The 125,898-nt window shown below is 43.4% G+C and overlaps 4 protein-coding genes, 1 long non-coding RNA gene and 2 other non-coding genes across 10 annotated transcripts; 3 read left to right on the top strand and 4 right to left on the bottom strand.

Moving 5' to 3' along the window:
* The first annotated feature begins 5,655 nt into the window (after positions 1 to 5,655).
* On the top strand, positions 5,656 to 7,576 carry LOC112555856. Its single transcript, XR_003097547.1, has 2 exons — positions 5,656 to 5,713; positions 6,160 to 7,576. It is a non-coding gene; the product is annotated as an uncharacterized LOC112555856 (long non-coding RNA).
* Positions 7,577 to 15,099: 7,523 nt separating this feature from the next.
* On the top strand, positions 15,100 to 15,181 carry Trnal-aag. Its single transcript has one exon. It is a non-coding gene; the product is annotated as a tRNA-Leu (tRNA).
* Positions 15,182 to 18,974: 3,793 nt separating this feature from the next.
* LOC112555162 (mid1-interacting protein 1A-like) lies at positions 18,975 to 21,896 on the bottom strand. The gene has a single exon (XM_025223415.1). It carries the CDS (start codon positions 21,761 to 21,763, stop codon positions 21,266 to 21,268), a length of 498 nt encoding a protein of 165 aa, XP_025079200.1. The 5' UTR covers positions 21,764 to 21,896; the 3' UTR covers positions 18,975 to 21,265.
* A 483-nt stretch (positions 21,897 to 22,379) lies between these two features.
* Trnal-aag lies at positions 22,380 to 22,461 on the top strand. The gene has a single exon. It is a non-coding gene; the product is annotated as a tRNA-Leu (tRNA).
* A 1,821-nt stretch (positions 22,462 to 24,282) lies between these two features.
* Positions 24,283 to 42,188, bottom strand: LOC112555087 (LIM and senescent cell antigen-like-containing domain protein 1). Of its 3 annotated transcripts, none has more exons than XM_025223285.1 (12): positions 42,055 to 42,188; positions 31,951 to 32,061; positions 31,571 to 31,616; positions 31,239 to 31,305; positions 30,599 to 30,719; positions 30,168 to 30,239; positions 29,790 to 29,870; positions 29,385 to 29,535; positions 28,721 to 28,813; positions 28,196 to 28,244; positions 27,834 to 27,909; positions 24,283 to 27,594 (listed from the first exon to the last, which is right to left on the bottom strand). In XM_025223285.1, the coding sequence occupies exons 1-12, from the start codon at positions 42,063 to 42,065 to the stop codon at positions 27,480 to 27,482; spliced, it is 993 nt and encodes a 330-aa protein (XP_025079070.1). In that variant the 5' UTR covers positions 42,066 to 42,188; the 3' UTR covers positions 24,283 to 27,479. The 3 variants fall into 3 exon arrangements, with proteins under 3 accessions (XP_025079070.1, XP_025079069.1, XP_025079068.1); XM_025223284.1 differs by lacking the exon at positions 42,055 to 42,188 and adding an exon at positions 37,328 to 39,627; XM_025223283.1 differs by lacking the exon at positions 42,055 to 42,188 and adding an exon at positions 34,355 to 35,261.
* A 4,581-nt stretch (positions 42,189 to 46,769) lies between these two features.
* Positions 46,770 to 68,328, bottom strand: LOC112555928 (gamma-aminobutyric acid receptor subunit rho-2-like). Its single transcript, XM_025224542.1, is given in 11 exon segments — positions 46,770 to 47,258; positions 49,825 to 49,872; positions 51,388 to 51,564; positions 52,100 to 52,255; positions 52,641 to 52,793; positions 52,970 to 53,077; positions 53,836 to 53,876; positions 53,879 to 54,032; positions 62,857 to 62,985; positions 67,311 to 67,382; positions 68,030 to 68,328. Coding segments are annotated over 11 exon segments (1,380 nt in total). The 5' UTR covers positions 68,276 to 68,328; the 3' UTR covers positions 46,770 to 47,162.
* A 16,531-nt stretch (positions 68,329 to 84,859) lies between these two features.
* On the bottom strand, positions 84,860 to 91,415 carry LOC112555725 (tetraketide alpha-pyrone reductase 1-like). 2 transcript variants are annotated; one of them, XM_025224216.1, is made up of 9 exons: positions 90,391 to 91,415; positions 89,229 to 89,433; positions 88,737 to 88,918; positions 88,279 to 88,407; positions 87,805 to 87,890; positions 86,672 to 86,792; positions 86,313 to 86,393; positions 85,841 to 85,962; positions 84,860 to 85,363 (listed from the first exon to the last, which is right to left on the bottom strand). In XM_025224216.1, exons 1-9 carry the CDS (start codon positions 90,401 to 90,403, stop codon positions 85,205 to 85,207), a joined length of 1,098 nt encoding a protein of 365 aa, XP_025080001.1. In that variant the 5' UTR covers positions 90,404 to 91,415; the 3' UTR covers positions 84,860 to 85,204. The 2 variants fall into 2 exon arrangements, with proteins under 2 accessions (XP_025080001.1, XP_025080002.1); XM_025224217.1 differs by lacking the exon at positions 90,391 to 91,415 and adding an exon at positions 89,615 to 89,890.
* Positions 91,416 to 125,898: the final 34,483 nt, after the last annotated feature.

Raw genomic sequence — 125,898 nt, forward strand, 5'->3', positions numbered from 1 at the left:
CCCGCCCATTTGGGGGGCGAAAAAAAATTAATCCCCGAAAAGTTTTTTTTTTTTTAGAAAAAGGGCCTCCGTCCTGGTTATTTTTGAGGAGGAAACCCAGAAAACCCTACTTTTTCCGGTTATGAACAGGTTACGGGCGCGAATGCCCAAACTTCCCTGGTGTCTGGAAAATGCGCTGGTTTTTTTACCCAACAATTTTTTGAGAATGGTTATCTTCGGGATTTTTTCAAAAATAGAAAATCCATCGTGTTTCCCACATCATAGAAATGATGTGACAGTAATGAACAGTCTGTAGTCGACATGATACTACGTTTTGCTTACTAAACTGTTTTAGTGATGTTACCCTCACAGTTGACATTATTGTATACTCTTAAACTCAGCAAGAGCTCGCGGGCAAAGTGGGTAACCTGCACAATCACCATATTCACAGTCCTTGTTACTTGGTTCCTCTGTGTTCTATATATTCGTCTTCTATTCGTCCTTTGTACTGTTGTTTATTCTTCCGTCTCTCGTATGTGTCCTTTTCCATGTCTCATTCTTGATTTAGGCGCTAAGAGCTTGTTAGAGTGTGAGTATGCGCTAGACAAGTCTTTCATTGATGATTATTATTAACCGTTTAGCTTAGTTTGTAAATAATAGCTATCCTGATCAAGTACGGAAGAATTACGTTCTAGTTTCATGTCGACGTAGTTTAGACAACGAAGTTCGTTCCCCCCGGTTTTGTGGGGGGTTTTTTTCCCCCCCCCCCCACAACGGGGTGGGCTTTTTAAATTTAAGGGAAAAAAACAAATTTTTTATAAATCGCTTACTAGCAGAGACAAGGAGCTTAAGTGTCATAGCAGGGGCTAGCACATCGTCATGGTGGCAAGAACTGGAGCAGTGATAGATGATGATGTCAACGAGCGCTATTTGACTATAACTATAGCTATCCTAGCTCATGATGTCAACGAGCGCTATTTGACTATAACTATAGCCTATGCTAGTCTCATTGATTCAACCGAGCCGCTATTTTGACTATAACTATAACTATCTACTCATGAGTCAACGAGTCGCTATTTACTATAACTATAACTATCCTAGCTCATGATGTCAACGAGCGCTATTTGACTATAACTATAACTATCCTAGCTCGTGATGTTAACGAGTGCTATTTGACTATAACTATAACTATCCTAGCTCATGAGGTCAACAAGTGTTGCTGTATTTTCTAGCCAGACTGATTCATAGCTGTTGGATCTGAGACAAGTATTGCTGGGCCAAGCTGCTCCTGTGTATGCTGATGCCTCGCTGTGATGATCCTGAGAATGTCCGAAATTCAAACCTCATCACACTGTTCTATTTTTATCTCTACTGAAGGAGAGACACTGTGTCTAATCAATCTCACTTTGTGATATTTTTTCATGGTGTCAACAAAGCACAGCGTTGACATGGCTTCAACCAGTGATATTACTTATTAAAACTATGGCCAAACTAAGTGTGTTTATATGAGCATCTGGGGATGAATAAAGGTTTCGAGGATGACTACAAATGAAGTAAGTAAACTTTCTGGTGTTGTGTTGTTTACATGCATACAGTGTGTCAATTGCGTCATTGCCGACGAAAAAACAAACTAGGCGGTGGAGGTTGCGTCACGTGTGACGTCAATTCTATGCACACTACGAAGTTTGGAACATTCTGGATGCACCGAGACTTTTGACCTCACAAAGTTGTAGAATGTTTACACACAAAGTGTTTGTCAACATGTTCCTGTAAACAACTAACGCGATGTGAATTCCTACTGACGGTCGTCAGGGTACTTTGTCCCTACATCGCAGGATCGCCGGCACTAGTAAAAAAGCTGTTCAACCAAGGAAGAGCCGCCATCTTCACATGCTTTTACAATAAATACAACTTTACTTATTCCTAATGGCAGTTACCTCGCGGACAGAACCGTTTACAATCGGCTTTTGTAAGGTGATGTCTTATAATTCATCAAACCCACTCATTTAAATTAATTTTACACTCGCAGATTTTGTGAAGTTACCTTAAAACCATTCGTTGAAAAATAGCTTTACACTCGTGGATTTTGTAAACTAGTTTCTTATAATGTGGTAAGTATATAGAATCTACATATATATGCATATACATACGGCGACAGACTGACATCACAACTAGACACACATACAATGTTGTATGTTATTCAAGATATAGACAGGGCGACAGTGAACACGCTCGACATGATAAGAACATATATACATGTACATGTTAGCGGTGTACTATGATTATATATATATTACGAGCGACCAAAAGCATAAACGACAATCAGCACACAAAGAAGGAGGATATATGAGAGAATGATCAGGGAATAGTGTGATATTCATGGAATGTATTATATATGGTCAGTATAGTTGCTAACAAAAATTTTAGCAAATGGGGAAACGTCAACTACGGAAGGAAAACAGCAAAAGGGAGATAACCACAATATCTCAGTCAGTCAGAGTTGTCGAACATAAACCTCCACGTATCTCGTGTGCGTTGTACTTTCGTTTTCCCTCTGTCACGTTCACTTGTTCTTGTACGCTGCCCTGTCTTCCAGGAAGAGCTCGTCAGGCTGTCAGCCATTTGCAAGACTGTGTACTACTTGTCAGTGGCCCTCGGATGAATAATGAACACGGTGAATAATATATATTATTACACATCCTCGAGCAGCACGACAATCCTGGTCGTCACGAGCAGACGACAGATAGCGGACTGACGAACCTCTGCCAGTGCTCGTTTCGGTGATCGTCAGCACACTGCTTTGTACTACCTGCTGTATATGAGGGTAATGTGTCCTACATTATCCACAGACTTCATCTTTCTGTGTTTCTGACATGTTCACAGTCATCTCTATTTCTCACCCGCCTTTCTCTCTCCCCTCTGTCCACCAGCCTCTCCAAACTCTTGTGCTGATTGATTGACTTGCAATCTTTAACCTTTCTGTGTGCATACCTGTGTGTTTGCCTTTGTGATGTCAAGGTATATCATAATTAATACCAAGCAATGTGACCAACAATGTACATGTAATGACAACTGTGTTCAAAACCACTTTGTTGACATGTTATTTTCATGTCATTCTTTTACAGCAGCAGCTGTTTCAATGTGGAACACTAGACTTTGTTCTTTTGAGTGTCGTACATTCCCCCAGTTCCCTAATAATTGTAAATAATCCCCGTGTTGTTTGCTTGTAGTGAGTGGTTCGTGTGGGGTCTGCTATGCACGCGTGGTTCATTCAAATCTCAAAGAGAAGTAAAAGACACGAGTTTGAATTCTGCTGTTCAGCAACCATCGAGTTCCTAATTTTCATTTTTAATGCAGTTTTCAGTGTCTAGAATCCATCATTTTCGAAGCAGACACAAAAAGTATGGCTTTGATAATGAACATGTTCATTCAGACACACCACGCTGGCTGAGTGTATTATCAGCAAGTCGTCAACCTGTTCGTTGCAGACTATCTGATGACATCAGCTTTTATGTCCTCGTCATTGTGCAAGTCCCTCAGACAAACAGAGCGATCTCAACCTGCCGTTGGCAGACTACCTGATGACATCAGCTTTAATGTCCTCGGTCATTGTGCAGGTCACTCAGACAAACAGAGCGATGTTCGTTAGTGGCACTATATATATGTTTGCAAATTTTTTTCCCCTTACTGATCTGTTTAAAACGCTTCGAGTGAAGACGGAGTACTTGTTTATAGGGCTATAGATGATAGGGTTATAGGTCATAAAGAGTTAGGTGGAGAGCAGAAAACTTTCTGCTCGAGAACTGATACAACTCAGACGGGTAGCCCCTTCATTCACCCCATGCAAACAACAAACAAACTTCCTGAAACACACTAAGACAAATAGAATTTTGATTTCCAATCTTCTGCTTAAAGAACGTTCATTTGCAATATCAAAGCATAGGTGAGAGCCCTCCTAAGTGCATTCGCCTCTCCACACATTCCTCTGTGTTTCAGAAAAGATGGGCGTGTAGGTGTGTGCCGAGGACGTGTGTTGGGGTCAGGGCGGTGCACCGGTGTGCTGGCCGCTGTGACTGCTCCGCGATGTCAAAGCATGACTGGCGCTCTACAACACAGAGTCTCGTGTCGAAAAACACCCAGGCTACCCCAGGCGGTTGCATTGAAACATTTCACGAACTGTTCATTTGTTGCAATTTTCTTAGAGACATTCTTGGTCACTGTGGCCGATCAGAACACGAATGACAATAGAGAGGAATAGGATCAGGTGCTGCACGAAATCATAGCTGCTCATGATGCACACAGACTGTTCATACCCATCATAAGTTCACGACTATTTACAACGTCATACTGGCTCATCAAATGTTCGTGACCATAACGTTCAAAATAATTCGTGACGTCATAATTTTCACATCGTTCATAACTATACACAATGCTGACGATCGTACATAACTGCTCACCATGCACACCACTGTTGATATTCGTTCACAATGCTTATTAATATTATTATTCATAAGGTGCACGATTACATTTTTTTTATCCCCACAGCTGTTTTTGTTGTTGTGTTTTTGTTTTTTGTCGGTTTTTTTTTTTTTTTTTTTGTCTCAGGAGTTCTCTGGAGTTTAGTAGTAGGATCCAGGCAGGGTTGGTGAAAGGATTTAGGAATGTTTTTCTTTTGTTCGCAGCAGCAGCAGCAGGAGACAAAATCTTGCCACGTGCTGGAGAGCACGAGAAAGGACCAGCTGGGAGACATGACAAACCTGCCTTGGTGGAACCCTGTCATTCCCAGCAGCGTTGACCCTGCTCCTATGATGACTTTCAGCCATTGAGGATCAAGCACGGAGGAAGCCATGTATGTAAAATATTTCCCCCATGGGGGCATGGACGGTTCATACCTTAGAACGATTATTTCCCTTTGTCATTCAGTTTTTGTGATCAAATATGTATGTGTTTATGTGAATATGTGATTTTTGGATATGTGTGTGTGTGTTAATCAGTGCTACAAGTGCGGCAAGCGCGAGGCTGAGATGAAGAAGTGCGGCAAATGCAAGAAGGCGACTCGTTAACTGCATAGCGAACTGTAACCGTCAGCAATTGAGCCACTCACAAGACGCATGCGCCTACACTCTCAGCAGTGATTGAGAAGCAGAGAAACACCGCTGATGAAAAACGCGAACGATTTTCATCACGCAGCCTTTTCCTTTATACAATTTCGTTTTTGTTGTCCATCTGCATGCTAGTACTCCGAATCGTAAGTACCCCAGTAGAGACCCAATCACACAACATGTGACATATAGTCTGCTGTTTATTATATATAAAAAAAAAGCGTAGAAAAAAAGAATGTCAGAAAGTTAGAAAAGTACAGCTAATAAAATGTTAGAATCAACTAATACACATCTATCATTACAAACAGACCAACAAGTCCAATGCTGACAGTTGTCAGAGATACTCAAACCTTGTTCTTGCAGCAAACAAAGGCATCTTTTGTCCCACAGTTATGGAGACGCTTACAGACGCATGCACCGCCTTAAGCCCTACCTGTGCACCCGCTGACCTCGCTGATGTGGATGCAGGCGAGACGCGCGCACGCGCACTAACCGAAAGGGACATGTGTGGAGACTTTCGTGTGCCATTGAGAGGTGAACATGCTTCTGTGCCATCCACCCATCCCGTTGTCAGTGAATGTCGGATGAAGGAAGTCAGCTACCATCCCTTCCGCTATGGCAGGATTGTAGAGGTGAGGACATGGAGCTGGTAGTGATGGAACTTGATTGTCTGAGACCATGACTAACCTCTGAGGACATCATCGCTATATAGTATTCACTAATATCTGAAACCATCATCACTAATATCTGAAACCAGCATCACTAATAGTCGAGATCATCATCACATCAGAGAGAATCATTATTAATATCTGAGACCATCATCACTATCATCTAAGAAAATCATCGCTAATATTTAAGATCATCTCTAATATCTGAGACTGCCATCACTGACATTAAAGATCATCATCACTAATATTCATCACTAGCATCTGAGAACATCATCACTAATATCTGAGAGAATCACCACTCATATTCAAGACCATCACTAATATCTGAGGCCATCATCACTAACAACCCTGGCCATAACTAACATATTGTTGTGTTTTCAGGATATAATATTTGTTTTGTTGTGTTGCAGGATATCGACGGACTTAGATTGCGCGTGCTATTCTACAATGAGCAGAGGCCTGAACCGTATTTTAGCTATGAGCAGCTGCGTGAAGGCAACTTCCTGTGTCTGGCCAATGCCATGATTCACGTTTTTGCCGACAGTACCTGTGGGCTTTAGAGTGAACGATCCCTCCCTCGTTCACATCATAGAACTTTTTTGACAGGCGAACAGAGCGTAAGTCACACTCATACAGCTGCTTTTAGAGACCTGTTTATGTGAACAGACTGTGTTTCAATATTATAGAGAAGTGTGTTTATGTGAACAGACTGTGTGTCAACCTTATAAACAAGTGTGTTTATGTGAACAGAGTGTCAACATTATACATAGGCGTGTTTTTTGTGAGCAAACTGTACACGAACTTGTATTATCTATACACATCTATGCCTGTATGTCAATAGCACACTAACTTCAATCACTGAACTCTTTTGTGTGACGAGTGACGCCCCTACACTGGAATCAACATCAACACATGCAAGTGACAACTGTACCTGACTTCAGGGACGTCCTGCTCCTGCTCACCCTGTCAGCTATCCTGTTTATAGACTTTCTCCGTGTACGGCTGAAAGTGGGAAGAACACACATCAAGAATTGTGGAGATGTCGAGATTGAATTTGTTGTTATTTTCCCTCCCCTCTCATTTATCTAGTCACAATCTGATAAGCAGACAAGTATCCATCCAGTCCACACATATACACACTAGGGGAAGCAACTCTGTCCCAACCAGCTAGAAGTTGAAAGTTGTCTCGCCTGGCTGCACAACACATTTCCTAATTTTAGACATTTTTATGGCATGAATCTATTTAAATAATCAGTTTGATAGAAACTAACTTTTGTTGTTGATAAAATGAAACTGTTTGAGCCAGACTTTTCACTCCGTTGGCATATTTTTCGTCTGCAACTCATCGAAATGAAACAGAAGCGATTTTTAAATAATATTTGTAACTTTGTTTCCTTGGAACAGTTGTAAGTTTTACACACACTTTTGAGCATCTAGCCCCAGTCTTCTTGTACTGTGCTTGCTGACTGGGAAGTGCTGGTAGGTGTCAGCTGTAACATGTCCACCCGATTGTTTGAAGCTGTATTTTTATTTAAGTTATGTTTATTTAATGTATCTAATACTGTTTCAATTCAGTAGTTCACCTGGTCATATTATTGTAACAAATATTTTTTTTAATAAACAAAGCACGTTTAAGAAGAAGAAGAAAACATATCTCGCACAGCACTCTCGTCCGTGATCCTCCCACTAATTATTTCGGGGCCCTAACAGTTTAGCCAAGTCTGTCAATGGTTATTATGGGTAATATCAGTTGTTGCATCTGTGACACCTGTATTGTGCACGTGCACCTGTATTGTGGACAAGTTTATTAAATTATAAAGAAAAAAACTGAAAGTGTATTTTGTCTCCAAGATTAAAACCTGTAAATAAAAAAACAGAACATCAACGTAGCATACAATTAACCCCAAAAAGGCCACTATCAGCACGGATTTTTGGCTTTTTTTTTTTTTTTTTTTTTGTCGTTTTTTTTTTTTTTTTTGTCCACCCTGTCGTCACTACATAAGTTGACTCCCTTGGTCCAATCCTTGAGGCCGTCTGGTGGTGAAGAGGGAGGTGATCATCAGTGGCAAGAAGAGCAGGGGAGGCCACCGTCACTCGCTTCCGTTGTGTTGGTTGGTTGGTTTATTTAGTAGGAAAGTGCTTCTACCTTGAGAGAGGAGGGAGGAAACCGGAGTACCCGGAGAAAACCCCCGACGCTCAGTTCTGTGAACAGGTGTCACATACAGAGTGTCCCGAGACGAGATCTGAACCCTGAGCCTCTCACTGATGGTGACAAGCGAGTGTTTTAACCACTACACTACCGGGCGCCCCAAGCTGTGCTCGTCCTCGCAGTCCCTGGTGATGTTCTTACCCACCATTGGCCTTGACCTGTCATGTAGTGTGTGTGCGCGCGAGTGCATGTCAGGGTTAGAAATGAGACTTATAACGAAAGGATGTAGCAGACAATGTATCTCTATATCATGGAGTTACCAGCTGTATCTATACTTGGACTGACTAAGGTCAGTGGTGTATTCTACATTATGTGTGATGCACGACACGTTTAAATACTACAAATTGTCCCTATTCCTGTAGACAAGATCAAGTATGAATCATGCATGTACCACAAATATCTCTATTTTAGGAGAAAACACTAAGTGTGCATCATGCACTTACTGCATGCACAACAAATTGTCTCTGTTCTTGGACAGAGAAAGTCAGGACAAAATGTCGGGAAAGCGGATAGCCGAATGGCGTCCGAACCCAGAGGGGAGGCGGTTCGATACCCCCTTGGCGCAGGACACTTTTTGCAGTCGACTGTCGTAAGGGAGGTAAAGCAGCAGGAGAGGGAAGAGAGCGCCACTCTCACACAACATTTCCCCCCCCCCCCCCAAAAAAAAAAACCAACTGTTGCCTCTTTCTCCTCCCCGCTCCCTCTCTCCTAATGACCTAAATACATATGTTAGGGGACGACCTTAACCTTTTGTCGTATTTAAGGACACACGTGTACTAAAAGTTGTCCCTATATTTGGACAGATGCAAGTGCTGCCTGGTGGTCAGTATCTGGAGCAGGAAGGGAGGAAAGAGATACAGACCTGTTTACCACAAGATGAAAATGCTCAGAGATAACTCGAGCTACTGATAACACAGTCTACCCTACTCGCAGTCTTGCGGACAGTCATCTGTCACAGCAAAGGGAAGTAACACTATTTGTTGCAGAAATCGCAAACTGTGCCTGGTTAAGAGGCTACAGAAGAGTATTCTTCAATTACCAGGAGTTATTTCCACTTTTACAGACAAGTATTTCCTTTTCGATCCAGAGAGTGTTAATAGAAAGGCATATAGTAATAAAGATTACTAAAAAGAGAGTATTTTGTTACAAGAGAGTTGCTTCTAACGAGTATCTGGCTGCTAGATAATTTTTGCTAACGAAGTATCTGGTTACTAAAGAGTATTTTTATGAGAGTATATGATTTCCAGAGACGATTTTTATGAGAGTATCTGGTTACAAGACTTTTTACAATAGTCTGAGTACAGTAGAGTTTTCAGGTTACAAGAGGTATTTGGTTATAAGAGCGGATTTGTTTTCACTAAGAGTTTGATGGTTACAAAAGAAGTGATGTATAAGCAAGTATCTGGTTACTAGAGTTTTCTAATCACATTTAACCTCTGACCTATCTTAGGAGAGCTCCAGTTTCTTGCCAGACCTGCCTCTCTCTCTCTCGTCAAATAGAAACAGTCCGATGTTACAAAGATCTGCGCTGTTTTCGTTATTTAAAAATATTGTCTTTATCTCTTTATCCATTCTTTTTGTATTTTATCTTTCTTCTGTACCTCTTGTAAGATTTCTTTTGCTTTTATCAAGTCGTGTCCAGAAAGGAGTCATAGCTAGTTATGAAGTCCCCACATCAAATGGAGAACAAAGTATAAGAACGGAGTAAGCAACTTAATCCACAGTGGAAACAAAAAAAACATGCAAACAATTGTAAATTGTGCTTGCGTGTGATTTTTTTTTTTTTTTTTGGAGACACCTGAGATCCCACTGCTGGGGCCAAGGCTGATGTCCTGATGTCAAGATTATTGCGACCACGTGATTACAATGTTCAGAAGGACAGGACAGCAGAGATAGACAGCTGTATTATTTAACCTGTATATCCGACAAGACTCGGAAGTTTTACAGTTTTTTTCCTCGCTGTTTTACCTATTTACCTGGTGAAAATGGAAAACAGACAGGAAGCGACGACATAATGTCTCCAAACTGAAGTACGGGCCACAGGAATAATATTATGGGGAGGGGAGGTACTGACAGGAGGGGATGATTAACGGACGGCAGAAAATGACAACTTTCGAAATTTAAGAGGAACGGGAAGGAAAGTTGAGGGATAAAAATCCGACATATTTGTCTTCTTGATGAGTCACGGGACTACTTTCTATTTTAATATCATAAATTCTTGGCCTTACTTTTCTTGTGACTGGTCACGCGCTACATTCCACGCCACGCACTCATGTCACACTATCAGCTTCTGCACTCATAGGACATATGGAGGTGTCACACTAGTCTCTGCTGTCTTAGGACACATAAAGGTGTCTTGAAACCAGTTTCTGCTCTCTTAGGACACATAAAGGTGTCACGAGATCAGCTTGTACTCTGTTAGGACGTGTGTCACGAGACTAGTTCTCTGTTTGGACAGGTCAAGCAAGACAAGCAGTGAAGTGTGTTCAGTAGAAAGAAAACTGAGAAATACAACAACTGCAATCTTAACATTATTAACACAATAAACTTTTCAAAATCAATTAATCTTGATCAAAGATCTTCGGGAAAAAGATGAGTTTTGAGGGCTGAAGGGAGGAGCCCTCTGGTGGGAATATTCCTGAGACTAAACAGTGGCATTCGGGTGCAACCTTATAAGGTTCAGATTCAGATGAATTGTTGATAGTCATTGGCAGAGTTGGAAGGACTTCATCCAAACAATCAAACAACAGTAAAGTTAAACGCACAGGGGAAGGCACCGGGTGGCTGATTTTTAAGGGTTAAAGGTCATAATAGTGATCCGACATTGATCTCAGTCATCATGTCAACCATCAGCACAAGGTCCCGACTGTGTCCATGTTGCTCTGTTGGAGATGATACATGTGAATAAGATGTGAAAATCTCATTGCACGGCGACATTTGAACAGTGAACATGAACTCTGAACTCGCCCACCTCGACACGCCTAGTTCATGAAGAGCGAAGCACATATCTAGCATATCCGGAAACTGATAAAAAAAATTTGCTTCAGTCATCTTGTTTGTTTGGTGCCAGGGACACATACACTTGATGTCACTTGGATATGAGTGACACTTGAACAAGGCCAAAATAGTCTGATTATCACCTGTGCTGTTTATGGTGACCTCACCTGACTGGTACCTGTGTGTTACGTACTGATTCTCACCTGCTGTCATACACACACCTATTGTTAGTCGTGTTGTTATTTGTGGTGGGTGGAGATGGTGGGGTGTACAGTGACTAACAACATGGCGGACTAGGGCTTGTGCTCCCAGAACAAAGTTGAATATGTTGAGACTCCCACTTCAGCTCCTATGTTTAATCTTACAGCTGTGGCCCATGAATTACAGTTTAGGTGACAGATGCGTCCTTGTGCGTCACTAAGCTTTTACTTATGGTGGGAAGTCAGGGAGGAAAGTTTTAGACAACCGAGGAAAGTAACGACAATCATCGCCGACTTTATTGGTTCCCTCTAGTGAGCTCCCCATTCACCCAGCATGTGGCTGGCGGGACCGCCATGACAAGACCCATTGACAGTATGTCACAGCTACTTTATCTAGAAAAGCCTTACAGTCCACATGACACATGTAGTAATAATCTTTTAGATATTCTAGTAGCGGAACGGGTATCTAGCTGTGCCTCTGTAGGAGAATGGGGGCCTTTGTGCTGTGATTCAATGTTTATCCTCCCTTGAGACCTCCAACGATCTCAGAATACTTAGGTGACGTCACACGATAACCCCTCACCTGTCTGGTCACGAGCTGGCAGGTAAATCAGGGTACTCCTTCAACGCGGATTACAGTCTCTGCTGTCTGAATATTCTATTCATACCCAAGTATATCCAAGTATCCAAGTCATGCCCTGAGTATCTTAGTCATACTTTGTCTGTTAGAATTTCTCTCACTAGAATCTTGTACCTGCACAAAGCCTGAATTTCTGTCACGGGAATCGTGAAGTACAAAGACAAGGCCTTAAATTCTGTTTAACCGAATTCACAGTGTGTATGTGTGTATTGTGTGTGTAATACATGTATGTGAGATGTGTTTTGTGGGTGGGTGTGAGTGAGAGTGTGAGTAGTGAGTGTGCGCTCATGCAGGGTCAGCAGCAAGTACACATACCTGCACTTTACTTATGACAGTGCGTGCACAAGTGTGACATTGCACTGTACGTGCGTCACTGTGTCAGCACCCGGTATACCCTCCTCGTGCTACAAGACAGTCATGTCAACGACTGTGATACAAAGGTAAAGGTGTGTTCGTGTGTGTGTTCGTGTGTGTGTTTAAGTTTGTTTGAGCGTCGGACGTTATTGTGTGATGCGTTGTGGTGTGTCACAAAAGGACTTAAATATTTTAGTAACTCATTTTCTCCTCCTTCATTTTGAACACGTACATACATAATTAAAATATTGATTTCCCTTTGGTGTTATGGAGGCTTTGACTACAACGCGGTAATTGAACACACCATCCAACAAGTTATTGGTACATCTCTCTGACGAGTCCTGAGGCTGTTAACCATAAAAATAATTCTTGGTTTTGTTTTTGGTTTTTTTTTCTGCTGAATGTGACCCGGTGCCTTGTGGTTATGGGGTTTGTTTTTGTTTGTTATTTATTATTTTTTCCTAGTGTCAAATATTGTGTTTCTCGGGGGTATTGTCTCAGCGGCGAATGAAGATTCTCGGGGTGTGTGTGTGAGTTGTAGGAAGGGGGTCAAAGTCCATACTGACAGTGAACAATGTTCACATTCTTTCTCCCACTGGTATCTTTATTGATCCTCCAGTGTAATATCTTTGTCTATTAATGTCTACTAATATATTATATGTCTGTTAATGTCTATGGAGCATCTGTAGGTACACCAGGAAAAAAATTCTCGGTGACAGAACTGACTCGTTTGACAAACGTGTTTATAAAAGTTTTTCAAATTGAGAAATGAGTCAGAAATAAACAGATGAAATGGCAGATAAGGGGATCGAGGGGACAAAGCTGCGGTATTAAAGATATGAACTGACAAAGATTTGGAGAAACCTAGAAAATTATAGTTTATGTTTACTTTCAGAACAACAAATCTCACAACAGTTATTTTTGTCTCCGCACACCCCTTTGCTCCCCTACCTACACCCCTAACTGATCGAATCCTTTTGATGTGCTGAGCTGTGGAGATCTGAATGATACCTCAGTGACCTCTGACACCACACCCCCTCCCGCACGCAGCACGTACACGCTGTAGTCACATGACTGTGACGTAGCATCAACAGTTCATCTCCTGGGGCGACGACCGGGTGAGTGATGAATGGCGGTTGAGTGCAGAAAGGGTGGAGGGTGGATAACGAAGACGTTGTGATCGTTGCTACGACGGGTGCGACTGTTTGCTGACGGGACCTTGACCCACAGCATGTGATGGCGCAATCATCTTTCATACCAAGTGGGTCTCGCCTCACATCGGGTAGGGTCGGGGTTCGCGTCCCTCTATCTCTCTTGTCTTTCTCTCCCATGTAATCTCCGCCCGTTCTATTCTCTCTCTGCACGTGCTTACTTTTCAACGGGACCAAAGGGACATTCCAGGACAGGTGGTCTGCACTCACGGCCTACGTGACTCCGCGTGACCCACTTTCCATCCATCGGAATGTTGGCTGCTGTGTTCGGCATCCGTGCAACACCTTGTATATGTGAATGTGCAGACAAGGACAATATACAGATCAGAGTTAATAACAAATCAATTGCATTTGGCAAGCGTGTACACTGTACAGTTAACACATCAACATCATTAAACATTAGCATGCGCGCGTGCATCAGTCTGCGTGTGTATCAGTCTGAGTGTGCTTATTTATACATGCATGCTTGAATGTTAGGGAGGGAGGAACACTTACATCTCCTCCCCCTCATCCACCCAACAGTTTACGTACGTACATCATGTCAATCATCACCTTTCCCCCCTTCACACCCTCCTCTGATTGATGCTTTGAAGTGTTGTAATGTATAACTACATGCCCGGATGTTAGATATACAGTAGCTGCAGGCCGGAGTTACGTGCGTGTCGTGTACCTGACAGCGACACCTATATATGATACGCCAGAGTGTGATAGCGTGACCAGTGTCCCTGACCTCTCACCTCATACAGGGATAAGTGCACGGACGTGTGATACAAGTCCAAGCGGAGGGTGATGGAGCACGTGACCACGGCCTGGCAGTCTGATGTAACAGCAGGTCATGTTGGATGGCCTCTCTGTAGGTCACGTGAACCAGACAATTGGCTTCCTGCATGCCGTCCTGTCTGAGTGTAGTTGTTAAAACATCACTTTGCTTGTCACCACTACAGTGACCCGACTATAGTTTCTGATCTCGTCAGGGATCCACCCTCAATATGTGACACGTACCCAAGGGCCAGGCGTCAGTTTTTTTCTCCGGGTATCCAGGTTTCCTCCCCCTACATGTAATCCCCCCAGTATGATATCACGTCATGTAGGAGCACTTTCCTACTAAACCAACCAACTAATCCTGACTAAGGGTGGGTGACGGTTGGGACAAAGACTATACTGATATCACCTGTCAGCGGGTGTGGTGATTGTCCCTCCATTATAATTTATTGTCATGTACTTGATATTGAGAGACATATTAATTCTTTGTCGATCATTCAGACTGAACATACTTATCATATGATGTCATATATAATATATCATCTTCATCCATACACTTCCTTTTTGTCTGTCACTGCACATGTGCCATCCGTTTTCAATACCGCGCTTGTGCTTAATTTATTGTTGTCTGGTTGACTGTCGGTTTCTATGTAGTCTTTCAAATATATATTGTTAAATTTATTATATATGAAATTGTGTTGCATGAAAATGATTACACATAATTTTTTGTATGTTATATATGGAATGTTTAATAACCTGAGGAAATAATGCTCACAGCACATCGAGATAATGGTGATATTTTTGTATGTTCATCATTATTATTAATCGTAGAAAAATGTCAATAATGCTAACAACTTTGTGAACGCGGATAAAAAGAATGCAAATCTAAGAAACGACCAGCGGCCAGCCCACTGACCTGACGGAAGAACAAACAAATCCGTGCTTCACATGCGAACACAAGAAGTCATCAGCCAGCAGGTAGCGTGGCCGAGCGGTCTAAGGCGCTGGTTTAAGGCACCAGTCTCTTCGGAGGCGTGGGTTCAAATCCCACCGCTGCCATTACTTTTTTTTCATATTAAATGCATTTGCAGGTATAATTCAACAATATGACAACTAATTAACATTAACACTTTTTAAATTATGATACAGTACCAGGTCAAATGACGACATGCTAGATACACACACACAAATCGGGAGAGAGTGCAGGGGAGGGATAAGTCATGTAGATCAACTATATATAATTATATCTATATAAATAAGGACCTTAAATTAAAAACAAAGTCACAATGACTGAGAAATCTGCAGATAATGTATCTAGTGAGAGCAAAAAAATATATTTATCTGTCAGTATAGGAGTACAGAGAACGGTGCTCAGTTTGGGCAAACACTTCTCTCTTTTCCTCCCTTCCTCACCCCCCCCCCCCAACCGTCACACACGTGGATGTCCGACAGAGGTAGTGAGTGGTTCATAAGCCAATCCCATAGACTACAGGCACGTGATGCTCGCGTGGCCAAACGCTGCCCGCACCCCTGCGCCTGGAGGGACACAAAAATACCCTTTGTTTCTATATATAGCACGAGGTCACCGGCTCAAAGATGACCAGCCTGTCACGTGTCCAATCTTCGTATCCACAACGGAACCTGCAAAAAATTATATATCATTTTTCAGCTTTCTATTTGATGAACAAAGATAATATTTTATTTACAATGCTGTATGTTAGTTTAATCGTTGTATACAAAGATGAGATGATGGGGTGAACAATCAAAGATGTTAAAATGTACAAATAGGCGTCGTTAATTGTTAATTATAGTTTTAAGATTTCAGTATGATGAAGAAATTAAATGAGCATCGAGTGAACAATATTTATTTTTGGGGTAAAACGACAGGTGGAGGGCACCAGTTCTGTCTGTGCAGATGTCTGAGATAACTGACCGTCTTTAGATGATCTGCGCATGCGCATGAAGACAAAGTTCATGACCGCTGTGTACATCATCTGCACAACAATAAAACAGGATGAGGTCGACAATTTCCTTGTATATGGCGATCAGGTTTCGCTGGCAGTGAAGAGGACTAAATGAGCTTTTCACTGTCAGCAAACTCTGATCATCGCAACATAATATGACAATTAATTGTCCTCAGGCAGGCCGCCCAGACACAGCACGCGCATGGGACAGACGATCGACCTCTTGTAATTATAATTGTCATTTATTTTCCCAGTATATAATAATGTGCTGACATATTGTCAATATCTACATTTCATTCAGTAAGGTAATACAGACTGCAAACATTAGGACCAGTGCACTAAGATCTACATCACTGGTTGACACGTACACGGATGAGTGGTTAGCAAATGAGGAAAAATGATGTTAAAGATCAAACTTGTAGTACTTCGCTCCATAGAAAACATCCCTAGAGTAAGAAATGTCACGTCAACATTTCTTTAAAAAAAAAAAAGGAAAAAAGAAGGAAAAACATCCACTGACACCCCTCCCAACCCCACACACCAACTGGATGTGTAATACAAGTTGTGTACACCCCTCCTCAGGCCTGTCTAAGGTAAATAACCTGGCGGGGAATTTCGGGACATCATGACGAACAGATAGGAAATTTACAGTTTTGAAGACTGTCAACAAGTTGCAAGGCCGGTCATGGCGGTCAGTGACCAAAGACTACAGAGATGAAGTAAATATTATTATACACAGCTTATTATTAGTTTCACTGCGGGATGACTGATGAGTCGATCTGTGGCGGAAAAAGCCGAGCGCTGACGGAGTTTGCCGAGTTGCCAGCGTCGTGCGACCTTTCGAGTCGGGTGATGCTGAGGGCGGCATGGCGTGAGCGGGGTCACACGCGGCCCTCGGGTCATACTCCATCCATCCCACCTGTGACGCTCGGCGTGAATATGACCTCTGCACGCTAATCCCTTTGCGCGCGTGTGTGTGTGAGAGAGAGAGTTTACAAGTTCTATAGACCCTGCCCTTACTCTAAGCAAATAACAGATTATCACCACCTGCACATAAAAGTAAAATAAACAAAGATAACAATAGAGCGGTTGGGGGAGGAGGGGTGAGAGGTCAACATCCTCTGTCAGGTCACTCGCAGGGTCACGTCTGACCTGAATGATGATTTCTTGCTTTGAGCTTGCGATACGTTAGAACTGAGGTCCACAACAGATAATCTGAAATGAGGTCAAGTTTTAAATAGGCGGGTCAGTAGGTCAAACGTCACAGAGTGCAAACAATATAACTTTTCAGTGCGTTTCTTCCTTGTCACCGGCATTCTATGGCGTGTCTACCTTCTCTACCTGTACAGCCCTCTGGCTGACTACCTGTGTGTTGTGCTGGTGTGCATGACATGTTTACGCTGATTCTCTTTTGGCGAAGAATAAAAGTGTTTACAAGAAATGTGTGCCAGCTGTGTGAAGGATCGAGTCCCTGTGCGCTAAATTAAGTGGAGATCACGTGTCAGCCTCCAGTATAATACATCTGTGCAACACTGTTCCACTCTGAGTCTGACATATCAACAAATAAGTAGCCTGACACGTTAAAGTGCACAGAATCTGAATTTCAACACCAGTAGGAGTGGTCTGACATTGTGACACCATGTTTTATTCGAGAGTGAGTGTTGCTGGCTGACATCTCAGGAAACAGTTGAGAGCTGTTAATCATGACAGACCGCACAATCAGAATGCGATGTTACCGGGAACAGGTTCCCGGGCTGTGAGAATAAATACTCTGTTACTCTCGTGTGTGTCGCGTGTTTGGGTGGGGGTGGGGTGAGATGGGTTCTGTCGAGCTGGGTGAGAACTCGGTCTGTCGAGGTCAGTCACCATCCCAGTAAAGGATCATCGCCCTTGTTTGTTGACGTATGCAGCACCCTCACCCCATCCCCACCCACTCCGCTGCAGCGACTAGCGGCCGCCGCTTGAGCAACGCGCAGGTCGCAGGTCAGAGGGAAACTTCCAACTGTGACCTTCGTTAGGAAATTTCCTGTCCCCCCCCCACTACCCCTCATCAGTTAACAGCTTACTCCGCACAGGCTGAACCCCTCTCCCTCGCATCTGTTGTTATGATAAACCTAAGTCATAGCAACACCGCCTCCGTGCAAGTCCATCAGACACCTGTTGTTTTGTTGTCATAGCAACACAGCAGTAGTGTCATCGAGAACTGTCATTAAGATTCTCTTACTTCAAGCTTCAACACACACCCCTCTCCCCACATGCAGAGAAAAAAAGGTTATCAACCTCCACTCACACTGTTAAGAACCAAAGAGCTTTATTGAAAAAAAATATAAAAAATGTCATGGGGGATGCAAGGACTAAAGCCATTTGCTGAGAAACGGTGAGCTGTGCTCACTTTTGATTTTTAGCAAATGAAGATAAAGGTCATTGCTGCACGACGATCAGGTGCACGGTGATCAGGTGCGTTCTTTACCTTGAATACGGTTAGACCACCCACCCCCCAGACCACCAATCTCATGAGCATTTCAAGTGGAAACTGATTTCAGGGTATGATGATGAGCTAACAGACCTGCTGGTGGGGACGGAACAGCACGAGGATTGAACAGTTTCAGAAAGCAAGAAGGTCCGTGAGTGGATCTGGTGCACGTCAGTAAGTTGTCGTGTAGGATCTTCGTGCCTTCAAGACACACTTTCACTGTTGATGCATTTCATGAAAACTCACATCCCCACTTCCCGAAAAAAAAAACAACCCCAAAAAAACAAAAACAAATAAACTAAAATACCCCCCCTCCTCAGTTAACAGCTTACTCCGCAATAAAAACAACCAAAAACAACACAGACAGCTGTATAACTCATTTTCTCTCTCACATACACAAAACAATCAGATCTTATTGCAATGTTCACAATTTTTATTTCAATATCAACTCTATAAATAGAACTGACTTGGCCTGTTCCTGTCTAGCTCTGTATCTGTTTCAGGTATCATCAACTTCAACTCTGAGGCAAAAAAAAAAAAAAACAACTGAAAAAGTCTATGACATTTTGTTACATCGCTTACACAGATGTCAACATTGAGAGAACATGTCTGAAAAAGCAATGTAAACCTGCAACAGTGTAAACAACTTCATTCGAATCCATAACACTTTCAAAATAACTGTTTTGCAAGTTGGGTTACGTTTCATTATGACACAATTCTGACAAAATGTCGCCGGTCCGACATATAAATAACAATACAGCTTCTAATGCCAGTAATATGTTCTACACCGAAAGGTCGCAAGGTCATGGTATTTTCAACTTCTTGTAGCGAACAGCATTCTCTCTCTCACACACACACTCATCATGAAACAGTGGCAGAGACTGGTGGTGCAGTGCTCACAGTCTATACCATCTCTTGCACTTCCAACGTGGAGAACATTCTCGACTGCGCCTCATACTCGTCTCGCAGCGCCTTCCGGCCAACACCCTCCACGACACGACTTCCCGATTTAGCACCAACCCGCCCAGCACAGTGGGCGAGTGGAGTTATACTTACAGACTTTATATTATGTGTAAGAGTCTAGCAATGCGCACATGGGCTTTTTATACATGATCACACAAGCAATGCACTCACAACTGCCTCAGTGTTTATTACACTGAGTTGGGAAAAGAGAGAGAGAGAGAGCTAGTGGTAATTGTTTACACAGTAATTTTCCTCAGTGTGGATGGACAAGTGCTGGCGATGATTGCAGGTCACGCCCTCAGCCGCAGTAGCACGCGGTCCCTGGGTGCTGTGCACGCGTCATAGGGCGACTGACCCACGGAGAGAAGTAAGAAAGAGGAGCAGACATACACACCCCGCGGTTAACACCACTCCCCACTCTTGAGTCAGGCCACAACCGACTACCATGCATTATCAGCCCCGGTCAGTCGACTTCAAGCTTCCGACATGAATATAGGCCTGCGGTTATGAGGCTCAAGCAGCCTCGCCAGTTGCCTGTCAATCAAACATGCAAATAAAAATAGAGTAGGTCTGTGCCAAACAGGATGTTACAAATAAATGTAATTTGTATCTCCATGCTGCTCTGTTGTCTGACAGAACTCCATGACAGGCTAACGTGTGCTATCCTTACCGAGAAGTTAGCTGAAATGATGGTAGTTACAACTACACATCAGCTTTTAATCAAAACTATAATTTTCCATCTACACCACAAACACAAAATTTCACAAATGGTCTTGCATTTACAATCTAGCATGAAGAATATTTTGTTTAATCTGGTAATTAATCGCCTTTTGTCATTTATTGAAAGCAGTAACCTATACTGGAATGCATTTATAAATTAAGCCCTACAGCAAAATTATTAGTTCAAACGCTTTTAAAGTTCATGGATGCAGATTAACTTTATATGTCCGCTATAAGCATTGTTCATTACAGTTCACCGAGAGCTTGCCCGTAACAGCCACGCCCGACTGTTGTACACTGCTGCCTAGAAACACGGTCGTATACACACCGCAGGTCACACTTGAATGCCTGCGCAAGTCCCTCGCCAGGCACTAGCGATGTAGAATACTCCCAGTTCACAGCTCCTTGCCATCAGCAATTACAAATATTTTGTTGGGCAGTGTTGCTCCATCAGAACATCTTATCTATAAAATACTTCAAATAAATGTCATTTCAATTTAATTGGTGTTGTCTTGTAAGTTCACAGAAAATACTAAACTTTGAGAAGTCGTGTACTCGCCGTCACTGCATTCAGCAATCGGGTGGCGAGGCTAATGACACGTTCACTCCGACACCCACGCCCATGCCCGAACAAGGAAACGGCATTCCATCCAGGACACGATCGTGGGTAGATGATGAAACAGCACACTGCAAAGTTTTATGTTTTCTTCTAGTAGAGATGGCTTGAACTGTCCAATGTTCTGTTGTTGATGCCTTCTTTGCACCGTTGATGAATAAAAAAAAAAAAATCATGAAATGTTATAACGAGATGAGGTGTAGTAAGCGAAACGATTTTCATTGAACACGTACCCCAGATGAAAAACGATGCACGAAGTGGCTGCTGTTTACAGTGTTCGCATGCATTCCAATCTAACGGCGTAGCATCGTAGCACATCCACATGCATTCTCTCAAACTGTTAGTTTGAAAAATTCATGCAAGCACATGGCAGGGCAGTCAATAGCTGATCTCCTCCCCGGCGCTGGCTACATGTTGAGTGAAAACGTGGACACGTTCTGGTTCTGAGTCTGCGCAACGTCCCGCTCGTACCTGCTGCCCAGGTATTTCGCCGTGGCTGTCAGCTGATGCAAAAGATGAAACAAACCTCTCAGATGATACCGGAACATGTTTGCAGTCTTTCGCGAAGCGGCCGTGGTGTCGTCTTCGCTGGTTTCGCCCGCCGCTGCTGCAGCATCGTTGTCGTCTTCTGACTGAGGACCGTCGATGATCTCGTCGCGAATGGCATGAAGCATGGAGAAACAGCGATACAGGTCTGTTCCTGACTGAATGGACGGGATGGCCACCGACTGGTTATTGTTTTCTTCGCCAGAAATATCGTGAGACGCGACTTCAAGGTCTTTCAAGCGACTGGGAATCATGACGATATCGTCCATGGTGTTCACAGCGTTCACAAACCGGTTCAGCGCCGTGAGCAGCGACTGCTGGCCCACAACATCAGGCGCACCACTTGCTCGTCTATCCATTTTAGCAAAGTGATTGTGGTAATGTCTGGCTAGGAAACAACGAGATCAAATTTATATACCGTCTGCGAGCTGAGAGATTGAAGCAGACGACTCCTGACAGTCGGCCGGCGGCGTAGTCATGTATAAGTAGGCCGTCACCACTTCCACGGTCCTCCCGCAAGTCACTCCAAAGACTTAAAATATCATCGTTATTTCATTTATAATAATTTAAATCATATTAACTATTTAAAAACTTAATTAAACATCTTTGAAGAGATATTTTTAATGGATTGATTTAAAATTGTTGAAAAGAAATCCCAAACTGATGCTACACTCCCTATACATAAACATGAACTCAACCACAAAGGTAAGGGCAAGGTTACAGAGAAGCTGTTTGATTGGCTGACGGTGATCACGCTTGTGTCAGCCCCATTGCAAGGTCATGCTTTCCGGTATGATCCTTTTGTCAAGGTATCGTCAAAATAAACAAACACGTTTAGAAAGTGACATATTGCACAAAACAATTAGAAGATTGTAAACACAGATTATAGAAAAAAATAGCATATAACCATGAATACCAAGAATTAGGAAGGAATAACTTTAAATTAATACAAAAGGCCCACTGAGAATCTCCATCGGTAGCGTGGCCGAGCGGTCTAAGGCGCTGGTTTAAGGCACCAGTCTCTTCGGAGGCGTGGGTTCGAATCCCACCGCTGCCAGTAGTTTTTTTTTTTTTTATATTGAGAACTGAATGACACATCAATACACGAGAATGATTAAACACTTGAAGGAGTAATGTTCTTTCCCTAATTTGCAACGGATAGAATACCTGTGCTGATTGTAGAGGGGTGGCAATTAATACAAGGGCCGCATGAGAAATGATGTTTTAGACCGGACTAATAAAGTTAACTCAGTTTTTCTGATATATTGCAAAAATACTGGCGGGCGGCCAACCGGTGCTGTCACACTGTAGAGTGTAGACCACGGATGGGGAAAAATCCGGCCTATGAATCCAGTCAAATAATTTTGTTTGTCCCTGCCAATATTGGAAAACTATTGCATACCCAAATATAGCAGACTAATTTTACAGTTTATAATTTTGTAAAGCCCGCAAATAATCTTGGAACAAAACAGTTCCCCACCATTGCTATTGACAACAGTTGATGTATATTTGTACAGCGCATAGAATGATCCTACCAGCTCTAGGATATGGATGAAGTGATGGGTGCCCACCCCTTACCACCTTTACTCAAAATCTTCTTGCACTTTACCATTTCTGTCAATGAGATACTTATTATAGATGCCATAATTGATTAATCTTAAGTTGTGTCTGTTCAGCAATCAATGGCCAAAACCTTTTTAAATCATTTTGATCATCTGCCAAATTATAGTTTATTGTGGCTCCCGGTGTAAAAAAAAAAAAAAAAACAAACAAAAAATCCACATCCTGGAAACTGCCAGTGGCACAGAAACATTGTTTATGCTTTTAATCAAATAAGCATAGCCATGAGGCATACGGTTGGACATGTTGATTGCTCTACTATTGCATAAATGAAACTTAGCAAGGAATTTTTTTCTCTAATACATATGCATCCATGCGCCACATCTTACTGCATCTACTTTTCATCTGATAACAATGGCGACTGAATTACCCTAAGTAGCAACGTCTGGTCTCGGTGGTCAAATTGACCAAGAGTTGTGGCCGTTTTGAGTCAGGGCAAATCAACCCACGGTCATGGTCAAATCAACAGGTAGCCTTCTGATTCATTCTCCAGCCTTATTTGTAAACAGGCAGATTTTGCCTCTTTAAACATGGCAACGACTGACTTCTAGGGATGTAGATGTTAGTCTTATTCTCAGCATATGAAATATTCAGAAGTTTCCAGCAGCATCTTATCTCCAAGGCTTCAGTTTTATTGAAGGTACCCATTAGAGCCCAGCTTTACACAGCCTAACAGCAAGTAAAATGTGAAGCAGCTTCTTGGTGAGGATGTTGCTGATTCTCCGTTGTCTCTTGATTTAGTGCTCAGTGCTGATGCTATTATCCTTGCTTCCAGTTCGTCTTCCCTATCTCTTTGTATTTATGGTGTTGAGGGATGCCACCACCCATTAGATCTGTCATCAGCAAAGCATAGGTTCTTAATATGGTTCTGCCTACTACTGAGATGGTGGACTGGATATGAAACAGCATCTACAATGGTTTCAAAAACAGGTTGAAAGAGGACTATGTTGTTAAGTTTTGAAAAGTTTGAAATGAGTAGTCTTGCTAACTACAAATCAGGGCATCATGTCATCCCTAAGATGACTGGCTCACAAGAAGCTCTTAGTTCCTACTCGTCCCACCTCTCCACATGCATATTAAATTCTCTCCCCACCTCTCCATAAGTGTATTAAATCTTCTGTGTGTCAGGTGAAAGTGTTTGACCAGAAAGTTGCACTAAGGAAGCAGCAACTGGTGCACTCTGTCAACGGAAAATCAGTGTGCCTAGATTCACAATTAACACAATTTTCCCAATATTCTGACAACATTCAAGTACAGGTAAAATGTTAGATTATGATTTATTACATTTTGTATATATTTAATACACAGTTACAATGACATTATAATTCTTTAGAAGAAAATGCCTAATGTCAGCACTTGGCAGAAATATCCCCTTATGATACTACAGCATAAGGAGAACATTATACACCAAATAACTTGTAAATGCAAGCAAAGAACTGTCAGTGTCTACTATAGCCAGTCTCATCAATATACTTCTCATCTTCTCTGTAGCACCATAGGCAAAACAAATTTCTGATGATCAGTTATTGCCTGAAGACAGATCTTTAAGATAGGAACAACTTATTAACCCACTCATGCAGTATTAATTACAAAGACTTCACATAGATCCACTCAATTAAAACTTTAACAAATTTATATTTAATAATAGGAAAACCTTGAGTACCTAGCAAAAAAAGAAAAAAAAAAATTCACAGACAAGAGTGTTGTGAATTCTATCAAATAAGAAATAATAAAGCAGCTGACTAGGTAAGCAAGTAATACTTGTCTTAAAAGAGCACTTCTCATCACAGACCTACAAGACTTGCCTTTCAAACCCCATATACAACCAGGGTTTCTTTGGCAACATTAACCAAAACTTAAAAACCACAGAAATGACTAATCTCAAAGTCATAGATTTATGAAAGGACACTTTTTACACACCTGGGCGTACACCTCTCCCCTGACTATAACTGACCTGGGTACACACTCACACCAAGCTCCAGCAGAAGTGGCGAGTACACCGATGTCTAGCTACTAACTGTATTGTGCTGATGATACTGATGCCTAGCTCTGTACTGTATTGCAGCCACAGCTTTAGGGAAATGGTAGGACTACGGACAAATGACTCTCATCATGTCAGATAATCAGATCAGCACACAAAGAGATTCAGACAGCATGTAAATAAACTGACTAAAGGGTGAAGGTGAAATGTGCTATGATTTAAAAAAAACCAAATATCTACAGAGACAGAGGTAAGGAGGGACTGCGTAAGCAGCCTCAAATCCTCTTTATGGAGTGAGAGGAACAGGCCAAAACCCATGTAAATAAGCAGCATAGTTAAAAAGAAAAAAAAGACTAAAATATGTGGGCTAAGGTTAGTCTTGATGAAAATGTGTCCCAGTCAACTACTAATCAATGCTTTCTGTCTCAGTCTTCTTGTCTGAGGACCTGCATCATTGCCTCCAAAGTCAGACTCAAGAACAAAGTCAAACATGTTGTGGCTTTAAAAGTCAGCCTGACAACCTGCAAACACTGGTATTCATTATGAGATGCAACAGACATTTCTAGTAACAGATGAAAAAATACAAGTTTATCTTTTTGGCACCTTTCATATCACATCATTAGGTTGTAGGTCATGTTAAACGGTTGCAGTGAAGGAGAACACAGAACTAACACAGAAGGGAGCGCTGTTATCAGTATTGTGAGTGCAACTGTTACATTTCAAAAAATAAAACAGTCATCAATCACTTTCTGAACTCTTAATTGCTTACTAAAACATTCTCAATTTACACATTAAATGAGAAATGAGAACCCATAATGAGCTCATGTGAATCATACAGATACAATACTTCAACATCAGTTGTTGCACGGTTTGAATAAGCAATCATTGTTTTCTCATTTAGAGGTTTTTTGCTTTTCATGTTTATTACATTTGTTGTTGGCATGTGTGTTGTATTAGGAATAACAGGTATGCATTAAAATCCCAGAAAAATGTCATTCCCCAGCTTTTATACCTGAAGACACTAATAATGTGACATTTACTGTTTTATGTTTACACACCACTCAGTCACCTTCCGAAAAAATACACAAGACACCATTTTAGACATGGCTTACAGAAGACTTGATGCCAGATTTATATGCTGACAGACTACAGCTGCCTCTATCACAAAATATACTTTTTTTCGTGTTAAGAAATTCTTTTCAAATGTAATTTACCTAGTTAAATGACTGGATTTTGTCCCTTTTTGTTTATATAGTTTTGCAGTAAAAATTATTGAGTAAGATGGGTTCAAACCGCTGAAGGGGCTTGACAATAAGGCCTGGATTCAAAGTGTTACACCTTAATGAGAACTACAACTGTGAAGTAGCTGTATCAGATTTAGCCCTGAATAAAACACAGGTTATCATGTGAAGAAGCCAGGTATGAGGTGTTTAGCCAAGTCAGTAAAGACATTATCATTGAAGTGAGGAATTCTCAAATTTCAGTTCTTAACAATGTAATATCTAACGTTTACATGAGCGTTTCTGGACACTACAACAATCTTTCTGGCATGTCTTGATTTCTCTAATAAAAGAGTATATCTTCAGTAGTTGGGTGGTCGAGTACTTACTGTCAGGTAAATATGATATACTGAACATTAACTGCAAGTGTATATTTTGTAACATAAAATATTTAAAAAGTCTTAAGGGTAGAAAAGCAGTAAAATAATGCTGCAACAGAAATAATGGAACACCTGTAAGGTATACATATACCAATACATATTATACTTGACTTTTTTCCCATGCATATATTATTCTTTAGTAGCTATCAAATGAATAAGCTAAGTTCTACATTGGTGTATAATTTGGCTATAACCATTTGGATTGTTGCCACAAAATTCAAAATGTTAAGAGAACTAATTTTACGACATACGATCGCTTGCAACGGTTTAAAGTACAATGACCTCAGGTGAAAGAAAGATGATAACTGCAGGTCTACAACACCGTTCCTGACTTGCTGTAACTGAATGTCTTCTCTACTAAGCCTGTGGACAGTTTCAGCTTCTAGAGGGCAATTAGCATTGGCAATTAGCTTCAAACGCTATTGGCACATTGGTGAAAAAAGGTTGCCTTCCAATGTTGTATGTTCCAATGCTGTGTGAAACCACAAACCCTAAAAAAAACAATGATCAGTTAGGCCTGCACAGCTGGTTTTACAGATCAAATGTCGGAAACAGGATGCCACCAAGGACCACATAGACAATGAACTCTTGTAAAGCAAAAGCCATGCAATTGTTCAGTCACCAAACAGAAACATTCTTTTATCAACAGCTATTAGCATCTACATTCCCCATTATTATTATATGACTGAAAGCCTCTGCAACATTTTCCTCGCACAACAGATTATGTGTACATAAGCAGGATCTCTAAAACCCAGACACAGCTAGGACCGGTCTTCTAAGCAAGGGGAGACTATCCAAGGCAGGCGACAGAGCTTCACTTCTTGTTCTGCTCATCATATGCCTTCTTAAGTCGCTTCTTCAGCTCCCCTGGAAACTTGTCGTAGCAGTTCTTGCATACAGGCTTCAGGTCAAACTCGAAAAATTTGGTCCTGTTAACATAATAAAAGATGTCCTTTAATATGCTGACATTTTCTAGACTGAATAACAGAAGATTAAATAAAATGCAACGAGCTGAAGGAACTACACGAGGGAATCACATCTGTGCTGTTTACTGCAGAAGGGGGAGAAGATTGCATATTTCAGGAGCTTTAGGAAATGAAAAAAAAAAAAAAAGGGAGGAAAGGAGGGTTATAGCAGTGGTCTCGAGGGCAGCGGACAGTTTTCTTACTTTTGACTCATCTTGCGGTCGCAGATGGAACAGGCAAAGTGATGGACACACCAAGCTTTGTTAAAAGCACTGAACACTGCAACAAGAGTGAAAGAGTAGCACTGAAAATGCTCCTAGTGACAGAAAAAACGTGGAAAAACTTAATATTCACATGTTATGCAAAACACTCACACACGTATGCACTTTCTCTCTACAGTTCTATCCTTGCCATGCTGATTGCGTTACATTGCCTTATCTCAATCGCCAACCATCATCACAAAGCCTGATCACAACAACAGAAATAACAGTTTATCTAAACTTATTCTGAGCAATCGATGACCAACATTATCTAATAGCACTGGGTATCATGCTAACATACATACCATCACCATTGATGATATTGTTGCAGACAAAACAAATGTTGCCGAACAGCTGAAACAAAGTTCAATAACATCTTGTATCCATCTAGTTTTACAATAACTTTCTCATTTAACCCCATTAAACATAGCCCTCATAGCAGCTTATAGAACACATTCACAGGGCTTATAGAACTAATTTTTGGAGGCTTATAGAACAAAACCCAACAAAATACTCAGCCTGCATGTCTTCTCTGACATAGATAAAAACCGATTGGGGTTTTATGCCGAGCCAGCAAGTAAGGTTATATCAAGGCAAGGCAGCCAGCTCTGTAAACAAATGATACATGCAGAGAAAGAAAAGTGTGCCCAAGACAACAGCTGAACCCAGGACAGCCAACCCTCATCGTATGGGCAACAGGCGCTAACTATTACGCCAATGGCCAAATCATCTAATGTTAAAGACTCTAACCTGACCATAAAATTCTGCGTCTAATGGTAGCTAATCTAATCTGACTAAAAAACTCTTCTCCTAATGGTACCTAATCTTACCTGGTGGTAATGGATCTCACAATAGGCCAGTCCTTTTTTCTCATAATGACGAGTACCAAGGAAAGGCTTCTCACACTTGGCACAAACAAAATGCTGAAACAAAAAACAAGCGACATGGAAGCACGAAGCTGGTGTTTTCACAGTGCTGTTGTGAAGTAGGAATCAGGTATATCAGATTATACTTGATGCTATCATAAGTAAATATAGATTAACAAACATGCTCTCTTTCTCTCTTTGTGTGTGTGAACGAGCCAAGTGGTGAAAATGATATGAATGTATGCATTCATTTTCTTTTATACACCATACACATCTATGTTTCGACTTCAATCACTGATCATGAAACTGTACTTTATCCTGCTTTGAAATGTCATTAAATAAACAGTTGTTCTCTCTCTATATATACACGCACACATATGTAGTCATCATGTGTCTTAAGGTGTGTGGGAGTGTGATTAACAGCTTTAAACTAGAACATGGCACAATACAATCATCATTATTATCATCTATATAAGGTGAGACACAACATGTATAACAGGCATGGTGGACACATTGTCTTGGGTATGGCAACAACAAACACAAACCTCTACATGCCATGTCTTGCCCAACACGTTGTAACAGGCATGGTGGACACATCATGCTGAGCATAGAAACAACAAACACAAACCTCCACATGCCATGTCTTGCCCAGAGCATGAACCACACGCTCCTCGATGGGCCGGCGGCAGGCACCACATATGGGTATGCCCATCTTGTCATGGCAACGCAGGCAGTACAGTTCTCCATCCTTTTCACGGGCCTCGGTATTCAGCTCAACACTGTCACATTCAAAAGAAAAAAAACAAACCCAAAACTATAGTTACCAATGGTAAAAACATATAGCACAACAAGGATAGTTAGAAAATTTCAGAGCTTCTTCATACTTGGGCAAAATGGAATGATCCAAGTGTCCAATAATAATGCCTTGCTTACTAAAGCAAAGATGATGAATAGTGTGGGGTGTATAAAAGTGTCAAGATCAAGAAAAATTGCTGGCAGTTTGGTGCAAGCAGATGCTGCAAATTGCTCTCACCCACAAGAGTTGCAGTTGAAATGATAAGGATGGTAGGCCTCTCCCTTGAACTTGATGTGTCCATTGACTTCAATCAGGTCACTGGAAAACAGGTGATGTCAACAGGCTCTGACCCATGTGTCTTTCACAAAAATCTGTGCTACTACTTTGTGCTCACTTTCACAATACAATCCTTCTACCCTTACCAAAGAAAAAAACCAAAAACAAAAAAACAAAAAGAACACCAACAAAACTCTGAAGAAAATACTTGTAGCAGCAAATATTTTAAGAAACACCAAGAAACAAAATTCTCTTTGAGAAAACAAAATCACTGTATCGATGCATTTGTTTTCAAAAACCATCAATGTAGTTGACATGAAATGCTGTTATCCCACTTACTGGCACTTGTGGCAGACATATTTGCCAGTTCCACGAGCTTTCTCTTTAGCATTGCACTCTCTGCATAGGGCTCTGATTGGAAAATAAAAAATGAAGGCTTGAATTATATTCGATGCAGCTTCACATGATTACCAATATATCCCATGCTATCTACTCAAAATTACACCTTAAATCCCCAAATGTGATCTAGCCTATTTTGCTTTGAACAAGTTTGTTAAAACCTTAAATAAAAGAATATATCAAAATATGAATTCCAAGGTCCCACAAACCTCATGTTACAAAACTGTTATGCAAGAAAACTAAGTTGATATCAGCTGAGAAAATTGATAAATTGTGTATCATGAATTTAAATTACTTTTTCAACATCACTCATCTAAACACAAGCACTGCTAAATCAAACCGATAAATTTTTAATAACTGCTACAGCCTACCGCCCAGCATTCTTGACGAAGCCTGAGTCAGCCATGCAGTCACCACAAATCTGGCAGATAAAGCACTGTGGATGCCAAGAAGAATTCATGGCCTTGATTACCCGCCCACTGATGAACTCCCCTGTGACAGATATCGTAGCGTATGATTTTTAACTCATTCAATTGTGATGAAAAGTGACAAGACTGAACATTCAGAATGTTAGTGGTTGCACAAAGTACAATGTGTTTCAATATTTACATCTATATTTCAATAAAAACAACCATCATAGACACACCAATTTAAAAGCATTTTTGAAAATTTAAGTGACATGCCTTGCAAGAAATCTGGTTTTTGTTTTCTTGTACTAAATTCAAATGAAATATGGTAACCGTCATGAAAGTAGGTTACAAAACAGAAATGAAAGAAAGTATTAACATAATATATACAAACATAAATTGCCAAACAATGAAATATTGTATTAGAATATATATTAGACTTCAAAAATATTTACTATTACATTGCCACTTTTGATTGTTGGAGTACAAATGCATATTAAATTAAGTAACCAGCAACCATTTTATAGCACTAATGTCATACTGCAATCTGGGTCTACCCTAGATGTTCCTACAGCTACAAAGTTAAACTACATGAATGACATACCACACTTTCCGCAGCTAGGTGCAAAGAGGACACGAAAATCATGCTCGCAGTACTTGCGACCTTCAAACTGCAATGAGGAACAATGAATAAAACCGCCATTAAAATCTTAGTTTAAAGAACATAGAGTTAGTGTATTACACAATCTATCTGAGCATGATCAGCACAGAGAAGACACAGATTAGCAGATGTTATCAGACTCATATATTGTGTGTGTGAATGCATTCATGTAGATATATTCATACATAAGTGAGAGAGAGAGCAAAAGACATAGCACAAATGCCTTCAGAACAATCTTCATATCTGTCAGTCTCGGACAATCACAGGTGCCTTACCTCATAAAAGGTGCCTTCTGGAAATGGCTGAAAGCACTGGGCACACCTGTAAAAAGACAGGCCACATATACTCATATAGCCTGCAGTATCAATTCCTGACTCATTCTTCACAAGCAAGGCAGAGGTTTTCATAAACCATTCAGTCTAAACGATAACCATATGAACCACACAGTCTAAACCATAGCCATATGAAAAAAGAGCCAATTAAGAGTGACCTCTTTAGAAAAATTTACCATGAGCGACCAACAAATGTTACCCCTAGTGACCAGTAACAAAATTAAATGTAAATTGTCTCTTTCCACAATAACAGATCTTCAATAGTTATCTCCCTTGCTTTAACAACAATTTTGCAATTCTCTGTAAAAATGAAGACAACTCACACAAAACAAGATGTATGCCACACTTCGCCATTGGAGTTGATTATCTGCTCCTGCAGACCAAATCCATTGCCACATCGCCGGCACACTGCGTTGCCTAGCGACATCCCTGTACTGTAACAAAAATGAAGACAGTATACAATAAGCGTAAAAGCAAATCCTCTTTAACTTTATTAAGTCGCGCAGCTCTGTAAATCTTACATTCAGCAACTTCAACAAGTCACAGAACTCTGTAAAGTGTTACAATCAGCTGTTTGGGCAAGTCACATAGCTCTCTGTTATTCTCTACTTCCCCAAGTGAAGGACAAATAAATGTAAAATGTTATGCTCAGCTACTTCAACAAGGCCCACATAAGTGTTAGCTCAGCTCCTTCAACAAGTGAAAAGAATGCAAAAATTCACATTAAAAAGGCATCCTTCTCCACATTAATGTTTTGCCACTTAGCTACACTAAAAGGTTCAATGTGGATTACACTTGTTCCTCTGTCCATCGGAAACCTACCATGCACCATTTCACAAAAAAGTCAACAGAAATTAAGGATTTAGTGTTGGTAGTGAAGGGTTTGGAGATGGCTGATAAGACCAACCTAGGCAGCAATAAGTTTCCCATATGTGGAGTGAATAAGTGAATAAGTTTCCCATATGTGTAGTTTTGGAGACTTGAATGCTGGGGTAGGGGGAAATGTTTTTGGATACCCATTCAGAAGACTTGCCTTTACAACCCTATATGATCCTCTTATCAACGATTAGAACTGAAGCTATCTTTAAAATCTGTCTTCTCTGAATTGTATTAAGATCTTAATATTGTATTAATATCATAAAATTAAGATGTAGAAGACAATTTGTGTAGTACAATAGCATCACCAGCACACCTAATGCTGAGCCCTACAACAGCACTGCAGCCATGTTTATTTGGTACAGATAGACATCAAGAAAAAGAATATGTTTTACAAATGACATTGCACTAGGAATTAGTCTTGATGATGATGGCCATCACTTACTCCATAAACACTAACCCACACTCACAGATGTCACTATTTGAGAACCCCAACAAAATTCCTTCCACACACACACTTTCTCTCCCTCTGTCCTTAATATAAGGTGTTAGCTAATAATAAAGCTAATGTTGATCCTTAATGTGAAGTATTTAAATCCCCAACACAGTTATTGATTCTTCTGTTAAGTGTTAGAATCACCAGCACACTTAATGTTAATCTTTAACACCAAGTGGTAGAATAACATCACCAGAAACATTTAATGCCTTGATATGAAGTTAGCTTTTGCCAGGTGTTCAGTTACAGCATAACATTTTTAACATAGCGTCTTGTGTAGGTGTGTGTGAGAGTGAGAGAGAGAATGTAGATTAGAGTGGTAAAGGCAAGGTTTACCAGCACGCAGATAAACTTTACACAGCGACATTAAAGTTTTCGCCTAGAAAGGGATGGAGGCAAAAGCTGGAAGCCTAGGCTGGTAACAGGTGGCAGACATCAAAAGGGAGGAGCTACATCTGTCAAATCAGCCCAAGGTCGCCATACAGGTAAATATAGAAAACTTCACAATGGAGGAAATCCACAAAAATGAACTGAAAGAAAGGGAGGGTTAGTGACATTCTCCTGATGATATGATCTAGGTTTCTGATGGCCAATATATACTCTGCTAGTGATATGGCTCTCCAATCTGTTGATCTCAGCGACATGTTGATCTACGAATATCATCCAGCAGAAGAACGACCTGGCATTCCCATCAACTTCACAGAGAGAGCCACAGGAATTTTGTTAATTTACCAAATGGTTAAGCTTGCTGCATAATAATTTCAACTATTCCACTCTTCTCTCATCTAGACAACAACGATTTCTACTTTGCACCACAGGAATAAGCTTTGGTAACAAAATTTATGTTTATCAAGTTTTTGACCAAAAAAACCCAAACAAATAAAAACAACAACTTGTTAAACAAGCCAAATGCAAAGTCTTGTGCTCTGTTGCTCTACAGTGTCAATGAAATGGGTGTAAAATGTGACAATCATTGCCTATAAATAGACTACAGGGTGACCTGCAGCTGGGACTGCAGACAAGAATCACTGTATGTAGAACCCCCTCCATCTTGAAGAGTATTTGAACCTTAAACAAAGAATCCCTAAAAATCAAACTCTGAACCCTGACTTTATTAAAAAGCCAGCATGACCAGAGATGGGCTGTACATAGGGTGTTAATTTGGACGATAGTAAGCCCAACTTTATTTTTCTGTGAGGTCTTCAGTTACAAGTCGATTATTCAAACCTACCTTACACACAACTTTGCGAAATTACATGCATCCCACCACTGGGGGTCTCAAACAGGCACACAATTTGTGACCTCATCTGCATCCTAACCGGGAAGCGGGGGCTCAAACACACATACACACTCACCCGGGATCAGGCTGTGGCAGCCCCTGGCCTGTGTCCTCATCATGTGTGTTATCTCCATGCGCTATTCGCCTCCGCTGAAAGAGAGGTGACTGAGTTTTTTCATTCAGAGACTGCAGGCGGATCTGTGGAGTCTGCTCCCTGCCTGTAGCTTGGCTTGCCATGATACGGCCAGCAGGTGTCGTTCTCACTCACCAGGACTGCGCAAGCACTGAGCTACTTATTCCTCAAAGCTGCCGATTCAATCACAGGTGACCGTCAGCACTCTGATGAAACTCGCAACAGACTCAACACTCTCGCCACGTATCCAAGGCAACGAGCGACCCGTGCAGATCACACGGACACCCGAGGTTTCAAAATGTGGGCAGAAGGGACCTTCACCCACCTCAGTGGTGGCGCCTCAGTCCCCGTCTTTTGTGCATCGGCGAACCGAGCTGGCAAGCGACCCCCGGCGCGTGTGTTTGGTGTGATGACAACAAAACTTTTATCTTCTATTTCTCCATATTCGTCCTTTCCCCTTCCTGGACGACAGCTCTGAAAACTGACGCTCTGTCAGCGTGCAGTCTGCCGGCGACAAGCAGAACTTACAGTCGGGACAAGCGCCAGCAGCAGGTGAGAAGCGGACAGGTGTTGCGTCGTGGGATGTTCAGGTAACGTGTGTGAAGTCGGACAACATGAGGCCAGGTAATCACCCAATTCCGACCCGCCTGGCCGACTCGCTTATAAGCTCCCATCCCTCACCCACCCGTCACCGTGCACACAATATGGCGACGCTGCGTGCGAGCAACAGACACCAGGTGAGGCCAGGTGAAACTTGATAACAAGCGTGTTACACGATCGTCTTTCACGTCACTCTGATTAAGTAATCTAAGCAGACGAACTGGGTGTGGATCTGGGTATGGAGGTGTGAACAGGTAAAAAAACAAAAAATGCAGTCAGCCGAATGTCCCTGAAACGCGTAAGGCACCCTCGACACCTACCTTGGGTCAAGGTGATAGGCACTGAGCATGCGCCACAGGGAAATAACAATAAACACAACAACAAGCGCGATGCAGTTCCTTTTGTCTGCTGCGCGGTGTCCCAGCTCCCCAGCTGTCGCGCACAGGTGTAATTTCATATCGGCTCCGTCACGCCTGAGTTGTTATCCTACCCCCCCCCCCCAAACCAACGCCAACTCCTCCACCACAGTCGTTATGTGGGTCACTGGGGCTTTTCCCTGACAGCCACCATGTGAACACTCCAAACTTCTCTGACCACTCAAAGTTTACAGGCGAAATACAAACTTTGATATTAGCATGTTTGAATGACAAGATGTGAATTAACAAGCACACCTGTGGAGATATGGAAACAAAGAGTTGAAGTAACACACAGATGCTGAGAAGTGGAAGAACTATCACAAGAATGTAGATGTAAAGTAACAGGTGCTACACTGTAACTTGATCCCCCTCCAATGCCTTTCACCAAAGATGTGTACATACATATGAAACAGAGAACACAGACATGGAAGTTCTGGTTTTCTAATGCATATTCTTCCATGGCCAACAATTACTTCAAAGCAAATCCTCCTCGTACACCTACTGAAACTTTGGTGACAGGTGCACTTCAAGTGGTGTGTAATCATCACTGGTCAGCACAAACAGTGTGACCTATCTTGGTTGTGATGCTTTGGGATAACAAGTACACATGTATTATCGCACTCAAATGTAGTTTGTTCCACCGCTGTGTTCAAATGCCTGAGTACCCTCAAAATTTGGCTGTTGAATGCCTGTGTTAGATGCCTGTGTAGACTGGAGTTTTGATTGTGAAATGACAGATAAGGTGTGGCCCTACCCCTGCCTGTACACCAGCCGCCTTGAAATAGCTTGCCTGTCTGCTGCTGAAGAGCATGTACTCTTCAAGTTCACCAGTGGATTTAGGAACTGCAGAAGTGACAATGACAGATACCTAAGATCTTTTACTTTTATAAGTAAATACACAACCTGTACACGCATGTGACAAGGGACTCCTGTAAGTGAGCGTTGAAGACAAGGACCTGACATTTCAGGCCTAAGAACAAGATCCTAACATGACTGCTAGTTCAGATGATGGTCTCTTGTCAAAGCTTCTGCAAATCATGTGTGGTGGTAGATTACCTACCCTGCAGATATCTTACAGTGGCAGGTGTGCACTAGATGTTCACAAATGAAAGCTCGAAAAGAACGCATAATACTTTAAAGTAGGTAACAAGCCTTTATCATCACAATCATTGATATTAGCGCCATCATCATTTAGGGTTATATCTATGATATCAGCTTATAGTCCGACATTTATGGTATTTGTTTTAGGCACACAAATGACATTACATGATTTATGCACACAGATGGCATTAATTATTTTATGCACACATGGTATTACTTGTTAGATGAAGATGGCATGATGTGCTTTATGCACATAGACAACATTACTTGATTTATGCACAGTTACAAGCTGCTTACACAATAGCCATGTTGATAATAATAATGACAATGAGGTAAGTTTCAATGACCTGAAAACTATGTATTTTCATACTCTATTTTAATAATTATCTGTTTTTAATGAACCACTGCATACATACACACAGCTTAGAAAAACATGACTTATCAACTCATTCTCATTTATAGTTGACATTATCTCTTACACACTTGTAGATATTATTTAAAATGACATTTTGGAGGCTTAACAACGAATCTGTAAAGAAGGGCACACCCAAGGCACTAGTGACACACCGGACATGGCCCATGGGTGATTTAGTTGTAGTTCAGATTGTTACTGTGTTTATATGTGATGACCTATTTTCCTGCCTGGAACCTACCCTACCAAACCTATATTTACCGTACAAACGATGAGCTTGAGAAACAGAAAAAAAAAAAACAAAACAAAACAAAAAAAAAACAAAACTATGCAGAGAATGATATGTTAACATTCTGTAGTGAATGATGTGTTAACAAAGGCTGTTACCTGTAGTCCACATGGTGAGCTTGATCCATGTTGTTGTCAGTTACCTCAACTCAGAAAAGAAAACTTGCACTGTTAATAACCAGTTTTGAAAGATTTTAGTTCATGTGACAGAAATATCCCACTGGCTTGCAGTCAGTTATGGTCCAGAGAGAAAAGCAAAAGGACTTGTGCTTTAATGATTTAATAATCCCTGTACTTGTCTACGTCTTCATCTGCTTTAGTTCACACAAAGCGATGGCAGTCATGGAGGTGATGCAGCTCGTCAGCAGAAGCTGTCACAAATAGGATATTTGTTCACTGTGGATATTTTTGCTCCTTCTGGTTCAAAGAATTTACCACAGCTTTGAGTTGATAAGTTGTGTTTTCAGACACTAAATAAGTGTCTATGATTCAATCTTTCAATCATAAGCTGCAGCAGAAGGTCTTCAACAGCTTGTCATCTCCAGTACAGTCCTGTGGTGTAACTGAGTTGTGACACAACACCATCAACCAAAAAGTCTATAAGAGAAAATGGCTTTGGAGAAAAAAACACTGCAATTGTCTTCATACTCAGTGAAATGGAAAAATGTGCTTTAGAAAGAAATAGTGCTCTAAATTAAAAACACTTTAACTCTCAACTTTCTCTGTAAGACGAGCAACACACGATATCCACCCATAAAAATGGAGCTGACTGGCTTTCAAAAGCCGGCACAGAGATGATCAAGTGTTGCAACACTTATACTGCTGTTCACTCTGATTGTCACAAAACTTGGTTCTCTCTCCTGCCTTGAGACAATTTCCTTCCTATCAAGAGCTTGTATCCTTATAAACTCATGTCCATTTTGCACACTAGACACTAGAAACAGCCTCCTAGTTGCTGTCTGCTGAGTCAACTCTTTCTGCATCCAGACACATCACTTGCACTTTGACCTCTCTGGTCCCCTGAAGACAAGTTGCTGTAGCTGCTGGTTGCAAGTCAGGGGAGGTCCCAGACAGCCAGCACCTCTGCTGTGAATGCCAGAGAGGAGAGGAGCACAGGAAAATCAATATACAAGGCTCTTTCTTACTCAAGAGATTCCAACACTGCACAGCCACTGTATCTTGGATGAGTAACTGAAACTATTCCTGGGTCTGATTCATCAGCAGGACCAGCCAGCTGAGGAAATAAAAGGTTCATGCAGAGGACTCTTGTGTGTTTGCTGGATTCTCCAGCTTTATTGAGAAACAAGTCAAGAGTGGATTGGTCTTGATCTCGAACTCTTATTACAGTGGAATAGATGCTTTCAAAAGTTTCTCTTAAAACTTACACCAAACTGTTGATGACGCAGCTACTATATCAACTGTTTTGACAGACTAGAGGACAAATACTGTTCAGAACATTTTCTTGGAATTCTGGCAAAGTATTTTCCACATGAAACATCTTTCTTCATATGATGATTGGGGTGGACAATGTTATTCTGTAGTGTGCACAAAACCCCCTGAAAATCAGCACAGGTCAACGTAAAATGTTTCTCTGAATCTGAAGGTTTCTATTTCATGCTGAAGAATTTCACAATGTTCCACACAGATCCTAAATAAAAAGCTGGAATCCTTATCTAAATTATATATGTATGAGAAAAAAGTAGTTTTCTGCTGGACGTATGTACAGAATAAACACAGAGGTCGGCACCACTTATCTTGCAAGGAGACGACTCCATCTTAAAGGAAGTGATGTAAGCCAATATATTCTTGCTGTTAATATTAGGCATCTGACTTGCCTTGAAGGAACAGTTCCTTGTTCATGTTTAGAATTTAGCTTGCTTTGAACGTAACACTAATATTTACATTCCTCTTGAAATTGTCTCAAGCTCAGGTGATTCACTTTTGTGCAAACATCCAGATTTGAGGCTACAAATATACGTACCACAAAGCCAGCTCTGTCTTGGCCATAATGCTTTGGTAGCTATGTCATAAACAGTATATGCTAAATGCTTTGAGCAGTTTACTGTTAATCAAATCCCTCAAAAGTATGGTTGAAAATATCCTTAGATGTGAGACACAGTTCTTTGTTAAGTTTCTAATGTCACAAAGCCAACATCAGCTACTACTTGGCCGATGTTGCGCCATATGACATACAGCATCGGTAAACAACTTTAAGTCACCACGGTGATGTCCTGCTACGTGGATTTCAAGCTGTGCTACAGGCAGCACATCCGCTACTTAGAGACACACTCCCAACAGGCTTCAGGTTCCTTCGCACTGTAAACTTCTGAGTGTTGGCTACACAGTGAAGGTCTAGTCTCACGGGTACCACAAACATTTCAACACACAGAAAGCACTTGTCTTATCTTTCCCCCAAGCTTTCTTTCAGAAAATATTCATTTTCTCCAAATGCATTTGGCATCACACAGAAGTAGAACGGTCTCTACCCCTCCTCCACATTCTATTTGAAGGAAAAAATGTTTAAATTTTCTATCAAAAAGTGAAATCGATATTTGTTGATTTCCACAAAAAAAAAAAAAAGGCATCATTTTCATTCCACTAAGCCTTGCTTTTGACTGCCCCATTATATAAGAGACCATGCTCTAGTCATGAAACATTATGAGAAACTCTAGTCAAGCAAACATTCATCTCCTAAAACCCCCAGAGGATGGCATGCTTTAATGCAAAATGCTGTCTTGGCATGGAGTGAGAGAGGAAGAAAATGAATACAAGCATTAGGGCCTCTGTTAGACATAAAAAATTACCCAGGACAGACATGACAAACAGGCAACAGACAGTAGACAGCAGGGGCTCCTTGCTGCTTATAAAGGTTTTCCTTCATTTTGCTACAGTCTTCAATCTTTACTTATGAACAGAACTTAATAAAGCTGCATTCATCTTTTACTTTTATTCAAAAAAAAAACCTTATGAAAACAACACAGTTTCTGATCATATTCCCCATCATTTTCCCTTACTAAATTTTTCTCTCTCTTTTGTGTACTTAGCACGCGCACACACACACCGCACACACACACACACTTTTTTTTAACCTCATGATCAAATTAAAAGATACAAAAGTTGACAAATTAACATGTCGCTATAAACAATGCTAATGTAATTTAGTTCCTTGTAATATAAGGCTGTAATCTTTTAATGTTGCCGCTTGTGAAGTAAGCTGAATGTGGGAATGCTGAGAGCTGGTCATCTTAGAAGGTCTTAGCTAGAACAAGCCACATTTTAAAATGATGTATGGATAACAGTACAGCATTCTTTGAAGCAAGACAACTAGCCTTGTAAGCAGTCATTGAAATGTCAAGTACATAGGAAATGACACTTCCTGACATCAGGAACACCACAAAGCTGATAAAGAGTATGATCACACAAAATTCTTTGTAGCATTCTGAAATCACACATATGCACAGCAACTTATTCTGATTATTTCTTCATTCTGTCCCTGTCTGTGAATCTATGTTAGAGCAAATTCTATACCATACAAAAACTTTTCTCCACAATACTGATAGCCAGAATTTAAAACCCCAAACACTGCACTAAAGCCATTATACACAAATGTAGTTTAAATCCTGAAGATGGTTCAACTTCAAATTTTTTGTTTTATATATATATTACAACCACTGATTGCAACATATATACATTACTGTTATGTTAGCACAGTTTGCTTTCATGCAATCTGATTTTGAAAATAGCTCTTGCATTGAAATCACAGCTGCAACTCACTGTCCTTCCCTCCCCATTCATGTAAACTATATAGACTACAAACATTAGCACATACTTCCATGTTCATGTATAATATGTGAGTCAAACACATGGGACACCACAAAAATGATGCATGTGAAGCCACAGGGCACCCAGAAGCTGACACACTGCTCAGAGTAGTTTTTTTTCTTTTTTTTGATGGGTTGGTGGGATTAAATATATACAGGCTAATTGTGGGGAATGTGAAATAAAGTAACCAGTGGTTTTACTTGGAATTCTACTTCAGAATGTCGTGTGGCTTTACCAGTGTCTGAAGAATTGTGAATATATATTTCTGGATATTTTTTTCTTTAGGAAATTTGGAAAACATATGATTGGCATGTGAACAAAAATTGCTTGTAATATGCACAAATGAAACAACGTAACGTTGTGTAATTATTATTAGCTTGTTTTGAATTCTCACCAATCCCTCGTCTACTAAAAAAAAAAAAAAAACACCCCATAATAATAATTTTTAAAAATCGTTGGATGTAAACAGTGTAAGGGAAGTAACTCCGGTCAGGCGTCACTCCCAGGGCAGGATTCCCAACATTCCATCCACAGTTACTTCCCTTTACGAATTTCTCGATAATCGTTTGTCTAACAGACTGCATTGGTGACGGTTGTCCGCGATTTGCACGACTACCACAGAGAACAAACCAACCACAAACGCACAACATTTAAATCTTCAGGACTCCAAGCTGTACAGGACGATCAAACCTGATAATTATAAAAACTAACGAACCGGCTCGCAGACAACTAGCAACGCCCCTGTTTCTTCCCTCACGGAAAGTTTTGTTATTTGTGTAAACAATGGCTAGTAACTTTAATCAATGTACTCAGAAAAGAGCTAAAACACAACACTATCCTATGATAATGTCTCACGTACACAATACCAACCGAGCTGTCGTAAGCAAAACAATCCCCCCGTCGAGAAAGGGGAATGGATGTCAACAAACAACAGCCACTGTTTGCTGTTTGTGGAAAAGTCGACAGGAAGTAAACAGAACAATCAAAGCTTTTTACATACTAACCTCCCAGTCATACAGCAAACTCGTCGCTTGTATCTTCTTGTTTTTTCCGCCGAGCCTTGAAAGCACCAGCACCTTTCTGAAGATAGAATACCGGAAGTGCGATGAGGTCACTACCGGTGGACGAATTAGGGCATGAGTCGGGAGGAGGCGGAGGGACTTTCCCGCTGCAGGTGGGGCGGCCTGTGGCTCCGCGGTTAGCGCCTGTCATGAACGCCGTTTGTGTTTGAAATTTCCCTTTTCTGACGAGATAAACTATTATAAAGGATACACTGGATAAACCTACTCCATGTATAGACATCATGTTATATTTATTCCTGTATAACTTGTAAAATAGTTGTAAAAATTAATTAACAAATTAGATGCCTTCTTAGAATTATGCTTTGTCAGCACTATACACTCAGTCCGTCCAGTCAGCTGCCCATACAGCATGCGCCAGTCTACACGCACATACAACAGTCTATTCGTCCACCTGTCTACTCATTGTTTACACGTCTACTGACTGCTTAATTATTTGTGTGCACATTCATCGAGTCATTCCAGCCCAGTCGGTTAAGTTTTTTTTCCCACACCGGAGCTAAGTCAGGTTGTTGACCGAATGTTATAGTCATCTTCAACTTCAGGCCACTCCTCTCTTCTTCCATTTGCATTCTTCTCTCGTGGATCCGCAAATACTTGGATTAATTAGGAATGTGACGAATGAAGACACACCTACCTCACACTTCATCTTTCTTGCTGTACTGCCTGTGTAATGAACTGGTGCCACATGAGTACTTCCTTTATGTTGTTGTTGTTTTTTGTCATATATATATAAAGGTAGAAACAATACAAAGAGCCTATTACTGTCGACGAGAAAAAGCGATCTTCTCTTCTCCAACTCCACACACACACTTGCATGCATACAATAACAAAGTAGAATGTGTCACAGATCCAGCCTGTTTATTTGAAAGAAAGACCGCCTGATGCACACAGTATTTCGTGTTTTATTACATGTTACATAGTATTGCGTGCATTACCGCTCGACTAGGTGTTTCATAAAAATTCATAATAAATAAATAATTAATATCGTAATAAATAAAAACGTAACCCCATGTGACCTCTCAAGCTGAACTTTCCACGTGACATCCTTCTTAGACCTTCAGCTTGTGTGGTCAGGGAACGTGTGACCAAATTAGCGACAAAGGACAGGTACAGGTGAAGATACAGGTAACAGGTGAGTTTTGGTAATCATAATGCAGACTGCACTGTCGTGCTGTATGAGTACGGGTTGCACTTTGTTCGGGTGCGGGCATTGTTTGTATGTCTGTGTGTTTGCGTGTGTGTATGAGAGAGAGAGAGAGAGGAGAATACATGTATAAAGGCCTTGTGTTTCTTTGCTGCGGACACAGAAAGCGGACTTCAAACGACTCTCGTCATACATGGTCGAGTGACTGGGCCCTTGACCTCTTGGGGTCAGTCGTGGCACGCTTTCAAACAGTGGTAAAGGTCAACAAATCAGGCCCAGATGTCAACAAACATCAGCAAACTAGAGTACACAGACATCGGGGTAATCAGCCAGGTACAGTTTGAAATCAGCGCAAGCTCTAATAGTTGCAAAAGCAAAACAAAACCGAATGGAACAGAAGTACATTTTCTGAACATCTAACATCTTACTGGGAAGTCTGACTGTTAGAAGTATATTTGCTTAGCATCTAATCCAACAATAAGACAGTACTAAGAATACTAATCCTTCCCTTCATGTTTTTTGGCATAATTTAGCTTTGACTAAATCACAAATCCCGCCTGAGTGGCCCAGAAGGACAAGCCACCATCGTCAAAACAAACAAACAAACAAATATTTCCTTCAGTAAAGGTTTCTGATCTTTGAAAGCAAATTTTAAATGATTTTCCAAGTATTTCAGCGAATAAAAAAGCCTGCCACGTGGTGAGCCAACACCGGGTCGAGGTCCGAACAGACTAAACATCTCTGCACCCGATGCTATACGGGGTTGTACCCTGCTGGGTGGAACTGAAGAGGTCAGGGCAAGAATGACTAAACATTATATATAATACAATATACACACTGAGCTTGTATAGTTTGTCTGACTTTGTAAAGTCTAGTCAAATGTTGAAGGAAGATTTCAGAGCAGACACACAGGGACACACTGGGACACATTCCTCCAACGGCTTCGGTTCGAATCTCACAGCAGAACAGTTAAATCATTTCCAACTTTTCAGCTTTGTGTCAATGCTTAGTGTTTGTATAGGAGTGAGCAGTGCTCATGGTGTGCGCACCTTGACTGCTGACAGAATATCAGACTGAGAGACAAACAACAAGACTAATACTTGCACTAAGACAGGATTGATGAAGTATTTGGTACTTGCACTAAATACACTTCATGTCAAGGTATCACAGGGACACCCTTCATCTGCAGGACACACACTTCAGTCACTTGCCTGACAAACACCTGAGGTCAATGCTCTGGTACTACACCCACATCACTGAACCTCCAAGCCCAGGAACTTTACCAGAAGAGAAGATAGATGAAACATGGGTTTGAAGAAGAGAATGAAAAGTGTAGATAGAAGATTTGTATGAAGGAGATAACAGGTCTCATGAAGTAGATAACGGTTTGCATGAGGTTGATAACAGTTGGATGAAGGAGATAACCAGTGCAGATAAACCCAAAACATTTCCCACAATCCAGTACTGACCGAGGCCAGACAAACACAATGTTTCTTGTAAGAAAGCGAAGGAAAAACAACGATGGGTCGGGGGAATAACGGAATAGAGGATAGAAATAAACAAACAATGGATATCAACAAAGCAAGCCGTCAACAACAAGGGAAGTCATCTCTGAATACTAACAAGACAAATGAACTGTCGGAGTGGGGTGGGTACGGGGTGGGTGCACGGGGTGTTGGTAGGGGTCAATCGTACAGTCAACGGTATGAGGATCGAATCCCGGACTAGAAATATAAAACCGATGTTGTCGAATGAGCGACATTGGCATCAAAGACAGAAGGAAAGGGTGTTACACAAACATTCAGTAAAACAACAAATATTACACAAACATGGAGAAGAGCAGGCCCAGTGTTACAAGCAAACATCCACCTTTGCCTTTAACTAAATCTGACTAGTCCTTTAACAGCAGAGGATTGAAAGTAAAAACCAACTAACATAAAGCATAAACGTTTGTTCACTGTTCACTGGCAAACACACTTGTTGTCCTGTGCTGTACAAGTGCAACATACACAATTGTATATTTAACGATGATGAAAGACATCAAAGACAACAATCAGAGCAAGTGCTCGCCACACCATGTTTTCTGGTGCTTTCCTTTCTTCTGGCGAACACTTTATAAAGATACAATCACATCGAAACCGGGATGCAATACATTCGTTTTTTGCCGTGCGCAGACAAACAAAAAGTTTGTAATTTGTTGTGATGGTGACGACCGGGTGGCCCACTGCAGGTGTAAAGGTTATGTACAGGTCAGTGCCGAGACTGAGAATATTGTACAGCTAAGTAGTTGATACAAACAGTAACACCAGCAAAACAAACAACTCAGCCTATCCCATCTTCTCAAAACACAAACATGTGGGTGAGAGAACACGTGACTTGCATGTCTTTGGTACCACAGTGCGAAATGTGTGCGTTGTTACTGTCGTCTGACTCCTCACCTCGTCGTCATCAACACGTGCAACCCGTTGCTTTCTAAACTACTTGACTAGGAGCCAGCCACACCAAAGTTTACTGACTGAAAATTTTTAACAAATACATGTTCATGAGAGTGTCTAATATTTAAATTTTATATCTGCATTAAATAATATGGATGATTTGTTTTAATTAAATTGAAGAAATGTTCCGATTATGGCGACGATGTTTGAATGCAGTAAATGTGAGAAATACAACAAGTGTAAGCTGTGTGTTGTAGAAGTGTAAGATGTGTGTTGAAGCTCGTTACAAACGATCTACTACATCTGTGTCTGGTAGAGGGCCTTCAGGCCCACATATGTCTGGTAGAGGGCCTAGAGCCTCACATCTGTGTCTGGTAGAGAGCCTTCAGGCCCACATATGTCTGGTAGAGGGCTTAGAGGCCCACATCTGTGTCTGACAGAACCCAGACCTGATGAAGTCTATGGGGCCAGTGGCAAGTGAGTTGAAGTTATCCGTCAACCTTCAACCTACACCAGGCACCAGGATGTTTTTCCTCCCTTTTTATGACCTGCTCATCCTTCCAATGCCAGGTGTTTTGATGCAACTGCAACTGCCACTTTGATCCCCCCACCCACCACTCACCTCCCCGTTCATCCGGACACCATCCCTGCCCTCAACATCCAGAAACCTGTTATGAAAGTCTTATATCCGATGTCGGGTATTTACACCACCCTGGACCTTGTGACCGTCTAGCATGTGTGTATCTGAAGCTTTTAATTTAAGGAAATGTTATGAATCATTTCAAATAATTTGTCTTGCGTGAAATACCGCATTCATAGCAACTTTGATTATGCGAAACTCTGAAAAAATAGAAAACTTTCCCCTTTCCCCATCACATGTCACGTAGAATTACAAGCAACAAGGAGAATATCATAAGTGCTGCTTCTCTTGTGAGACTCGGGTAACCTCCCTTAGGCCGCTAGAGACCTGCATGCACACACACACACGCGCACACACACACGTACACACACTCGTACACACACACACACACACACACACACACACACACACACGCACACACGCACCTGCGCACGCCATCTGTCCTCACTAACGTCTCATGTCCTTGTGAAGAAGACTACAGGCGACATCTGCATAACGGCAGTGGAGTTACACACTGAAGTAGGTCTGTGAAATAGGTCTGTGGAGTAGGTCTGTGGAGTCTATAGAGGAGGTCTATAGAGTAGGTCTATGGAGTTAGACGACAATAAGGCAGGAGACACCAGGACAGGTCGTCATAGAAACACTTGCCGTAGAACACACTGTCTCCACGTACTGAGCACCACGTGATCTCACAACACCTCTTCCTCTGAACAACGTGAGGAGAAAACGTGCCTGAGGACACTGCATGGTGTTCACTGGGTTGAGGACACTGCATGGTGTTCACATGGTGACTGCACGATGTTCAGGCGCCTTAAAACAAACCCACTTTGGCCAGGCTCCGACGAAGTCCACCTCTTGAGGGCCGTTTGAACGACTGTTTGTTTCCTGACAGCCGCTCGGCCTTTTCCTGAAACAAACAGCAGCTAGTCATCTAATGATGATGATGATGATGATGATGATGATGATGATGATGATGATGATGATGTCGATTTGTAATGCGCAGGTATCCATTCCGAAGAATGCTCATTGCGCAGAAAAAAGAACAAATGAAGAACAAAAAAGTGAACAAATATATAAAACACCAGGAAAAGTAAAAAATGGACATAAGTGTTTCTTGGTAGTTTAAGACTGGCTTGAAAGAAACAGATGGGTTTTCAGTTTTTTGCGGAACGTGGTTGGTGAGGTGATGGTGGAGAGTGACGATGGCAGAGCATTCCACAGCTTAGGTGCCGCATTTTTGAAGGCCCTGGCTCCAGTGCGCTTCTTGTTGGTGTCTGTCACTGCAGGGAGACAGAAGTGTGACTGGGAGCCTGAGCGCAGGCCACGTGACGGCTGGTACGGAGGAACTATTTCCTGCAAATAGTCAGGAGCAGTGTTAGACATGCAGGACTGGGCAATGGAAAGTACTTTGTGGTCAATACGCTTGTTCATTGGGAGCCAGTGAAGGCTCTGTAGGATCGGGGTGATGTGCTCAGTGGACGACTTTGCACGGGTGACAATCCTGGCAGCTGTGTTTTGAACTCTTTGGAGCCGATCCAACTGAGTAGCAGGTATACCCACAATGCACTGTTACAATAGTCCAATCGTGATGTGATGGTAGCCACAGCAAGTGAGTTTGCAGCAGCTTGAGTCAGCATGGGCCGTAGTCTACCTAAAGTCCTCAAAAAGTAGTAGGACTTTGCCACAACAGAACTGACATGGTTGCACATGGAGAGCTCTGCATCAATAAACAGCCCTAGGTCCCGTACACAGTCAGCAAAGGCTATGGAGGCATCACCGACCTGCACGGTACTAATGCCAATCTGCTCCCGTCTGGCCATGGGGCCACACAGTAACGCTTCTGTCTTGTCGTCATTGAGTTTAAGACGATTGCTGGTCATCCACGCCTTCACCGCAACACAACAAGATTCAAGTCGTTGAAGCGCAATCCTAGCCACTGCCGGGTCGGGGGGGAAACTGCTCAGAATCTGTGTATCGTCCGCAAAGAACTGACGTCCCATCTGAAAGCGTTCAATGACCCGTCCAAGCTGTGAAACATAGCGAAAATAATAATGGACCCAAAACGGATCCCTGTGGTACGCCACACACCAGAGGAACTGCCTCAGAGCTTGCACAGCCGACAATCACTCTCTGAGATCTCTCGGCAAGGTAGGAGACAATCCACTGCAGTGCAGCGCCCTGGATACCAGCCTCTGACGACAATCTCTGGAGCAGCATGCGGTGGTTGATGGTGTCAAACGCACTACTCAGGTCGAGTAATACTAATACTAATACTAACAGCACTAAGTTGCCAGAGTTGACACTACAAAGAATGTCATTTGTCACACGAAGAAGAGCAGTTTCTGTGCTGAAGCCAGGACGATACGCTGACTGAAATTTATCTAGGCAGCCATAATTAATAAAATGGGTCATAAGCTGCTCTGCAACCACCTTCTCCATTAGCTTGGAAATATAGGATAAATTTGACACTGGACGATAGTTTGTACAGTCGGAGGGATCCAGGTTCGTTTTTTTCAACAAGGGCTTCACAACAGCTTGTTTAAAACACCGTGGAACACATCCTGCTCTCAAACTGGCATTAATAATGTCCAAGATGACAGGAAATAAAATGTCCAGAAGTTGAATAATAAATTTAGTTGGTACAGGATCCACGGCACATGAAGTTTTAGTTGATCTCGCTACAAGTTTCCTCAAGTAGCTCTCATCAATACACGTAAAAGAAGTCAGCGGAACTCCAGCAAATGGCACAGAATAATCTTCCTTACACTCTGGCAACTCACAAGCTGCACTCTCAAGTCCAGCACTAATTTCCTTTATCTTATTAACAAAGAAGGAAGACAGCTGATCAGCAGCTGACTTGACATCCACCTCAGGAAGAACCGGACTAGTTCCGTTCTTACCCAACAAGCTGTTCACAATGTCAAAAGTCTTTCTGGGATTTCCACTCGCAGCCTCTAGCTGCTCTTGCACGAATAGCGACTTAGCCTTTGTTACAGCACAAACATATTTATTTCTGGCTAACTTATACAGCTGTCTGTCAATCTCAAGTTTGGTCCTCCTCCACTTTTTCTCTGCCAGCCGTCTCTGTTTCTTGGCTTCACTCACCCCCTCACAAAACCACACACAATCTGGTCTATCTACAACAATTTATCTAATCTATCTAATCATCCAAACAGCTGCTAGTCATCTAATTACCCAGTCAAACAGTAGCTAGTCATCTAATTACCCAGTCAAACAGTAGCTAGTCATCTAATTACCCAATCAAACAGGTGCTAGTCATCTAATTACCCAATCAAACAGTAGCTACCCGCCTAATTACCCAATCAGAAAACGCTGACGTAGGCCACGTGCACTCTCACCACTCACCAGACCTGTGCCACTGTTCATGAATGAAGGACAGGTCAGTCAGACAAACACACGAGCAAAGACTAACAGAGAATTAAATCTCGGCTAGCGTCACGTGACTTACGTACATAGTATTCCTGCTTCTTGTGTTCGATATCCGAGCGCCGCCTGTAGCCCTGCAACAAAGAGAAGGGGAATTACACAACTTGCGGACTTGTACAGTGTGTACTTGGTACTGAACCTGATGGCATTACTGGTCATTACTGTTGTCACTAATTATATGAAAGAACTTTGCCAGAACAGGGTCAGTTAAATGTTGTGTTGTATCCTGTAAATATTGCTGATTAATTATAGTAATGATGAAATAATTATGAGGGGACACTTTCCTCTGGAGAGACATGTACCTGCACACCTAGCACCTCAATCAAACAGTGTAAGGGTACCTAAGCACTCTATCAATATGCACGTGGAGAACACGAGAAAGCAGATCAAAGGCAAACACGCGGCGTGAAGAGCGGCAACTCTCGGTAAATGTTTGTCGAGGGAGGGCACGCCTAGCTTCACGTGTGTCTCCATGGCAACCATGGTTATTGGTGTTAACAAGGGTAAAAGTATCGGTGACGACTGGTACTGGTAGGACTGATGAAGTCTGAACAAACGAGAATACGCGTTGATGATGACAAATGTAGGTGTTGATGATCATGAACATTGTTGATGGAAAAGAAAATAGTGTTGATTACAAAAAAACAGCAATAATGGCTACAAAAGGTTGTAGCAACAGTCGTGGTTGTTGAAAGCTGAGTGCGAGCTGATGGCAACACACTAAGGTGACTCCCACAAAACTGAGTCCACGTGACTCTCGTGTTAACTTAACCGCCCGGTTACCGCCTAGTGCCGCGCCGAGCACCTGGCCCCAGGAGAGGTGAGGCAGAGGATGCTGGGAGGAGTATGAACAGAGCACAGCGGGCAGTGATTCAGTGCGTGACGACAAACCGAGTTCTTCTTTCATCCCTCATTTCATCAGCCACCCTGTATCGTCGGCAGCTACAGGATACCCTGCAAGTGTACTCAACGATGGCAATGAAAACAAGCTCCTTGTCGTGTTTATGTGTTTGCTCGCTAGTTACAGGCTTCTTCCGCTTTAGTTGATTTGTTAGTCTTCTTCATCCCATCTTTTGTCCCGCTTCCACGAGGCCATGAATAAAATAAACACTCATTATTCTTCGCCTCGAGCTGGTCAATAGCGCTGATGAAAAAGCTTTCCTGACAGTTCTCAGGCGGGTAGTGGTCAATTATGTCCCTTCAGCCATTCATCTGCTTCGTTTGCGGTGTCCACCCTGTTATCAGTCATCATTTCGTTCATACTCATCATGTCATCTCCTCTGAGGCTTCACCTGGCGTCTGACGTCATTGAACGTTATTAGCAGGTTAGAGACTGGCTGCAGCAGTCGAAAGGAGGAAGTGACGTAAACGGGTAGCGGTCAGCCATTGGACCAGCAGCGCACGTGCAAATGCAAATGAGCTCGGTCACCATTCTACCTCATAGTTACAATCAGTAGTATCGTGACGGTGTGACCAGGGTGGCTGTTGTTTACTATAAAACACTCGCGACATTCTAGGAACACGCATGCGTGAAATCTCGGAAGTACAGACATGCGCAGTCCGTTCGCTCAGCGGTAGACTGTTCTTACCGTGATGGACGTGACGATGAGGAAGACGATAATAAGGACGACGTAAAGGATGACGAAGCCGATGAAGGCCCACTTGTCGAGGTCGGCCTTGAGGTTCTGGTCGCTGATGCGCGTGAGGACGCCATGCCAGACAGACACGAGGAACATGAAGATCATGCTGCCGATGATGAAGCGATCCTGCAGACAGAGGACCACACAGATTAGTGGAGGGAGAGAAGGCTAGCATCGTCGTGTTATCGTCAATGACGATCGTATTTATCGACACACAGATTAACGCACGGATAGAAGGCTAACATCATCGTGTTATCGTCAATGACGATCGTACTTATCGACAGAGACACAGACAGGCAGGTGGACAGCTAACATGCTAGCGACATGATGGTCACATGACCAGCCATCAAACTATCCTGTGTGTAGATGAGTAGACAAAAACTTGACCAAATGTCACGTGCGTTACATACGATATCAAATGTGACGCGTGTTACAATGATATCCAAGTGTGACGTGTGTTATACATGATATCTAAATGTGACGTGTGTTACATACGATATCAAATGTGACGCGTGTTACAATGATATCCAGGTGTGACGTATGTTACAATGATATCCAAGTGTGACGTGTTACATACGATATCAAATGTGACGTGTGTTACACATGATATCAAATGTGACGTGCGTTACACATGATATCCAGGTGTGACATGCCTGCTCACCAGGTGTGTGAGGTACGAGATGCGCGGCACTGATTGGCTGGCGTTGAACTTGAAGGTGACCCCGGCCAGAAGCAGCAGGAAGGACAGCTGGATACGACTGGCTGGGGCCGTGTGGTCCAGAGCAAAGGTGACGAACGATGACAAACTGATGATGGTCTGCAGATCATCATCATCATCATCATCATCATCAATCATCATGGGCAACCTAACTGTAGCATGTTCAGCTAAATATGGTCAGTCACCTACAGGTACCTACATCGCGCGCTCACACACCACACACGCACACTCTCACATACACACACGCTCACACACACACATACCCCACACACACAAACCACATACACACACGCGCACACACACACACACACACACACGCACACTCTCACATACACACACGCTCACACACACACATACCCCACACACACAAACCACATACACACACGCGCACACACACACACAGGCGCTGCGGGTCATACGAGCACACGTGCATGCCGAGCTTTCATCACATTGGCGAGGAGGTGCCTGCCATGACGATGATTACCATGATGAACATGATGTTCCAGACGAAGAAGCCTGACCGTCTGGAGGCGCAGCAGCGGAAGAAGCGGCCTGGCTTGGTGTGCGTGAACTGAGAGTAGTCGGTCCTGGTCAGGGTCTTGGGCTCCGACATCACACAGTTGTGCAGGTCCCACTCCTGCCGACAGAGAGAAAAAGAAAGATGAAGTACAGTCAACGGCATGCCCTCTCACTCTCTCATTCTCTCCTTCTCTCACTCTCTCATTCTCTCTCACAAGCGGTAGAGCTGATGTCATCCGGGTCTCAGTGTCGACAGTGGTCACAGGCTGACCAGTCAGTGTCGTCAGCAGTTACCTGCTCATCTCCAAAGGCGTTGATGTCGACGAGGCTGAGGTCACGCTCGTCCTCAATGATCTCCACCTCCTCCTCCCTCAAGTCTGACGTCACGAGGACGGACAAGTCCTGTAAATACACAGATGACCGCACGTGGAGTGGAGCTGGCAGCACTTTCACCCCTCGGCTACCCGCCTCCCCACGTGACCACACAACCCTTCTAATCACTTTGTCTCATTAACCCCACGTGTCTCTTTGTCTTTCTTTGTGACTGTATGGTCTCATCATGATCGTGTTCATCAGGTGCTGGTGACCGTAGCTATCTCTCGTCATTGTTGTGTCGTCTAGATGATGATGATGATGGCGATAATTATGAACAATGATTTACTGACGTTGCTATCTTAGTCGTTGCTTGGTAACCGGCAGCTGCTATACAAGTACTTCAAAGGCGACATTATTATCGTTGGAAAGGTAAGAGGTTCCTGTTACTCAGCCTCCGAAAGGTGATGCAGTCCTTGTCGATCAGACTGAAAGGTGGAGGATTGTATGGAATAACAAATATTACCCGCGGCCGATAGCCGCGAACTGTCGGCTGCTAGAAAACGGATTTGTGGCACCCACCCGTGACGGAGACTGTTTGGAAGCTTAGCATCGCCTTCCACCCGTTACCTTTCCAACCTGTCATTGTTTATGAGATTTTCTGAAGTTTAGCATCGATTGTCACCTCTCACCTTTGAGAACGGGTATTGTTCAGACATTTGCTGGAGCTAAGACAACACAAAGATGGAGGTTTACAGGAAAAGTGTAATTTAGCCACAAACGCTCGCCATCGGTGGGTATTGTGAGGTCGAGAGTGGCGGGGGTCGCTTGCCCTCGTGGCTGCCCACCTGAATGTCGAAGGGGAAGTGGCCGAGCTCCATGCTCTCGAGAAGGTTCCCTTGAGGCGGCGCTTCTCCACCAGGAAGACCTCGCCCTTGCCCACGATGTCCAGCTCGCGCACTAGACTGCTCTTGGTCTCGCCCTTGACATTCTGCACCTCCAGCAACGGGTTCCACAGGTCCCCCCAGTTGATCTTGTCCGCTTCCTGTCACAGAGATGGACAGGTGACAAGTGACCTGAGGTCAAGCATGAGTTAGTGTGTTTGCACAATGATGATGATGATGATGATGATGATGATGATGATGATGATGATTTACTCTTCATTAAAACAAATGTTGCAATGGACATTCTTCGTGTGTAAAGGGGCATCACTCTATAAAATATTACCTGACACAAAACAATCACAAATGAAAAGGAATCTCGAGGTTCGTCTCTCACCTGTATCTATCACCTTTCACTGACAGTGGACAAACTCAGGTGGACAAATAACAACATACTTAGACGAATATCTCTAAGATAAACAGTTCTGAAATGATCAGCTCTGAGTGCATGTCCATAAGTCCCGACAGGCTGAGAAGATATGAATATCACGTATTTGTAAACTGAAGAAGAGGAAGGAACAAAAAGAACGAAGAAGTCAAAGAGAAAGGCTGTTTATCTTGCTAAACTCCGCAATTTGTCAAGGGAAGGACTCCAGGGAGTACATTTCCAGGAAGAAAGAGCCTGCAGCCAGAGACCTCCTGCTGTCGGCGACATGTTCAATGGCGGCGGCACGATTTGCCGATATCTCCGCCTCGCACACATCAAAGACAAGAAGCGGCTTCACCCAGCCTCGACTTTCTACTGTAATCAATCAGCCTAATGCAGGTAATGCAGGTAATCCATCAGCATTATGCACGCTGTGGATGCTGCACTCCCGCTACAACTCGCAGTCATCACATAAGGCGATTAGGCTGCTCCTCCAACACCAGGATCGCTGCTCCTCCGTCTCGTCCACAAGTGTCACCCAGTGCTTTGCCGGGTCGTGAGGAGAAAGCCTACAGCCAGCACCGAGCTGTGCAGCTGAGCCTCCATTGACTCTGCACGTGCAGTTCTTTCAGTCAAGATGCTGAATGTGTCATGACACCGAATGAGCATGTACTCACAAAGCCACACGTCTGCTTCCTTAGGATTAAAGCGAAACAAAACAATCTTCTTCTTTATTGTCTTTATCTTCCTTATCGTCCGCCGGTACTTTCGGGATCGCGGAAAGATGTAGATGCGCAGCAGATGACTGGGTGTGAGCCACACCCTTCATCTAACGTGTAGTTAACGGGGTAGTTTTTCTCGGGTGTCAGCAATAACGGCTTAAAAAGGTAGAACATGGCAACACTCTTTGCTCATCTCAAACACCTCCATATTGTGGTGGCTCTGACTCTAATAACAGTGTCAGTGGGCGTGGTTTTCACTCTAATAGCAGTGTTAGTGGGCGGTCTTCACAATAGCAGTGTCAGTGGGCGTGACTCCAATAAATAGCAGTGTCAGTGGGCGTGATTTTGACTCTAATAGCAGTGGGTGTGGTTTTCATTCTAATAGCATTGTTAGTGGGAGTGGTTTTCACTCTAATAGCATTGTCAGTGGGCGTGGTTTTCACTCTAATAGCAGTGTTAGTGGGCGTGGTCTTCACAATAGCAGTGTCAGTGGGCGTGACTCCAATAAATAGCAGTGTCAGTGGGCGTGATTTTGACTCTAATAGCAGTGGGTGTGGTTTTCATTCTAATAGCATTGTTAGTGGGAGTGGTTTTCACTCTAATAGCAGCGGGTGTGGTTTTCATTCTAATAGCATTGTCAGTGGGCGTGGTTTTGACTCTAATAGTGGAGTCAGTGGGCGTGGTTTTGACATAGCAGAATAAGTGGGCGTGTGCTTAAAGCGGCGTCAGTAGGCGTGTCTTTGACTCTAAAAGCAGTCAGCAGACGTGGCACTGACGTCATCTCCGGGAGCCGCAAGCTGACCTGCTCTATCAACACTAACAGTGATGTAGCGAGCAAACAGAAAGCCATCTCGTTAAAAGCATGCCATGAACTAATCGATTGTAAGTCGATTGGTTGAGACATTGAGTGAGTCCTTTTCCTTCTGGAAAAAAAAAAACACAACTCAAAGGTGACTTGACAAAAAATCTAGCTGGAGAGAGGGAAGAACGTCTGCCTCTACTTTCACCACGTCCCTGTCAACGCTCGCCGCCAAAATCAAATATAACTGACAGGAACGGATTTCTGCTTGACATCTTGACTAATGAAGTACACTGTGTATGACGTCAGAGGAGACCATCTTGTCCTGCCGACTCATTGCAGTCATCACAGCAACTCCAGGACCGACACTACACGCCCACAGCAACATACGGGTGGGTGTGGGTGTGTGGGTGGGTGGGTAGAAGAAAGTGTTTGAGACTAAAAATAATGTATTACTACTCGATCTTCATCGGGTGGATTTCGGGGTGCATGGAGCTTTCTGGGTGTCGAGACCTTCGTTAGGTAAGTGTTGGGTGTCGCTGGGTGGAACCTGGGATTATTTCAGCGGATCTTACTCGTGACTGAGGGATCCTTCATGTCCAGGTGAACTAGAATCCTACCCAGTGTCACACGAGTGAACAGTGTGATCCAGTCAGTTCACACGAGTGAACAGTGTGATCCAGTCAGTTCACACGAGTGAACAGCGTGCCAGTGGCGCCACCCAGACAGAAAGTACGTTTACTCGCGTGAAGAGATTTTCTTGTGACAGACGAGGCCGGTGGGTGGGAGAGGGATACTGTATTGACGGGTGGCAAAGGAAGGGTGGGAGATGTCTGTTGTAACCACCAGCAGGAGCTGCAGCTGCCTCTGGAGTAGACAAGCTATACTGAGAGTATTGACCTATTGCCACCGAGGACAAGGATATATCGGGATTATTGACCTGTTGCAGGCGAGAACAAGGCCATGTCGCCATTACTGTTCTGTTACATTTTCGGGACAGGATGTTATTGGATTATGAACCTGTTACAGCCAGGACACGGGTACATCACGATTATTGAGGTGTTGGAACTTATATTTCAGTTCTGAACAACATAAATACATATAAACGAACATACAGTGTTAAAAATATATAAAACATAATACACACAGTAGTAAGCAGTACACACACAAAACAAAAACGTATAATATATAAACAGTATATATAAATTTCCAGCTTTCCAAGAAGGAAGAGTTGGTGTTGACAGCTTGAGTGTTGGGACCCAAGCAAAGTCACCTGTGGAAGGTGGTGCCCAGGTATTTAAATGTTGAGAATTTCAATCTCTTCGTCATAGAAAGACAGTTATGGGACTTGGAGAATTCCAAGGAAAATAAAAGACAATCTTTACTGCTATTAGTGATGTTAAGTTCTAAGACATGGCCACTGCACCAGGAGGTTCATTCCTCCAAAGCTACTTTAGGAATGTCTTCAGGTCTGCTCACAAGGGTCATCAGAGGATTTGAGAAGATAATCTGACAGTTCATGATAGACAGAATAAACAACAGCGGGGATAAAACACAGCCTTGGAGTGAACACGTGCACGTTGTCATGGAGTCAGAAAAATGTCATCAAAAGCCTTAAAGCTCACATCTTTAATAAATATCTTCACAGTCAAGCAGACTCCTCCGTTCTCTTCTCATGTCTCCATCTTCATCCAAGCACTTCATTCATGCTTGTCGGTGTGTCATCATGTTTACTCACTCTTGTCATTTATTCATGGTGAGCTGTCAGTTCCTTTGTAGTCTCTGGTGTCTACCCAATGTCTCTGGCCTCTCAAGGGGTAAATGCGGTCTACAAATTACATCATTAATTAATTAGTTCACACATGGTAATGCGTGCATCACAAGCTTGACTCAAATTATGTCATTCTCCACAGTAGTTCAGTATTTCTCGCATTCCTGCTCTTTCCTCCTTCATTCCTGCAAAGGAAGGAACTTAAATCTGCTGCAGGTGACCGAGACACACGTGAGTGACTCCAGTACTGCGGTATGGGGGGACGGAGGATGGGGAGGTGTTGCGGCGGCTTAGTCCCGGAACCGAATCATGACAATGGGATATAGACTCTCAATGGTATGGCCAGACATGGCCTTGATTACGAAACTAAATATTCCAAACTGATTACAGATTACACCTGGACAAGTACATATTCGTTTCCGCATTGCTCCAGTTTTGCCGGCTCACGCTGTCCTCGGTAAATGGCGGCCAGGGTTTGATCCTGCCTTTGACATCAAACAAAGTGCGCGAGGACCGCAGCCACCCGCATCCGAGGCTCCTCCTGTAGCAGCCGGCATCACAGACCGCAGGCGGACTGTTTGTGAAGGTATTTGCTCACTTCAGGCAGGAACCGCAGGTAACAATGACGCAGAGGACTTGACAGACACACACCACGTGACCATCCATCACGCGACACAAGGAAAGATGGAGAGAGGAGGAAGGAGGTGTGTGGGTCGTCACCAAGACGATATTGAATGTTTGGAGACTAAAGGTAGTGTTTTCTTGTCAACTACCAACACGTAGTAGTCGCCGATTACATTTGTATCGATTAAGACACTGATCAATAAATATTGCGCCGCCATTGTGTTGTTGTTGGAGTATGTGTGCTGGACTGCGCCCACAGAGGGCGCTGTACACATTCACACAGTGAGGTTGTCCATGCTTTAAGGCCTCGGGAGGTATCATGAGTTAGGTGCCCCTGCTTGACAACTCCGGGGATGTGAGTTATCTGCCCTTGACTTTGCACTTGCTTTGATAAATAATACATGCTTATCTATTTACTTGAGGATCTCGGTTACCTTCCCTTGTCAATTAAGCTTGTAAATATCACGGTGACATCAAGACGTGACATCCTCATGTGACATCATGACATCACCTCAAGACGTGACATCGAAACCCAACATCACGTGACATCAAGACGTGACATCACAGTTGAGCTTCAATGGAGAAAAGTGAATGGAATGTTTCCATCAAAAGCAATCTTCCTGTCATTATTATAAAAAATAAATTCATTCTTTCATTTGTTCATGCATTTATTCATCTCTTGGCTGGTTCGCCTCGACAGTTATGCTGGTCTTGCTGGGGCTGGTCCCATGGGTGGGTGGGTGGATGTCGGGTGGGCGGACGCAGCGGCTGACAAGACTGTCCAATCACACCTGTAGACACGCACACACGTCACCAACGCCTTTTACAAACACAATGGCGGACGATATCCTCGTGACGTCATATCCACGTCACATTACAGGTAAACATTTTGTGGGCGCCGCCAATCAACCACCCAGCAATGACGTCAGCGTGCGAGCCGCTATCCCATCATGCCCTGGGGGAAGTGGAAGCCCTCTGAGAATCTTGCGAAGCTTTTGTCGACTTGATGAACGTGACAGAGACTATCGACGAGTTTGATTAATTAATTGATGTGAGGGAGGAGGACACGGGGAGTGAGCTGGCCTCACCAAGCCAGTTACAGTGACGAGCCAATGACAGACGCGGCATCAAGACAAAACCGTTATTCCCCGGTGGTCGCCCTGTCTGCTCCAATTCACAACCAAGTTTTCTCTTTCAAAACACTTTGAGGAGCGAAGAGCCAATCAAAGCATCCTTTGTTTATTTACTGACTGAACGGTCGGTGTACACAGTACGCTTGCAGGAGTGCATGCTGTCACACCACACACACACGCACATGCACTTGCATACCCATGAGTTTAAAAATCTGAAAAATATTTGTCAAAGTTGAAACTAGGGTTTCAAGGAAACAGTAGAATGCTGATATCAACGCGTGATATTTTTATCGGTGTTCACTTTCTAGAGAAAAGATCTTCCAGTCTTTACCTCAGTGATCTTGATGACCCTGCTGTGACCTGTGATCCTGACCCTCGCCCTTCCCACAAACTATCAACTGGGCTGGCTGCATAAGCTGTGTCACGAACCTGGAGTTTCCTGCTTCCCAACTTTGGTCCACAGACAGCTGCCTACCCGCCATGCTGGCACCAACCTCACTGTGAGGAGGAGGAGGAGGAGGAGGGCGGCACCGGGTGGGGGTGGCACAGATATGTCCCGCCTCTAGAGGACGCATGCGCAATGGAATCGTGTGAGATGTTCCATGTCTGTGATCAGGAGGGTCTCCAGGGTAGGGTGGTACGATAAAATCTATAGACGGACTGTGGAACACATGACATGTCAATGGAGTGTAATACCGGGGTAGATCATCTGTCGGCAGCACTTATCTCTAGGGGGATCTGATAGAGAGGATGCTAGCGAAAGCCCACAGACAGGCATGACGGGAGATATGTCTGTCAATGACGGGGATATTGTGTGTCAACGACAAGATATATTATGGTGTCGATGACAAGATATATTGTGTGACAATGACAGGATATATTGTGACAATGACAAGATATATTGTGTGTCAATCACAGGATAATTGTACGTCAATCACAGGATAATTGCGTCAATCACAGGATAATTGTATGTCAATCACAGGATAATTGTAGGTCAATCACAGGATAATTGTAGGTCAATCACAGGATAATTTATGCCAATCACAGGGTATACTGATGTAGGGTCGAAAGCAGTGGCGCGCGTTCACTGTTGTTAAACTGCCTCGGATTGCTCTGTACGACTGGCAAAAAAGTAAAAGAAAGAAAGGAAGGAAGGAAGGCAGTTGCAGTATTGGACGAGAAAGAATAAGCTTTCATCCAGTTTCACTGTCACGTGACTTTGTTAACAAACCTGTAGAATGTTCTGGTTTGTTCTTATTTTTATGTCATTACGCAAACTCCAGTTCGGTTATGAAAAACATCAGCACAGAATTAGTAGCGCGTTTTGATTGGTCCATTCTTTCCGAATGCAAAGCAAACAACCAAACAAACAAACAAACAAACAAACAAACAAACAAACAAACAAACAAAGTTCGCGTTCAAAGCATGATGGAGTGCGTGTGCAGTGAGACACATGTAGTGTTCATGAACACACCGGCCTCGAATCTGGTTAAAAGGCTTTGGACAGAGTGAAGTGATGGGATACAATTGCATGTTTATGGTCACTGTCTGCAGGGTGTCAGCAGGATACATTCCTGATACCTGATGGCACTTTGAGGGCTGGAAGGCGGCATGCTGGGACGGGATTAGCTAAACACATAAAACTGTTGCCGAGGACAAAGCAGAGGGTGAGCTGTGGTCACTCCACACACTCCTTGACCAGCTTTACAGACTCCAGCAAATGGATGTCGGGACGAGCTTCCGGCGCATCAACCATTGCCAGCGACTGAACTCTCCTCACACCCAGCCTCCAGAACGAGGCTGTTAATGCTGTAACCAACTACCTTGAAGCTCCATTAAAATGATGATAGACGGCGCTTCCGCAGGATGTGACGTCAATGAGCGGCATGTCCTTGTGACATTCCTGACCTCTTAGTGACCTGGCAGAGAATACTCCTGAGTACAATAATCTGATTACTAATGGCTGAATAGTCAAACACTCCTGGGTGTAAACTATCCGATCACTCCCGGGTGGAATACCTGTAACTCCTCACTAGAATAATTGGTCACATCAGCTGCAGTAATTATGACACCTGACTGCAATCATTATCTCCTGACTTATTGAACACACCTCGCTCATGTAACGGCCTCCACCTGGTTGAAATAATTGCTTCTGGAATATTCCCGCATGTGGCTGGACTTAGTTATTAGTGAATAATTACTTGATAAATAGTTGAGCGAGGAAACAAGAGGACACGGGAGGCTGCACTGGTGTCGTGTCCAGGCCTCACAGAATGATGATGTCAGGGGTAGGTATGGTGTCTCCCACCCGATCACCACAAAGGTGTTGGAGTTTTGTGTTTTAACGGTCTCCACAGACTCACAATGTGGATGTTCAGGTGTCTCGGTTTGTAGCAGGCAGGTAACTCCACACCTGAGTCAAGTCTCCTGAGGGATAAGTGCTGCTTGATATTTCCTGCCAGGTGTAAACGAGAGCAAGGTGACAAGAAACAATTATCCACCTCAAACCTCCGTTTTACCTTCCGAGTTATTTTCTGTTTTCGCCGTGGATTGTTTTACATTTGATGTGGCCAGACTAAGTTCATCGGGCGACATTTCTGTCTCTGGAGGCTGCTACTCACACCTCCGGGACTTGCAGAGGGCACAAAATGCTGAAACTGAATTCTTTCAATTTGTAAAGCAGAGTTCGTGACACGTCACCTGCCTGCTGTTCTCTCAGAAAACGTCACACCTGGCAAAAATAGGGTGTTTGTCTTTTCTCCTATTCTGTTCCTAATGTTGGTGGTGGTATTGTGTGAGTTGTGACTGACAACAATGACATGGAAATTCATCTGTCAAATCCACTTTTAGGTGATGTGAAGCTTTATCTGCTTTACCTGAGTTTTGACCTCAGTGTAATGAGTTGGGGACAAGCAAATTTTAATCGTATTTTTAACCGAAAAGTAGCGCAGATCTCACCTGCTGATATCTTCTCCTCCTCACGTGACTTAAATATTGACCAACCGGCTTTGTGCATGTTGTAAATATGAGAACAGTCTCTATCCTCCCCCAGCGTCCACCCCGTTAGTAGTACGGGTAGTTTTACATGAACGTTTCCTGTCTCCATAGACAAACACGCGGAACTTCACACACACACACACTGGGACACACACACTCACACGCGGGGAACCCTAGACACGTGAACAGAAGCACGAACAAACAAACAGATCAGCACAATAGTCAGCCAGACTCAGCAACGACAGATACACACTTACAACACCGTGCACACGAGTACCACAACACGTAAACAAAAATTAAACAGCAACACATGAAACTGAGCTCAAAAAAAACGAACAGGCAGACACACAGACAGACACAGACTCAGACACAGACAGACAGACAGACAGACAGACAGACGACACATAGACAGACAGAGACACATAGAGAGACTCATACACAGACACACAAACAGACACACAGACAGACCAGTTACGGAAACTAGTTACTGCGCATGTCAAGGAAGTGTGACGCACAATGTTGGGTGAGGAGTCCAGTGACGGCTCACGCCAGCGTGCCCGGATGAAGACGATGCCACTGTAGTGCTCCTCCACGGTGTTGATCTCCTCGATCTTGATGAAGACAACTCGCACCTGCACCTGCCGCTGTCAGCAGACACACACGTGACGTCAGTAGGAGACAGAGACGTTGGCACAAACACTAAACATTAATGTCAGTGGCTTTGTTAGTGATAAAGTAAACAATAATCAAGACAGTATTTTTTGTTCCCTAAATGAAAAAATAGAAAAAAAATTAGAAAATTCACGTAAAAAGAATAATCCACAAACGTACAGAATCTCTTCCTTTTATACCTCTCTCCGTCTCTCTCTCTCTCATCCATCATTACTTTTCACACTCCTCTTTATATTATCATCGCGTCCATCATCATAAGGACTGTTTCTCTTTCACTTTTTACTAACTCTTACTTACTCTTAACTGATATACAGAAAATAACCTACATCATATGTATTTTTTTATTTGTCCGATTCCGAAACTTCCTGTGACCATGACCTTGTCTTATGGAGCCGAAGCTTAAACATTCCCAGAATTCACTTTGATTCCGAGAAGCTACGAGACCCAAAGGTTGCTGAAAAATTTAAGTCAACCGGTAGTCTCTGTACTGAAGTGGTTCTCAAAGTTTTTCGGACGCGGAACCACTTTACTTAAGTAAAATGTCGCTGGATTGTCGCATTTGTTTCATTCAAAACTAATCAAGAGGTGACTGTCAACCTCGTTCTTTGTAATTAAAATGTATGCAGGAGCATCACTGTTGACGACTAGGGACCACATCAACAACAACAACAACAACAACAACAACCAGCCCTGGGTCACCAGCGATGTCCTACATCCCTATGACCAAAGGAGGAAAAAGGAAACAGAAAACCGGAAGCTTTCAAATAAAAAGAAGTGAACTGAGTCATCACGAAAGGCAGTCATGGAGAACTGGACGGAGGACCAGTGACGGACCATAGATGAGGAGTGACAGCAAAATGGATAAACAACCGGACCTTGTCTGCTTCCCTCCCTACTCCACTACCGGCACCGATCAAGGGACGAATGATTGAGTGACTGACTGAATATAAAAATGATGCCATTGTCCACCTTTGTCCACATAGTCAACCGTCCCTTTCTGTCTATGTAGTGTCTGTCATCAGAGAGGAGATCAGGAGCGGACCTGGTGGAGAGGGAATGGCGGGGTGGGGTTGTGGCCCTGTGCTCCAGTGGGGTGGAGGAGAAGGAACAACAAGCAAAGACGCTCCAACATCAGCTTTCCCCATCATTAGTTGACATCATCATTAGTGTCCTAATCTCCATTACTGTAGTGTCGTCTGTCTCTGTCTCACTTATCACCATCATTAGTTGTCAGCATCCATCACCTCCACGTGTAGTGTTGACGTGGCTGTGCTAGTCTTATCGTGGCTGGACACTACAGGACCGGGTGTTTGTGCGGGTATTTAGCAAGGCAGGGCTGAGAATTCAATTAGCTGGAGTGAGTTTGCGTGCGGCTGTGAGTCGGTGACACTGTCACAGCAATGGATCCCGGAGTGAGATCGGCTCTTCAGAAAATGTTTGACACGCACGAGGAACAGGATTAAATCCAGTCTTAGCGCTTAGAGGAGAGAAATGTTTTTATTTTAAGTCGAAGTTAGGGTGCCTGTACACCGAGTGTAGACATCCACCCAGAACTCAGATCTACGTCAGAGGATGGCCAACGACGATGTCGATGAGTGTTGATGAGCCAGAGAGCTACACATGGAGAGACAAGATGTGAGAATGATGAAGCGGATATCGTGTCTGCCATCGACCTCATCAACTCCCGCAGCTGGACATCTTGAATATGGCGACGGCGAGACCTCACTGGTGCTCACGGGTCAGGCAGACTTTCCAGACTTTTTCAATTTCAGAACATGAATGTCAGAATAACTCAATGGAAAAATAAAATAGACATGTGACCAGTGGGAGGGGCAAGCTGAGCGGAGGGAGATTGCAGTCTTGGCTGAAACCGTTTCCTGTGATTTTTCTCCTTTCGTATGGTGATTTTCATTATTTTCCGTCACGTGACATGTTTTATTGCTCCTGGGGGTTATTGTTCCGTAGGAGGCTCGATCGTACAGAGTCACGTGTTCTACTGTCACCCACAGCAGACCATCGATTGGTTGGTTGACTGTTGTAGCTGGAAAGTACTTCCACCGTGAGGGGATTTCCCACTGTGAGGGGGGAAACCGGAGTACTGGAGAAAAAAAAACAACAACCCCGACGCCCGGCTCTGCCGAACAGGTAAAGAGAGTGTCAAGAAGGGATTTGAACTCAAGACCTCTCACTGCAGTGGTGACAAGCCGATGTTTTAACCACTACACCACCGGGAGCCCCAAAAGACTATCGACATGTGCGCCCTCGTCAAAATCACTGGAGCGTGAGTCTGTGGCCGAAACTCTGTGAGCAGTGAACTGGAACTGTGCAACTGTGGCACCGACATTGTGAATGTGGATGGAGCAGAGGCAACTCCAAACAAGCAGACGGTAGTTTCGGGGAGACAAGTCTTTCGGATGTCACGTGTCATCTCATCTCAAGTTCACAAGAACCGCCGACAGGTTCTGTCCTCTGTGTTTGCTCCGCGGCCAGCGCCTCGTCTTCGTGACCTCATCATGCGCCGTGCACGCAACCTCCCGTTGTTTTCCCTCTCCCCCTCCCTCCTTCTCTTGATGAGGAGCTTGTCAACACAAGCAGCAAACGTTTCCTCCATGTCCACGGTCTGTTGTGAGTCACGTGACAAACAGTCAGCACGCATGGGATCTTAAACACGGTTGCCACGGGCGACAGAAGCAAGTCCCTCATCGTTAGATGAAACTAGTCTACCATCGGTACAGACAGTCTATCATCAGTAGACGAAGGTAGTCTAGCACCACGAAGGTAGACAAATATATATTTGTTAAAGGGGGTTAGTCTCAATAACTGGATGGCGGGAGGGTCGAGGCCGGGTAGCCAGCGGAAGACATGCTTAGGGAGGGTCAATGAAAGACAAAACAGAGAGAAGAGTTTTTGCAGAACAAACAATTCTCTCTCGGCGACGGCATGGAGCTCGGCCTGGAGTCGATCAACAAACTAAACACAGAGGTGGGGTATGTGTGTGTGGGGTGGAGGGTCGGGTGGACGGTGAAAAATGGAGCAAAGAGCGGAGTGGAGGAAAAGGCGAGTCCCGTCGTCAGCGAGTTTTTTTCTTTCTCATGAAAGTTTGTACTGAGTCCAGAGCTGGTCAACCAACCGTAGCTTTGTCTGGATGTCGTGTTGTATCTTTTTGTATCGGTATCCCGAGTCCACTGTCTCACTGTGTATCCCTGAGTCCCTTGTGTCCCACACTGTATCCCAACTTCAATGTATCCCACTTTGTACCCTCGAGTCCATTGGAGAGTCCCTGTAAGGAAATTACTTTATTCCTTTCTTCCCATTCCATACTCAGAAACTATTACCATCTGACCATGAGACCAGGTGTCTGTCCTGTCCCTCTGTGTCTCCTGTCTTCTATCTATGATGTCATCACAGCCCTTACCTTGTCTTCAGTGTCTCCTGTCTTCACTCTCTCTCTCATGTTATTTTCTCCACTTAATTCCGTTTTTCACTCACAGCGATCGTCCTCTAACATCGACTGAGAGAGCTTTCCTGACAGAAGTAAAGCGACTGGTATTGTCACGGAAACCTCGCCCTGCCTCTGTACCCGGTAATCAGCGGGTGCAGGAAGCTCGCGAGATGACTGTGGCTGGTGTCAGCAAGTGGTGGACAAGTCGATTTGTCCCCCCAACACACAGATTGTACACTTTGTGGGAAAAACACTCACAAGCCGCCTGAGTGGTGGAACTCCGGGACACAGCACAATCATAAAGATAATAACAATAATTATGCAATAATAATAAACCACTCACACATCGCATGTTCCCGTTAGGTAGTGAGTTCAATGTGTGAGAACAACAGAGTACAAGGAGAATCTTGCAAAATAAAAATAAACCTTTTTGTTGACTCGCCTTCCTTTGTGTTTTAAATAATTAGACAGATGAATTTATGTCAAATAAACTTTCTTCATTGGCCGCAATATTTATTTTGCAGAGTGTAGGTAAGTGAGTGAAGGTTGGGGCGGGGAGGAGACTCCATGGCATTAGAAGTCAATCAGTGGACACGGGGAGACAGGATGAGAGGTTGGCGAGACAGGGTGAGACATAATGAGACAGGAGGATAAGCAGTGCAGCCATTGATTGCAGTCGCCCACTAATGAAGTGTTCGTCGTGGTGGTCGCTGAACGTCACGTGGTCTTAATTGTGTCCTCGGCTCCTCTCTAAGAATATTACTGTGACGTGTTACTGTGACGTGTGTGTGTTTAGATATACATTGTGTAGATATCATAGGTGTGTTTATATCATATATGTATGTGTGTACGCACGCGAGCCAACAAAGTTGTGGAGTAGCGGCCCTCATCTATGTCTGAAGGATGCACACCTTGTTCACGAGGAATCTACAAGTAGGCAAAAATAACTTTTTAATATTTGTTCTTTGAAGATGAAGAAAAAGAAAACAAAAGCGACAAGTTGTCATGACATCCCTGCAAAGTCCGTCTGTCAAGTCTACTAACCGCCGTCTGCCACCTGCAAGGTGAGACTAGCACTAGCACTACTGTCTCACCTGCATCATGGCACTGACATTCGCACATAACATCAACACTAACAATAGATAAATAATCTACATCCTCAGCACCAATCAGCAGTCAGGACTTACATCACTATACTAACAATTAAGTCAGGTCCTGCGTGACATCAGTATCATTGACCTGAGTGTCATCATCAACACCTGAGTGTCATCAGCAACACCTGAGTGTCATCACAACCTCGTGACTTACAATCTACTCAGGAATTTTCTCATCAGAAGCAGTCGCTCACAACACTAAAACTTTACACAGACCAGACATCTTTGGCACCAAAAGCTCACAGAAGACAGAAGGACAAGAGACATCAAGCACAGACATGATAGATAAGAGCTGAGGACTTTGGTGAGAAGCGAGAATGAGAGAAAGTTCAGAGAAGATAGCAGGCGCGTGAGGACACTCAGTAAATAAAAACAAAAGTTGGTAAAATGTTTCCAGAGATTTACAGAAAACTCGCTTACCTTTGCTTTTGGTGCAACGAGGATTTTTCGAGAAACGAGTGAAATCTCATTTTCCGCCATGAAATCTTCCAAGAGTGTGTCAATACATTTATCCGCCGCAAAGTCCTCCAGGAGTGTGTCAATGCATCTGTTTGTCACCAAGTCTTTCATGAATGCTTCGATGTCTATATCCGAGAGGGGGTCCTTGGCCGTCTGTGTCAACACACTTATCTGCCACTGCTTTCGGGAATCTTCTGACTCACTCATCCATGACACTGTCTCAGGAATGTCTTCAGTTGACACGTCTCACCTGTCTCAGGAATGTCTCAGTCAGTTGACACACCTGTCTCAGGAATGTCTCAAGACTTTGTATCCCTGACTACCGTCTTCAAGAATGTTTCAGTTGCACTTGTCAGGTATTTCAGGAATGCTTCAATACATCGATGACAGGTGGGATGTTTCGATTATCGATGACCAAAGTGTCAGGAATGTTTCAAGTCAGTCATCCGTCACAAAAGTTTCAGGGAATGTTTTCATCCACTTTTCATTCAGTCTCCGGAGAGGACTCCACGGTCGGCGACTGTCTGGCGCTGGCGACTGGACATGAAGGGTGTCAGTGGAGCATGTCGGCGACTGGAACCATGGGGACTGCACTCGCCTGCACGGTGACGTGTGTGGCGCTGCGTGTCGGAGGAGGAAGGTAGCGGCAGGTGAACAGCTTGCTGCAGTGCCGTGTCTGTCTCCACAGTCTGTGGCGGACCCGCCGCGCGCCTGCCGCTTGCCTCCCCCTTCTGATGCCAGGGCCCAGGGGATGGGGGGGGGGGAGAGGAAGGGGGGGGTGATGATGGAGGGGGGATTGGAAAGGTAAGGGGGGTTGAGGAAAGAGTAATCGATTTAGCTCCCCATTATAGTCGCCTTCCCTGATGCGGCAAGGCAAACTTGTGCGCAGGTACAAACTGCTGTCGGTGGTCGATGCGGAGATAGACAAGTGGATCAGATACTCTTGAAATCGATAGTCGAGTTCATTATTTGAAATGGAATATCGCGCAGGCATCGATCGATTAAGGCGAGTGAGAAAAGAAAAAAGAAAAGGCTGATCTGGCGCGTGATTGACCCAATGAGGTTAGCACGCGCAAGGTGTGTGTGTGTTCACACGTCATCAAATATCAGTTAACGACAGGCAGGTGATTTATGGTGTCCGTGTCACACACACACACACACACACATTTTTACTGTTCCTTGTCTGGGAAACAGGCCGCCAGTAAACGGCTCTCCTCTTTTATGGCGCCTTTGAGCAGCTTTAGGAGAGAGAGACGGGGGAAGGAGAGAGGGAAAGACAGGAGAGAGAGACAGAGGCGGTGAGGCAGGGCGGGGAAGAAAAGTTTCCTGTGCACGCCTTCTCTCAGTGGAGAAATCATGTGACCAAATATTTTTTTGTTTGTTTGTTTTGCTATTTCATTGTCCGTTTGTGAGCGTTATTTTATTAGCGGACAAGGAGGCAATTCATTGGAGGCTGTTTCCGGATAAACGAATGGCGAGAGATGATGTAAGGGGCGTGAGAGAGAGAGATGAACAGACAGGAGTTGGAATAAACTAACATTTATCAGAATGCGTGCTCTCTTGTCATTGAGACTGAAAGATATGTTGTGTTTGTGCGCGCGCACACACCAGTCACGCATGAACTTTTCTCATCATCAGCTATGACGTCTGTTGACCGTGACGTGTACACCAGGTGGAGCAACGTCATCGACACCATACGACGTCATCACCACGAGCACTGACACGTAACGTGCTCTCTTGGACCTGACGTCACCACAAGAAAAAGTGGTTTGTCACATGACAGTGTGGCTGTGACGTACCAGTGACGCTGCCCTCGACCCACAGACATCAAGTGACCCTCGTCACGGGGTTACAATGACGTCACCCTAACATGGCGATGAACGTTGTTCGTGCTGTCAGCCGCCAGAGAGAATCAAGTCTGCGGCACCCAGTGCAGACGACACTTTCTATTTTCAGGCGAGAGCGCCGCCTGCCGACGGTTAGACACGAAGCCATGCTGTGATGACAGACAAACATTTCTTCTTTTATTTTTTTTTTTCTTCTTGCCTTGTCGTGTCTAACCATTTTTTAGCTGCCTAATCAATCACGCCCACACTTTCCCGACAAACCCATGCAGATAGTGACGTCTGTCGGACGTTACAGGACACTAGACCACGAACGTCACGCCGGTCACACACAGTTCACCCGCATCACCCGGTGACTGAGCTCTGTCGTAGGTCTACAGGTCCTAGACCAGGCCATCGAGGACGAACTGATTCATAATCGGTCCCAACCGGGGATCGTCAAAGGCGAAACACAAAATTTTATTTCCTTCCCACCGCCGTCAGCAGTTGCTGGTGTGTGTGTGGTGGTGTGGTGGTGGTGGTGGTGGTGGTAGTGGTGGTGGTGGTGGTGGTGGTGGTGTAAGATAAGACTAGGGTGGGGAAATGACTACAGAAAAAATCTGAAAGTGCAAGGAGCCTTTCAAGTGAGTCCGCCCACGTGTGTCGTGCTGAAGAGAAGTAAAGATGCGGAGGTCTCTCGCTGATGAACAGGTGTACAGATATGTCTAAGGCCCTCATCCACTGCCTCGGCTACAGTCGGCGGCTGACCGTGACGTCAACGACAGGTGAGACAAGGTACATGCAGGATCAGATGCAGGTCTGGAAGCCAGCATCTGTGAAGGAAAGCCTGTTGCTGAGATGTAGTCCCCTCCCCAACCTACCACCTGACTTCTCTACAGGTGCGCCTCAGGTATGCATTCTCACCTGTCCCAGTACATACTCGTTCCAGCGGAGGTCGTGTTAACTCCAAGGACTGGATTGAAGTAATCCGTTGGTTAGTAACCTCACTAATTGCACCCAAGTACGGAGCCAGACGAGGAAAGCTGTCGTCATGGTGACGAGATCGATTTCGCTGACTAACGTTTTCGCTGGCGACGAACGCAAGCGCCGCGTCAATACCCACCTTTGTGCGGGGCGCAGATCGCCAAAGCCTCGTTTTTACCTGCGACACTCTAATAGGGGGACACCCGCCTCTACCCCGGGCCTCTCTACACAGGCGCCGCACCTACCCTCCCTGTCACCCGCCGTGAAGTAGAGCAGAAAATCGACCCGCGGTCTCGTCTTGGTCACCCGGGGGCGATAGAAAGGTGGGGCTGGGGAGGAGGACGGAGGTCGCAGGGAGAGGGGCACAGAACTATTCCATTTACCCCCCTTCCTTCCTGTCTTGTAGCCCCCAACAACCATCTCATTATTTGTTGAGGTCTGTCTTAGCAAGTATAGCCACAGATAGCCATTGTCTTCACTCAGGACCTGCGCCAGGGTCAGTTAAGTTGACAGAAGAATTGCATCATCAGCACTGGAACCTCCTGAGTTCACACAGCACTGAGAATTTACTTAGTAATCTAGTAACCTAGTAACCTAGTTCGACAATTTTATTGCAGCTAGAGGGGATAACAGAGTGCTGGGGTACGGACTGAGAGGCTCACCGGTTCGATACCCGTGTAGCGCAACTCACTTGACCAGTCGACCCAGCAGGCGACAATGGGCACCTGTCTCCTCACAGGGTTGGGCAGGGAGGGAGAGGACACGAGCACCGCCTTCACTTAAAAAACTGGCTTCCTAACGAAAAGGTCATGGGACGACCTTTACTTGAGACCTTTACTGACACATTTAAACTTGTACAAACTTCCCTTGACACGTGTCAACAACGTTTTTCACGTGCGCGCCGACAGTCGCATCAGGTCTCATCTTCACGGTCCGGTCACTGAGTACGACGAGAATGTCCTGCCTTGGTGCTGCCGCCATGTTCTTGCTGACCCTGTCCAGCTGATCGTCACACTTTCTCCCTGTCCGTGCGTAAAGGTCAGGGAGTGGGGTCGTACAATGGTGACGTTGTCAAGCTTGACAGAGATGGAGCGGACATCCGCGTGGTGAGAATGGATGTAATGGCTGCCAACCTCTCGCCCACTTCTCTACATACAGGGTGTCACGGTCACGTGACGTATCGCTGCTATTTTGGTGCCAACGTTGTCAGGCTGCATCATTACGGGGTGGGACCCGCGCACGTGCTGCACGAGCCAATGTGAAGGATTGCGTGTCAAAGATTTTTTTTAAAGGAAACTAGAGAAGGGAGGCAGTGCGGTCTGGCCAGCTCTCCATTCCACATCCACACTCAGCAGCCGTCCAAACGAGTTCTGAGCGGAAGGGGGAGGGGGAGAAGTGTGTGGGGGAGTGAGTTGTGTTCTCCCAGCATGCAATTTCTGTCGAACTGTTCGAGACTGGTGATCTTTCTCAAACAATTGTAATTCGATACCAGAGCAAAGTTTGTAAAGCTATCTCAGTCATTGTCGTGTGGAGTAAGTACAGGGTTGGTTGACCAGAGAACACGTGACAGCTGCCAAGGCTGAGTAGAGACACAGCGGAACCGACAGCTGGCGCTGCGAGACTGGTCTAAGGTCATCCATGAATGAACAGTAAAGAATGTCTTTGTTTTCACGTGCATGTGTCATATTTTCTGTCTTCACGTGTACGTGTCATTCCACAAGACGATGATTCCAGGGCGATGACGTCAGTCCCGCGCCATAACGGTCTCCAACCACGACACTCGAGTCTGTAAAGACAGGAACTTATGTTACTGGACTAATGGCAGACGATATTTTCCAGCTACTAAAACGAGGCAGATGTATATAAAGCTTCCGGTTTAATCATATTTATTGTTCAGGCTCGCAGAGACTAACAGCGGAGAACTCGTGAGGCTCAGGGTCGGTCTCGGCGGACAGACAGACAGACAGACATGAATTGCAAAATGCGAGGTAATTGCGACTGGCGACCTTGCACCACTACCCGCTCAACTACCCAGAAAACAGCCAGCACTCTGCAAGCCTTGATAACGCTTTTACACGCACTCACAAACAAAAGAGAATAAGAGAAAGAAAGACAGAAAAAGAGAAAGAAATAAAGGCGATAGAAAGGCGGAGTTGGTTGTGGGACATAAACTGTGTGATATTTACGGATATCGAGGTTGGAGTTGAAGGACGAGCCAATAGGAAGTGACTGGGAAACTGAAGAGTTCACTTTAAGATGGCATTTCCTGTCCTGGTGGCCGGATAATTGTCAGCCAGCTGCATGTCGGATAATTGTCAGCCAGCTGCATGTCGGATAATTGTCAGCCAGCTGCATGTCGGATAATTGTCAGCCAGCTGCATGTCGGATAATTGTCAGCCAGCTGCAGGTCGGATAATTGTCAGCCAGCTGCAGTCCGGATAATTGTCAGCCAGCTGCAGGCCGACTGCACAACTTGACGACCGGTACAACCGTGACTGCGTCCTTGACAACCATGGCTCGTCACTGGACTCGGGACGGAGTTGATAAGCACGAACTTGTATCAGTGGACTGCTTGTAGACAATATTTTCCAGTCAACTACTAAAACGAGGCTGGTGTATACAAAGCTTCCGGTTGAGTCACGTTCATTGTTTAGGCTTGCCGAGACTAACAGTGAAGAACTTTGTAAGAGGCTAGGTGTTGGTCTCGGCAGTCAGTCCACTTCTACACGTCCGTGGATACAGGGCTCATGCAAAGAACCGTAACTCCGTAAACGTAACCACCACCACCACCACCACCACCGACGTGCTTGTGACACCATTGAAAGTCTTGTTTCCAGCTTTTTTCTCTAACATTCCCCTTCCCCATATTTACAAGTCGCATGTCTGACAGCGTCCACCCGACTACCCCTCCAACACATTTCCCGCTCCGTCTGCACTTGTGTGAGTGTGCAAAGCCGTGTGCAAAGCCGTGTGCAATGAGGCGTGCACTGCACGTGACAAGGGCGCCCTACTTCTCACGTGCTCTCTCATGCAGCCGTTCCGTGGTCCGTTCCCTGGAGAATAATTGTCGCCCCTTGAAGAGCACTTTCCCCCTCTTTAACCCGGGTATGCATCGCCGACCAGATATCAACGAAGCTGCACATTTCCGCAGCTGACAAAGGTGTTGTCACAACAAGTCTGCAAGTAATCCTTCCAGACAGGGCTAGTTAGTGTGGGGGGTTGTTGTTGTGTGTTGTTGTGTATTGTTGTGTATTATATGTGGATTGTGTTGTGTTTTTTATTATTGTCGTCAGTACAATATTGACTGTGTAGTTCTTACATGTGCTGTTTCGTGTGTCACGGTGTGTCAAGGTGTATGTGTGTTACTGTCTTACAGCTGAGTTTTCTTCTCCTTCATGCTTTCATTTTTTTTTGTTCTCTCTTTCTTCCTGCCGTCGTTTCTTCGTCAACATCCTTATTGACAATCGGTCTGGTCTCTGGGGTGGTACCCCGAATACGCGACAGAACAGCGATTTTTCCGTACCCGTGTTAGTGACTACATCAGTCACTCACAGCTCAAGAATACTCCGTTAACCCCTTGTATTCACCCGTGGTAGTAAGTCTTTAACTTCTTATTGTAAACATCGCATAACGCGTCAAGGGTTGTCTGATACGGACTACTCCCTGGCATAGCTGGCTAGTCGCTGGCTAGTCACTGGTTAGTCGCTGGCTAGTCACTGGTTAGTCGCTGGTTAGTGGCTGGTTAGTGGCTGGTTAGTCACTGGTTAGACATTGGTTAGACACTGGTTAGTCTCTGGTTACTTGCTGGTTAGTCACTTGAAGGACTCCAAAGCAACATGACAATAATGTCTCTATCAGCGGAGTGTGAGACCCTAGTAGACATTTAATTGCAGTCATTAACTCTCTTCATCAGCAAGAGACCTTTACAAAAGGAAGGAAGTTGGGGCCCGCTCGCCAGTCCACGTGATCCTGCCCCTGGTTTGTCGGCAGCAAAAGGCAGGGGCTGTGTACAGGGTCTACCGCCGCCTGCAGTGTGACGATGATGTGATTTATGAATCAGTGATTTGTGAACAGTGCAATGAATGGCCATCATACGTTGGCCAACTCTCGGGCAGTCTCGCAGTTTACGGCCCTATAAACGTGCCACGCATGTTGCGAGCAAACAGTTCAACCACGTGAAGGGACCGTTACACAGAAGCCATAAACACCGGAGACTTGTGGTGTGATCGCTACGTCATCACCGGCAAGGAACCCGTACCCCGGGTACGTTTACTCTCTGTTTGCTTGGAGTAAGGAAAGTTCGATAGTCGCTATTGTCTTCCTTCCCCAGTACATCTATATATGAAACGCAATATATATATATATATGTACACACACACATAATTTGTGATATTCCGATTTCTCTTTGGGTCGTGTTATATTTCCGGAGAGAAAGAGTTAATGAAATCAGTCTGCTACTCACTGTACATCGTTAGAGTGATAAATTCTTTGTAAGACAAGGGAATCGTTATTTGAACATAAGATGTCTGGTATTTCCTAATATACATCCCTCTGTGTGTTTACATGTTTACTGGTGGCCGTGCAGCTGACGAACAAAAAATCCACCAAAGGTTACAGAACGGACCCGAAGTTCATCCCTGTCTTTGACCTCTCCCCACAAAAGGGAATCGAGCAAAAAGTTTGTAAAAGTTCACTTCCGCTGAACATTCCTCGGACTGTCGTCACAGGAACGTGAGGCACAGGTCGTGGCTATCGGCCCCCGGAACAATAATAAACAACAACAATCAGACTTTCTCGGTGAACTGCCGGGGAATACTGCGTCCGATGATTTCCTCCATTGACTGTTTCCAGTACAAACAGCAGCAGCAGCAGCAGCAGCAACAACAACAACAACAACAACAACAACAACAACAACAACAACAACATAGCGTGTACAATGTGATTAGTTCTGGCAGCGATTACGAGAGTCAGTCTGGCAAGTCGCTCCCTCGCTTGACTGATTCACACCTGAGCACACACCGCCCCACACTGTCGCCAAATGCTTGTCACGATCACAGGAAACCAGTCATGCGTGTCCTTAGTCATTACTAGACATACAAATACAGGCTTGTGCGTGTGTTTTCTATTTTTAATATATCTGTGTGCCCGCGGTTGAAATCTAATTAACTCCACACCGTTTTTCCGCGCAGAAATTTCTCTCAGAAGCGTTTTGGTCACTGGGGGAGGGAGCGGGTGTGAGGGTAGAATGGAGAAAGAGTTAGGAGACCCTAGGGTCACGTGACGGCGTCGCTATAAACTTTGTGCCCAGGTTTGTGACTACGAGCTGTCACTCTGTCAAAACAGGGAAGGGAAGTGCTCACTTGTTTGACTGTTTCACTACACTGACGCCGTGCATGACAGCTGCACTGTAAATGGAGGGAGAGATCGAACGAGGACAACAAAGTAACGGCTGCAAGAGTCGGCGGGAGGAGCGAAGCCCGTCAGCTCGAGTAATTAAAAAATAGTTTGTAAAATCTCAGGAATGGGTGTTACTGATAATAAACACCAATGGACAGTGAAAATATTTTGAGAGAATCTAACAACGAACAGGTTAAAACACCGACAGGTTGTATAGTCACTCGCTCGTGGCGCCATCACACCATCAATGACAAGCTGACGCCAGCAGACATTTTTTACGGAGGAGCAGAGGTCACGTGACTATGACCATTGACAGACACCCATTGAGGGAAAAAAAACAAAAATCAGTGTAGTTACCTGACTGGATAAATCTTCATCAAAAGATGTTTGTCAGTAACTGAGTGATGGTAATAATAGCATCACGATAATAGTGTAAGTCTAGCATCAAAAAGAAAAGAACGATAAATAATGTAACGAGGTGACCGTGTGACACTCCTATGAATGACATGATGACACAAGTCGTACAATGATAGTCAGATGGTTGGCCGTTCGGATCTCGAGATTCAAGCGAATTGACAGCTGATGACGAACAATCAACAAGTGAGGAAGCTGTGACCAGAGAGGATTCTGGTAACGGTTGTGTGAGTTGGGGAGTCGGGTGGCGGGTGGCGGGTGAGCAGGACATGGACATACAGTTCTGCTGACATCGAGCAAACAAACACCATGGAGACCACAGGGGCGATAAGTCGAACGACCACGCTTCTCTAAATCGATGATGAGGACGAGTGTTTGAACTGACAACAGCTTCCTGAACTCACTGTTTCTCTCTCTCTCTCCATCTTTCTCTCCTGTCCACCTACTGAGCAGGGGACACCTGTACGACCACGCGTCACTGAGTGTAGGATGACGTGTCATAAAATTGTGGATAAGCCCAAATGTTTTTTTCTATAAACAAAAGGAATACAACTTATAAAAAAATTCTACTGTTGATTTTGAACGTTAGGAAGTTCAGACATTTTGAAATGGGAAACACAAGTAAAAAAACCTTTGTGAGAGTTTGTTACGATTGGTGACTGCTGTGGTAAAGAGGTAAACAACGAGAGACTCATCCAGTAAATGAAAGTCCGTCCATCAGTCCTCCCATACCTCTGCCCATCCATACACGGGCTGACAAGCGAGTGGCAGACGGCAAGCAGTCAAGGAAAACCAATCCGGGTACACTCCCACAGTTCGTCTGAGCTTTCCCTTTTGCTCTCTCCCACTGTCTGTCTGCCTGTTTGTCTGTCTGCCTGTCTGTCTGCCTGTCTGCCTGTCTGTCTGCCTGTCTGCCTGCCTATCTGTCTGTCTATATGTTTGTCTGTTATTCTGTCTTTCTCTGACAAGATCAAGTGCGGCAATGTCACACTAAGCTTTATCCTCTGACCAGCCCTTTCTTTCCAGCCTCCTTCAGACAATCCTCTGTTGTTTAATGCCATTGATTACTGCACTGTGTGTTGATTTCAATAATCTCCCGACGTCAGCAACAAGATTGACATCTAACGACTGGCTGAGAGGGAGTCAGCTGTGTGGACAGCAAGAAAACAATTTCCTTTAATCTACACAATGCGCAAATGTGTGTGTGTGTGTTTGAGTGCGTGTGTATGTGTGAGTGCGTGTGTGTGTGAGTGTTTGAGTGCTTGAGAAAATGAGAAAACAAGAGACGAAGAATGTATGTTATCGATCTTTACATTGTTTGTATGTCAACAATGTCTATTATTCACAGCCAAGCAGCGAAGCTAACATTCAATGACAAGTAAGATGGACACTCGAGTCCAGTCTCAGAGAAAATAATTGTTTAAAGTGTATGTGAAGAGAAAATAATAATTCAATATCGTGTAGAAGTGCAGACACTGTACGCATGAGCTAGCGTGTGAATACCCATGGATATGTATATGTTTATGTATGAAAAATGAGATACAAGAAGGAGGGAAGGAAAAACGAAAAAAAGGCAACATATACCTGAACAGGTGAGCGACACGCGGTCAGTGACGTGAAGGAAGACAGGAAACTGATAACAGAAAAGGTGAGAGGGTGGAAGGAGACCAATAAATAAATAAAAGTCCTTTTCCTTTTCGTTTTTATCTAAATGTTACATCTGTCTTGACTAGTTATCCGGCAATACTACATAAGAAAATGTTTGAAGGTGAGGGTTGGATTCTTTGGCAGTTTGTCAGAAATTCTTGCTGTTTAAGATCTTGGAGGTTGGTGGGACGAGTCGGATGCTGCTTGTTAGAGTTGGACATTGTCGTAATCTTTCAGAAGATGGAAATATTCTGTGAGCAGTCTAAGATTACAAAACAACACCGTCTCCATGGTAACAGAGGTTTAGTCTTTACAACATGACCAGGTCTGTCCCCGGGACCTCGATGTGACAGTGGACGTGGATGTCAAACAATTGTTTGCCTTACACTTGAATGGCTGACAGAAGTCAAGGACTGGAAGCTGGGGGAGAGTACTTAGCACTGAGTGATGTCGATACTTGAGACTGACTGTTTGAGGTCACGTGATCCTTGTCATCGGAGGCTGAGGATGTTGCGATGGACTCACACGACGACCGTGTGAAAGCTACTGTTGCTGTGAATCACTCTGGGGGGGGGGGACAATGAGATTGGAACCAGCACTCTTGGCTTCTTTGCTGTCATCGTCACATCCAACCTTTTCCAACTGTGTTGTCACATTGAACCTGTCTCCTGTCTGACGTGACAGCGACCTTTCCCACCTGTGACGAGTGTTTACAAAGACAATGCCTCACGAGCGCGGCTGGGTTCATTTTTCTGGCTGATTAGCAGAAATTCCCGGAATTGTCCCAAGCGCTCGACAACTCTTCTTGTAAATCAATGTTTGCTGTGATGACGAGCAAAACGTGTATTGTGCTACAGTCAGGAAAGTTTGCTGACAAAGACAACCCTTGGCTCACTCTCCACCCATGAACAGTAGGGACTAGACCGGGTGTAGTGTCTCATTGAGCTCTGGGCTCGCGCAGATAACTCTCATTGTCTTTTCCCGCTGAAGCGACTGCAACTGGTGAGCATACTGATTTCCGTGGAAAAAGCAAATAAAAAATAATAAATAAAAAATAAATAAATGATGATAAAATCTGGCGATGGCAGAGCGTGATGATGTTAGAGTTGAGTTATCTCCCTTTTGTTGATACCCCAGGTCTGAGTTAGCTCCCTTTGCGGACACCCCAGGTCTGAGTTAGCTCCCCTTGCAGACACCTTAGGTCTGAGTTAGCTCCCCTTGCGGATGGATACCCCAGGTCTGAGTTAGCTCCCCTTGCAGAAACCCCAGGTTTGAGTTTGTTCCCCTTGCAGACACCCTAGGTCTGAGTTAGCTCACTTTGCGTACAACCCAGGTCTGAGTTAGCTCCCCTTGCGGATGGATACCCCAGGTCTGAGTTAGCTCCCCCTCTTGGTACCCATCATCCCTGGAGCACGTGCACTGTTTGTTATTTGCGAAGCTCTCGAGGTTGGAGTAAAGGTCAGCTGGAGAGAACAGCACGCGGCGCTGTTTCCGGTTGTCTGTCAAGCGCTCACCACACACCCACCTGGGCTCGCTGCCAGAAACACCTGCCAGGCATCGACTGCACACCTGCAAGGTATTGACACAGCACCCGTGACCATCAGTCATGCGGGTGGAGGATTGTGTCACAAGGGCCGTATTCGTGATTAGCTGCCGAGGGCTAAACAGAGGATACCCACCCGAGTTCCTACCCCGTTCACTTCCCGACATAACACGAAATAAAAGCAGCTGGCTTCACGCTCTCTCTCACGCGCACACACGCGAGCGCAAACATAAAGACAGAACACGAGAAAGGATGCAGAGTAATGAGAGAAAAGAAAGATATTAGACATAATTAAAAAGAAAAGAAGGAAGAAGTCGGCTACAGACTGTACGTTAGGTGGTCCTCGCCGTCTGTGGCCACAAGATGTCTGTGTGGCGGCAAGAGAGTTGTTCAGCTCTACAACCCTTGGCAACAGTCTAAACAGTCTCTCAAACAGTCTCTCAATGTTTCTGCTAACCTCACTGTAGGTGAGTCTGGTCAGTTTATACTGCAGTCCAGACACTCGCTGTGTAAAGCCCTCACCTCCCTTTGAACCTGGGGAGTGGGCGTGTCCTAGAGAAATGTCCTGAGTCCAACACCCACGTGACCGAGACAGATGATTAAAAAATGTGAGGAAGACTCTGATCAGCCAATCGTAAGCTGCCAGCGCACCTGATGGATCTTGTGAGCGACTTTCTCTATCCCCCCTTCTCTCTCTACTTCACTCCCCTTCTCTCTCTCTACCTCACCCCCCATCTCTCTCGTTAATTCTTTCTCTCTCCCCATCTCTCACTACAGGCAAGGGCAGGTAATTGCGGTGCAGACTAGCCATCCATTTGCAGTAATCTGCCAAGCCTGCACACAAATACCTGTAAGGTGTGTGCTTCCTGCTGGAGTGTGACTGCTGCTCAGCTAATAAACTGCGAGGCTTTCAAGCCATGGAAATAAAATGGTTTCCCGAGTTCAAATCTTTCGAGAGTGAGCAGCACTTAGCACGGTGCTTCACGTGAACAACTCTCGTCTGGCTTTTATTTTGTGCTCAAAACGTGTAAAGAACAGGGAATACCTTGAGTCATGGTTGACAATATAAGCTTAACGATAGACTTACAAATCACAGAGACCGGATGTGACGTAACTCAACAGGTTCTTACTGTTTGTAATACACTAAAGCTCATAACGTTGAAGGCGTTCTTCCGGTGCGCAAATGTTTCAGTCAGTCAGTCACATGACTGCCCAGCAATAGTCCGGTTGGTGTTCTTGCCTTTGTAGTAGATATTAGTCGGTTCGATGCCCACGATGGGCACCTGTTGGAAAACAGCCAAAAGGTGAATGGGCTACTTTCACCTTACCTTTATTTTTTTAACGCGTTAATTAGTGATTGAGCAACTGATCGTTCGATGTTGAGCTGAAGTTTTCATTGTCATCACCTGACAGGCTGAGGCCAGGGTCGTGAGACTGAGAGTCGGGTGGAGTTAGTGTCACCTGACTCACCTCAAACACTATTGTTGGGATCCAATGAAGGCCGCTGGCAGGTTTCTGGTCCACTGACCGCCATCGACTGCTTGCCGGGGACCCTCTGATTGCCGGGTAGGCTCGTCACAATGCGCTGCACGCACCCGTGCCGTTGCAATGGTGTGAGCCTTGCAGCCACCCGACAAGGTAAACACCCAACAGGTAAACATCATGGCGATAGTCTCTTGGCCTTCAGATTAGGCCGGGGATCAAAGGCTGTTACGTGGCGTTACACGAGATGCTGCGCACACGTCACTCAGAGGCACGTGACAGGAGCAACGTGGGGCGCGAGACAGATGTAACGTAGGTGTGACGTAGTGTAGAGTTATCACGTGGTGACTTCATGATGGCGGGCAGCGCAGTTTCTCGTGTAATCAACTCCTGCTGGCCTACTGACAGGTCTACAGCTTATTCCAGCGCGTCCTGGGCGGTTTCCATAGCAACAGTCGGGTGGTGTCGTCCTTTCTTTGCCGTCAACCTGTCACAGATGTGTCTGTGTGTTTGTTTATTTGTTTGTTTGTTTGTTTGTTTGTTTGTTTGAAGGGGTGTCTAACCCGTTAAGAATGATTCACCTCTCCCCCTTGGCCACCCGACACAGCTCATGAAAAGTCAAGGCAAAGATCGACTTGACGCGTCGCCTTGTGATGCAGGTGGATAAAGGTCAGTATTTGAATGGCAAAGGTCAAAATACCAGTACTGAATGTCAAAGGTCAACATACCAGTACTCAATGGCAAAGGTCAACATACCAGACCTGTGGGACACAGGTCACCATTCCAGGCTCGGGGGCTAAGCTAACGGTGCTATGTGACCGGTATAGCCGGCATCAAAGTCACTTCCAAACATTCCCGAGTCACTGGTCAGAAGCCTTCAAGTGGTTCTTTCCACACGTTTTGAAGGTGAGTGAACACTGCTCACGACCTGAAGTACTCGGACACGATTGCCACACAGAAGTGGAAGAAAAATAGTCCTAACGGAATCCATCGTGCCGTTGCCAGCACTGTCAAATGCCAAGGGTCACAGTCAATGGCATTTATTGTCGAGCACTTGCGAGGGTACATCAAGTCCACGCTGTCACCCTTCACATTCATCCTGTGTGTGATTCGCCTTCTCCTCTGCTCCCCACCCCTTCCCCCAGTGACGTGCTCTCCTTGTCTTCATCCTGTGATTCCGTTTCTAGCAAACATCTGTAACTCCTTTCCCGTCTCTCGGTCTTGGCGCTGTGAAGACGTTTATTTTCAGTCCGCCCCCTGTGAATTCTGCTCCGAGAATACCCGAGGAAAAGGTCGAATACCACGGATTTACAGAGATGTCGAGCGCCCAGTGTCATCGAAAACAATAATAATAAAAAAACACCGATACAATCCAAGTCTTCCGTCACGATACAGGCGGGTCCGTGGTGTTGCCGCCACATCAACACTCCTCTGCTATTGGTCCATCCTGGGAGAGACAGAGAGAGAGAGACAGAGAGAGCCAGACATGGTACACAAACACACGTGACAAACAAGAAAGGCAAGCGTCCAGGTGTACCGACTGTTTGCATGAAGTAGTCTGGTTCAGCCCACACTTGGGCGACATGACACAGCAAGATCCTCCTCATGGGCGTTGGGACGATGACAGGACAGATAAAACATGTAACGGTCGGGACCTGCTCATTATCACACAGGACTTATGATTAGCTAAACAGATCTCAGCTAATCTTTGGTATCGGAATACATTTTACCTGTCTTCTGATTACCTAGCGACTCCGTTGTGATTATCTCTAGTCTGCTCATGTCTAATTATCTGATGTCTGCTTGTCGTTGTCATGGCAACTCTCAACTCGTTGACCTACCAAACTGCTTAGTGCACACACTTCAAAGGGCTCGGAATGATTTTGTGTTTATTTGTTGTCTTGTGTTTATTTCTAGTGTTTCGTGGAAAGCACAGCGAGGTCTCAAACATGGGGATAAAGCGCTCTACATTTCTTATTGTTATCATTATTATTGGTCCTAGCGAAACTTTTTTTCATATTCTTAGACAAATTTTAGATAAATTATCGACTAGAAACCTGAAAGGTTAAGTAAGCTTTGCATAAAGAACCTCAAGTTGCTGGGAACATCACGATGTACATCAGATAGGTGCGAGATGGGGAGCCCGGTGCAGCGAGAGGCCCTGGGTTCAGATTTTGTCTGGCCATCGAGGGTTTTCTCCGGGTACTCCAGTTCCTGGCTTCTTGTCTTGAGTGTGAAATCATCTCAAGGTGGAAGCACCTTCCTACTAAATTAACCAATCAGCGGTGCGCCTTAACCACAGGACGTCACGCTTCCCGAAGTGAGTGCTGACCTAAAGACCTTCTGACCTTTTAACCTGGTCTGAGAGAGGAAGAAGAGATAACTGTCGCGATTTGAGGTTTCAGAGATACAGAATATTTGCAGCTGCACGAGTCCTACTTTTTTTTTTTACGATTTCCTGTGGCCTGACAAGAGAAAACACATTCTCGTGACTTCTCGTTGGCCGTGACACAGAGCGAGATTTCGTCATACAAGTCACATCAAGGGAAGGAAAAGGGTGCAATAGCATTAAAAAAGGAGATATTTGCAACAGGGGGTGGGTGGGGAAGAGAATAGCCTCCGGTGAACCCACTTGGCAAATGACATCACTTTACCCGGCCTGGAGGCTCAATAACCAGAGAGACGAAATTAATCGAATCTAAACAAAGCCGCCCGGGTGGATAAAGGGCAATGTTGACGCAATAAGTCTGTTCTGCTGTGTGCATGTCACACCCTCACACAAAGGCCAGGGGGAAATGATTCTGACTGAGACTGTAAACCGTTAAAATGCTATCATTTATACCGCGGATAGCACGCTAATCGAACACACTAATATCTGTGACATAATACATTTATATCCATGACAAATACATTAACAATGTGCTGATGTCACGGTTTGATTGCACAATACGATGACCTCGTACATTCCTGTCCTCTGACAAACTTTCTTGTGATACCTCTCTGTTGTCATCTTCTGTGGTGGTCTGATGGCGCAGCGGTTAGCGTGTGTCACTAATTCAGTGAGGGTTGGCTGCTCTGGGTTCAGATCTCGTCTCGGGCACTCTGGTTTTTTTTTTTCTCTGCATATGGCATTTTTTTACAGGATTTATTGTGATGTAACTTTAGTTGCTGGCTTGGCGTAAAACACCAATGTTTCCCTCCCTCCCATTTTCTTCTGCTGCTCTTCTCTGGATTGTCCAAGTAGAGGGACAAGTGACCGTCCATTCCACTCACCCCACTCACCGCTCAGTCATTAACCTGCAGGTATCTACACCCCGACCAACTCTTCATACACAGGTGGGTGTCATCTCGAGAACACCAAGATCAAAATAAACTACAGTCGCAAAAAGCATCACCACCACCGTGATGTAACCAACCGATCAACGCAAACACAGTTATGTCGCCTTGTCTCGGCAAACAGGACACATCCAACGCCAAAAACAGACAAATAAAAGGCTAAAGAAATAATGACATCTTTACTGTCATGTATATCTAACGCTCATCAAAACATCATATACATCTGACGTTCATCATACCATGCCTATAGTTTCATTGCCATGAACAGCTGACGTTCATCAAGCTGTGTCTATAGCTTCACTGCCATGTACAGCTGACGTTCATCAAGCTGTCTATAGTTTCATTGCCATGTACAGCTGACGTTCACCAATCTATGTCTATAGCTTCACAGCCATGTACATCTGACGTTCATCAAGCTGTCTATAGCTTCACTGCCATGTACAGCTGACGTTCACCAAACTATGTCTATAGCTTCACTGCCATGTACAGCTGACGTTCACCAATCTATGTCTATAGCTTCACTGCCATGTACAGCTGACGTTCCTCCGGCCCGCCGGGTCCGCGGTAACCTGGCGTGGTCTTGACAAAGCCGCCCTGTATCAGTGAGTGCGCCATCTCGATGATGGTGTCCCTCACATCACGTGGCTCCACTTTCAACACCTGGCGCATCTGAGGAAGGACGAGCACAAGACTGACACTGACACATGTGTCATCTATAACATGGTGGACATGACACAGTAAATGGCACGCATCTTCTGGGATAAAAGTAAAACTGAACATGGAGTTTGTCCCACGCTGACGTCACGAGAGATAACGCTTTGAGACGCGCTTGCTCAAGTCACAAAAGTCACTCACACACAACTGACTCAAGGCACTAACGTCACTTCCGCCCTCACAGCTGACAGAGCGCACTTACCTCATACACACTAACAGCTGACGCGTCATTAACGTCACTAACAGCTGACACAAGGCTGATGGTTATCACGTCACCTTTATGTTCGATTCCCTAGTAAAAGATGCCAGGAAACCCCAGGGGAAAACCCTTGAATGCACTTTTGTGTTTATGTATGTCTACGAGTGAGAATAAGCTGCTCTGTCGTTTGTGTTTATGTATATCAAAGGGAGACAACAAGCCTTATAGCCTACCTTTGAATTGTCGAAGGTGTGAACGACGCCAACCTGCGGTAACAACGACCTCAAACTCTTGTCGAACAGACTGACCACGCGCAGAATCAGCTTCGGGGCCGTGCAGGTGGGCACGTTGTAACCTGACACGTCACCAATACTATGTAACATGACACGTCATAAATATTATGTAACATGTGACGTCGTCAATATTATGTAGCACGCAACGTCGTAAATACATGTATTATGTAGTCTGACAAGTCCTCAATATTACGTCACCTGACACATAAATATTATGTAACATGATATGTCGTCAGAAGGAGGCAAAGAAAGACTGTGGTGATAGGCAGTCCCAATGATAAATATAATTACAGAGAGAGAAATGATAAACATTAAATAATTGTCTGAAAATGGCGAGAGTCGCACATCTAAATGCCGATGCTATGCTAACACAATGTCTAGTGCTGACGCTCATGCTGACGGCCCCAGCTACCTTGAGGTCTGAAGACGGCGTCGAGGAGAAGCGCCATCTGGCTGAACCACAGGTTGACGTTGCTGCAGATGAAACGATTCCCTGAAACACAATGTCATGTCACACAACAGTGTTAGCTCTAGTGTTAGTTCTGTGCAAGTGATGCCCATGACGTCTGACGCCGTGGTGTTAGCCGTGCCTGACCTTTGCCCCCCACACAATAACATGCAACACGAAAGTAGAAGTTGTGCTCAGAATATTCCACACACACACACGCGAGCACACAAATAAACAATCTTAAAATGCTGCAGAGGTCAACAAAAAAGAGATTTGTAAAAATGCAAGGGAGGGACAGATCGACTGTTTCTATAGTAACCTACCGGCAGCTTCCGGTAACGTCATCGCTCGCACATGCGCAAGAGCCACGTCTCTGACGTCAACAATGTTAAAGTTGAGTGCGGGCAACATGGGCATCTGTCTCTCCAGCATTCGCTTAATCGGCTGGTACACGATGCGATTTGTTAAAAATAATTGTAATATTACAAACATAATGTTATGAAAAACACATTGGTATTGCAGATAATGATGCGATATTATTAGCAAAGTATTATTTGAAATAAATACATCGGGATAAGAAATATTTACACAATATTACTAACATAAGATTATAAGAATTAAATAAATTGGGATTGCAGAAACTTATACGACATTATAAACAAAATATTATTTGAAATAAATACATTGGGATTATATATATTTTTACAATATTACAATTATTCGAAATAAAGCACAGTGTTGCCAATTGTGAGTCTTGGCGTGCGCGCGCGTTTTATACAGGGAAGGAACTGAGTTGTATTGTACTAACGATGCATAGACGGTTGATGGTGCAATGGCAACGTTAAGAATCGGATGTTGGAGGTTCGTATCTCGGCTGCGACATACATCTTTTTGAATGTGACACCTGTTCATAGGGATGATCGCCCGCGGTTTTTTCGGGTACTCGTTTCCTCCACTCTGTGTGTGTGTGTGAGCGAGAGAGAGAGAGAGAGCAGCTATGTCTGAATGATGATGAATGAATTTGTAAGACTCATTTGATGCCCGCTAATAAGTGTGTGCTCGTACAACCTTATGTAAGAGCCTTGAGTCCGTCTTTATTTGTGGTACAAGGCGCCCTATATAAACATTTATTAGTAGTTTTCTCCAGAGTATATTATAATTTTCATGTTACCCATTATAAAATGCTACCGGATGCTTTACTGACAATCAACAGGTTTGTGAAAGAAATCCCATCCCACGTGACAGGCCCCTACAACACGGCGCCACACCCAGCGCATGAAGTGACAATCATGAAGTTGGATAGGTTCGCCCGAGGTCTGCCCAGGATCCCCCTGCAATGCTACCTATTTATAAGAGAAGAATATTAGTATGAACTTTATATAATAAGTATTATAAATTAATGTCTAACTAAAGACCCGAGCCCTTAGTCACCACCACGAAATACAAGGGAGCTCACCACTATACTTGTACACGATGAGCCGTGGAGTACCGGGCCTTGAACGAAGGCAGGATTGATCACAACCAGTTCAAATTTTTTTTGTTCTTCAGGCCACAAAACAAGAAAAGAATAATAATAAATAAAGGAACTTACGATGTCTATGTCTGTCTCCGTCAGTCACGTCGGGGCTCAGAAATAGCATCGTTAACACTTGATAATTAAGACTGACAAGACATAAAATAATCAACATAGCTAAACTATACATTTTCTAAAATTTATGCACACGACAGCAACTTATTGAGCTTTAAGAAGCTAGACATTTTCAAAAGTTAATAAACATGATCAAAGGGCTGGGGATCAAATTAAAAGTCAGAATCACAAGGGTGACAGTTTATGCAATCGGGGGTAAATACAAGAATGAGCATGTTCACTGTAAGCTATTGTACGCATGGAGTGGCACGCTTATCTGGACCACAGAGGCACGTGACGTACCTGGGAGGTCTTTGACAAAGACCCAGGCTGCTTTCTCCGCTAAAGTCTTACTCTTGGAGTAGGCATCCACTTGGGTGACATCACTCCAGTTCTGTTCCGTCAGTGGAATCACGTTTGACTGCGGGCTGTCTTTAAGGGGAAAAAACAAAACAAAACCAAAACAAATCACATATTTCACCAGCTTCTTGCAGTACTTCGCCTCCCCCTTTCTCTGCTCTCTCTCCCGCAAGTACGCACAGATCATAAATGCAAATTGTGTTCATTTAACATATGTATTTATTATATAAACATTTAAACATGTGTTTATGTCCATTCAAGTTACATTTATGATGCGCATTTATCATGCCTCTGTTCTTAGACTAAAGTTCTCACTCCAAAACTATAAAGAACTTTTAAGCAAGAAGTATGCTATATCCTAAAACGCACTCATGCACGCGCACGCACACACAGAAACTGACTGTCCACAGCAGCCACTGAGCTAGTGAGCACCACTCGCTTCACGCTCCCCTCATTGGCGCATGCGCGAAGGACAGCGAGAGTTCCCTCCCTGGCCTGCCTGATCAGCTCGTCCTCGTTCACTGAGAGTTCCAGGGGAAAGGGACTGGCCACGTGAACAACGTACATCATGTCCTTCACGGCCCTGTGAACACGCCAGCTTGGGTAGTGAACTGAGGTTGACGCCTGTGTGTAGCGACTAGAGTTTGAGGTTAAACTAAAATATCTCAGTTAACTACAATAATTATGACATGTACGTCAACGGCAGGTTGGTTTTCTTTTCTATCTTTGTTTCTGTCCATAAAAACCCAATAAAATGAGGAGAAAACATTGATGCTTGTTGCGGTGTCTAACTATCATGGCATCAGTGTATGATAGACAAACGAAGTCTCAAAGAGCAAGTTCCACTACCAGAATATTTACCAAGGTTCTTGACAAAGACACTGCTAACTCACGGTTGCCATGACGATTCCACATCAAGATCGGCCTCCACGAGTTCCAGCGGATGTTTGGCCCCAGGACACAGGTTGTGCAGGTGTTTGATCTTGGCTTCGTTTTTGAGACTGCGCACCGTGCCGCGCACACTGTAGCCCTCTTCTTGTAGCAGCTTGATCACGTGACCCGCAATGTACCCAGATGCTCCCGTCACCAACACTCGCTCTGGACAGTAGGAGAAAACATATCGTCAACATATCAATGCCATCTTATCAGGACTGATTGCCGACTGTCCTAGTTTATCACATACTTAATTACTGATTGATGATTGTCCTAGCTCGTCATGTCAACAAGTACTGATTGCTAATCATCACTGTTGATGTTGTTGCTGATGTCTTTCACTTGCCCATATTCCTGAGAGAGTATTGCTTAACCTTCTCTCCACACTGCTGGTGGATCTCTGACGTTGTCCACTACATCGCTCCACAATATGTCGTCCACTATACCTCTCCACAATACGTTATCCAATTCCACCTGTCGTTAAACCGTATTTCTTTAACCAGATCGATGTACACAGTGATCAACGAACACAGTCATCAGTGCACACACAAGTCTTGGCTCCACACCACAACACCAGTAGGTGCAGTCGACATTTTCCTCCTGACGACATTTTACCACTTCACTTGACGTCTGCTCTGACGTAATTGACTCTAAGATGTCACTCTTACGTCACAGTTCCGCTTCCCTGACAACCGCGCATGCTCAGTAGCTGCACTGGGAAAGCCACTCCATAGTCTGTATAGGATCGCTCAAGATGGATTAATCCTCGTCTTGCTGTGTTTGACTAAAGACTCACTACTTCCCTCCCAACCCACGCTAAGGGGAGAGAAGAGCGCAAAGACTACGTTTTAAAAAAACTAAGTAGCCTCCCCTGACAAACTTGGTCTAGACCAGCGGTTCTCAACCTTTTACTTGTGACGCCCCCCCCTTGACAAACAAAGGTACGTCCACGCGCCCCCCTTAGCCGGCAATGTAAGCTAATTTCACTAATACCGGTATAAGAAACTTTAAAAAAATGACCACCTTCGCCCCCTTTTGTAAGCACGTCGCGCCCCACCGTTTGAGAACCGCGGGCCTAGACTAATGAGCGCAACTGCCTGCTGTGGGCAGGTGAACGCTTACCTGTAGTGGCCATGATTGTTGTGAAGTGTGAAGCTCCTCCACAGTGTAAGTTCACGGTAAATGTACCTGTGTGAAGAGGAATGAAGCTCACCGAGACGATCGCGTGCTGGTATGAAGGAGGAGGGGGAGGAGGATGTGGATGTGTGACCGATCAAATGCACTGGTGACGTGCACTGCGCATGCCTTCGTTACATAAACCTTTGCCCTTGAGTCTGCACCTTAGAGTAGACCACTCGGCCACCCTGACAACTGGCGGACGGGGTCAGCAAGTCCTCCCTACTGCTACCGACGACAATGAGACAAGTGAGTCAAGCGCTGATCGTAAGAACAAGAAAATGCTATAATCACTGTGTCTGTGGGAACGCTTTTGACAGGAGCACACCCTGCTATCTGACGCCGCGCTGTTTATCTACCTGACGCCGCGCTATTTGTAGTCCTCACCAGGCTTGCGCCATCTCGACACAAGATCGAGGCTCATGGCGCGGTAGTCACTGACCTGTGATGTTTTGTTTGAAGATCCGCTTCAATGCACGGGTAGCCTAGATTACAAGCTGACAGTACCCGACATTACTCAGCATTTGCAGACTCAGTGAGCTCACGCTGTGCAATCAGTTGCACCAACCGACAGACAAAAGATTCAACATGTTACTGATATGCATTTTGATGATTTCAATACTTTGTAGGTTAAGTTATAAACACTTCTCATAACATACTTAATTTGTCTGTTGATCAGTGTGGAGCACTTACATTTGAAGGTTTTTAAAAACTCTGATCAAGTAAAAATTATATACCTCTAATTGTTTGGTACTTCATGTTGATGGTATGATGTAATATATGATTAAGACATTTAAGAGAGCAGAAAGTTGTAACATTATAAAGCATTGAAGGATTTACATGGCTGAAGCTAAATGAGTTAACATACACTAAATTAATTGGAAATGATAGTTTTAAGAATATAGCTAACTTAAAACCTACATTTTCTGGTTATCATCAGATCCATCAAAGACGGCCTTGTGGCTAAATGCTTTATAAATAAAGGATTGATCCTGGCAATATTCAGCACTATTGTGAAGACTTTTGTTTGAGAGACTTTATGCAGTTACAAAATTATTTATTTTAAAAGTATGAATGACTACAAAAAATGTATATGCATCTCTGTCACCCTGACATCCATACTTTGTTACAAAACTGTAAGTGATAATTCAGAGTAAACAATTTGTAAACTCTGCTTATTGTATAGAAATTTAGACTGCACTAAATAAATTCTTTTACAGAAAGGTACAAGTACAAGAAGTAGGAAAGCAGAGGAAACAGAATGTGTGTTGTATGAATAAAAGGATAATAAAGATTTCATTGCAGTGAAATCGCTAATTTGATAAGGAAGTATGAAGAATGCCAGAATAGTCTGGGAGATGTAAGGAAAAATTAAAAAAACTCAACTGAATAATACCAAAAACAGAGAGAAGAGAGTAAAAAAGAAATTTAGGGAGCATTCTTAAAGAATTGAAAGGGACAGCTTTCTGAACAAGCTCAATAGATACTTGACAGCTATAAAGGTATTTTCTATTATCATTTTATAACACCATGTGGATCACACATACTTATTGGTTCTTGAATAAATATGGCTGTACAAGTTTTTTTTAATAAATTGTGGAATGAAAAACTCTTGTTGTGCTTATGTTTTGCTATCAATGGATAATAGGTAATAGTTCCTATAATTCTCATGGGACATGTGTGGGCTTGAGAAAGAGGTAGTTGTTAACTTGCTAGTATTTTCTTTTGCGATACTTATTCATGCCAACATCTGAGTGTCCATCTGGTCTTTTAAAGTTAAAAGCAATGGGGGTCTAGCCGTGCCATCAATTAGTGTTCTTAAAATCATAAGACATTGTGGAACTGCATTGCTGTCAGCTGTGAACATTAAAAAAAGTGCAGTCTGGTCAATGGGGGAAAATTGTGGTGGCTAGAATTATGACTGACATGGCTTCTTGTAGGAGTAGGTGAAGATGTGATGGTGTTTATGTCAGCATTAGTGTTAGTTATGTGAGTAGAGGACTGATACCATGGTGTTGATATCAGTGTTAAGGTTATTTGTGTGAGTAAATGAATGATATCCTGGTGTTGATGTCAGGGTCAGGGTTACTTGTGTAAGTAGATGAATAATGGTGGTGTTGATATCAGACATCAGTGGATGCACAAAAATGCATTGATATGACAAAGAGACAGTGAGACATTTGTCAGACTGGCCAAAGGAAACTTTACTAAGGCTGAAGATGGCATATTAGCTGATGGCATTCATACTATTTTCCACATGATTAGTTACACTCACATAGCTCACAATAAACTCTTTGCTTCTGAGACCAGCTGTATGTGTGTGTTTTCTATTTTTACAGCATTTGAGCCTGCCTTTGATTGTAGCATAAAGCATTATATAAATCAACATTATATTTATTATTGAAACAGTCCTCGAGTTCATCCAATCAAAACACGATTTACATCAACTTTTTCATTTTATTTTCCTTTTCCTCGCCTTTCATCTAGTAGCTTTGAGACGAATTTAAACACAAAGAAAAAGGAAATGAAGTAGACACCAATGACTCGACTCGTTTAGAAATGAAAGATACAATAATATCACATCTTATAAAAGGTTGCATTGGTCTACTGCAAATTCGCGGTATCATTGTAGTGTAAACTAGCCTTGTTGAAAACATACCTTGCACAATAATTATCTTAAACCGTGAATTTAAACTGTTTTATTAGTGTGCAACTATGTGAGGTAATTAGTTACATATGTCAACGCAATGCCTGTTAGTTTACCTAGGTGACTAAGTAACTAAATGAAAGCAAAACTGGGCTTGTTTTCCTATTCGTTTTTCAAAGCAATCACGATTCTTTGAGATAGTGAATAAAACTATTTGTTAAAGCCTAGCTAAATGTCAGCAAGACTATTTTTAAATCAGTCTTATAATTGTAAATGCTAATTAAAATATGAATCGTGTAGTCTTGTTCAGTGTAACGATTGTAATACAAACTGTAGTCTAAATCAGTGTTTTTATAGTAAAGCCATTTAGTGTTGATCAGTATAATAATTGTCCGTGCTAATTAAAATACCAAACAAAATCGTATGTTTCTCTTGTCCGAATTCAATAATGACAAGGTAAGTGTGATGACGAGAAGGTAAATTAGTCATCACAGTCTCTAAGGAGGGTCATGGGCGCCGAGGTTGACGAATGTAAAGCTGGTTAGCGATCATAACACAGTGGCTAGAACACAACACAGCAGCTAGAACATAATAGCTGCTAAAAGATAACAAGGTGTGCTGACAACTGCTCTCCGCCACTCACCTCACCAAAAGTCACTTTGGAAAATCTCTTCTATTGCTGCATGTCACGCTCCCCATCCCTCCCAAACGACTAGCACAGGTCACGTGACTGACTCCATATGACACAGCTTTGTAGCCAGTTAAGCTAAATTATCTGTTCACAAAACATTACAAATGTTATTCTTACATGGATGATGATAGCCTTTTTAAAGTTTATAGGTTACAACATCACCTGAGGTATTTTCATCCGATTATAAGTAAATGTTCTGACAACTTTAAATATTGATGATTGTCCATAGTTTTACAGCGCTAGAAGCGACTGACAATTGTTTGGCTGGAGCGACATTCTCATCCCCATGCAAGTTTCAGGTTGAACATTGTTATCATGTAGTAGAAGGATTTCCTGATTTCTATAAAGATGCGAGAGGGTAACATGATTTTCATAACTGTAAGGACTAGAGAGACACAGGTCGAGGCAAGAGGATAGCTCTTGATGAGGATAGCTGAGGATTGCCATGACATAAAGATGAGAGAGACCTCTTTGGACGTCTGCCCAAACACCTGTTTGTCTCACCTTGCAGGCAGGGTAGTGTGGGGTGGGGTGAGATGTAGCATAACCTGTGACCTGCCATGCTAGACTACTTTACATGACAGACAGGATGAGGACGACAACTGGAATTGATATCTGGTGGTTCTAGTTTGATAATAGCAAAGGAAGTCAGAGGAGCAGAGGGAACAAATACGAAAGGGAAGACATGAGTGGACAAAATAAGATTGAAAATAACCGAACCTTGACTCGCTAAACCCCTGAGTGGGACTGATGGTCCAACAAGTAAGGGCACAGAGGCATGGATGTGGTGTCAGACACAGGGTCCTATATCACAGATAGGAACTGATCAAATCTATTCTCTACTAGCTGTTAGCTTAGAAAATTAGTGTACTAGCTATTAGTGCAGAAAATGTAGTGTGTAACTGTAGCTGGAGCGTCCCAGATGCAGGCTGCGTGGATTTTAGTCTTCATGGCCGGCGGAAGTGAATCTCTTCTGGTAGAAAGGTTGATCAGGACCTAGACAATGTCCTGTTATCAAGAGACCGCCCGGGACCACAGAAAACCTTGGCTGGTGGACAAGATTACCATCAGCAGGATATTGCTGGCAAAACGGTCACGTGTAGACAGACAATCATGACGTCTGATGTCACGTGACACTGTCGCTACAACAGCCGTCGGATCAAAGCTGCGAGTGTATGGGGAGCAGAGGAGTCCGGGTGGCTTGAGATGTCTAGTAGGAGAACGCTTAACAATGGATTATTGTCAATATTGTCAAGGGACGAGCCACAGACACGGTGAATTATGAGAGTAAGTTGAGAATCAATGCTAGTGCAATTGTAGCCAGGTGTCTATCTCGAATTACTGGCCTAGAGTTGTAGAGGACGTCGACTGGTATTTTGGACTTGTGGGTTTTCATCACATTACGGCTGTGAAGGTAGGTAGTGACAAGTCAAGTGACGTTAACGACAACGACTAGCAGCACGCGATCCCAACATCAAGACAAGACAGGAGAGGACAGGATGCGGTTCTCCACATGACCTTACCATGACCTACTTACGACCGAAGCATACGGAAATCCTTCACACGGGCCTCAATTAATATGAATTTTCGTTGATGTTCTATGGTATCTCTTCAACCACACAGCCACAAACAGCATCTAATATAACTTTGTGTTTAGAAATCTTCAAAAGCATCTCCACTTGCTGTCTTCTTGAAGTGCTTGCCTGTCGCTGCAACTGTTTCGCAGCTTCCAGCAGTTCGCTCCATTTTGTAGCAACACAGAAGCTGCTTCGCCCTCGTTCGAAACCTCGTTCCCGTCCAGCAGTACAGGTAGAAGTTGACGGCGTTGTTGCAGCACCACACGAGCGTACACACACTCCAGATTAGAGTCACCATCTCGAACAAGCTTTTATCTGCGAAGACGCTGTCGATCAGGAGCATCTGTGTGACTGTAAACGCGCAATACGGGAAAGTGAGAAAGAAGAAGGTTAGGGAGGTGACAATCAAAGTCACTGTCATGGAAACCGCTTTCTTTTCGCGAACTTTGACCTGCAGCGTGCTGCCGACAGCCAGGCGCTCGCGAGCTTCTCGTGTTGCCGTGACGACTCGTCTGATCAAGACGACATCATCGATGAGAAGGATGGCGAAAGGAAGACAGGATGACGTCAGAGTGTTGATCCAAAACCACACTTTGAAGACAGTCGTCGTCACCTCATCGTCGTAATTCTCATTGCACGACCTCGTCACGGTAACATTTTCAAATTTCATATTAATAATCGTAGAAAAGTAGAGAAAATGTGAGTTGATGGTCATGGAGAATACAAGCAGCAGGGTGATAGTACAAGACAGCGAGTATTTACAAATATAACTACTGACCTTATGAGGCCAGACTACAGCCACTGCCCGCTGTGTTACCATGACGACCAATGTCCACGTGGACATTGTACTACAGCTATAATAAGTCCAAGTACTGAGCTTACAAATCGCCTCGTGGACAACCCAGACATCGAATCCGAACTGAAACCGAATCCACCTGAACATGATGTTGTCAAAGATGGCGATGAGGTCGGAGACAGCCAGCACCCGGAGGTACACGGCCATGCTGGGGTGGGTGACGTTTCTATCATTAAGAACAAGAAAGACCATGATGTTGCCAAACGTGCCAAAAATTATAATTAAGGGACTGCCGACTTTCCATATAAGCCTCCCTGTGTCTATACTGGGCAGGGACTGAGTGTCTCCTATATTGCTGTTGTTGACGACAGCGATAACGTATTCGATGTAAGTGCCGTTAAATGGCATGGTTGTTGTTTTCTATGATTTCCCTTGATTAGTAAATGGAGAAAACTCAAAGTGTCTAGAAGGCTTCAAGCAGTCGAGACCAAGTGAGGACTACACGCTTGAAGAATGAAGAGGCCACCTCCATTCACACCTGGCCAGTCCTCTGTCCTTGGACTGATTAACCATCCGAGTACACGTGAGGTCAGCACAGGTCAAAGAGGTCAGCTGGTACAAGTCATCAGCTGCTGTGATGGTCAGACTGGTTCTGGCATGGCTAGGTGGCGCTGACAGCAGAGTGAATTTTCCTAAGGCCACCTCTGTTATTTAGCAGGTAGAGAGACATTTATAAGCCTCCAGTGAACTACTTGTCAAACATTTCTCAGAGACACTTGGGATGTAAAATAATTTTTTTTATCGTGAATGTTTGACAACTATTTCGCAAAGCACGCACGCACTCTCTCTGTCTCTCTCTCACACACACACACGCACAACTTCATGTAAATAAAACCAGGTGTGACTACGCCTTTTCCTATTTTGCTATTAAATCTCAAAATATTTACCCCCATCCCTCCATCTGTTTTCTTCCTTCGTGAACCTGCTCCATCGCTCGTAGGTTTTTACCAAAGAGAAAGATTTATTTGACATTAATACACAATATTGACATTTGTCATTTTAAATGAGAAACTCTGACATTGTGTTTACCATTCTCTTGGAACCTACTCACAAATCAATCGCGCATATGCTGCTTGAATAAAAAAAAAACTACTTAATATTTTTCTGTCTCTCCTGCAAGCTTAATTCCATCAGGGATGCAAGCTGGGACTACACATCGATAATGTACAACTATTTACCGCTGGATTCTGGTTTCAATTATTTTGCCTTGGCACGCTTACTAATGTTTTTAACTGTAAATATAATTATGTCATACACACGAACTACTTTCTTAGAATCATAAATAAAAGGGTTTTCCTCTTGCAAACTTTACCACTTTTTTTTTGGGGGGGGGGAGAGGGGGGAATGTAGGTCGCATTCAAACGGATTTCCTTTGCGCCGTTGAAAATCAAGAAATTTTGTTTGCCATTTTGTTTTACTAGTTAGTGAGGTCTAGAGTGTAATATAATTAGTTTTAATCGCTCGATTTTCTCGTGATGTCGACGAGTACACAGACCAATTTCTACAGCAGAGGTCGATTACCTGTGAACGCAGTCACCTGCAATTTTGAAACACCATGTCTGGCTGCACAGGTGAGTAACTAGTGAGCTCACGTCTACCTACATCTGTAGGTGTCTAGTTAGTGACATCATGACTGCGTGCCTAGCTAGGTGACTTTGCACACTAGTAACTGACTTAATGACAAAAGTGTGACTTGTGTAAAGTGTGTAAAGTGTCAGTAATTATGTCATGATCACAAGGTCCAATCTGTATCCGTCGTGATAGTCAGTGTCACGCTGAACCTGTGATTTGTAGAAGATGAAACAGCAACTAAACGTTTTCAGAACCGTTGTGTCGGTCATCGACTCGACTTCAGCCTTCAGCGTAATAAAATCTTCTCCAAGTTACACACAGTCTATTTCTCATGGAAACTGTGTTGATTTATTTGTCGTCGTAGAATGAGATAAAATAACCCAGAAAGGCAATTTCAGAAAGGTGCAGCTTCATTGGATTGGATGCAGCAACATTGCAGGTTTGATATAAACATTGATGGACGTAGCAAACATTATATGAGAATATATAAATGTTATCAGGTTAACTGTCTCCACTGTGAGATGAGATATGAGATATAAAAGAACAAACAACTGTACTAAACAAAGAATAAAATCAAATCCAGAAAACACAAAGAGGAACCAAACAACAAGAACAAGAGCTGAGAGTAACATGATATTACAAAAGGAAGGGCGTGACAAGGGAATGGCATTATGGGAAAGGTTGTTTAATTAGGAGTGATGTTTACGGAAATTTTTATGTCAACAAAAGACTGATATTATTTCTTACCCATGATTTGTTTGCATAACGCTTAATAGATTTGTGTCAACAATAAGACAATTATAATAGTCAAGTTTGTTTTGGTGACAAATATAGAAAAACACGCGCATGCGTCGAGACACATTTCTCGCGTTGTGCACGGCGCGTTGAGCCACACATGGAAAATGTATTATTATTATTATTATTATTATTATTATTATTATTATTATTATTATTATTATTATTATTATTATTATTATTATTATTATTATTATTATTATTATTGGATTACCTCAGTGAAAAAGCTGAAGCGTAGCTTTCTTGTCCTCAGAAAAGACAAAGGCAGGGTACAGCAGACGACAGTTGACGTCATTTTCAAGGCTATTTTTATACGGTTCGCGGGGAGGAAGGTCGAGACCTTTTTCGCTGACGCGCGCAGAGCTTGACGTCATTCCTGTTCTACGTCACGCGTCGTCTGCTTGAGCGCTGTCTGTGCCAATAGGGGTTCGCTGTTCGTTCCTCCTCCCACCCATTGTTTTTGTTCTTCATTGTCTATGAAGTCTTCCGTCTTTTTAGTACTCACGTGTGTGTGTGTATATATATATAATTTTGTCGTTTTTTTATTCGTACCCTACGTTTATTCCTTCCTTCGTCTTCGTTGGCCTGTCCTCCAAAATCGCGAGCGCGTGTTGAGCACGAAGACCTGTGCGCGGAATCCACGAGCGACTCACGAGTGAATAAAAGTGGTTTGAAATGTTTACTTTGTCTTTGTTGTGATCAACGTTCATTAGTAATTCATTAGGTGTGACGTGAACCGCCCCTGGATGAGTGGTCGTGTGTTTGTGCCGGTATTGTTGTTGCGAGCGTGTATCCGGCGACCCTGGGGAGGTTACATGACACAGTTCTTCAACAGAGAGAAAAGTGAACAATAAATTTACTTTAATTTAGCAGTTTTCCCTTTGTCGGATCCCCAGGCACTGTGTTTATGATGCAAATAAAATATCATGCATATCAAATGAAGGAAAAAAAATGACCAGCAAAGGCATTTATTACAATGCTTCATCTTTATTACACCTGTCACACTGCCAGACTAAATAGGTGACAATTTGGTTTCGATACTAAAACAAGTATTTGAATTGTTTTCTTCAAATTTTATGTGTCTATTAAAATTTCAGCACTGAATATATTATACCAGGACCCGGTTGCATTGCTCGGGCGCAAGGCCTTAGTCGGGACGTAGCAGGGGTATAGTACCCGACTAAATTTACGACCGTTGCATTGCTCCCGACTAGGCGAATTTTAGTCCGCAGCTCGGGTGTAACTTTAGTCCAACCAGGGGTTGGCGTAGCAGCCGACTAGCAAGTGACTAACTTACGAGCGTCACAGCAACTCGGTTTTCGTTTATAAATTTTACAGAAGAAACGTGACGACGATGTGAAACTTGTTTTTGGTAGATGAAAGTTATATACTTTTACAAAATGGACCTTAAACTTGTTAATCGTTATCGTGAACTATAACAAAATACGCGAAAGCGAGCATTCGGAGTCACGTTTTCGATTCTATTCTTCGGGATGTGTTTGAAGACAGTTTCAGGAGATACGATCAACGCGCATAGGTTCGACAGTTTCTCGAACAATTCACCGTGTTTCTAAGCCTCTTACAAATCGTCTAAATAAATCAAATACCTAGCCATGAGGGATGAAAAAATGCAGAAATCATAATTTTACCGCAATCGCTGGATTTCCAAGCGTGTTTGGGGTGCGTAAATGACACTCATGTAAAAATTACAGGGCTGTACCGTCTGAGCACGGTAAGAGGAACAGTGAATTTGTAAATAAAAAAGGTTATCACTTCAATAGATGTACAGCTAGTTTTGATAGTGGCCATAAAATAATTAACTATGTTGTTAAGTATCTGGAAATAGTCATGACTACCAGGATTTTGACGCGAGTCAAAGCTGTACCGAGCTTATGAAGTACATCCTTGATTAGTCACTGGATAAACTCAAGAAAGAAAATTGAAAGATGCAACGGTGTACTGAAAACACGCCTTCCTTGCCTTTTAAAGAAACATCAAGGTATGTCATACTAAATTTAATTATATTGGAGTCATAAGTTTTGGAAACAATATTTTACATTATATTTGAATATATGTCCACATGAAGAAGAGAAATTATAATAACTGCCTTATGGTTTTTTCAAGTTAGCTGTCTTACATGTTAATAAGATTAATATATTATATTTTGCACAAATAACAAAGAGCAGAAAGTAATGGGCATGTTTGAATGTGTTCACATGTGTCTCTTCAGTAAAACTTTTGCATGTATAACATGCAAACCCTTTCAAGCCATGTTTCCCCTAAAGAAATAAATTAACATATATTTAGCACTATACATCTAAGCTTTTTCTCCACGCTATACTGTTCATGTGGGGTTTTGTAATTTTTTTTAAAAATCATTTTCTAGGTTTAGCAGTTGATTGTGTGCCCATGTCATTGGTGTAAGATGCAGAATATATGAATTCCTTTTTTGCCTATTTGCAGTACGTCCAAAGAGAGCTATAGTTATCATCATGGCATGCAATGTATAGTATTGCACAAGTATAGTATGCATTCTGTATGATGAGCAGCCATGATGATAATCCTATGATGTTTCAACTTTAAAATGGAGTCAACAAGCCTTAAGTGCAAGAACAAAGCAAGAGTCCCTTATTCACAATCCTTCTCTAGCAGAGCTTTTATATATTTTATGTAAAGTACAATTATTTGTATGCAGAATTTCAAGTTAAAAAATTAAGACATGATCTTTTTCATCAGATTAAGCAAAACTTAGTGATCAGCATAAATCCTCCAGAGGTTTAAGATGAAGGCTGGATGATAACAGCCTCAAACATGCAGTGTTGTCATATATGTAGACAGCCCAGGCCTTGTCAGTAATTTGAAAGCTTTTGTATAAAGATTCCTGGTAAAATTCATAAAGAGTTTCAACATATTGCGACACAGACTAGTTTAAAATAATTATTTACCCTGCATTTGGTAATGGTAATAAGGAAGGTGTGATTACTGTGGGGAGGATGTTGTGCGAGCGTCATATATGGTCCCCATCACCATGAAAGGTAGAAACAAAACAAGTCTGAGTATTTTGGATGGGAAACATCCCCAAACAGTGGGAGCTTTACACTAAAGCACAAAACACCTAGTTATTTTACCCAGGTACAGCTTCAAATGCTTCCTTACTGGAATCTATGATTTTCTTTAGGTTTTGGTCACCACACTCACTCATTATACTAAGTACCCCGCTCGTAGTGCTTATGTTTCCCTGATTCTGGAATGTTGCTAGCACAGAGACTCTCCGCTCATTTCACAAGAGCTGCCAGCAGGGACCAGCATGATGAAGTCGTATGATCTCTTTTTGTGATCCAACACTTTCCCTATCAGGCTTACAATTGATAGAGAGAATGGTACCAACTGGGAAAAAGATGTGCTTCTTGAAAGTGGTTTAAATTGTATGAAGCCAGATAATCAGCAATTTTCTATTTTGTATAATTTTTTTATACCAGTTATAAAAGAGCTTTTTTCAATGAAAATAGTTTTGTCTTAGTTTTAAATATCCTGTGTGGACTCAGTATGCACACATTGTATGGTTGTCGAGCAACATGTAACATACTGTCAGTTCTTAGCGTTTACACAGGTGTATATTACAGATTTTAGTGTGCACATGTTTTTTTTTCTCCCTCTCTGTTGGACCACCCCCTTTGCCTATGGTCAAGCTGGTATGCTTGTCTCAATGACCCCCAGAAATATGCGACAGGAGCACTAGCTCCTGGCATGGTCACCATTTTGGAGAGATCAAAAGTGGTTCACTGGTCCTTTAGGTTAAAGGGTTGGGCATATGACTAACAATTCATTCATATAAAAGCATATGGTTACTGAAACTGGCGACATCCCAACAACACTGTGGGACATGTCTGAGATGGCAATTACACGATTGCATACTGAAAAAATATTTCATTTATAATACACAATATGCAAAAAAACAGATTACATGAACTACAATTATGGTTTGTACTGGATTCACCTTTTCAACTGAACAATTTTCATTATCACCTGATATAAGTAGAGAGGGAGCACTTGAACTGTCATTGAATAGTCCTGAGCTCATTTCAATAGGGGGAGAGAGCAGTACATTACATTCCTCGTTGCTGTTGACTAGAATAAAAACCAATACATGTGTACGGCAGAATTTACTTTTTAATGATTTGCAAAAATAAAGAAAAAAAAAGAAATTTTATATATTATCCCGTTTGTCAACTCCTTTTTCAAGGATTTAGGATTCTTGCACTTTCTTTTTTATTCCCTCAAAAAATATGTGCATTTTAACTGTTAGAATGTTGTACATGCAGCAAACAGACATAGCAGGTTGCACCCAATTTCATCAACCAATACATGAATGCTGACTAATAGTGACATGATCTAATACACATTCAGCTATGAGGACTTAAGAATGAAAAGTTTTAATGATCAACACAAAAAAGAACTACAGCTAGTAAGTTCCAACTAATTACAATAATATATAAAGTAAATATATTAAAGTAAATAAAAATTACCATTAATATTTAAGAACTATTAATGTTGTTTAAAAAAAACTGCCATGATTCATTGATACTGGCTATAAATAGACAAGAATGATCAATTAACAGAGCGTTTAAATATTTTTTAGTAACTGATGTGTTCAACGCCATTGAAACCTTGGATTAATAATGATAAAAAAATTGTAAAAAGCACATACCCTCCTAAGGAGCTTGTTCTTAGCTCTGTAAGCAAGAACCCAAACATGGGACAAACATGCAGGAACAGGAACCGTAACAAATAACATATAGGAACCTATAAAAAATAACATATGAACAGTACTAACAAAGAATAAATTTCAAATCAGAAACAAAGAGGAACTAACATAACAGAGCTGAGAGTAACATGTTATTGAACTATATCATGATTATGCACACCAAACATAATTTAGGATTGCATCAATTCTACTCTGCATCCTGCCCCTGTGGGACCCCGGGGTATGCTTGCCTAGCAAGCATTGCAAGAATAGGGTCCCCTGCCATCCAGCCATTTGGGCATGTCGTAAGAGGCGACTAAGGTGGCACACCTCACCTAGAGGTAAATAGGTTGCTGGTAGGGCTAACAAACCCACCATGTAAAAAAAAATCCTGTTACAGAAACTAAAACCAGAGAACTCGTCACAGATGGCGAAGGTAATGAAGCACACCAGGAGACTGGACTAATGACGGACGACAGCCAAACCCGAAAGGGAGCTGGCCGCCCCCGACAGCGATTTACTGAGCCGAGGCAGAATTGAGGGTGGGTGCTGGAACGTCCAGACCTTGTACCAGACTGGCAGGATGCTCCAATTAGTCAAGGAGTTTGACAACTACCAACTTGGACATCCTGGGAGTCAGTGAGGTCAGATGGACCGGCACGGGAAAGAGGAGACTAGCGTCAGGATCACCATTACATCTTGTTCTCAGGAAGATCAGACGCTCAGCATCTCTGAAGGAGTAGCTCTACTCCTCAACAAGAAAACGGAAAACAGGGCACTGCTGGAATGGAAGCCTTATGGACCCAGGTTTGAGACAGCAAGATTCCATTCCAAGTTACACTCAGCTGAGTGCTGGCCTGCTGGAATGCACCAGACAAATGACTCTGGCAGAAGACTACAAGGATGCTTTTTACAGATCAGCTCCAGGCAGCCTCAGAAAGCGTTCCAGCCCATGACATTTGTTGCTCATCATCGGCGATCTCATGCCAAGGTGGGAAGTGACAACACCTGCAGGGAGCATTGTCATGGGCAAACATGGAATCCGGAAGCATCCAATGACAACGGAGAGAGACTGCGCAGACTTTTTGTGAAGAAAACAACCTACTGATTGGAGGCACACTCTTCCCACACAAAGACATCGAACAAGGCAACATGGACATTCAACAGATGGATCACAAAGAACCAGACTAGAACCATGTCATCATCAACCGAAAATGGAGGAGCTCACTTCAAGATGTTAAGAGACGCCTACAGAGGAGCGGACCATTGCCAGTGACCACACTCTTTGTGATAGCCACAGTTTCTCTGAAGGCTGCGTCGATCACGAAGGTAAAACAGGCACGTCAGCCAGAGTGGACTCCGGCAAACTAAAAAATCAGCCACCGAAAGGGCCTTTGCTATGGAAGTAAAGAACAGGTTCCAGGCACTAGGAGACACCAACAAGAGATGACCTTAGACGACTTCAATCGAGTCTTACAGGAATCAGGAGAGAAAATACTCGGCTTCCAACGGAGAAAGAAAGAACAGTGGATCAGAGAAGAGACATGGAAGAAGATTAAGAGAAGAAAGTCAGCCAAACAAAGAATCAACAGTCACCAGATCTGAACGCTGTCTGAAGGAACAACACAGACAAAGATATGCAAAACTGAACAAAGAGGTAAAAAGGGCAATGACAAGAACCGACAAAAGATATCACATAGAGAAACTGGCAGATGAAGCAGAAAATGCAGCAAGTACAAAATGACCTGAAAGACACTGTACCAGATAACAAACAGCTAAACAACGGGTTTAAGAACAGTGATGTGCCAGTGAAAGACGTGAACGGTAATGTACTTCGTCGAGGGAGAGGCAGGAAAACTACACAGCGCTGGAGGGAGCATTTTGAGTCAGTTCTGAACAGACCAGATCCCCCTCAGCTTGCAGACATCCACCAGCAGCCTTAGACAATAGCTTGACATCTGCACAGACCCCACCAAGCCTGGAAAGAAGTGACAGCAGCAGTCAAGACAATGAAGAGTGGCAAAAGCACCAGGGGCAGATGGAATAACAGCAGAGATGTGAAAGCATATAATGTGACAGCTCCCAAGCTGACTGATAAATCTTCAGGCAAATTGGGAATCAGGGCGGTCCCTGTTGCGTGGAAGCGGCTCATCTTCAAAGTTACCCAAGAAAGGAGATCTTGAGAGACTGCAATAAATTTGGGAGGGGCATAACACTTCTTTCCCTCACCAGCAAGGTCCTTCAGCAAATTGTTTTGTTCAAGACTGACGGCAACTCTTGAGAAAGACCTCCGACCACAGCAAGCAGGATTTCGCCCTGGGCGATCCTGCTCCGAACACATCTTCATTCTGCCGACAGATTCTGGAGCAGAGGCAACGAATGGAACACACCGCCTGTACATCAATTTCATCGACCTGGAGAAGGCTTTTGACAGCATCCACCGCGAGTCCTTATGGAAGATCCTGAGGCATTACGGAGTCCTGCAAAAATTGTTCAGGTCATTGCAATGCTGTACAGCGATTTTCAAATCCCAGGTTGTCTGTGACACGGAGCCTACAGACCCCTTCAACGTCAGTACGGGGTGAAGCAGGGCTGCATTCTGTCGCCGTTCCTCTTCATCCTGGCCATGGACTGGATCATGAAGGACTTCCACCGACAGCGAGAGGAGGAGGGCTCAGGATGGACCATGACTATGACAGCAACAACAGCACTGGAAGACTTGGACTTTGCTGATGACATTGCCCTGCTGTCACACCGCCACCAAGACATGCAGGAAAAAAACAAAGGCCTTCTCAGAAACAGCTGGAAACCTTGGCTGAGGTCAGCACAAAAAGACTAACAGTATGAGAGTGAATGCCAGAGTCCAAGACAGCATCAAACTAAATGGAGAGAGATTGAGGAAGTTGACAGTTTCACCTATCTTGGGTCCAAAATGTCAAACACTGGGGATGCGGAGGTGGAGATTCGAGCCCGACTGGCGAAAGCCAGTCAGGCCTTTGCCTCACTCAGGAGCACATGGAAGGCAAAAAAACATCAGCCAGAGAGATCAAAGCTGAGAATCTTCAAGTCAAATGTGCATCAGCACCCCTCCTTTACGGAATCAGAATTTTGGAAGATGACCAAAACCCAGTAACAAGCTTGACGTCTTCCAAACAGATGCCTCAGCGCATACTTAACATCTTTTGGCCAAACACCCATCACCAACGAAGAACTCCACGAAAGAAGTGAAACCGACCGTCCATCACACGCAGGTTCAACGAAGGCGTTGGCGATGGATTGGACATGTGCTCCGCCAGCAGACAGCAGACCTCGCACTTTCCCAGAGTCGCCCTCCGATGGACTCCAGACGGCCGACAGAAAACGAGGGCCGCCAAAGAAATTGGAGAAGAACTAGTGGAAAGGGAGATGAAAGGAAAGGGCTGGACATGGGGTCACCTAGAGCGTGTTTCAGCCCGATCGACATCGGTGCGGACTCTGGTTGAGGCCTTATGTGCAACCTGATGCCACGAAGAGAATAGATAGATAGATAGATAGACTCTGCAATCTGAGGTTGTGGACTTCATTTTGCTGTACAGCGGCAGCTTTACATTGTGGACATGTTTATCACTCGCGGAACATTTCTTTCATTGCCTGTTTACTAATTAACAAAATTGCACACCTGTGTCAGCCAGAGCGATACTTTATTTCCTAAAGAAATTGATTCCACCTATCCAAAAGAAAACTATTTTTTATGCATTTACTTTTGTGGTTGTTTACATGCAAAAAACTTAAACAGTTTATTTACCTCATGCATTGATCGTTCTGCCGACGACACCACCGTCCTCGCCACATCTTTTCTCGCTGCCTCTTTTAGTTGGAGTCGTTTGTTCGAAATTTTTGACAAGAGGCAACATCTTATTTGCAGCGGACTGTCACTATTAATCCAATAGACGTTTTATTTTTAATTTGTCTTTTCACTTTTGCTTTGGCCCATCCTGACATTTTCGAGATTAGTGATCTTCCGCGTGAAAAAATTTCGTTTCGCGGTGGAACCCGTGAAGGTTTTTGTAAACCCTTAGTCCGTAGTTACTAGTCGGACGTGGCCCTTAGTCGCGAGCTAGTCCAGAGCAGTGCAACCGGCGTAAAGTGAGGAGACTAGCTAGTCGGGTATAAAGGGGGTTTTAGTCGGGACTAGCAGTACTAAGCTAGCGCGAGCAATGCAACGGTCAGGGCACTTGGTGATCTCTTTGCTGCTTATAGTATCTCAAAGTCCATCTGACGCTGACCTTATTCATTATCCAGCCACAGTGGGGTTTCACACTCACAGACACGCTGACAGTCACATCCACGGTTCCCATTCCACACCACGACAAACGCCCGATGCGAACCAAATCGCTTCTTAGGGAACAAGAATTCAGTAAGTAGAGAAACTGTAACTGTCTTACTCTCCATTACAGTTTCAGTAACAGAATGGGACAAACATAAACAAGGCATGTTTTTTCAATGTTCCTTGGCCGTGACACATCAACATGGAAGCCCTTATTACAACACCAGCTCCTCGTACGGCGCTGACACACAATCTTTCTTGTGTTTTCTCTGATTTACCTTCTGGAAAGGTTCCAGACCATCAGTGCTTTGTTGTTCTGTTGACATCAGCAGTGCACTCCTGGGGTAGATGGAGTCCAGGTCTTTGTGAGGCTGACACCATTTGCCAGGCGCACTTGACTGAAAGCCTCAGGCGAAGAGGAAGAGTTTTGGGGAGACAAAGCAGACTTGGAAAAAGAACAGTACAGAGGCAAAGGACTCGGAGCCACATGAACCCAACTGATGGGGGGCCCTATGCGGGTTCGCTGGTGAAGTTTGTTACGCACGCCTATACTCCTCAAGGAGCAACAAGGACTAAACTAACTAAATTAACTAATTTGGAAACTCCATTTTGGACAATCTGACAGTAGGCAGTCTCTTGTAATTTAAACAAGTCAGGAGTTATGCTGCTCGAAGAGATACATTAAATCTTACTAACCTATGTAAAATATTAAAACATATGAGAATATCGTATTTCATAAAAATTTCACCATAATCCTGTAAATGATCATGACCAGCGACGATAACAAAAGGGGTGTAAGCGATTCCAGACAGCAGATGATGACGAAGGTATGTCAGTCATCTTAGTTAGATCACAGACGTGGGAAGGTATGTTTAGGGATCTTCGATAACAGTAGATAAACGAGAAAGATTTGTCAGTATGTCATAATAGATGATGAAAAAGTTTTTTGGTAATGTTAAAATAAAGTAGATAATGAAAAAGGAAGGTAGAGATTGAGGATGATGACAAAGAAATGTCAATAATCATAGAAAGCAGTTAGTAAATAGTATGTTATCAGTATAACAAAGGTATGTTAGAGATTATTACATCGTAGATGATGACAAAGGGGTAAGTCCGTGAAAAAAAAATCTTTGACAGTTTATTATTTTTGCTCTTATTTTCTAAAGAGTGTGAAGAACGAAAATTATTTCGCTGAAACGAGGCGTGAAACAAGCTTAAAAAACTATATACAATATAGGAAAATCTTACTTCGGCGCATACATCTCTTATACTCTTCCTTTTGGATAAAATCATTTAAAAATTGCTGGCCTGAGAGAACACAATATTGCAGTTGGCCTGGTTTTTTTTTTCGGCTGCAGTCCCTAGAGGGACAGACTTACCGACACACTTGGACATGGTACCTCAGGTCGCGGCTATAAATGTGGGGGTGGCATCTGTTGTAGGAACGTTGTACACATATGAATAACTCGAGATACTAGCCGAAAATTCGTGGAAATTTAGTTCGTACTTACAGCGGAAACTCGATATACGTATATTATCGTAGCGTGAAGGGCTCTGAAACTCTTGCAGCCAAAACAGACAAAAACAAGAGATAAAAAATGTCGTAGCATTTAAGTTAGGTTAAAAAGTGATAAAAAGTGATAAAAGTAGTCTTAGTGGATATCTAAATGTTTCAAGTTACAATTAGTGTCAACAGTCTCATTAGCTGATTCATGTGACACTCGTCTGCTCTCCGGCTCCCTCCCTCCTCCCCTGCCATCAGCCTACCTCCGTTATCGACAGTCTTAGTCTCCTCCTAGGTAATATTGATAAATATAACATATTCCTTATTATTTTGTTATCTATAATATTTATATTATTTTGCAATTAACCTTTACCATACAGTATAATATACCGTATTTACTTATATATTTACAGATAAGTTGTGTTGTTGTGGAACACAATAATGCTATTTTCTTTATTTTAAAAATAAATTTTAATAGTTTTTTTACATGCGAGTTCGGTCGTGGAACGGATCAAAGTCATATGTACAGGTACTAACTACTGTACTGCACACCTGACAAGCCACATACCGTCTGTCTAGTACTGTCTACCTGACAGCAGGTCACTGACCGCGTTTATAAAGTTTTCCAAATCCAATGACTTCAGTTCGTCTAATTCTCACTGTGACAGTCACGGCATGCCAAGATTCTAACCTAATAATTATTTCTCCAAATTTCACCAATTTTTACGATGTAATACTTATGTTACTACTAAGCCTTATCACATTTGCTGAGATTATCTTTCTGTTCAGAAGTTCTCTAGAGTTTCTCCATTCCCGTCTTTCAAAGATACCTGGCCAGTCGCTGTGTCTGTCTTACTGATGGCAGCCCCGCGCTCCGTCTTGTACAAACACAGAAGCTGCTTCGCCCTCGTTCGAAACCTCGTTTCCCGTCAGCAGTACAGGTAGAAGTTGACGGCGCTGCTGCTGTACCACAGGAGACTGCAGATGCTCCAAATCATAGCTAGCAACTCGAAAATTCTGGAGAATGCGGTATCTATCAGGAGCATTTGGACAAGTGTGTATACACAATATGGAAAAGACAGAAAGAAAAAGGTGAGAGAGGTGACGATCAAGGTCACTGTCATAGAAACCGCTTTTTTTTCGCGAACTTTGACCTGCTTTGTGCTGCCGACAGCCAGGTGATCGCGAGCTTCTCGTGTTGATGTGACGACTCGTCTAATCAAGATGACATCATCGACCAGGAGGATGGCGAAAGGAAGACAGGATGTGGTAATGGTATTAATCCAGACCCACACTTTGAAGACAGTCGTCGTCACCTCATCGTCGTAATTCGCGTTACATGACTTCCAGATAACTATGTTCTCAACTTTCATCTCGATGATGGTAGAAAAGTATAGCATAAGAGCATTTGTCGTCATAGAGAAAATGATTAGAAGGATAAGTGCAACGAAAGTCAAATGAGTAGAGCTCAAATTATTGACCTTATGAGGCCAAACTACCGTGACTGCTCTCTGTGTTACCATGACGACCAATGTCCAGGTGGATAGTGTGCTACAGGTCCAGAGAACCCACAGACTCAGCTTACAAATCGCCTCGTGGACAACCCACACATCGAATCCAAACTGATACCGGATCCACCTGAGCGTGACGTTGTCAAAGATGTTGATGAGATCGGAGACAGCCAGCAGCCTGAGGTACACGGCCATGCTGGGGTGCGTGACACTTCTGTCTTGAAGAACAAGAAAGACCATGATGTTACCAAACGTGCCAAAGATGATAATAAAGGGACTGCCGACTTTCCATACAGTGATCCACGAGTCTTGACTAGACACCGAGTGGTTGTCTCCCACAATGCTGCTGCTGCTGGTGGTGATGTTGTCTTCCATTGCGCCTCGTTGTTATTTACATTTTCCCAGTTATAGTTTAAAATGCAAAGATGAAAGAGCTGATGAGATTTAAATAACCGAGACGAGACAATGTTTAGCGCTCGAAGAACAGGGCGGTACTTGTATCCACCCTCTACAGTCAGGATGTTGCAAGGTAAAAAATAAATCTTTTCTCATCACATCAATTTCTCACACACATTTAAATATAAGAAATTTCTGGACAAGCAAAGGATTTTGCGATATTTTAACCTTTGCCATACAGAATTTACAGTGATACCTCGGTTCTCGAACGCCTTGACTTTCGACCAAATCGGTATTCGACCAGGAAATTCGAGAAAATTTTGTCTTGGAATCCGAACAAATATTTGGAACTCGAACATCCGAACGTCCGAGATGAGCCGAGTTGAGCCGAATGGCGTTCATTTCGGCCCAGCGCGCCTTGCTTGCGTCATCAGTGTGAGTGCAGAGGAGAAAAAAACAGCAAACAATTGACAAATTCTTCCATAAAGAAATGAGACAAGCAACTGCAGAGCAAGATTCTGATTCTCCTCAGCAAAAGATACAGAGAACAGAAACACCCGAAGAGCAGTTACCCTCTGTTTTTATTGAAGAGGACTCCCCTTCAAAACAATAACATCCCCCTTCCCTCCTCCTCCACATTCATTCCCTCCTGCCATAAAGTTTGGTACAGGTACAGTAAATGAAACACAATTTACTGTACTGTACAGTACATTTCTTTGTTTTTTGTTTTAATAAATACACTTTTATTTCTTATTTCTTGTTGAGACATGTTTTTCTACATATTATATACAAATTAGGCCAGTAAATAGGCATTTTCTGGGGCTTGGAACGAATTAATCCAGTTTCCATTATTTCCTATGGGTTTCATTGCCTCGGTTCTCGAACAATTTGGTTCTCGACCGTCCTCCCGGAACGAATTATGTTCGAGAACCGAGGTATCACTGTATATATATATATATCCCCATTCTTTTTAAACCGACGTTTAAAAATATTATATATATATCAAGAGGCATCCCCTTGCTGTAGCTTCCTCTACATGTCGATAGCTTTTTTTTTTCTCTTTCCTAATTTATGACTTCACTGTAAATAATTATGTCATCTTTTTTTTTGTAGGAGTTGTACAAAAGCAAGTCAATTATCTTATCTTAAAAGTTATATTTCTGTCGCTTTGTAGATCCGCCCACAACTCGTAAATCACAAAACGTTAATCACAGTGTGAAGGGAGAAAATAATAAAGATGAAGATGTGAAGATACCTGAGGCCTTTCACATGGAGAGCGAATGTTCTACCACTGAGCTACATCCTCAACTATTGCCTCTCTTAATTCAAACAATTTAGTGTCGTGTTCCTGTGTGTATTTCTACAAGCATCTATCTCATCTATATTGTTGATGATGATAGATGATGATGTGTTTCTAACTTGATGTCAATTTTCTTTACTCTCATTGTTTTTTCTGAAGTAATATGTACTGTTGTCATCTTCAACGTTTTGACTCTTAGCGGACAAAAAGCCTTGCTGACATAAAAGAACACAGTCGACAAGAACGATCACGTGACCTGCGCTATACATTCATTTCAAGAATCTCACTCAGTATTTATACCACTGCTATCTCAAGGGTAGAATGACTCTTAGTTAATGGAATCTCAGCCTGCCTGTTAGCTGACTGCTCCACACTAGCCATCTGACCCTTGACCTGTAGCGGACTGTGCACCTCGTCCTCCAGAGGGCATCAGTGGGTCGAGTGCAAGTCTCACTTCTATCTCCTGACCTCCTTGGTCTGCACCCTTTGAGGACTGCAAGCTGCAAGGTAGTGTCAGGTCTGGTGGTGGAAAAGGTGGTGTCAAGTGTGGTGGTGGTGGGGTGAGGGGAAGTAAGGTAGGTTCTTGTGCTGGAAAGCTTCACAAATATTTCAGCAGTCAGCAGCGAAGTTATGTTGAATTGCAGGCGACGTATAATCGTGCTTCCCTTAAAAGTGTTATCTCAGGAAACAAAACCTCTAGCACTTTACCAACTGCATGAGCCATCTTACAGCTAACTCATGTAAAAAGGTGAGGGAGTCGTGATAAGGGAGGTAAGTCGAACGTGGAAATAAAAATTGTATTGCAATTGTCTCCCCTGCTTTAAATCGTTTTTTCTGGCATGGGCTTAAGGCCGTTAACTTACACGTGCTTTCTCAGTTTTTTTCCACAATTAGTTTTTTCACCTTTTTAGACTTTGCACTTCATGACATGACATTATTAAAAGTCACATGTCACTACTGTAAGAAGCGGTCAAATGGCTGCCTGCCAACTTCCGCTCTAGCCTCAGTGTCCGTCAAGTGTGAAATGCTCGCAGTGCTGCAGGTGACATAGGTGTGAATAGAGTGTTTATATTTTCACAATTCACTTAAAGACAAATGTTAAAATCCTCCTTACAGTTGAAACTCGTTATAAATCACTTTATTCAGCGATCAAAGTTAGGCCGAACTTTCTTGAAAAGGAACGGAAGTACGTCATAGTTGGGTTGATTCTATTGAACAGAGGGGAGCGAGGCTCTGGGATAAACCACTGTTCACAGGGGAGTAGCACGTGGAGTTGTGAACTCACCTTAATGAACCGAGTGACACGTGCATTTGACATGTTTTGTATCGGTTTATATTAGCGGTGGGCGATAATCAACTACCTTGGATAAACTGGGTGACCAGGGTAGTTTAGCTTTCTTGTGTCGGGTTATATGAATGTCGGGTGCGGACTTGTGTGCTGTTAGTGAGCTGCCTTAAAATCGAAGTTATTTTTTATTTCGAGTTGTAGGCGGATCTACAGAGCGACAGAAATATAACTTTTATGTCAAACCAAAGTGCCACGATACTAGAGACAATACTTGAGACAAAGGCAAGAACTTGCTTCCTGTGAATTTTCTGAAAACAACAAACACAAATGTGGAGGTGACGATTCCCAGCTGACGATGGCCACCTTTAGTTTCAGCAAAATGTCGGCAAGGTGAGCATCAGGAAGCACGCGACTGTTTCATAGCAACTTAGCAAGCATTGTCCATGTTGTCAACGAAGCCAGGAGTGTCTAACCCCCTCCTCTTGTCTGTTGTGATAAAATAAAGACTTTGTTTGTAACCACTGCACTACACACACGTCACTCGCCATGTTGTCTACTGTAACCTACTTTCACTTTGACATTGTGTCCGTTGTGTTGGCCCTCGTTTATGTTACCTTTACCTGTCATCAGTGTGAGGCCTTGAGTTATTGTGCCTGTCGCCATTAACTTTCTGCAGCCCTTCATTGTGTTTAAAGTTGTTGAACTTTGCACCAGAACGAGTTTCACGGATGACAAACATTGAAACCGAGGTCAGCGCGGACTGTCGAGGTCGCTGACGTCACGCTTTACCTTCACGGAGACGGTCACACGCACGTGCAGAGCGCGCCAGGTGAGACAAGCCTGACGTTCCGGGTGTAACGGGCTGCACGGCTTGTTCTGACAAAATCACAGTGCGGTAATCCGTTTCTCCAAACCTGTGTAGTTGTGTTTTTCCGATAACACAATCTAGAATTGTTTAAGAAGTGTTATAATTAGTTGAAGTGATTAATACCTGGATCACCAGCTACTTTCGTTCCCGTCTTGCACATGCGCAGACCTGGACTGAGATGTCTTTTATTCTCTGCCAGTCATTCCTTGTTATTCTTCTTTTTTTTCCGCTTCAGGTTTTTTTCCCCCACGAACAAATCAAAAGAAACTGGTATATCAGTGCAAGTGCAACAAAACCTCTGTTATTAACAAGAACACGAGAAACCAATGTCGAGACTGTCGCCACCGCAAGTGCAGTCCAGTCAGCATGACCGCGGACTGTGAGTTTTTCTCCCACCCCTCAACCCCCACTTCTACCTTGATCCCCCTAAAGTCTATTTGATGCACAATTCTTTCAGCTTTATTAAAGGTCACAGAGTACGGGTCTTGTCTTCTCGCCCTTCCCTGCAACTTGTTGACATCCCTGTAGATGATCACGTGACTAGTGTTCAGCTCACTGTACATGATTATCACGTGACTAATGTTGAGCTCACAACATGCTTCACGTGCTCCACGCGCCCTACATCTTGTCGCTTGACAAACTTTATGATTGCAAGTTACATCAGTTCTCAGAAATATTTCTCGTGGTAAACGCTTATTTACAGTTCTCACCTCCCCACACCCACACCTTACTGACCACTGACTGCGATGCTTTATAACCAGTGATGCTGGACATGCCCCAGCCACGGGCCGAGGAAAATTTCAATCCTGCTAATGAGTTGCTTAAGGAGTATTCTTCTTCTTCTTCGTCGTTCACTCAAGCTTAAGGAGTATGTCCTCGGAAGATTTAACTAACGAAAAACTGATCTCGTGTTTGGGAGATGCCTTCCAGAAAATCATGAAAGAGCCGGTAAGATTTTTTTGTCATTTAGTCCCCCTCCCTTTCCTCTTCTTCTTTCTCCTCCCGTTTACTCCGTCCCATCGCTGCTTCTTGTGTGCGCTCTCTCGTACAGATTATCTCCTACAGATTGTGTTTACAGGAATTCCGTAGCAAGTAGTGATGGCGAACCATTTAGAAATGTTTAAAACTCTTTTCACAGATTTTCAGTGTGAGCCATTAGGTCAAGGAGCATGTAGGGAATAAACACCTCACCCATCTCATGTGTACTTCTACAGGTCTCGCCTGAGTCGGAGGAGGCAGCCCGGTCGGAAGCAGTCTGGATAGAAACCATCAAGATAAAAGCCTTTGTGGAAAGCATACCTGGCTTTGTGAATGTGAGTAGACTTGCTACACACACCACACAGCGGACACCACACAGGGCAGCGATGCCCCTTCGTTCGTTATGTCCTGCAAGGAGAAGACTGACCACTAGTCGAGGCTGGTGACCACAGAAGTCAGGACAGTCCTCAGTTACTTCATTCACGTGGACGCTGTTGACGGGGGAGAGGACAGTTTCAGCTGACCGAGGGCAGTGTTTCAGCGTGCATCCGGTGACGTCAGGACGGTTACGAGATGTGTCCATTTGATGTAGAAAAGGATCATCACACATGTAAGACTTTTGTATGAAAGCCGAGTGGACTGGTCTGGCAAGGCTAACATTCATAAAGCGTTGTAATCTTTTATTCGAGATAAGCAGTAGATAAGTAGAGGTTTACTTGACGTTAAATGATGATTCTTTTAATCTTTTTGGCACTTACATTCATGCACATTCATCTCAATAAAAGATAACTGCCAAAGTAAATTTAACTTTACCGACTGTGGCTGTATCAACTAAAACCAAATCCAAACAACGAGACAAATGTCAAATCCTCATATTGTTAGGACCTACTTAAACCTCAGCAGCTGGCCTCAAAACTCTGGTAGAGCTCTGCCCTCACTTGATCAATTTTCAATTTTCCAAGCAGAGATATCTTTAAGCAGTTGAAGACTGAGATGCAATCGGTCCTTGCACTCAGGGTTCTTGTGTTCGATGTGTATGGTGAGTGGCGTTAAGAGGCGACTCCAGGCCTTTGTGATGTCCTCTTCCGGTCTTGCTTCTTCTGAAAGATAAAAAAACATTTGCTGATTCTTGCAACAAGCCTGGTAGTTCTCGCAAGTTTTAAGAGCAGACCTGGTGATTCTTACAATTAATCCAGCGAAGCTTGCAACAGGTTGTTGTGTTATTGGTTTGTGGGTAATAGTGGTGGCACTCATTAAACTGTCCAGTTAGAAAACATACAAGAGACAGCTTCATGTCGGCTCCCGCCCAAGTATATTTGAATCTTCCCACCGGAACCTTTTACTAATTGTTCATTTTGGGAATAAGGCCAACACTTGCCTTATGTCACACCTCCCTTTCTTTAGTTAAAATGGACATTAATGTTTCAATATAACTTAATTAACATTAATTTTAATATTCTTGAATTTCCTATTCAAGTCTATGTGCGTTTGATTCGAGTCAATCATTTACAAGTCAAGTTTCTGTGGGATCTTGATGGTGCGACCACTCTTGGTCGTCTTGACAGGCTGGTCTGGAGGAGCGATGACTTTGGACGCTGGCAACTTCCTGGCTGCGGCTCCTGGACATGGCTCTGGATTGGCAACAGTAACGTCTGGATCGTCTGAGTGTAGACCAGACAAGGGGTCGAGATCCTCTTCGGACTTTGGGTTTGTTGGAATAAGGGAAGACAGAGTCTTTGGGATAGGTCTGGGAGTCTCGGGATTGGGATATCTGGGAATCAAGAGACGGCGGTTGCGTCGTTGGCGACCGTAGGGAGTCTCCACCTCATATGACCTGTTGGGCAGAGACTTGATGATTGTCCCTGGTGTCTGGGTTGGCTTCACCCAACTGGCTGACCTGGTTCCAACTCAGCGCTGGTCTGCACGGTGTGCTCTGTCGAAGTTCTGTTTATGTTTCAACTTCTGCATCTCGTCTTTCTTCTGAAAGTCCTTCCTTTCTTTTTCCTTTTTCTCGGAAAAACTGAGATGGTATGGTGGGGACCATGGTGCGTAGTCTTCTCCGAACAACAGTTCTGCTGGACTGAGACCTTGCTGAAGTGGCGTAGCGCGATATGTGAGAATCGCTAAGTAAGGATCATCTGCCTTCTTCGGGATTGATTTCACAGTTTGAACGGCGCGTTCGGCTTCGCCATTCGCTTGTGGATAGTACGGGCTGCTTGTTGTGTGAGTGAACTCGTACTGTTGAGCGAACGTTTGGAACTACTTGCTGGAGAACTGCGGGCCGTTGTCAGAGATGACGATTTGTGGAATTCCATGGCGGGAAATATGCTCTTAACATGGTTGATGACTGTTTCCGCCGAAGTATTCTTTAGGTGTGCCAAACTCAATAATAACGTGAATAATAGTCACCACCAGTAAGTACTGTTCTTTTTTCAGTTCAAAGATGTCCATGCCAACTTTCTGCCAAGGGAATGCTGGTGTGACAGAGGGAATGAGTGGCTCAGGGGGAATTGGCCTCTCCTTGATGCAAATTGTGCACTTCTGTACCATGGACTCTATCTGCTGAGAAAGCTTTGGCCACCAAACGCTCTCTCTGGCCAAGGCACGACATTTTACGATGCCTTGATGTCCAATGTGAAGTCTGTGGAGAATGTCTGTTCTCAGTACTTCAGGGATGATCAGTCTTGATCTGTAGAGAAGAAGTCCATCATGTTCTGTGACTTCTGAACGTACTGTCCAAAAACGCTTTCAGTTCTTCATGTTCTGGACTAGAACGTGGCCATCCATTGTGGAGATAATACAGGCACTGTCTTACAAACAGTATCTCTTGCAGTCTCATTCTTGATTTCTTCGATGCGTTTTCACTGGCTGGCAAGCTCTGAATCACTTGCTTGATGAAGATCTCTTCTTCTTCACTTCTCTCATCTTTCTGAGTGTTTCTTACTGGGGCTCGTGAGAGTGTGTCAGCAGTCACGAGATTCTTGCCTTTTGTGTAGACAATGTTGTACTTGAACCTCATCAGGCGCATGCGGAATCTCTGAATTCTCGGAGGTAGATCTTCAAGGTTCTTTGTTTTCAGTAGAGCCAATAGTGGCTTGTGGTCAGTTTCGATTGTCAGATCACGAAGTCCTGTGATGTAGTCACAGAACTTTTCACACGCCCAAGTCACTGCGAGTGCTTCACGCTCAACTTGTGCGTACCTGCGCTCAGTTTTCCGTCATACTCTTGATGCGTAGAAAACTGGCTTGAGGTGACCATCTGACTGTTTCTGAAGTAATACTGCACCGAGACCGAAAGATGAAGCATCTGTTGAGACGACGGTCGTTTTGTCAGTACCATAGTGTGCCAACACTGGAGCTTCAGTCAGCTGTTTCTTAATCTTCTCAAACGAGGTTTCTTGAGCAGTGTCCCAACACCACTCGATGTTTTCTTGAGCAGGTCACGTAGCGGTTTGCTGTCGTTTGCGAGGTTAGGGCCTGCAAACTTCGCAACGTGGTTAACCATTCCTAACAATCTCTGAGATCAGAAATGTTCTCTGGCTTGGGAAAATTCTTCACAGCAGACAGTTTCTCTGGGTCGATGGCGATCCCATCTTTCGAGATGATGTGCCCGAGAAAGGATATCCTCTCTTTGGCAAACTGGCACTTCTCATCGTTCAGGGTAATGCCCGCTTCTTGAAGTGTCGACATCACTTTCTTCAAGTAACGATCATGTTCTTGCTTGTTCTTACCGAAAATGAGCAGGTCGTCAATGTCACAAATCACATTTTCATGGTTCGCAAGAAGTTGAGACATTCGTCGTTGAAATACTTCTGGCCCTGAACTTATCCCGAAGGGTAAGCGTGTATAACAGTACCTTCCAAAAGGTGTGATGAAGGTTGTTAACTCCTGACTTCCTTCATCCAGTGGAAGTTGATGGAAACCCTTTTTGCAATCAAGCTTTGTGAACATTTTTGCTCCTGACAGCTGGGCTAACAGTTCATCTGTTGACGGTAACGGTAGTTCTCTCTGCGAACTGCTTCGTTTAGTTTGCTCAGATCGACGCAGATTCTGACTCTCTCGTCGCTCTTGGGCACCACTACTATTGGGGCGCACCAATCACTGGGCTTGGTGACTGTGCGAATCAACTCCCTGTTCTTCGAGTTGATCCAATTCTGCCTTGACTTTCTGTTTCAAGGGCAAAGGTAAGCGTCTTGGAGCTGCTACTGCATATGGAACAGCTTGTTCTTTCAGACGAATCTTGTAAGGATCTTGTAGACTTCCTAGTCCTCTGAAGAGTTTTGGGAATTCTTCTTGTACTGTTTTTCGTGGTCCTCTATAACTGTGTTGATTCTCTCAATCAACTTCAACGCTGTAATGGCTGGTCGACCTAGCAATGGTTCTTCAAGTGTTTTTTACGACATACACATCTTGCAGTGTAGAGACATTCTTGTATGTCAGTTTTGCCTTGAACATGCCTTCCACAGCTATCTCAACACGACCTGGACATACAGTTTCTTGCGCACTTTCTGTAGTGGTCGCTTGGCTGCTGGAACTGCGGTCTGAGGTACGACGGTAACATCAGCTCCGGTGTCAAGCTTAAATACATTCTCTGCGTCTTCCATCAGGAGACTGACTTTCCAAGGATCTGTTGTCACACTGCCCACAATCATACCCATGTAAGCTTCTTCGTCTTCTTCCTCTTCCACTGTGTGAATCGTAGAAGAACCTGAAGAGCGACAGACTGCAGCGTAGTGACCAATCTTGGAACATTTTCTGCATTTAGCGTTCTTTGCAGGACAACCATCTCTGTTGTGGAACCTTTTCCGCATCGAGAGCATGGCTTAGTCTCTGGTTTTCCCCGAAGACCTGGCTTCGTACCGCAACGAACTTTTCGCTGACCTTTCTGAATCTTGTTGATGGTTTTCCTCAACTGTACTCTCGCTGTTGCTTACCAACATCGAGTGTGCTTGAGTCTTGGACGTCTCATGAGCTCTGCAAATTTCTATTGCTTCTGGAAGCTTGAGTGTTTTCTTCTGCAAAAACAATTTTTCACGCATAGTGTCATCCTTGAACACCGATCACAGTCTGTCACGAATCATGCGGTCAACATCTTTGAAATCACATGATTTTGCTAACTTGCGTAAAACTGTGACGTAAGTATCAACTGACTCATCCTTGTTTTGGTTTCGGCTCCCGCCCAAGTATATTTGAATCTTCCCACCGGAACTAAACCTTTTACGGATTGTTCATTTTGGGAATAAGGCCAACACTTGCCTTATGTCACACAGGTGAATGTCACAACCTACCAAACAGTTACCTTGAGCCTGACTGGTAGTGTAGAGGGAGGCAGTGTTGTTGACTGTTCACTTCGCATTCAAATTTATTTTTTAGACTAGGAGATAAGGTGGAAAAAAAACGATACAAGAGATCCAGCGTCCCTTTCACCCACTAGTTGACTGTCCTCACCTTCTCATTATTGACACACAAACACAGAAACATTCATTTTACCTTCCCATTTAATCTTTTAAAGTCTTTTTTTTTTTTTAGTGTTTACATGTCTCATAGCCACAGACTTCTACTGTTCTGCACTGTATACATTCCTGTGGTCTCACAACAGAGTCACAGTGTTGCTTCCTGGATTTTCCATTATGGTCTCATTAAGGACTGCAATAAATGTGTGCATGTTATGTCAAGACCACAATTTTTCAGCTTGTAACACTTGAATGCATTGTTGATTAAAATGAAAAAAAAGGGATTTCATCACACAAATATTTGTAATTATTGTTGTTTACTACTTTTCGCCATTTATGAAATAGAGGGATAAATGGAAACTGTCTTTTTTTTTAAGTTGTCCCAAGTGATTACTAAGTGGTTTTCTTCCAACCACAGCACAACTACATTCAAAGTAACCACATGACAAACATCAAGTAACAATAATTTTAAACTGACACGTGTCGTCTGCTTGAGCGCTCTCTGACCTGCTTGGAGAGAGGTCAAGGCGGAAAGGCCCCATGAGGCCAGAGTGTGCGAAGAAAAGAGTGCAGACTAAGTAAACACTTGCGTTGACTTCCAGCGCTACACCGTAGGTCGCAGGGGCGATAATCCACATGGGTTAGAACTGTGTCGCAGTATGTGCGGGTGTTTATTCTCTCCCCTACTAGCGTTTTTAAATATTCTTTTACTCAGGCTTGGGTGGTCCTTAGTGTTTCTTTTGCATGTATGTGCTTGTATATATATGTATGTATGTATGCATTTTGCTTATTTTTATCTGCTTGTGAATAAAGTTGCTGTTTTGAATGTTCATTTCGTCTTTGTTTATTAGTGGTTCATTAGGTGCGTCGTGTACCGCCCCTGGCTGAGTGATTGGTTGTGTGTTCGTGCAGGTTGTGTCAACAGTTGCGAGCGCGCATCCGGCGACGCTGGGGAGGTTACATGACACAGTTCCTTCACAAGACAAACAATTCAACAAATAAATTTACTTTATTTAGCAGTCTTCCCTTTGTCGGATCCACAGATATAGCGTTTATGATGCATATAAAATATCATGCATATCAAATGAAAGAAACATAAAATTTGCCATCCACGGCATTTATTACAATGCTTCATCTTTATTACACCTGTCACACTGCCAAATTAAATCACTTACAATTTGGTTTCAATACTAAAAAAAGTGTTTGAGTTGTTTTCTTGAAATTGTATGTGTCTATTGAAATGTGTCATTTCAACCCTGAATATACCAGGGCACTTGGTGTCTCTATTTGCTGCTATAATAATCTCAAAATCTCACTGGCACGCTGACAGTCACACAGGCTCCAGAAACGCGCGATGCGAGGGACGAAACACATCGCTCCTCAGTGAACAAACACACAAACAAGTAAGGACAGTACACAATATAAGCTTATTCACAGTCTCTAGTTGTGACCAGCCAACAGTCCCTTAAGAAAACAAAGACCCTGAACACGCAATACAAACAAACAAAACAAAACAAGCGAGTACGCGCGCAAACCCAGCTCCACACACAGAGACACAACAACACGCTTGAGTGGACACAAAACAAACTTCTATTCTATAGTGAACACTGTGGCTGAATGTGTGTCAGTCATTTAACAGATTGCTAACACTCTGATAGCTCTATGCTAATGGACATTCTCTGTTTGACTGTTGTCATCACTCTCTCTTACAGAATTCAGTAAATAGAAGAAACTGTAACTGTCTTACTCTCCATTACAGCTACAGTAAAATAAAATGCGACAAACACAAAGTGAGGCACAGTTTTTTAGTGTTCCTTGGCCGTGAGGCATCGTAGTGGAAGATATCAAACGCCAGCACTCTACCTGAACATACATCTTCCTGTAAGTTTGTATTTTCTCTTTTTACCTTCTGGAAAACTCCATTTGAACAATCTGAGAGTAGGTAGTCTTTGTAGTTAAAAAAAAAGTTAAAGAGTTATGTTACTCGAAGAGATATATTAAATCTTACCACTCCCTAGATAAAATATCTAAAACATATGTAAATATAGTATTTCATAAAAATTTCACCATAAATCATGTAAATGAGATGACCAGCAGACGATGACAAAAGGGGTGTACGCGATTCCAGACAGCATATGATGACGAAGGTATGTCCGGCATCTTAGATAACAGACGACGAGAAAGGTATGTTAGGGATCTTCGATATACAGTAGATAACGAGAAAGGTTTGTCAGCAATGTCGTAGTCGATGATGAAAATGTTTTATTGGTGATCTTAAAAAAAGTAGATAATGACAAAACATGCCAATAATATTAGAAAGCATACAGCAAAAAGTATGTTAAGTATCAGTAGATAATATCAAAGGTATGCTAGAGATATTACATCGTAAGTGATGATAAAGGTATGTCCGAGATCTTTGATAGTAGATTATGAAAAAGGTATATTAGTGATTTGTGAGTAGTTTGTGAGAGGTATCTCACAACTAGAGTCTATCCACAAGGAGAAAACCCATGGAACCCCGAGGATTATAAAGCATTTGAGCAGAACCCATGAGACATAGATGTGCTCATTCAGATACTTTACATTTTTAGTCAATGAAAGCACGATTAACCTCAAATTCAGACATCTAAATGATTTTTCCTCTTATTTTCTAAGGCAGGAGTGCAAAAAACGAAAAAATATTTCGGTGAAATAAGCCGTACAGCAAGCCTTTAAAAATATGTAATAAGATAAAGGTCATCCCCTCACCTTTTCAGGTCGTTGGGAGAGGAGGTGTTAGAGACTCTTCTAGAGACTTTTCTAGGGGTCAGCTTTACACGATGAGGGTGGTCATCTCCTCTCCATCGCTGCCTTACCTTCCCCAACCCTCTGTGGAGTCAGGTACCCATTCCCGTTACCTGGGTAGACGTGGCCGACGTTTGCTGTGCTAAGAAGGAATTGAACCAGCGCGCTCTCAGTTTGGACAGCGCTCTAACCACTCGGCTATCCGCCTCCCCTAAAATACGTTTAATAGTACAATACCAAACTATATCACAATATAGGAAAATCTTACTTTCGGCAGCATACATCTCTTAAACTCTTCCTTTTAGATAAAATCATTAAAAAATTGCTGGCCTGAGAGAACACAATGTTGCAGTTGGCCTCTTTTTTTTTCTTTTGGCTGTAGTCCCTAGAGGGACAGACTTACCGACACACCTGCCACGGGCACCTCAGGTCGCGGCTACAAATGTGGGGGTGGGGTTAGATCCCAGGCATAAGTTTGGTAAATGTTCTACATGTACGAATAAATCGAGATACTGGCCAAACATTCGTGGAAATTTTGTTCGTACTCACAAGCGGAAACTATATATACGTATATATATATAAATCGTAGCGTGACGGGCTTCGAACTCTTGCTCTGTTAGTGCAGCAAAAACAGACAAAAACAAGAGATGAATAAAGTCGTAGGATTTAAGATTAGGTTAAGTTAAAAAGTGATAACAGGGCTTCTGCTTACGCAAAAAATTGCGTACAGTACGCATTAAAAGTTTGGAGGACCCCTTCAATTTTCGTCAATGGGGTCCCCTTCAAATTTGGGCGAAGAACAGGGACCCTTAAAAATCTGAAGAACGGGTCCCTGGGACCCCAAAGAATTTAGCCTTAGCAGAAGCCCTGGATAACAAGTGAAAAATTAGTTTTAGTGGAAATCTGAATGTTTCAAGTTACAATTAGTATCAACAGTCTCATTAGCTGATTCAATCAGCACTCGTTTGCTCTTCGGCTGCCTCCCTCCTCCCCTGCTATCAACCTACCTCCGTTATCGACAGTCTTAGTCTTCTTCCAGGTAATATTGATAAATATAACATATTCGTTACTGATTATCTATAATATTTGTATTATTTTGCCATTAACTTTTACCATACAGTATAATATACCGTATTTACTTATATATTTACAGATAAGTTGTGTTGTTGTGGAGCACAATAATGTTATTTCCTTTACTTTAAAAATAGTCTTTCAGAACTGTTTTTTTACATGCGTGCTCGTTCGTGGAACGGATCAAACTCATATGTACAGGTACTACTGTACTGCACAAGCCACAGACCGTCTGTCTAGTACTGTCTACCTGACAGCAGGTCACTGACCGCGTTTATGAAGTTTTCCACATCCAATGACTTCAGTTCGACTAATACTCACTGTAACAGTCACAGCATGCAAAGGTTCTAACACAAAATTTTTTCTCCAAATGTCACTAGAAGATGTCTTTTTACGATGAAATACTTATGTTACTACTAAGCCTTTATACATTTGCTGAGATTATCTTTGTGTTCAGAAGTTCTCTAGAGTTTCTCCATTCCCGTCTTTCAAAGATACCTGGCCAGTCGCTGTGTCTGTCTTACTGATGCCAGCCCCGCGCTCCGTCTTGTACAAACACAGACTGCTTCGCCCTCGTTCGGAACCTCGTTCCCGTCCAGCAGTACAGGTAGAAGTTGAACGGCGCTGCTTGCTGTACCACAGGAGACTGCAGATGCTCCCAAATAATACCAAATGTCGATCATGCTTTGTGAATGCGGCATCTATCAGGAGCATTTGGACAAGTGTTGTAAGCTCAATATGCGGAAGGATAGAAAGAAAAGGTGGAGAGGTGACGATTCAAGGTCCTGTCATGAAACCGCTTTTTTTTCGCGAACATTTGACCTGCTTTGTGCTGCCGACAGCCAGGTGATCGCGAGCTTCTGTGTTGAACGTGACGACTCTTCTAATCAAGTGACACATCGTCGCAGAGGATGCGAAAGGAAGACAGGATGTGGTAATGGTATTAATCCAGACCCACACTTTGAAGACAGTCGTCGTCACCTCGTCGTCGTAATTCGCGTTGCATGACTTCGAGATAATGACTTCCTTAACTTTCATCTCGATGACGATGTAGAAAAGTACAGCATATGAGCATTTGTCGTCATAGAGAAAATGATTTTAGAAGAAATCAACG

This window comes from Pomacea canaliculata, linkage group LG14 (genome assembly GCF_003073045.1).
Source record: "Pomacea canaliculata isolate SZHN2017 linkage group LG14, ASM307304v1, whole genome shotgun sequence".
Classification (NCBI taxonomy): domain Eukaryota; kingdom Metazoa; phylum Mollusca; class Gastropoda; order Architaenioglossa; family Ampullariidae; genus Pomacea; species Pomacea canaliculata.

Bases quoted from the DNA above. Each gene is read 5' to 3' on its own strand.
- LOC112555162 (XM_025223415.1), bottom strand. From the start codon at position 21,763: ATGGATAGACGAGCAAGTGGTGCGCCTGATGTTGTGGGCCAGCAGTCG.
- LOC112555087 (XM_025223283.1), bottom strand. From the start codon at position 34,515: ATGGCAAGCCAAGCTACAGGCAGGGAGCAGACTCCACAGATCCGCCTG. The intron at 28,814-29,384 runs GTTTGTGTTTGT...TTTTTGTTTCAG, and splicing joins GCAAGACATGGCATGTGGAG to CATTTTGTTTGTGCCAAGTG. The intron at 27,910-28,195 runs GTATGTATGTTA...CTCTTGTTGCAG, and splicing joins CAATATCATCAATGGTGATG to TGTTCAGTGCTTTTAACAAA.
- LOC112555725 (XM_025224216.1), bottom strand. The intron at 88,919-89,228 runs GTGAGTTAGCAG...GCGTGTTCACAG, and splicing joins GTGGAATCGTCATGGCAACC to GGCCGTGAAGGACATGATGT. The intron at 86,793-87,804 runs GTGAGCTCCCTT...ATCGTGTACCAG, and splicing joins CATCGTGTACAAGTATAGTG to CCGATTAAGCGAATGCTGGA.